This window comes from Periophthalmus magnuspinnatus, chromosome 18 (assembly GCF_009829125.3).
Source record: "Periophthalmus magnuspinnatus isolate fPerMag1 chromosome 18, fPerMag1.2.pri, whole genome shotgun sequence".
Classification (NCBI taxonomy): Eukaryota; Metazoa; Chordata; class Actinopteri; order Gobiiformes; family Gobiidae; genus Periophthalmus; species Periophthalmus magnuspinnatus.
In genome coordinates this window covers 1833772-1977950 of record NC_047143.1, presented here as the reverse complement: position 1 = coordinate 1977950, position 144179 = coordinate 1833772, and the positions used below count along the sequence as shown (strand labels likewise).

The 144179-nt window shown below is 42.1% G+C and overlaps 5 protein-coding genes and 3 long non-coding RNA genes across 12 annotated transcripts; 6 read left to right on the top strand and 2 right to left on the bottom strand.

Moving 5' to 3' along the window:
* Positions 1 to 28794: 28794 nt before the first annotated feature.
* On the bottom strand, positions 28795 to 35483 carry LOC129457132 (neural cell adhesion molecule 2-like). The gene is made up of 5 exons (XM_055229218.1): positions 35416 to 35483; positions 32222 to 32470; positions 31915 to 32154; positions 30836 to 30952; positions 28795 to 28838 (listed from the first exon to the last, which is right to left on the bottom strand). The coding sequence occupies exons 2-5, from the start codon at positions 32430 to 32432 to the stop codon at positions 28795 to 28797; spliced, it is 612 nt and encodes a 203-aa protein (XP_055085193.1). The 5' UTR covers positions 32433 to 32470; positions 35416 to 35483.
* Positions 35484 to 41989: 6506 nt separating this feature from the next.
* Positions 41990 to 52932, top strand: LOC117386640 (uncharacterized). The gene is made up of 13 exons (XM_033984051.2): positions 41990 to 42050; positions 42141 to 42197; positions 43746 to 44015; positions 44939 to 45184; positions 45252 to 45491; positions 46222 to 46353; positions 46416 to 46451; positions 47055 to 47126; positions 48063 to 48154; positions 51290 to 51476; positions 51585 to 51687; positions 51729 to 52081; positions 52874 to 52932. The coding sequence occupies exons 1-13, from the start codon at positions 42020 to 42022 to the stop codon at positions 52930 to 52932; spliced, it is 1878 nt and encodes a 625-aa protein (XP_033839942.2). The 5' UTR covers positions 41990 to 42019.
* A 42-nt stretch (positions 52933 to 52974) lies between these two features.
* Positions 52975 to 54523, top strand: LOC129457059 (uncharacterized). The gene is made up of 3 exons (XR_008649064.1): positions 52975 to 53035; positions 53126 to 53182; positions 54403 to 54523. It is a non-coding gene; the product is annotated as an uncharacterized LOC129457059 (long non-coding RNA).
* A 3006-nt stretch (positions 54524 to 57529) lies between these two features.
* Positions 57530 to 57957, top strand: LOC129457061 (uncharacterized). The gene is made up of 3 exons (XR_008649066.1): positions 57530 to 57600; positions 57665 to 57700; positions 57894 to 57957. It is a non-coding gene; the product is annotated as an uncharacterized LOC129457061 (long non-coding RNA).
* A 14826-nt stretch (positions 57958 to 72783) lies between these two features.
* Positions 72784 to 86054, top strand: LOC129457131 (neural cell adhesion molecule 2-like). The gene is made up of 9 exons (XM_055229217.1): positions 72784 to 72844; positions 72935 to 72991; positions 74208 to 74477; positions 78568 to 78813; positions 78881 to 79120; positions 83465 to 83770; positions 84191 to 84460; positions 85720 to 85891; positions 86033 to 86054. Exons 1-9 carry the CDS (start codon positions 72814 to 72816, stop codon positions 86052 to 86054), a joined length of 1614 nt encoding a protein of 537 aa, XP_055085192.1. The 5' UTR covers positions 72784 to 72813.
* A 15787-nt stretch (positions 86055 to 101841) lies between these two features.
* Positions 101842 to 103239, top strand: LOC129457060 (uncharacterized). The gene is made up of 3 exons (XR_008649065.1): positions 101842 to 101887; positions 101978 to 102034; positions 103114 to 103239. It is a non-coding gene; the product is annotated as an uncharacterized LOC129457060 (long non-coding RNA).
* A 7806-nt stretch (positions 103240 to 111045) lies between these two features.
* Positions 111046 to 119332, bottom strand: LOC117386639 (myelin-oligodendrocyte glycoprotein-like). 5 transcript variants are annotated; one of them, XM_055228823.1, is made up of 7 exons: positions 119218 to 119304; positions 116997 to 117365; positions 115246 to 115329; positions 115060 to 115154; positions 113913 to 114028; positions 113313 to 113340; positions 112129 to 113233 (listed from the first exon to the last, which is right to left on the bottom strand). In XM_055228823.1, exons 1-6 carry the CDS (start codon positions 119282 to 119284, stop codon positions 113319 to 113321), a joined length of 753 nt encoding a protein of 250 aa, XP_055084798.1. In that variant the 5' UTR covers positions 119285 to 119304; the 3' UTR covers positions 112129 to 113233; positions 113313 to 113318. The 5 variants fall into 5 exon arrangements, with proteins under 5 accessions (XP_055084797.1, XP_055084798.1, XP_055084800.1 ...); XM_055228822.1 differs by having other exon boundaries at positions 111046 to 113340; positions 119218 to 119332; XM_055228825.1 differs by lacking the exon at positions 113913 to 114028.
* An 8428-nt stretch (positions 119333 to 127760) lies between these two features.
* On the top strand, positions 127761 to 135514 carry LOC117386473 (low affinity immunoglobulin gamma Fc region receptor II-a-like). The gene is made up of 6 exons (XM_033983833.1): positions 127761 to 127821; positions 130053 to 130307; positions 132352 to 132609; positions 133495 to 133632; positions 134435 to 134506; positions 135357 to 135514. Exons 1-6 carry the CDS (start codon positions 127791 to 127793, stop codon positions 135413 to 135415), a joined length of 813 nt encoding a protein of 270 aa, XP_033839724.1. The 5' UTR covers positions 127761 to 127790; the 3' UTR covers positions 135416 to 135514.
* The last annotated feature ends 8665 nt before the right edge of the window (positions 135515 to 144179 follow it).

Below are 144179 nucleotides of genomic sequence, written 5' to 3'. Positions count from 1 at the left end.
AATGGATCAGGGTTTACCCTTACCTATTTTGGTCACGTTCGGATGGCTGGATTAATAAACCCAAAGGGCAGTGTGTGTTTAGTACTATCTATCTATCTAAGGCTCCAGCAAAGGGGAGGGGGGCATCCCGTCCCCACGCGTTGAGCCGACCAGGTGAACCAGTTTTTTCCAACGCTGGCAGTCTAGGGCCAGCTGCTCTGCGTCCTCTATGGTGACTCCAAGTTGTTGGAGGTCGCCCGCAATGACGTCAATCCATCGGGTGCGGGGCTTGCCTCGTGGTCGTTTCCAGCCTGCCGCCTTTGGATCAAACTGGAGGATGGCTCTCATGGGATGGTCAGCAGGAAGGCGGAGGACATGGCCAAACCAGCGGGTGCGGCGTTGTGCAGCCAGGCAGGATGCTCTGGGCTGGAGCGTGCGAGCTCTGAGCCCCTGGTTGGAAACTTGCTGGAGCCACCTGATATTTTCGATGGTGCGGAGAGCTCTGCTATCAAAGCCGTCTACTTTGGCAGCCAGAGTCTTGTTCAGGGACCATGTCTCTGAACCATACAGCAGGATGGAAAGTACGGTGGAATTATATATCTGGAGCTTTGTCATGCGTGAGATGGTGGAGTGTCGCCAGAGTGGCTTCCAGAGGGACTGCAGGGCTGACGCTGCCAGGGCTCTTCTGCGGTTAATCTCTGGATTTAGGTCCCCGTTGTCCGTCACTATGGACCCCAGGTACACAAAGCACTTCACAGGCTCTACAATGTCATTGCCAAGCTGCAGGGAGGGTGGATCTGGCCCATCACCGACATGTATAAATTTGGTCTTAGCCCAGCTCACTTGGAGGCCAAGCTTCCCTGCCTCTTCACTGTATATGCCCAGAGCATCTCTCAGCTGACTGTAGGATGTGCTGAGAAGAATGGTGTCGTCGGCGTACTCCAGGTCAGTCAGATGGTAGTCGCCAAAGGACACTCCGGGGACCCACTCACAGACCTTGAGCATCAGGTGGTCAATGATGCAGTTGAAGAGGTCGGGAGCAGCCACGCAGCCCTGACGGACGCCACTGGAGATGGAAAACCAGTCAGAGTCTCTGCCGTTAATGCGGATACAGCTCTGTGCACTGCTATAAAGCAACTTGAGTAGGGCGACGATCTTGGGTGGTGCTCCAAGGGCCTGTAGGATACTCCACAGTGAAGCATGGCAGACGGTGTCGAAGGCAGCCTTCAGGTCTATGAACCTGATGTAGAGGTGTCGGTCTTTACGGAATTCATAGGTCTTCTCTATCAGCAAACAAACGGCGGAGATGTGGTCAGTTGTGGAGCGATTAGGCATGAAGCCAGCCTGCTGGGGACGACGACTGCTTCTGATGGCTGGGAGAGCACGGGTGAGCAAGATCCTGGTAAAGAGCTTGCCGGGGATGGACAGAAGGGTAATGCCTCTGTGGTTGCAGCAGTCTAGCCTGTCACCCTTGCGCTTCCAGAAGGGTAGGATAACCCCTGTGGTCCAGTCACTGGGAAGTCTATCTGTCTCCCACACCTGATTGAATATGTGGGTGAGCTACTCGACAACGCCATCACCACCAGATTTTAGCATCTCAGCAGTTATGGAGCAGATGCCGGGGCCTTCCTGTTGTTGATTTTATTCAGAGCAGCTCTGACTTCTTCTGGGGTGAGAGGGTCTGTGCTGCAAGCGTTGCTGGTGGATACGGCATTTGCAGTGGCTGGGATGATGGAATCAGCCGGAATGGAGCTGTGATGCAGGAGAAGGGTGAAGTGCTCTTTCCAGCGTTCGAGGCAGGTTGCTTCAGTTGTTTAGTACTAGCTAGACAGGATATGTTGATTTTTAGTGGTGTTTTATTGTTCCACCAATTGTGCAAGTTTTCTCACATAAAAAGATGAGAGAGGCCTGTAATTTTCTAGGTTCACTTTAACTTTGAGAGACAGAATGGGGGGAAAGAATCCACGATTGTAGGATTTTTAATGAATTAATTGGTAAATTCTTCAGTAAAATAAGTATTTGGTCACCTACAGACAAGCAAGATTTCTGGTCTGATTTCTGATATTGCTAATTACGATAAAAAAGGTCTGCAATTAATCGTTCGTGGCATTTTTTAATAATCGTGATCACCGCACACAATTGTAATCACCTTTACAGCACCAGACTGCCTGATGTTTACAGTTTCAATACAGTGTTTAGATGTTAGATGTTTGGATGTAGTTTGTGTTAGTTTGGATTTACATGAATAATGGTGCGTGTTTATGTGGACTTTGCTATCGCAAGGTTAGTGCTAGCTAAACAGCATTTTGCACAGGTGATCGCACAGCTTGCTAGCAGCGGCGCATGGTTTTACAGCAGCCACGAATTAATCTGAATGCCTATAACCTCCCCCATGCGCACAGATGAGATGCTAATGTGTGTACACCTTATATTTTTACCTACAATAATGCAAACCGCAGAATAAAACAACACCTTTCAAACAAAGACAAATGCAGTCTAATTGATACAGCTAAACACAAATGTGCCAGAGCGCATGGTTTGATTGTGCACTACTTACTTTGTTTTGTCTGTTTTGCCATGGTTAGAACGCATAACGACAGTGCGTAATATGCATGTGCATTACGCACAGATTTTTGGATCCACTCGGCTTCGTTTACACACTTGTCAAACTCCATCTGTTTTCGGAAAACCATGGCATGCCATACATCATTGTGTTCCGCTGCTCATTGGCTGTGAGGGGAAAATATCAATAAATGTGTGCCATGTAATTGGTAGATTCTACAAAGGGGAGAGTGGGGTGTAACCTTTCAGTCATCTGTAGCACTGACTCGCACTCTGGGGCGCCAGTAACCCACAACCCCCACCTTATTGGCCAACACTGGTGTCAATCAGTAGCTAACACATGTGTTTAGCACTGAGGAACAAAGTTACACTGTCAGAAGTTGATTATACCTTAAATCGACAAAAGAAGTGCAAAAAAATCACGGAGCAGATTTCACGTTTGGAAGACTTTGTTGCAGCAGATTGGACACGGAGGATCTAACTTATTTAATGGACATAATTTCTTGATCGAATTATATTCTCTGGACCTGTACGGAACGAATGAGACCAAGTTTTTGGGAATATGTTTGACAGAACCAGAGCCCTCAAATTTAAGTGAAGACCAAATCCAAATTTTAGTTTTGTCTGTAAAAAACGTCTTTCTTGTCAGCACTGTGGTGATTGCAGGTGAAAATGGTTTGCATATTCTGAAAGACGAGCACCGTAGCTTTAATTTGGTGTTTAGCTTGTTTGTGTGGGTGATGCAGAAGTATGTGTAAATTGCTATATAGTTGTAAAGTAGGGATGACTGCCCGCGGGTGGGCTGTTGGAACTTTAACAGGTTAATAATTATGTGATATCATTAATGGCGGTTATTTTGGTCACAATTATTGTGAGTCTAACTTTTAATATCGTCCCATCCCTACTTTTTACCTGTGTTAATGGCATCTGTTTGAATGTGTTATCAGTATAAAAGACACCTGTCCACAACCTCAAACAGTCAGACTCCAAACTCCACTATGGACAAGACCAAAGAGCAAAGGAACCACAAACAAAACTGTAGACACCAGGCCCCGAACACTCAATCTGCAACAGGTAAGAGCTTGTGTGAAGAAATCAACTGTGGGAGCAATTATTAGAAAATGGAAGACATACAAGACCACTGATCTGAGGTCCCACGGAAGATCTCACCCTGTGGGGTCAAAATGACACCAGAACGGTGAGCAAGCATCCCAGAACCACACAGGGCGACCTAGTGAATGACCTGCAGAGAGCTGGGACCAAAGTAACAAAGGGACCATCAGTAACACACTACACCACCAGGGACTCAAATCCTGCAGTGCCAGGCGTTTCCCCTGCTTAAGACAGGACATGTCCAGGCCCGTCTGAAGTTTGATAGAAGCATTTGGATGATCCAGAAGAGGATTGGGAGAATGTCATATGGTCAGATGAAACCAAAATAGAACTTTTTGGTAAAAACTCAACTTCTTGTGTTTGGAGGAAAAAGAATGTTGCGTTGCATCCAAAGAACACCAGACCTACTGTGAAGCATGAGGGTGGAAACATCATGCTCTGGGGATGTTTTTCTGGGACCAGGACGACTGAACCGTGTAAAGGAGAGAATGAATGGGGCCATGTATCGTGAGATTTTGAGTGAAAACCTCCTTCCATCAGCGAGGGCATTGAAGATGAAATGTGGCTGGGTTTCTCAGCATGATAATGATCCCAAAAACACCACCCGGGCAACAAAGGAGTGGCTTCGTAAGAAACACTTCAAGGTCCTGGAATGGCCTAGCCAGTCTCCAGATCTCAACCTCATTGAAAATCTTTGAAGGGAGTTGAAAGTCTGTGTTGCCCAGCGGCAGCCTCAAAACATCACTGCTCTAGAGGAGATCTGCAGGAGGAATGGGCCAAACTACAGCAACTGTGAAAACCTCTGGAGACTCACAGACTTATAGTTTGACCTAAGTCATTGTCAACAAATGGAGTATAACAAAGTATTGAGGTAAACTTTTGTTATTGACCAAATAATTATATTCTGCCATAATTTGCAAATAAACTGATTTATGATTTTCTGTTTTATTTTTCTCATTTTGTCTCTCATAATTGAAGTGAACCTATGAGGAAAATTACAGGCCTTTCTCATCTCTTTAAGAGGCAGAACTTGCATCATTGGTGGCTGAAAAAATACTTTTTTGCTCCACTGTATCATGTATATTTTGTTTTTGTTGACTTTTTATGTGAAGCACTTTGGGCAGCTGAAGTTATATTTAAATATGCAATATAAATAAAACTGAATGAACATCACCAGCCAAGTTGCAGGTCAGATCTCTGGAGAGGCGACTCCCCTCACAGTAAAAATGTTTAAATACTTTTGAGCAATAAAAACACATTTATTCAATTTATTTATTGCTATATTTTGGCACATTCCAGACAAAGCAACATTACAATACAAGCAGCATTAAAAAAGTTACAAAGTGCAGATTTAACTATAGTACCATATTCTCGTTATAATATTTACATTTGAATAACCTATACATTTCCCTTTAGAGAAAATCATTACATTTAGGGCCAGGCCTCACTGTCTATGGACCATACATTCAAAAAACAAATTTGAATTTGAATTTTGTCACGCAAAATTTATCACAAGTGGACATTAAATATGTAAATAATGGTGATGTCTTTCTGTGAAACAAAGGAGCTCATTGGTCACTTATAGATTTCTCTCACCTCAGATTAACAGAGTTGACTGCTTTGCTCATTAATTCTGCAGATATCCACAATGTTTTTCAATCCTTGATGATATAATTTTCTTTCTTTTTCCCACGTAATCAGCCAAATTTATTTTTATATGGATTAACCGCGTGTGTCCCTGATTGGTTAATCGCGCCCATCCAAACCCCAGGAGATTCATCAGTGATCAGACTCACTTCTTCGAAAAGTATCGGAAAACTGTGTGTTCCACCTGTGTGGAACTCATTAAAACCCTTCTGACTTTATGTTTCAGACTCTTGGTCCTGTTTGACGCTTACACCAGAAACAAACATTCTAACACAGGGAAGAGTTACTCCTAAAACTGACTTAAAACGAAGAAAGAGTCATTTGGGACGGTGTAAAGCATTTGAAACCAGGACTTCTTTCAGATTATTTATGTGTTCCACATTTTCTCAAACACTGCTGCAGCTTCCCTGTTCGCTGCAGATAAAGCAGAGGCAGAGTCAAACTGCCCAATAAGTTGGTACAATATGAAGTCACAGATGCACCCACAAAATGAGCAGCATCTACTTTTTTCATTCCCCAAAAAATGCTCAAAATTGCATTGAGACAAAGCTTTAAACTCAGCACTACCAAGACCAGCACGATGACAAAGAAGGCGTGACGATTTGATTTTTGAATCCTCCTTTTGTCTGTTATAGCGCCCCCTGGCTTTGGATGGACGAGGACTTTGAGAACAGCTACACTGCAGTAGAATATTATGCTTAAATAAAAAATCATTTGGCCCGAATCTGTAATATAGAAAGGGAGATCATAACCTCTAATGCATGCAGTGGATATTAGTACAAGCGTGACCACCCAAACCAGTCCAGTGGAGGTGTTCCGAATCAGACGACCTTTGCCCTTTTTGAGGTTGAGGAACCTCACAGGATGCACCACGGCAACATAGTGTTCGATACATGTATAAGTCGGGAACATCATCTCTCCGTACCATCCAAAACTACCAATCATAATCAATTTCTGATTTTTTTCTTCAAATCTGATCACTGTAGCACGAATAACATGTGCAGCAACTGCGACCAGTTTCATAACGACAAGATTGTAGGTGAAGAAGTCGGTGTAGCTTATAAACCAAGAGGGATCATTTTTCTTGGATTCCCATTGCTTGAATCCCAAATAAAGGATATAAATACACACAGGGAGTAGAATGATGATGTCTATTATGGACACTGAAGCCCACAGAATGATTCCTGAGTCCTGAATCAAAGAGTCATTGGTAGCCATTTTTTATCCTGTAAAAAAAATAAAAAATAAAATAAAAAATCAAAAGATTTAAGTCATTTTTATAATTTCCAACTTTTTAGTGATTTTTTTTCTTCAAAATTTAGTCCTGGTTCACTGCTGATTTAGTCTTAGACAAATCTACAGCCTGTCTGTCCTAGTTCAGTCCTTGTTCACTTCTGGTTCAGCATCAGCATCCTTCTACTTTTATATTCACTATCTCTCCATCTGGATCTCACACTAGAAGCCCCACTCCTTCCAAGTCCAAAGTCTAAGCACCTGTCATTTAAACTATGTAAATAATGATTTTATATTTCATAAACTTGACCTTCCAGTGTCTCTGCAGGTTCTGGCAACTCAAGTTCAGTCATGATTGTAATAAATGTAAAACAGTAAAAGTCCAGGCTACATCCAGTTCTTAAAAAAGAAAGAATAAAGAAAACATTCAAAATGGTCAAAATGTTTACCTCTAAATCCAGTGAGCTCCTTTTGCATGTTCGTTCATCCGTGAGTGAAAGCAGTTTGTTTTCTTTTGTTGAGGTCTCACGGCTCATGGAGAAATTCCATTGTAAACAAATCAAGAGACATTAATCACACTATGAAAACTAGACAGACTGCCATAAATAAAAAAAATAAACCGCAGCAGCAGAACTGAGATGGAGAGGCTGGGGAGCAGAGCTTTCTCAGTCTCTCAGTAGAGATATATTCCTAAAAGATTCACAATGAAAGATGCGAGATGTCACCAGCGTGTAGTGGTGACATCTCACTGGACTGCCAACATCTGAGCCGCTGTTGACTGCTTGCTAGAGTAGTTTGTATGCTTCATAGCAAAGTGAGGGCTGATATTGTACTCTTTGAAAACCACGACAGTTTCTTGGCATATTAGGCACACAGCCTTTGATCGGACTTCAGTGAAAAAAATATTTTGTTATCCACACTATTAAACACTCGGTGCTCACTATCCACTTTTCTTTTCTTTGACAAGCTAATTTTCGCAGAAGGGCTGATAAGAGAATAAGAGTAAAACACATGAATGTGTACGTTGATGTAGCTGAAGTGCACCACCTTTTGAAGAAACGTTGGCATTACAGAGGAAAGGTAAATGGAACAAGGTTTACCCTTACCTATTTTGGTCACGTCCGGATGGCTGGATTAATAAACCCCAAGGGCAGTGTGTGTTTAGTACTAGCTAAACAGGATATGTTGATTTTTAGTGGTGTTTTATTGTTCCACCAATTGTGCAAGTTTTCTCACATAAAAAGATGAGAGAGGCCTGTAATTTTCATCCTAGGTTCACTTCAACTTTGAGAGACAGAATGGGGGGAAAGAATCCAGGATTGTAGGATTTTTAATGAACTAATTGGTAAATTCTTCAGTAAAATAAGTATTTGGTCACCTACAGACAAGCAAGATTTCTGGTCTGATTTCTGATATTGCTAATTACGATAAAAAAGGTCTGCAACTAATAGTTCGTGGCATTTTTTAATAATCGTGATCACCGCACACAATTGTAATCACCTTTACAGCACCAGACTGCCTGATGTTTGCAGTTTCAATACAGTGTTTAGATGTTAGATGTTTGGATGTAGTTTGTGTTAGTTTGGATTTACATGAATAATGGTGCATGTTTATGTGGACTTTGCTATCGCAGGGTTAGTGCTAGCTAAACAGCATTTTGCACAGGTGATTGCACAGCTTGCTAGCAGCGGCGCATGGTTTTACAGCAGCCACGAATTAACCTGAATGCCTATAACCTCCCCCATGCGCACAGATGAGATGCTAATGTGTGTACACCTTATATTTTTACCTACAATAATGCAAACCGCAGAATAAAACAACACCTTTCAAACAATTGACAAATGCAGTCTAATTGATACAGCTAAACACAAATGTGCCAGAGCGCATGGTTTGATTGTGCACTACTTACTTTGTTTTGTCTGTTTTGCCATGGTTAGAACGCATAACGACAGTGCATAATATGCACGCGCATTACGCACAGATTTTTGGATCCACTCGGCTTCGTTTACGCACTTGTCAAACTCCATCTATTTTTGGAAAACCATGGCATGCCATACATCATTATGTTCCGCTGCTCATTGGCTGTGAGGGGAAAATATCAATAAATGTGTGTCATGTAATTGGTAGATTCTACAAAGGGGAGAGTGGGGTGTAACCTTTCAGTCATCTGTAGCACTGACTCGCACTCTGGGGCGCCAGTAATCCACAACCCCCACCTTATTGGCCAACACTGGTGTCAATCAGTAGCTAACACATGTGTTTAGCACTAAGGAACAAAGTTACACTGTCAGAAGTTGATTATACCTTAAATCGACAAAAGAAGTGCAAAAAAATCACGGAGCAGATTTCACATTTGGAAGACTTTGCTGCAGCATTGGACACGGAGGATCTAACTTATTTAGTGGACATAGTTTCTTGATCAAATTGTATTCTCTGGACCTGTACGGAATGAATGAGACCAACTTTTTGGGAATATGTTGATGTTTGACAGAACCAGAGCCCTCAAATTTAAGTGAAGACCAAATCCAAATTTTTGTTTTGTCTGTAAAAAACGTCTTTCCTGTCAGCACTGTGGTGATTGCAGGTGAAAATGGTTTGCATATTCTGAAAGACGAGCACCGTAGCTTTCATTTGGTGTTTAGCTTGTTTGTGTGGGTGATGCAGAAGTATGTGTAAATTGCTATATAGTTGTAAAGTAGGGATGACTGCCCGCGGGTGGGCTGTCGGAACTTTAATAGGTTAATAATTATCGTGATATCATTAATGGCGATTATTTTGAGTCTAACTTTTAATATCGTCCCATCCCTACTTTTTACCTGTATTAATGGCATCTGTTTGAACTTGTTATCAGTATAAAAGACACCTGTCCACAACCTCAAACAGTCAGACTCCAAACTCCACTATGGACAAGACCAAAGAGCAAAGGAAACACAAACAAAACTGTAGACACCAGGCCCCGAACACTCAATCTGCAACAGGTAAGAGCTTGTGTGAATAAATCAACTGTGGGAGCAATTATTAGAAAATGGAAGACATACAAGACCACTGATCTGGGGTCCCACGGAAGATCTCACCCTGTGGGGTCAAAATGACACCAGAACGATGAGCAAGCATCCCAGAACCACACAGGGCGACCGAGTGAATGACCTGCAGAGAACTGGGACCAAAGTAACAAAGGCACGATCAGTAACACACTACACCACCAGGGACTCAAATCCTGCAGTGCCAGACGTGTCCCCCTGTCCCCCTGCTGAAGACAGGACATGTCCAGGCCCGTCTGAAGTTTGATAGAAGCATTTGGATGATCCAGAAGAGGATTGGGAGGATGTCATATGGTCAGATGAAATCAAAATAGAACTTTTTGGTAAAAACTCAACTTCTTGTGTTTGGAGGAAAAAGAATGTTGCATTGCATCCAAAGAACACCAGACCTACTGTGAAGCATGAGGGTGGAAACATCATGCTCTGGGGCTGTTTTTCTGCAACGGGACCAGGACGACTGAACCGTGTAAAGGAGAGAATGAATGGGGCCATGTATCGTGAGATTTTGAGTGAAAACCTCCTTCCATCAGCGAGGCCATTGAAGATGAAATGTGGCTGGATTTCTCAGCATGATAATGATCCCAAACACACCACCCGGGCAACAAAGGAGTGGCTTCGTAAGAAGCATTTCGAGGTCTTGGAATGGCCTAGCCAGTCTCCAGATCTCAATCCCACAGAAAATCTTTGAAGGGAGTTGAAAGTCTGTGTTGCCCAGCGACAGCCTCAAAACATCACTGCTCTAGAGGAGATCTGCAGGAGGAATGGGCCAAACTACAGCAACAGTGAAAAACTTGTGGAGACTTACAGAAAACCATCTGACCTCTGTTACTGCCAACAAATGGAATATAACAAAGTATTGAGGTAAACTTTTGTTATTGACCAAATAATTATATTCTGCCATAATTTGCAAATAAACTGATTTATGATTTTCTGTTTTATTTTTCTCATTTTGTCTCTCATAATTGAAGTGAACCTATAATGAAAATTACAGGCCTCTCTCGTCTCTTTAAGAGGCAGAAGTTGCATCATTGGTGGCTGAAAAAATACTTTTTTGCTCCACTGTATCATGTATATTTTGTTTTTGTTGACTTTTTTATGTGAAGCACTTTGGGCAGCTGAAGTTAAATTTAAATGTGCAATATAAATAAAACTGAATCAAATCAAACTTTATTTATAGAGCACTTTTCATACAAAAAAAAGTAACACAAAGTGCTTTACAAAGCATTAAAATCAGTCCCACCCACCAAACCCACCCAGCCACCCGACAGCCAAACAACCCAACCCCAACACATCAATAATCATAACCAAACAACCCCCCACCCCAACACACACTCCCACCCCCCACCTCAACACACACTCCCACCCCCCACCTCAACACATGTTAAAATACCTTGGTTTCATTTAAAATATGTTTAAGTGGAACAGGCTGGATAAAGATGAACCAGATGAGAGAGCCACCAGATGAACCATCTGCACCAGGAACAGGGTCACCCACAGCCACAGGACACCAGCCCAGGGCCCAGAGAAGAGATGAGGTCAAGACCAAACCTCCAGGGCCCACGAGCCAGGGCCCAGCCGCCACAGCCAACCACAGCTCCCGGTGCAGAGGGCTCCTCAGAGGAAACACTGGCAAATCTAAAATGATTAAAAATAATAAAATAAGTCAAAACTAATAAATAAGTCAATAAATAATAAAATAAATAATAAATAAATAATAAAATAATCAATAAATAATAAAATAAGTCAAAACTAAACAAGTAAATAAAACATAAGTAAAACATAAACACACTAGCCAGCCTAAATAAGACTAAATAAATAGAGAAGTAAACTAAAATGATAAATACTAATCAAAAGCTATGCTAAAAAGATGGGTCTTGAGCCTGCTTTTAAAAACCTGAATGTTCTCTGCGGCCCTGAGGTCCTCCGGCAGACTGTTCCATAGACGGGGGCCATAAAACTGGAAAGAGGCCTCTCCATGAGTGTGTGTCCTGACTTTGGGAATAACTAGGAGCCTGCTGCCGGAGGAGCGCAGGGGCCGCGAGGGTTCATAGGATAAAAGCAGTTCTGTAAGATAAGAAGGCCCAAGACCATTAAGACATTTAAAAACCAGTAAAAGAACTTTAAAATCGATCCTGAAACACACAGGGAGCCAATGCAGGGATTCTAAAACCGGTGTAATGTGGCCCCGCCCCCTGGTCTTAGTCAGGACACGTGCTGCTGAATTTTGTAATAATTGTAGACCTGAAATCGCCTTTTTGGGAAGAAGAATGAACATCACCAGCCAAGTTGCAGGTCAGATCTCTGGAGAGGCGACTCCCCTCACAGTAAAAATGTTTAAATACTTTTGAGCAATAAAAACACATTTATTCAATTTATTTATTGCTATATTTTGGCACATTCCAGACAAAGCAACATTGCAATACAAGCAGCATTAAAAAAGTTACAAAGTGCAGATTTAACTATAGTACCATATTCTCGTGATAATATTTACATTTGAATAACCTATACATTTCCCTTTAGAGAAAATCATTACATTTAGGGCCAGGCCTCACTGTCTATGGACCATACATTCAAAAAATAAATTTGAATTTGTTCCTAAATATTGGAGTGTGTTTTGTGGAAGAGTTATTACAAAATTATTCAAAAATCTAAAACTGAAAGAGTCATTTGGGACGGTGTAAAGCATTTGAAACCAGGGCATCTTTCTGATTATTTACGTACTCCAAATTTACTCAAACACAGCTGTAGCTTTCCTGCTCGTTGCAGATAAAGCAGAGGCAGAGTCAGGCTGCCCAATAAGTTATTACAATAAGTAATCAAAATTACACCCATAAACTGAACGACATCTACTTTCTTCACGCCCCAGAAAATGTTCAAACTTGCATTGAGACAAAGCTTTAAACTCAGCACTACCAAGACCAGCATGATGACAAAGAAGGCGTGACGATTTGATTTTTGAAGCTTTGTTTTGTCTGTTGTAGCGCCCCCTGGCTTTGGATGGATGAGGACTTTGAGAACAGCTACACTGCAGTACAATATTACACTTAAATAAGCTATCATTTGACATGCATTTGCACTATAGAAAGGGAGATCATAACCTCTAATGCATGCAGTGGACATTAGGACAAGTGTGACCACCCAAACCAGTCCAGTGGAGATGTTTCGAATCAGACGACCTTTACCCTTTTTGAGACCGAGGAACGTCACGGGATGCACCACGGCAACGTAGTGTTCGATGCATGTATAAGTCGGGAACATCATCTCTCCGTACCATCCAAAACTACCAATCGTAATTAATGCCCCACTTTTTTCTTCAAATCTGAAAATTGTAGCAAGAGCAACATATGCAGCAACTGCGACCAGTTCCATAACGACAAGATTGTAGGTGAAGAAATCGTTGTAGCTTATAAACCAAGAGGGATAATTTTTCTTGGATTCCCATTGCTTGAATCCCAAATAAAGGATATAAATACACACAGGGAGTAGAATGATGATGTTCATTATTGACACTGTAGCCCAGAGAATGATTTCTGAGTCCTGAATCAAAGAGTCATTGGTAGCCATTTTTCATACTGGAAAAAAAAATCAAAACATTTAAGTCATTTTTATAATTTCCAACTTTTTTATGCATTGATTTAGTTCTGGTTCACTCCTGATTTAGTCTTGAACAAATCTACAGCCTGTCTGTCCTAGTTCAGTCCTTATTCACTTCTGGTTCAGTTTGGTCCTAGTTTAATCCTGGTTTAGTCCCGGTTAAGTCATTGCTTTGTCCTGAACACATATGAGGCCTGACCGTCCCAGTTTAGTCCTGGCTTAGTCCTGGTTTCATTCTGGTTTATGGTTCAGTCCTGGTTGGGTCCTGCTTTAGTCCTACTTTTACATTCTCTGTCTTTCCATCTGGATCTAGCATTAATTAATCCAAAATCTAAGCATCTGGCATTTAAACTATGAGATATTTTGGGTTTAAATTTCATAAACTTTGACCTAAGAGTGTCTGCAGGTTTAGGCACTGGCAACTCAGGTTCAGTCATGATTATAATAAATGTTGTAAAACAGTAAAAGTCCAGGCCACGTCCATTTTTTTTTTTAAAGAAAGCTTAAAGAAAACATTCAAAATGGTCAAAAAGTTTACCTCTAAATCCAGTGAGCTCCTTTTGCATGTTCGTTCATCCGTGAGTGAAAGCAGTTTGTTTTCTTTTGTCGTGGTCATAAGCCTCATAGAGAAATGAGATTGTATCCAAATCAAGGGACATTAATCACAAAATGACAACTACACAGCCTGAAGTAAACCATGGCAGCAGGACCATCAGCCTCCTCAGCCTCTCCATCCCTGCCAACTTTTCACCACCAATAACATCTCTAAACCCTTGCAGAGATATATTTCTAAAAAAAACTACTAGCAGTCGTTTACCTGCACTGCTAAAGCCTCCTCCTCACTTGGTATCAGTCCTGGCCGACCTTCTGCGCTCACCTGTCTCCTCATGAAAACTCTGAGGCGTCTTGATGAGAGTAATTGCCAATTCTGGAATTATTTCTCTCCTTACCATTCCCTGAGACGCAGCCGCAAGCATTTAGCCAAATTCCGCACGGGGTTCTGAGGATATGACTCTCTGTTTGGGCCTTTTGGATGATGATTTCTGGATTTTTTGTTGCTCATTGAGACATGGCTCCAACACTGTGAATCTTCCCCATTCTGAGAACCTTTCCACATAACTGTTTCCATCCAAACTCTCTTCAGATTACTGCCAGAGGTGGGGGCTGGTGTACAAATCCAGCTACTTCTGTTGTTGGGTTCCATTCTTAGGTTTGTTTTGAGCTTCAGACTTGCACATTATTAAGCCTTGACATCCCAGTCCTTTGGTGCGTCGCCTTCCAAAGTTCGATACAGATTTTATTCAGGGCTTCACAGATCGCCTGACAGGCCTATTACTGCGCTATGACCAGTTTTTGAATTAAATTTTCATGTCTGCCGGGAATGCAAACCTCCTTCTGTTGGACTTTATATTGCCGATGTAGAAACTGGTTCACCAAAAGGACAAAACCCCGAGCCACAAACAAAGCAATGTGGTCTACTCCATTCAGTGAAGAGTGCAGTGAGCGTTAGATTGGATAAACTAAACAGTTACTTCTTCAATGTTTGTTTATGTTCATTTGTATTTTCTCCCAAAAAACTTCCGTATAAAGACTTGTTCGTGAAGTTGTCATCAGCCTAATCAATGTACCAGATTTTACTTATTTAATTTTGAAGTAGACACATTAAGCTTTATTTCTGGTATTGTTATTTTACATTTTGTTGATTGTAAAACACAACATAGAACAAAAACAGTCTAATAATACAAATGTTGTTCTGTTTTGCCTCTAAAATCCTCCCCTCAAATTGTGGACAAAAGTTTGATAAATGACTCTTCTCTATTTGCAGGTCATTTGAATGCCGTCAGTGAAGTCTGCCAGGTGAGAGTCTGACCCCAAACCACAGCTACTTTGGCTGTGACCATTAATTCAGTCTGAACCATTATCATTAAAGGTCCTACGTTACATAACATTGACTCTTGTGAGCTTTAAACCATGTTAGATTTTTGTTAGCTCATCAAAAACATGCCTAGAGTTGTGTTTTGTTTCATTGAAGCTAAACTCAGACAAGACTCAAGTCGTCATCTTTGGCCCACAGAAACATAGAGAAAGTGTCAGCGTCACCTCCAGTCTCTCTCTAAAACCTTCAAACCAGGCGAGAAATCTAGAGGTAATAATGGACTCAGACTTGAACTTCAACAACCACATCAAATCAGTAACATCTGCAGCTTTTTACCATCTAAAAAACATGTCAAAAATCAAAGGTAAACTGTCAAACCCAGACTTAAAGAGACTTATCCTGCATTTGTGTCCAGTAGTTTAGACAACTGTAACGTCCTGTTCACTGGACTCTCCAAACGAGCCTTAAGACAGAACAGAACATCCAGAACACTGCTGCTCGGGTCAGGACTAGAACCAGGAAGTACTTCACACATGTGTCCTGTGGCTCAGGTCTCTGGCTCCTGTGGCTCAGAGACTTTAAAGCAGCTCAGTGTGAACAAGTCTCTCCATGGACCAGCACCAAAGAACATCTCCCACATGAGCCACAAGAACCATCTCACATGAGGAGGACTTCAGGGACCGGCCTCCTGCTGGTCCAGAGTCAGGACTAAACCTGGAGAATCAGTGTTTCAGTTTTATGCAGCTAAAACCTGGAACATTCTTCCTGAAGATGTGAGACAGGCCTTGACTTTGACGATGTTTAAATCCAGGCTCAAAACAGAGAGTTTATCTGAGAATATGACTGAAAGGTTTTTATTCTCCACTCTTATGTTTTAATGTGCATTTTATGATTATTATTTGTGATTATTTATGTTTTGATTTGTGTGATTTTAATGTCTTTCTTATTCTGTAAAGCACTTTCAATTTCTTTGTGTACAAATTGTGCTGTACAAATAAATTTGCCTTGCCATTGTGACGAAGTGGTAGTTTCAATTCAGCAGCACCTTTGACATTTAGTTCAGTCGAGATAAGTGGCAACTCCAAGCCACGGCTTGGACGAGTAGCCAAACGTCTTCAATCCTACAAGCCGCTTCTTCGGTTCTGGTCAAATTACTGCTGGACACTGCCTTATATTTGTCTGAAGGGAGGAGCTAATGACACTGAAGCTAACCCCCCCCCCCCCAAAAAAAAAAAACCCCAAAAAAAACAAAACAGCTATTGTCTCCAGTTTCAGCCTTAATGACCCTATTCAACCGTTAATGGCCCTGCTATTGTTCTCTTTGTTTGCTTTGGGTCTGAGGGTGGAATCATAGATCTGTGAGAGGTAATTTCTCAGGCCCCCATTTCTGTTTAAGGAAGGATTGTCTTTCCTAACAAAAGCAGGTTCTTTAATTCCTCTTCCAAGCCATTTTTTTTGTCTGGTTTCTCTGGAAATGGTTCGAGATTGGACTTAAAGAAGACGTCCACCCGCAGCTCCGTGTCCACCGTCTGATCTGTCAGGATGTTTTGACAACCTCATAGACATCACATCGCATGGGAAACGTTCAGGCTGACCGTCCTTCTGATTCAAACTCTTTAGCTTCCATCGTGCACGAAGCTGATCGGTGATGTTCAGATTTTAGCGTGATGATGTCAGGTGATGTCTTTACAAGATACAGGCCAAGAGACTGTTTTTTTTTCTATAGATTACGTTTCACCTTGTCTTAAAATATCTAACAGGTAAAAGCACAAATGTTGAACTTGATCGTTTTTATTATTGACTAGACAGAAGAACTCATTGTGTAGCAACAAAAATCAGGATTTTAACTGTATTTTAATTGTAGCTGTTCCTCGTGTGTATTAAATATTATTAGTATATAGAATGAAACCCAGTAATAGTGTCATAACGGGTGAGTGTAGCGGATTTATTGTAAAAATAGGACAAGTACAAACAGCGGGTGATCCGGAGGTGAGCAGGTGACCAGGTGAGCAGGAACACAGGAAACACAGGGACCGGGGACATGAAGGGACCACAGGACGACAAGCAGACCAGACGGGCGTAGGGCAGAGCAGGCATGAGACGTCCAGGGCCGGAACACAACAGGAACACGGGAACACGGAACGCAGGAACAGACAGGAATGCAGGGACGACGGGAATGCAGTGACACGCCGATGATCTCGCGCTGAGTCTCTTCTCCCAGCTCCTTTTATGCACAGCAGGTGTGTTGATTTTGCTGATGGGCTGCAGGTGCGCGCAGGAGGAGCCAGGAGCCCAGCCCAGATCTGGCAGGTGAGGGAGGGAAAGAGCAGGACAGGAGTAAAACCAGGAGCGTACAGTGCGGATCATGACAAATAGATACAAAAAAATCATATTGTTCAATCCATGATCAGTTTATTATTTATGGGTGACTGTAGCTCAATTGGTAAAGTGTCAAATCCACTTATCCGAAGGTTGGCAGTTCAACTCCCGCTCTCGACATAAACGTTTCGATCCATTGACCCACAGGTTGGCGATGCAGTTCCAGTTCTCACAGATGAACCCTGTTTTTTGTGTTGTTGGGCAAGACACCTAACCCATCCTGCCCCCAGTTTCTGCGTCTGCGTGAAGGTGGAAAAGCGCTATATAAAAATGTGACCATTACCATTTTATTTATTTCCTTTTTCGTCCTGGACCTGGTGTTACGCATAGAAACAGACCAAACTGACCAATCACAACTGCAGGCTTTAAAAATCACGGTATTATTGGTACTTTATTACTTGTGCAGTTGTTGTAGTTTTGTTAAAAAAGTGTGTATTTTCCTGGTGTCTGTGGCGTGGTTCAACATCGCCTGTAGCCTAGCGTTACCTGTGCTACAGTATTTCTCCAAAGAAAATGAAACTAAAGGTGTTGTACCAGTTTTTACCATCTCAAAAACGTCAAAAACCAGACACAGTTCGTTTTAAAGATTGAGCTGCAGTCCAAGCGTGTCCCTCACTTCCTTAACGCATTCCTACCATCCTAATTCTTCCACATGCTCACAACTTTCCGAACAACTCGCCCCAGCATTACTTCTTGGTTTGGTACCAGAAAAATGACTTTATATTTAGCACAAAGCGGCCTTGTTTTGACCCAAACCTGCTGCTATCTGGAACAACCTGTGGGAAAGAAGGCGCTGGAATTGTTTGTTAATAATGTTCATATCTTGATTTATGGACAAAATAGAGAAATAACCAGACAAAGATCATGTAGAGCGGGTTAATATGAACATTTTAAGAGCAAAATGACGAGTCTGACAGCAAACGAAAGGCAGTTTATGTAAAATCCTGTCATTTTAATTCATAGATCTTAGATTACAGAAGGTTATAACATAAAACACTTTAGTTGAAAAGTAGAAATGAATAATGATCATATAATAGAAGGTTTTAAGACAAAATATTCAAAAGTTGCTGTTTAATGAGTCTCTTATGTCGTCTTAAGCAGAGAATAAACACTGTTCTCCGCTGAGTCCACGGGTTCTTCAAAAACAAATAGAAAATACTCATGTGATTATTTGTTGGCTAAAATTAAAGCTTTTCTTAAAAATACTTACTTTTGCCTTTGTTGTTTTTAACAGCACTGTACACGGTGGTCTCACTGGTTTGTCTGCGATCTAAGAAAGAATTCACTGTTAAAATAGTAACTTAACTCAAAAGTAATGTTTACTCACGTTACAATGACTTTAATTTGGAACTTTTTACTTGATTTGAGCAGATTTGAGTTGACACGTAAAGTTTATCTTCCAGTGGAGTGAATGGAGAGTTTTTTAACATAACATTTAGTTTCTTAATTTTAAAACTTTCTCATCTTGACTCTAACAAGATGTATTTATTTATTTTAAGAACAAAATGTCATGTTCCATTGGTGGATACTTTTACTTAAACGTACTAAAATCAAGAGTAAATCCAAATTTAACAGTTTGCACATGTTCCACTTACTCTTTTTGTTCTTGTTGACAGTGGAGTACAGCTCCCCTGTATCATTCCTTGATTCACGACCTATAAGTAAATTAAATTTAAAAAGCTTTTTGAGGATTTAAAAAAAAATAAATAAAAAAATTGAAAAAAAATAAAAATAAAAATAATAATAATAATAATAAAAATAAAAATAAAAATTTGGTGTCTCATTTTTGTTCCTAAATCTACACCAATTAAACATAGTGGCGGTATGTTGGTATTTCATGTTTTTTTAAAAATTTATTTTATTTTGTACATTCATAGGAAAAAAAGCCTAAGATTTTTCAGCCTGAGGTTTCAAAGGTTCTCATCTGAACAAGGCTTTTGAAATCAGTTATATTTTTCTGTACCATTTTATAATAATTATTCTGCACCACTTTGAGTTTATGAGACTGTGCTACATGTGGTGTGACATTTGTTCTGCTAATTGTCTTACACAGAAGAAAATGAAAGGCAGTTTATGTAGAGTCCTGTCATTTTAATTCATAGTTAACAGATCTTAGATTACAGAAGGTTATAACATAAAACACTTTACTGGAAAATGAAAACTTTGTACGTATCAGATAATGTCAGGTTTTAAGATAAAATATTCAAAAGTTGCTGTTTAATGAGTCTCTTATGTCATCTTAAGCAGAGAATAAACACTGTTCTCCGCTGAGTCCACGGGTTCTTCAAAAACAAATAGAAAATACTCATGTGATTATTTGTTGGCTAAAATTGAAGGTTTCAGATTTTTTAAATTTTTTTTTTTTCAAATGACTAAAATCAAGATTAAATCCAAGTTTAACAGTTTAATTTCAAACAGCACGTTGCACTTACTCTTTTTGTTCTTGTTGACAGTGGAGTACAGCTCCCCTGGAACATCGTTCCTTGATTCACCACCTAAAAATAAAATACATTTAAAAAGCTGCCAAACCGGACAAAAAGTTAGATTATTGAGAACGAAAAAAAAAAGTTTTCTAAACCCCTCCAGTTTCAAATAATGAAAATAGTTGTGTGTATCATTTTTGTTCCTAAATTTACACGTTAAATAAAGTGGCAGTTTGTTGGTATTTCATGTTTTTTTAATATTGTATATTTGTAAGAAAAAAAAAAAAATGTTATTCAGCCTAAGGTTTCAAAGGATCTCAACGGAACCAGTTGTTTTTAAATCAATTATATTATTCTTCACTTTGATCCAGACTTAATTCATAATGAACAAAGAGTTTATGAGAAGGATTCAGACTTTGTAACTTCTTAATTAAGTATTTAGATAATTATGTAAGTCATTACCAGAGACTGAGTTTCATATTTGGAATTCTGACCACAAGTATCATAGCAACCAAAGAGCCAATCAGGAGCGAGGCTGATGAAGGTAACTTAGCAACAGTGTCAATCAAACCTGTTGCTAAGGAGCAGGAGCGACCGCAGGGAAAAAAGGTGCCTGATTTGTCTGTTATTAATGTTCACAGCTTGAGGTACAGACGAAATAACGAAATAAAACCCCCAGGATCATGTAGAGGGTTAATACGAACATTTAAGACTAAAATGAGGAGTCTGACAGCCGCAGGTACAGAGAGAGGACACAGTTTTCTAATGTAAAGTGAATTGCAGCCAGAGTTGATAGAGCCGGAAACACGTCCATGCTCACTTCCTGTTTTAAACGGAGCAGCTTGCAGGTTGGCCATGTCCATTTACATGTACAGTCTAAGGTCGTTACTGAGCCTGAAACTGGGGCAAGTGCCAGTTTCCCTAAGGTCAATGGTTGCATTTTTATATAACGCTTCTCCACCTTCCACCTTAAGTGTCTTGCACCAGGACACAACAACAGCATTCATCTGTGGGAGCTGGAATCGCACCGCTCAACCAATGACGTTTATGTCGAGAGCAGGATTTGAACCACCAACCTATGAGTCAATGGGCAAACGCTACCAACTACGCTATTTATTTTTTACATTATTCTCTCTGTTTTTGTCTGTAAAACCCCTCACCACACACTTTATACACTTTTCTCACACAGGCGTTAACATTTTCTCACATTTCTCTCTCGTTTAAACTCTCTCAAAGTTCAAACCTTCGTAGGCGTCTTTGTCGGTGCAGAACGTTTCATCGACATTGTGGGTTTTGTCGGGGAGAAAACAAATTGCAAACGTACAGCACTTCAGAGTCACACTGAGATCCAACGTTTATGTAAATTTGTCTGAACACATTCTGTACTGGACAGGAGACACGGCACGGAGGAGACTGATGGACAATGGTCTACAGTCCAACAGCCAATCAGGACGCACGACACAATGGTCTACAGTCCAACAGCCAATCAGGACGCACGACACAATGGTCTACAGTCCAACAGCCAATCAGGACGCACGACACGATGGTCTACAGTCCAACAGCCAATCAGGACGCACGACACGATGGTCTACAGTCCAACAGCCAATCAGGACGCACGACACGATGGTCTACAGTCCAACAGCCAATCAGGACGCACGACACGATGGTCTACAGTCCAACAGCCAATCAGGACGCACGACACGATGGTCTACAGTCCAACAGCCAATCAGGACGCACGACACGATGGTCTACAGTCCAACAGCCAATCAGGACGCACGACACGATGGTCTACAGTCCAACAGCCAATCAGGACGCAGGACACGATGGTCTACAGTCCAACAGCCAATCAGGATGCAGGACACAATGGTCTACAGTCCCTTATAGCGAGGGACAACTGTATATCAAAACAGAAATCAAAATACAGACCAGTACTTTCTGATGTACTTCACTTTTCGACCCAAAAATGAAGTAAACTGACATATAATTCTACGGTGAGCAACTAACACGTGTGAACGCAATCAAAGTGGGCAGCTCATTCTAGATATTTTTTTCACTCGTGGTTAAAAATTACATGCATAAAATTGTATGTCCACAGTTCTCAATCATGTAGTTATATTAGTCTGTCAAAAAAACACACGCACACACACACAGCAGTGGTTAATTTTGTGTGAGTTTTGTGAGATACCGTTTAGGTCTTCTGTGTTCATGTCGACGTTGTTGATCACAGAATAAATAGCTGCGGGCTGATCGTACTCTGTGGCTGTAATAAAAAAAACACAAACAGTTTTTTAGGCTGCAGTTACACGTGTCTCGAGTTCATCTTATGTGGACTTTGAGTTTCACTTCTCACATTTAAAGAGGAAACGGTCGTTTTAACAGCCCTGCAGAGACATTTCTAAACATTCTCCATCTAAATATGTCACAGTTATTATATTACACAGAGTGAAAGTTATGAGACCAGCACATGAGGCCATTTTGTGCACTGACTGTGTAAAGGCGCACTGTGAAACTTTTCCGGTATGCAGATATCGTTGCTTTGTCTAAAATGTTCTTCAGTGTCGCGTTAAACTTGTTCAGCTCAATGGAGACGACACTGTTCACAATAAGAATCCATGTTTTCAAGAGTCTTTAAGCTGTAGAAACATTTGTACTGGAATAAACACAAGATGAATGCAGTACTGCGGAACATTCTAGGCAAAATGGAGTAAATAAGACTTTATTTTGAATGGTGAAAAGTGCTTGAAAGAAACCCAGGACTAGATAAAAGTGTCATGTGGCAGTGAGTTCTATCACCCACTTTAGAGCCAACGATTTTAAACAGTTTGAAACTATTCTGTTCTAATAATCTTTTCTTACCTGGACGTCTGGAGTCTGGGCCGGAACTGTTTGTACCTGTGGTTAAATAAAAATAGTTTTAGAAAAGTATGTGTTTGTCTGTGAAGTCAGATGTTTGTTACCTTTGCAGTTTTTATAGATGATCATCAAAACTATCAGCAGCAAAGGCAGAACGACTAGAACAGAGACCAACAGAGCCCAAATAGACCCTGTTTCACCTGAAGAATCATGGACAGACGTGACGGAGCTATTCACTGAAGAAAAAGAAAAAAAGGTTTATGTAAATCTAAGAACATGGACTTGTACCACCTCAGAGCCTATTTCTGTGTTTCAGATGACGTCACAACCTTCTATAGTTCTGATAATATTTAATACAAATGGGGACAGGTAAGATTAATATTGATAAAACACAGATTTTTGTTGTAATTTTGTGAATTTTTGGGTCTTGTCAATAACAGAAACGATCAGGCTCAACTTATCTTTTGAATATTTCATAGGGCAGTACAATATAATCAATAGTAAAACTGGCTCCTCCCCCCTCATGTGGGTATGACATCATCACATACTAGAATCTGAAAACCATCAACAGGTTGTGTTCACTTGACATCCCAACGTTCGAGAATCCGTTTACTTTAAAACTGAGCTGGAGACAGCTGAGGATTGTCAGGTGGAGTTTGCTGTGTAAGTGTCAGATTTGCAGATGGTTTGACCTGGTTTATGTTTAATGTCTCTGTAATTACTGAAACAAAAACTGACACTAAAGTTCAACATATTCTCTGTCAGCACAAATAAACAAAAATGAAATTATGTCACAGCTTCAGAAAGTGGTGCCATTATTGAACTCCAGAGATGTGATATTTTGTTATTTAACTTCATGATATGACATTAATATTACAGATTCATGGAGCCAGTCCCAAACAAACAATGACAATCTGAGAATATGACAGAACAACATTAAAGATGGAGAATTACTCTCTCACCTCTCACAGCCAACCACTGCTCCTCAGACTCTCTGTCCTCTGAGGTTTGGCACTTGTAAACTCCTTCATTTGTTTTCAGAACTTTGTTCAGGATCAACTTTCCAGAGGAACTGTTCCCGATCATTTCATCGTCTTTGTAGAAAAAGGACGTGTAGTTTGCAGCAGCCATTTTGTCTCTACAGAACAGAGTCACGTTCTCTCCCTCCATCACAGGCTGATCAGGACACTCCAAGAGCACAGCTGGATAAAACAATCACACTTTTAAATATTAAATGTGTTCAAATATTAGAACATTATCAGGACTCACCTTTAACTTGGAGCCAGTTTTCTTTTGAAAACTCATTTTCAGATGTTTTACATTTATAAAGCCCCTGATCGGACAGTGAGATGTTGTAGAGGGTCAACTCTCCAGATGAACTTGTGTCCACACGGACGCCATCTTTGTAGAAGTCAAACTTTGTGGAGGGTTTCAGGTTTGTGTTTGTGATGCAACGAAGAGTAACATTATCTCCAACCATCACCGGAAGAACTGGACTCTCCAGGATTACATTTGCTTTAAGGTAAAAAAAAAAAAAAAAAAAATGTCAGTACAACATACAGCTGGAGAAAATATCAACGATAAATGATAATACTGAGGCCTTTATGTCACTGACACAATGACCCTGAAGCAGGACTATTCCTCCAAAAAAACTATTTTATTTGTGCAATATTTTTAATGAACATGAGCTGTAATAAATAAATGAAACACTTAATGAGACATAGGAGCTTTTTTTTTTTTTCCAACAACAATAAAAAAATTCCCCAACTAGTACAAAGAAAAAGTACCATCAAAAAGCTAAAGGCCAACGAGAGGAAGATGGAGGTAAAACTCCAACAGAACAACACCAGAGGTTTGGAAGAGGCTGAAGTTCATTTCTGGTTTTAACACCAAAACAAAGCAGAGGAACATTAGCCCAAACAGGTCAAATCTGCTCAATTTACTTATTAATATTTTCCATCCCGTCTCTCCTGTGTCTACACCTCCCTGACGACCAGTCCACACCTGAGCACAGCCCCCTCAGACGACTGTTCATCAGCCCATCACCTCTGCTCCCACAACTGCCCCCAACAGAGGAGTCCAGCCCAGTGACTTTAGTTACATTGACGTCTCACGTCATGAAAGTGTTGGACAGACTTGTTCTGGCTCAGCTCAGACCCCTGGGGGCCCTGGACACTCCTGCTCACCCTCTGAACCAGAATATAGAGGAACAGAGGAGCTCCTTCTCCAACAGGCTCCTACAGCTCCACTCACACAGTGAGAGAGACAGGACTGCATTTATACCATTCTCCACACAACTGTACAACAACTCACCTCATGTAATAGACAACCCCACGACATGTCAGTCACCACTTCATCTGTGCACTGTGTCCATACTCACCTCTTGTATAAAGCCTGGATATATTTTGTATTTACTGTATTTTTCCTTGTACTTTTACAATTGTATAATAATTGTTATTTGACATCAGTCTCTTGCTTTTTTTCTACTTATTTTGAATTTATTTTTACCATTCATAGTTTTGTTCTTTGTTTATATTATAATGTGTGAGATACTGTGTACAAATAATTTCTCTTGTGGATCAATAAAGTTTAAGTCTATGTTGATATAGTGTTTATTGTGCCTCAGTAAGACACAAAAACACTGAAATCACTGAAGCACACGGCAGGTTTACAGTTCTGTCTGTTCCCTGTGGTTTTACACCAAATGTGGCTTAGGCTAAACTTGATTTTTAAAACAAAAAACTATTAAGCCTTTATATAACTATACTTATTGTTTTATAACACTGTGTCTAAAATGTCCTGTAGTGAGAACTATTACAATTGTATATGTTTCTATAAAACAGATGCAATGCAAAAGTCACGTACCTGAGACTGTGATCTGGACGCTCTCACTTCTCCTTCTGTCCTCGCTCTCACACCAGTATTCTCCAGAATCGCCCGGGTACACCATTGGAATGTGGCACCTTCCAGAAGTTGAACCTTCTTTGTTACAAGAAGTTTTTTGGTTTCCTTTCCCTTTTCTCCGCAGCACCCTCCATTTGATCAGGTCATTGAAAAATCCCTCACATGTCACAGTGAGATTGGAGTATTCTAAGAGCTGCAGTTGTGACGGGACAATATGAGGGAAAGTACGCTCTGTGGAAGAACAGTCACATCTAAGGTTAAATTTAGTGTAAAAGAAATCCAAACTCTGCAAAATGTATGTAGTTGTATATATGTCTGTTTCTACTATCGATCACAAATCTATATTCAATTAAGTTATTTTAGATAGAAACAATGAAATGCAGTGCAGCAACAAAGAAAGAACCAAAAACAGCTGAGTTCATTGTGAGTTTGAGTCTTACCTGATGTTTGTGAAAGGCCGTAGTGAACAGTCAACATCAGCACCAGCACATTCATCACTGAATATAGAGACACATATGTTTCACAGATCTTAAGGCTTCATTCATATTTTAAAAGACTTGATAAAAGATAAATTGTTGTAGACTTACTCAGAGAGATGGAGGAAGCTGTCAGGTCCATGTTGTCTCACTTTCTGCTCAACATGAGATGTGTCTGTGTCGTAGGTGAGGCTTCCTCTTCCTGTCTTCCTCTTTATTTTTGACACTGAGCGTTTCGGAAAGACAAACTCACCTCAGCCACATCACAAAATTTGTCCAAATTTCAGATTCGGAAAAGCTGTTTTACAATTTCAAGTTAACTTTCAGAAACTGGGAATGTGTCTCAGCAGAGCCCACACTGCTCTGTGCAGTGTGTCCCTGGCCCCGGTGGACCACACTGTGATGGAGGAGGTGAAGATGGACTCAATGATGAACCTTGGCTTTCCTCAGCTGCTGCATGAAGTACATCCTCTGTTGGGTTTTGTGGGTGATGGAGCTGACGGAGGCTCCAACTTGAGGCTCTGAGTGATGGTGGTGTGGAGGAAGTGGGAGGAGTCTATGGGGGTGACGGGTTTAAGCCATTACTGCATTTGCATTGTATAAAGTTGTTATTTAATGGAGATGGGGCATGTAACATTACGTTTTTGGTGTTGGGTCACTATTATGATCAGGTTTAATGTTCATTTTTCTTTTTGGTAATAAAAATACAGTGCTATTAATGGAGAATTCTGTATTTTGGATATGACATGTAACATACTCTAGTTTCTAAAACAAAACATTGGTAATGGAAATGCTTGGTTGCCATGCAAGATTTTGTTTTCTATTTTAATTTGGGAAAAGAGCTTAATAGTTCTGCCATGACCCAGTTTCCTTTGTCCTAAACTTCACCAAATTAAACTTCGGCTTTTGGCTCAGCTCCTTTACCACAACAGTCTTATATAAAAAACAATCCACCATCCTTACCGAGCTGTCAATCTGCAAAACAAGATCCTGTGGTTATCAAACTGGACGTCTCGGGCTAGTCAGACGATTCCCAGAGATTCCATGAAGATGAGCTGATATAAACATAAATGGAAAAGCCTGGAAAAGCCCAACACAGAACGTTTAGAGTTCAATGATCAACATTCAAAGTTGAGAACTCAAAAGATTGTACATTTTCTTTTGAATTCTTAATCGTTACGGCATCAGTGCAAATTTTTCCTCACTGTAAAACTCCGCCGTTATTTTACTTCACATCCAAATTACAGAAAACCACTTGAAAACATCCCAATATCATTACTATTCTTTGTGTCTTAAACTAAACATAGACTGTGACTGTGGACATACAGATGGACACGTCTAACCTACCTCCATCGACTCGGCACGACTCACTACATTGTCCATAAATCATGATATGAACGTTAATAACAGACCAATCAGACGCCTTCTTTCCCAGACGTTGGCTTTTGCTATTTGCTCCAGCTATTCTACCTTTTTGCTAAACTTTCTAGACTTCGTGTGGTCAAAACCTGATGCTACGGGTGACGTCACACTCCCTCCGTCCACTTAAAGTCTATAGGGTTAAATAGCAAACAGGACCATAGCAGAAACTTTTCTAAGAAGTGGCTTCAGGTGAGACTTCCTCTTCTCGTGTTTATTTATAGTTTGCAGAGTTTCAGATTGACAGTGTTAGATATGTCACAGCTACAGCTAAGCACAAGCCTTTTCCTTTACAAAAGAGGAAAGGAAAAGTGGTTCTAGTTTGACTTTGACGTACTAATAATCTGGCCAAAGACATGCATAAGGTTTGATATTTCATGTGCTATTAACGTAGGCCATGTAGTTTGTTACGTTTGTGTCCGAGTGGAAGACATTTTCTTCATTATTTGACCCATTCAAGGCCTCGACTCACGTATTTGTTGCTTGAGCAGATCTTGAGGTTCTGTCTGCATCGAATCATAAAACATTTCAGTGTCAGATCATCAGCGTGTCAGTTGTGCACAGTATCGCTCATGTTTTACGTTGAGGTTTTAAGACCGAGGTGAGCGAGAGCACGCTGTTCGAACGTGGGGCTGTTTTTAAGGTGACGTTTATAACACACGAGGCTCTACGATAAACGCGCTCTTCGTCTGTTTTAGAGCGAGGTTTTAGACGAGTGAAACCGCAGCAAACACGGCGAAGATGCTCATAGTCACAGTTAGCGAATCTTGCAGAGAGGTGTCCCAACCACAAAACCACAGTGACTCTTCAACCGGTTTTTCTCTTCAGTACAATCCTGACATGAAAAGCTATTTAACAATTAACTAATGAATGAACAAATGGTGTAGATTTGGTCTTACAGTGTTTAATGCCTTTTATTTGTATTAGGAAATAGAAAATAATGAAAATAACAACACATTAGTTTGTCAAGAAATGTGTCTTTACGTTGCAAAATATGAATATTTTCTTATGTGATACAAGTTCACTGAAATGTACAAATCAAGAAATCACATCTCTTTCTGCTTTGGACTGTACTGTAAAGCAACACTGTGTAACTTTCTGTTCGTGGGATGTCGTCTACACAGTTCCATGGAGATAGATAGCAGACATAGGTTTTAGTAATAATAATAATAATAATGCATTTTATTTATAAGTGACTTTCAAAACACCACAACAAGATAAAATTAGATTAAAAAAAACATACAAATACAACAAAACATGACAAAAAAAATGATTGATAAAAGATGTGTGATTGTTTACCAGAGGTAGGACAGTCTGAACAGGTCAGTTTTGAGCCATACTGTGATATAAACAAAACAAAACAAAACAGACAAGCAGGTACAAGTCAGGTTTGTGGAGAGTCAAGCCCACTGACAGAAAGTACTGGGCTTTTGGGGTTTAAATCATGGTACACAGAACTGTTTCTTTTAAATAAAATGGCATACTTCGGTTCATTTTCACCGTTTGTAACTGGTGGTCCTAGAGAAGGAGAAAAAAGAGAAAAGTTTGAGTGTTTTTACAACATGATCAGGTTTCAGAAAAGGGCACAATACTGTCACTGCAATCACAAAGGTTTTAAATGACATTTAACAGCCCTTGATAGAAACAAGATTGTGTAGCTCTATTTATAGAGCTGAATTTGACTAAGCTACATGTGATTTGTTCCAAAATTATCTTTCAAATAAAACCTAGGCAATAGTAGGCAATAAGTTTAAATCATATTTTCTAACTTTAAGTAAAGGAGTGCACCAAGGCTCAATTCTGGGCCCCCTACTTTTTACTATTTTTATGAATTCCATTGGTTACAATTTAAGAGAAAGCCTCATACATTCATATGCAGATGATTATGTTTTGTGTGAAAGTGCTCCCTCTGCTGATCAGGAACTTTTAGAACTGCAACAAGTTTGTATTTTATTTTAAACAGGGCGTCCATGTAAAAGAGAGCTGCTCTCATTAGGTTCCCCTGTTTAAATAAAGATAAATACATACATTTTAATCTTATGTTACATTTTTTAGGGTTTTATATTTTCAGTTTTTTATCAGTTAGTTCTCCAATTTACTCGTGTTCCTCAGGTGAATAAAGTCTTCTGTCCATTGCCACAACAAAGATATTTGTTGTGGCAATGGACAACAAATATGTACTTTATGAAAACCTCATTGGTCTAAACACAATGAAAGAATCATCTAAGTCTAAAAAAGTAACAAATGCTTGACATCTGATTCCCCACAGCCACTGTTCTCCTTAGAAAACACAAGTCTTATTTTCACTGATAAAATATTGAAAAGCTAAAGCCTCATCACAAATAGAGTACTTTACTGTCATGCTCCAAAATACTGAAATATTATGTTTTATGTTTAATACAAGTTTATATTTAGCTCATCTAAAATAAAAATAACATGAGAAACATTTTTGTTTGTTTTTTGAGACCCAAAGAAAATTGAAATTGGGACAAGGCTGTATTAGTATTATTACTGATTAGGACGATTCAGATCCACCAAAAGGGACATAGCTCCTTCTCCTTACGGCATGAGGGACCTCCTCAGTCCTTATTGTGGATCTTATTAAGAACTACACTGCCTTGCCAAACTACAACGACCCCAGGTGGCTGCAGTTGGTCCGGTCTAGGTTCAGCAGAACGAGGTCAGCTGACACCTGAATACACTGAATGACCAGTGGATTTATTCTTCCCCGATGACATGGGCATATTCCAAGATGACAAGCCCACTGGATGGAAGTAAATCTTGTGACACCGCAAAAGCGAAATCGAAACAATGCCACAGTGAATGTGTGATGTAATCAAAGCTAAAGGAACAACCAAATATTAGCGTGTGTGACCTTTATTTTTGGTGGCGACTTTTTTTTTGCCAGGCCATGTAAACTAAACCTAAACCTTTACCTAAACCTTTTCTTTTGCCAATTTTAGAGCAAACTAGGTATATTTGTGCGATACTTTCACTGACCTCTGCAATTTCAAGTAGTTGGTGACATCATGAAACACTACCCCGATTACAGGTGTTTCTGACAAGTTTTAAATGTTGATGGCAGTTAGACCAATCACACTGTTCCTTATAACTCCAGACTCCGCCCCTTCTCCTCTCTCACTCTCAGCTCCATTTCAAGTTGTGGACTGAGTGCTTTAAGGACCAGAAGAAGGAAGGAGAAGGAAGGAGGAATTTTTACCCAATTTCATATTTAGTCCTAGAGTTCCCGCTCTCTGCCTATTGAAACTTTTACCCCTCCTTTTTCTTCCTTTTTTCAAATAAACTTTTTTATGTGGAGTAAAATCTTTAAGTTACCTTTGTATTTTTTATAGATGAACCCCAAAATAAACAGCAGCACCGGCAGAGCGACTAGTGCAGTCAGAGGGGACAAGGACAAAACACCATGTGCAGGAGTGATGGAGCTGTTCCCTCCTGAAGAGAAAGAAATACACCATTACATATTAGCTCCAGAGATTATATCTATATATCTTATTTACATGACACACCCTCTCATTCAATCATCGTTTGACGTTATGTTTACTTCTTTTTACACTTAACATAAATACAGAAGACATCAAATCCATAAGGCAAAATTTGACAAAATAACCTAGATCCATGTCCAATTAAAGATTATTGTTTAGATTTTTGATTAATTATAAAATGTGGGTGTGGTCGGTGGCCATTTTGAAAAGCCTAAAAACGTATGTATTTGTCACAGGTGATGTCGAATTGAATCAGACCCAAGAAACAGTTGTGCTCATTGACAACCTCAACTCAACGATGTACAAGATGTATAGCTATGATATAAAACTGCTCTACAGCGCCCCTTGTAACTTTGGGGCCATAAAATATAGTTTGTCAAAGACAATTGTAATTTAGCACAGGCATCCTTTTATTGAACAAAAACACCAATGAGGAACTACCTCTTTTTATAGTTGTGTCGTCATGGTGACCTCCAATATCTGTCATAGAAATATATGGATATGGTTAACTGGAATGAGAAAAATGTGTTTGTGACAGACTGTGAAATTTGGTACACATTCTCCACAATATACTCAACAAAAAAGCCTAATGAGGACATACCTGTATCTCCAACTGTTGGTGTGACATTGTCAGAAATAGTTTCATTGGAATGAACAGAGTAGTAACATATAGATGGAGATTTTGGGGGAAGGCAGGATGTTTGCAGTGCAGCATAACTGAGGTGGTATTTTCTCCTGCGGTCGCAAGAGGTGGTGAGGGCTTTTACTCCCTCGTGCGGCTTTAATTGTATATTTATTTCCATTTTGTGTGAATATGATTGTATTAATTTCTTTAGGTCACACTGTCACAATTGGTCTTTCATATTCAATTTAAAGTTACCAGAAAAAAATAAATAAATAAATGTCTCTCACCTCTCACAGCCAACCACTGCTCCTCAGACTCTCTGTCCTCTGAGGTTTGACACTTGTAAACTCCTTCGTCCGTTTTGGAAACTTTGTTCAGAATCAACTTTCCAGAGGAACTGTTCCAAATCATTTGATCGTCTTTGTAGAAAAAGGACGTGTAGTTTGCAGCAGCCATTTTGTCTCTACAGAACAGAGTCACGTTCTCTCCCTCCATCACAGGCTGATCAGGACACTCCAAGAGCACAGCTGGATAAAACAATCACACTTTTAAATATTAAATGTGTTCAAACATTAGAACATTATCAGGACTCACCTTTAACTTGGAGCCAGTTTTCTGTTGAAAACTCATTTTCAAATATGTTACATTTATAGAGCCCCTGATCGGACAGTGAGATGTTGTAGAGGGTCAACTCTCCAGTTGAACTTGTGTCCACACGGATGCCATCTTTGTAGAAGTCAAACTTTGTGGAGGGTTTTATTTTTTTATTTTTAATGCAACGAAGAGTAACATTATCTCCAACCATCACCGGACGAACTGGACTCTCCAGGATTACATTATTCACTATAAAGCAAATAGTAATATGTGGCATTTAGCTTTTGGTAGGACATGAAAGCACTATTTCATAGAGTCACTTTAAACTTTCACATGTGTCTGTGTCAAGATCCCAGTCTGTCCTGCCTTTTTTGTGCTGTTTTCCCCCTCCTTTCTGGGACAGACCCTGGAGCTGGGAGCAGATTCTGGCTCCTCCCATGCAACCCATCTCGTTAATCAAGCAGCACCTGAGGAGGACAAAGGGACTGTGGACCTGACACTCAGCGCCAGATCGTCCGCGTATCCACTGTGGTGCAGCTCTGCTTGGCTCTATCTCTTTTGCATTTGTTGCCTTTTTCTAAGATGGATGTTTTTTGCTCCTTGTCAGATCATGCTCCCTGGACCCACTCAGCTTCTCTGCCTCAGACCCAGCTCTCCACAACCCGTACGAACCTCACACCCTCTGACCCAGTTCACGTCGAACGGTACTGGTCACCTCGTCTCTGACCCCGCTGCCCCGAATCTGCCCAAGGACTACTGCAGAGCAACCCCACTCTCAACTGTCTGATCCATCTACCTTCATTTGCACATTTCAATCTGTCAATAAAAACTCTTAAACTGTTCCCCGAGTTCTGTATCTTTGGTCCCCCCGTCAGTCGTTACAACAAAACGGGCAGAACGGGAGACTATGGAGCAATATATTCCATCCTCTCTCTAAGGTTTGACCCACACAATCAGTTATATCCCTGCACCTTCTTCTCTCATCGCCTCACACCATCACAGAGTAACGATGATGTGAGAGACAGAGAATTAGTAGCAGTTAAACTTGCCCTGAACGAATGGTGTCACTGGTTGGACTGGGCAGGGCATCCCTTCTTGATTTAGACTGATCACAAGAATTTAGCTACATACAGTCAGCTAAATACTTGAATTCCCGACAAGCCCGTTGGTCACTCTTTTTCAGTAGATTCAATTTCATTCTCATGTATTGTCCAGGATCTCGCAATGTCAAGTCTGATGCACTTTCTCGCCAGTTTTCCCAGGAGGACACTCTGACCCCTCCGGACCCCATCATCCCACCTACATGTGGGGTCGCTGCTGTTCACTGGGAGACTGAAGACATGGGCCGAGAGGCTCAACACAACCAGCCTGACCCAGTGGATATAGTTTCTGACCGCAGGACTCAGTTCACGTCACAAGTTTGGCAATCTTTCTGTGAGGGCCTGGGCGCATCAGTAAGTCTTACCTCTGGACCAATGGACAAACTGAGCATGTTAACCAGGACCTGGAGACAGCACTGTGCTGTGTGGTTTCCTTTAACCCTTCTGCCTGGAGCACCTTCCTGCCATGTATCGAATACTCACACAATTCCTTGGTGAGCTCTGCTACTGGCCTATCCCCTTTTCAAGCTTCTCTAAAGCAGTGGTCCCCAACCACGCATTTGCTACCGGGCCACACAAAAACAGTAAATATTTGATCAGCGACCGCATCTTCTCCGATGTAACTTTCGCCCGTCCCTCATGACGCACTAATAAGCTGGTCCGTAGTGTTGTGTGCCTCGCTCCTATGTGCTTTAGTTCAGTGTGGTGCGTGAGCGTGAGTGAGAGGTGACGTGCGCGTGCATGTGGCGCATAGTGTGGTTCAACCCGCGGAGAAGCGACGAGTGTGAGAGTGTGAGAGTCTACAGTTGCACTTGGAAAAAGACAGTGTGTGAGTTAGAGCTGAAGTGATGCGTTTTTACAGTGCAGTACAGATAATAAAGCTACCAACTCCTGAGCAACAGACTGGGGTGGTGTTTGAGCTCGCACCACACTCCAAACAACTTGGAGGTTAAGAACAGGGAGTTAAACCCCGGAGGAAGAGTGACCCTTCGGCCCTGGAGAAGACGGATCTCCCCTGTGTCCCCCAACCACGGTCAAGGGACCGAAGCAGGAAAGGTTTAACAGTAGATATATAATGAAAATCCTGATATGAAATCGCCACAGAAATCTATTTGATGGAGTGGCAAGTTTATTATCTGCTCTTGAATTCCTTGATGGCGTATCACATATAACACATCAGACACGTCGCCCAAAAATAGAGTCACAAGCGAGTGAAAATGAGCCAAAACAAAAGTCTTTGGAGAGTTTTTTAACAAAGGGGAAAAGGCCAACTGAGGAGCCAGAAGAGGAGACTATGACCTCCAAGAAAAAGAAAGATAAATTTAACAGACAACTCCAGGAGTCCTACTTAAAATATGGGTTTGTCGCTATAGGTGACTCACGTGCAGAGTCTGCTCTGTGTAATATGCGAGAAAAGCAAATGAGGCAATGAAACCTTCAAAACTGCTTTGGCACATGGAGACTAAGCACCTGAGATTAAAAGATAAGATTTAGAGAAGAAAAGAAAAAACAAGTGCAGACCTCACACTGATGCAGTGGTGCGGTGAGTTGTATTTTTTATGCACTTAATTTATTTTTGCCATATTTATCTACCACGCGTAGAAGGCCGGTCCGTGAAAATAAAACCTACATTGTCCCGGTCCGTGGTGCAAAAAAGGTTGGGGACCACTGCTCTAGATAACTGGCCTCCACTATTCCCATCGGAGGAGAAGGACCTGGTTCAATGCTGCCGCAGGGTCTGGGGAAGAAGTAGGGCAGCCCTGCTCCAATCTGGGGCCATAGACGCTGCACTCCCACTCCCCAATATCAGACAGGTCAGTCAGTTTGGCTTTCATCTAAAAATATCCAGCTAAAAACACACTCCTGTAAACTCCTCGCTTCTTGGGCCCGTTCAAGATCACCAAAATCATCAATCCATCCACAGTACGCCTTCAGGTTCCTCCAGGCATCCACCCTACGTTCCATGTGTCACAACTCAAACCCGTCCCTTCCAGTGTCGTGCTTTTGGTTAGCATAGAGAGCAAAGAGAAAGCAAAAAAAAATCCCAAAGAAAATTTAGCATAACATAGAATCATCAATGCACTAGAAATGTACCTGAGACTGTGATCGGGATTCTCTCACTACTTCTTTTGTCTTCGCTCTCACACCAGTATTCTCCAGAATCGGACGGGAAGAGTGTTGCGATGTAGCATGTTCCAAAAACTGTAGTATTGTTGTTACAAGGAGTTTTGCTGTTTCCTGCCAAATCGCTCCACACCACCCTCCATTTGATCATGTCGTTGAAAAATCCCTCACAGGTCACAGTGAGACTGGTGTATTCCAAGAACTGCAGTTGGGACGGGACAATACGAGGGAACGTACGCTCTGTGGAAGAACAAAAATGTTTCTTAAAAATGTGAAAATAGGGGATGACAGCAATTTCTTATAAACAAAGGCCGGGCAGTTTCACTTTAAAACTCATTCCTTTGTGGGGAGGACATATATAACTCATTGTACTGAGCTGGACAACTTCTCAGTGTGATCTCAAAGTCTCACAGTTTGGCTGAGGTACAGACCAGGCCTAGATGATATTCCGCGGATCTCTCTGGCATGGCTCAGGGCCAGCCACACTTTGAGCTGCAGTTTGATATGCTCGTACAGATAGCTCATACTCTGCTTTGTTTGTCGACTCTTTGAGGACAGCATACAGCAGGGGGAAGTCCCAAGTTAGGACTGCACCTCCTCCTGTTCCTTGGTATCGGCACATCTTTTTGAGCAAACAAAGCGCTGCATTATTACACTGAACAAGGGACACAATGTCCGACCAGAGTCACCACCTGGATTTAACTAAGCAAATAGGTCTGAGTCTCCGGCAGTTGGTTCGGTCGAGGTTCAGCAGAATGAGGTCAGCTGACACCTGAATATACGGAATGACCAGGTTATTCCGTCAATGGATTTTTTTATTCCCTAATGACACGGGCATATTCAGAGGTGACAATGCCAGGATTCCTCGGGCTCAAATTGTGACACAGTGGATCAGGAGCATGAGATGTCATTTTCACACATGGATTGTCCACCACAGAGTCCAGACCTTAACCCCAGTGAGAATCTTTGGGATGTTCTGGAGAAGCTGCAGCGTCAGACTCGACCATCATCAATGCAACAGGTGAAAAATTAATGCAACACTGGATTCTGGAGTCTGAGACCCTTTTTTTGTTTGCAACTTTTTTTTTTTTTTGGCCAGTGACAGAACAGAGGACATGACAAGAACAAAGCAGAGAACAAAAACAGCAGAGGTGGTGTGGGCCAGCCCTGGCAAACCAGCACTGAGGCTGACCCCACTGTCGCTGAGGACGATGGCGATAGAGAACACCCTTCACGCAGCAGATTGGCTTTGTGTTTCAACAAAAGAGCCATTTATCTCAAATGACGTTAATAATAAGAAGAATACAAAAAAAAAAAAAAAGCTGTAAATAACATTAAGGAACGAAGAGACAGCGTCAGACATGGAAATTCAGAGCGGCTCAGTTCTTTGTGAGTTTGAGTCTTACCTGATGTTTGTGAAAGGCCGTAGTGAACAGTCAACATCAGCACCAGCACATTCATCACTGAATATAGAGACATTTACAGATTATTTATAGGTTTCACAGATAGAAAGGACATATTTTAAAAGACTGTCTCTGTAGACTTACTCAGAGAAATGGAGGAAGCTGTCTCGGCCATGTCGTCTTGCGCTCTGCTCAAAGCGAGATGCACCTCTGTCGTAGGTGCAACTTCCTCCTTGTTTATTTTTGGTTCTGACTGATTTATGTTTCGGACTGACAGACCGGCTCAACAACAATTATATCAGTGCAAACAAAGTTACACGTTTAAATTGTGACATTCAGGTCGTTTTCACACATAAAGTGCTCTGTGGTCCGACCCCAGTCAGCACTAAATTGTCTAAAAAACCCTTCTCTCATGATGCATTTAGAGATAATGATGGTAATCTGAATTGACCAAAAACAGTCTGATTAGTCTGATTTCATGTCAGACAGTGAGAAAAAAAAAGCGTACGTGTCTTTTTATATAGTGTTTCAACTATGTTTAGCGACTCAGGCGAGGCCACTGTCGAAAGACGTCAAAGATCAACCACTGGAAATGAAAGTAAGAGGTGTCACTCTGCACGTGCTATAGTGAACTGTAAAGATCCTGAAAAGCACAGAGCCAATATTTATTTCACTAGCAAGGACCACGCCACAGCAGCGGCACGAGATAAAGATGTTTATTGATGGTCTGGATAAATGTGGAGGCTGAGCGGAGACTCGGGATGGAGGCTCTTCCTCAGGTGGTTAGTCGAGATGGTGACGTCTTCAGACTAAACAAGAGACATGAGCTGGAAGAGGCAGGGGTCAAGAGAGAGTGGAGACAGACCGTTTTTGGGTTTAGGCTTGTATAAAAAGGGTTTCTGGGTAATTTGAGCTGTGGTTGAGTTGAGCTGTGGTTCGCTGGAGAAGAACAGGGCGAGACTGAGCCGTGCTCCTGCTCCTGAATCTCTGTTAATCAGACTAACTCCATTTAAAAGGTTTTTAGTAATGAAACTTTTAGGCTTCTATTTAATTGTGGTTTAACTTTATTTATTTATTTTCGAGCAGATAATGAACACAACAAGTCTGTATACATATATTCAGTACACTTAATGCACATTTCACTTTTTTTTTTTTAATTTTTCTTATTGATGAGTGAAAAGGATTGGGAAGAAGAAAACCTATTAAATAAAATCAAATGCTATGCTGGGGGAAGTGTGGTAACCTGTTCAGTTCACCTGGAGTTCGTTCATTGCTATTCCCATGTCGTTCCCTGTCCCCTCTGGAGAGTGCAGCTGTCTCAGATGCCCTCCCGCTGACCGCCCGGTGATGACTGGACCGTAGATCGCCTCCTGTGCTCTGATCCTGTTCTGTGGACCTGGACCCTCCCTTCCCTCGTCATGCTGGATGACCCGGTGCCTGGCTGAGGTTGGTCCCTCTCTGTCCCTTAGTCGAGCAGCTCTGGCTCTACAAACTTGAACTCTATCTGCAGATTTAATGCACATTAGTCCTGGTTTCTGTGCAGACTCCACACCCGACGGAGGAGAAGAACTTTGTCTGAAAGTTTAAGGAAACTCCCGCACACTGTCTCATTCTTAATTCACTTTTATTCTTACGACGTTTCAGTCCCTCTGACGTTGCTCAGGTGAGGAAAATGTTGTTAAAATGAGTTCTCACTTTGGCTTTTTTCATATAAATAAACAGTAAAAGAGCCAGAGTCTTTTCAACGGCTTTTTGAAAAGAACAGATGCAAAAGATTTGAATCATATAAATGAGTCAAAAGTCTCATCACTAGTGTCAACATTTATTCAGCACTTCACTACAATAAGAAATAAGCAACAGCACCACCTACTGGAATGGTGGACGTATTACACATGTTATCAGTACATCTCATATCTTTTTTTTTTGTTTTTGTTTTTTGTCTTAGTGACAATCACAGTGTCTTTATGAATGACACATTAATCATTGATCACACACATCTCTCCAAGGTGTCACTGATAATATAAGACTCATCCTTCTTAGATTATTCTGATCTTATTTCATTCTATTTTTTTATTTCCAAAACGCATTTAATAATTTTTTGTCAGTTTATTTTTTTTCGGTCATTAGAATAATCCTTAATCACATTACATGACCCATGAAAATCACAAAAATAACACAAAAATAACACATCACACTTCAGTTATTCTACAGACCAAAGGGTTTAGGCTGAAGTTTGACACTTATTTTTCCTAAATGTCTGAACATGTAGCACACAAGATGGAAGAAAATCTATTTACAGAAAAAAACAACAACTCATCTCCCATGAATGTCGCAAAGAAAACCTATTTATACACAAATACACAAAAGCAGACACACAAATTGAGGGAGCGTATTAAAATGGGCCTTAAACATCACAAGTGCAGAATGAAAATCAACAAGATGATGTTATTAAAATGCATTTAATTTTATAAAAAGAGCATTTGTCGGGGCGTAGTAATCTGCATAGTTGAAAATTCGAATAGCTTTTTTTAAGTAAGAAAATTGAATTAATATCCACACAATAGATACAATATGGAAAGATGAGAGAGTTGTATAATAGTTTTCATTTTACATAATCATTTTTTTTAAATATATGTTTGTCTTAAGTTTATTTATGTGCAGTTATAATGTATAATGTAATTCATCTTATCGTCTGTATTTATTCCCAAGAATTTTGTCGAATGCGCCCTTTCAGTCTCTATACTACTCACTTTGATGTGGCACCATTTAAAATCATGTGTAATAACGTATTTTTATTCAAATGTATAGATTTTTTACGTTTCTTCAGAGTTGCAAATTCACTTTAAAATTTGTAGATTATTTAAAATTTTACAGATAATCTCGTTAATGTATTTTAGAAATAATCTGGGTCCCAGTACAGATCCCTGAGGAACTCCATGTGTGACGTACTATCAGAATTTACATTTTTATTTGAACACTTACTTCTTCATTTTATGTAAATAGTGTTTAAGTAGTGTTGCTGTTCACTTATCAGACGATGCTCATGTAGAACACAAATTTTAGTTTGAAACTCTTGAAATATTTGAGTTTTGGGAGCATTTTAAAACATCTATTTGCACTTTTGGGAACACTTCTACAAAACTACCCCATAGAACAACGTAATACTTTAATCTAAAACACGGGACACACCAGGGCGGCACAATTTCTGCCTTTTTACTCCCATTACCTATGACAATTTTAGCCAATCATATTAAAAACAGTGATTTTAAAGAAATATCCACTGCATAAAGAGAAATATATTTAAGTCAACTATTTAAAATGAGTTTTCTTTGTTGAAAAATGTTATTAACGCGTTTGTTCTTTCTGTCATGGCATTGAAGAAACAGTCATCCATGTGTTTTGCGGCTGCTCACAGAAAATAATATTTGGAATGACATTTTTTTTGTTTGTGAATAGAAAGCGTGATACAAATGTACAACTTACTGCCAAACGTGTACTTTGTGCTGTCTATGAAAAATATATTGCTGCAAAAAAATATGTGTTGAACCTAATTCTCATCCTATCAAAGTATCGCGTCCACTGTTGTACATTTTCTAGCCAGAAACACACATTTGTCATATTTGAATCCCTTTTGTAAGTCTTAAATAAACTCTTTCACTTATTCCACACGTCCAAAAGTCTTGAAAACAAAAGCACTAACTACAGAATTTAAAATGTAAAGTGGAACCTTGTGTTTATTCATTTATTCTTACATTTGTATAATGCAGAAATGGCACGTGCAGAGGCTGTAAATGTGGATGTTTAAGCCTGTAGTGATGTTATTGTTAATTAAACAATATTAATAATGATTTAAAAAAGAGATTACCATAGCAACAGGTCCGATTTTCCATCACGTCTGTCTCGTACCGTGTCCTCTGGTGCTGGTGGACTTGGTTGTTCAGTGTTTTTGTTGTGTCCTTGACTTTGCCTGTTTTGTTTTGGATGGTGTCGTTTCTCTTTTTGTTAAACCACAGTGTGACGTTGAAGGCAGATGTGTCCTCAGTTCCCTCCTCATCAGACGTTCTGCTGGAGATTTTCCAGCTGTGAAGTTCAGTAATTGAACAGAGTCAAGTATGGATCACTGTGTGTTTCAGTTTCTTTTTTCAAGAGTCTTTTGAGATTCTGTGCTGATTGTGAGCACAGAGGGTTAGATGTTTTGTTCAAAACCATATTTTTCATTAAGGTCCTTGAAACCTTGGCTGTGGTCCATTATCCCTCAGCACTGTGACTTGGACTCTGTGTCTTGATAAAATAGTTTTGCGGTGCTTGACCATTTGTTTTGCAGTTCTGTTGGTCAGAAAGCAACTTCCAGATAGTTTGAAAAATAATCCACCATCACTTTTTGCCAAGTGAATTAAGTCGACTCCGGCCTTTCTCCATGTCTGGCCGTTGCTGTGTGAGGAGTAGCTCTTTTTGGTATCTGTGTTGTTGACATGTCTCACAGCACTTTATGTATTTGACAAACATTAAACCTGATCATAATAGTGACCCAACACCAAAATCTGTATAACTGTATTAAATCAGTATTACTCAATGTGATGTTACATGGCCATCTCCTTTAATTAACAACTTCATGAATGCTGTGATGTCGTCTGAAACACAGTAATGGCTTAAACCCGTCACCACCATAGACTCCTCCCACTTCCTCCACACCACCATCACTCAGGGCCTCAAGTTGGAGCCTCCATCAGCTCCATCATCCACAAAACCCAACAGAGGATGTACTTCATGCAGCAGCTGAGGAAAGCCAAGGTTCTACACAGTGAAAAGTTCCACACGGCATCATTGAGTCCATCTTCATCTCCTCCATCACAGTGTGGTCCACCGGGGCCAGTGCCAGGGACAGACTGCACAGAGCAGTGTGGGCTCTGCTTTACTGTTATTACTACGTGTTTGGAAGCAACACATCACCAACATATTCCCACTTTGTGAAAGTTCACTTGGAATTACAAAAAAATGCTTTTCTGAATCTGAAATATGGACATTGCAATTGCAACTGACAAGCAGTTGTGATGTGGCTGAGGTGAGTTTGTCTTTCCGAAACTCTGTGTCAAAAATAAAGAGGAAGACAGGAAGAGGAAGCCTCACATATGATAGAGACACATCTCATGTTGAGCAGAAAGTGAGACGACATGGACCTGACAGCTTCCTCCATCTCTCTGAGTAAGTCTACAACAATTTATCTTTTATCAAGTCTTTTAAAATATGAATGAAGCCTTAAGATCTGTGAAACATATGTGTCTCTATATTCAGTGATGAATGTGCTGGTGCTGATGTTGACTGTTCACTACGGCCTTTCACAAACATCAGGTAAGACTCAAACTCACAAAGAACTCAGCTGTGGGGCTCATTGGGCAGGACACAGTCTGTGCTCCGAGCTGCAGACAGGTGGAGGAGTCTCAGCACATACACATACTCCACTTAACTTCTCTACGTTTCTAAACATGGGCACTTTAAAGTGTCACCCTATGGCCCAGACGGTTAAAGTTAAAACTTCAATTGTGCCATTTCCAATTTAAATCAGCAACGCCACCTAGAGTTAAGGAGTCCAGGGCTCCATTCTACATTACAGGTAGGTCACAGGGGTGAGCAGTGAATTAAAAACCACAAGTGCAATAACTAAACATTTATTACAAGACAATAAAACGCTTTCTATAAAAATGTCCATGGAGGAAAAGTCAAATATCTGTAACCCAGGCGTTCACGATGGCGGTGGGATCCCCTTCTCCCGGCTCCTCCAGGCAACACCGCTGTGCAGACCTGCGCTGGACGGCGATAAAGCCGTCCAATAGTAGTTATACACGCCGCAGCAGAACCAATCTGTCCTCCGGTCCCATGCCTCCTCCAGCCGTCGCACTGCGTCGCTCCAGGTTGCGACCCTGGCTCCTATGGACCGAAACCGCTGGGCTGCTCCTAAGGGGGGGACAGGACAACTGCCAGTGGTGGGTATGGTTGGCACGTTACGAGACCCACCCAAACGTCTATGCTCAGGCTGCCCTCGTCCGCGCTTCAGCCCCGTATCTCGTTCCCCTGTCCCCGTGCTACTGAGCCCACAGTCCATTTATCGGGCCCTCTTTAAGGTCCACACCTGCTGTTAATTTGGAACATGTGCACAGCATCGATGTCCTTCCCCTTGTGTTTGGCCAAAAGGGTGGGGCCACGCCCAAAAGTCATCCAATCAAAACAGTGCAAAATCACAACATGCAACAAGAGCAGACAATCAGGAGAAAACATGCAAATCACACAAAACAAATACCAAACATAAAACACAGGCCATATCCACACAATCCTTTAAAGATGTGCTCACAGTAGATAACTTCAGCTCCTTGTTATGGGCTTATGGAGTCTCGTGCACTGCACTGTCCTGTTTCTGTCTGCAAATGGTCACAGTTTAGTGTGTAAACATGATTTGGTGAAGTTCACACAAAGGCTCCTCCACCTGTCAGAGTCCGGTCCAGGAGCGCTCAGCTACACACAGAGAGTCATTTATGTTTAAAACATCAGCAATATAAAGTTCTACATCTATCGTTCGTAGGTTTTTATTTAATCTTTTAACTCAAATAAGGGCCATTCTTTTGCACTGTGGCTGTGGTGGCAAAATGCTCTTGTCCCTAAATCTGGAAAAAATTGCAGCTTTACTTTGAGTCAGACTTTATTTCCGTGAAATTATGGCCTAAACATCAAAATGCTATGTTTATATATATATATAATTTCTTTTTAAAGTGACCCTTATACTCTGTCATAGGTTTTTCATTGTTTCTATCTAAAAATAGTAATACAACAGACATATATACATTTTGCAGAGTTTGGATTTCCTTCACACAAAATTTAACCTTAGATGTGACTGTTCTTCCACAGAGCGTACTTTCCCTCATATTGTCCCGTCACAACTGCAGCTCTTAGAATACTCCAATCTCACTGTGACATGTGAGGGATTTTTCAATGACCTGATCAAATGGAGGGTGCTGCGGAGAAAAGGGAAAGGAAACCAAAAAACTTCTTGTAACAAAGAAGGTTTAACTTCTGTAATGTGTCACATTCCAATGGTGTACCCGGGCGATTCTGGAGAATACTGGTGTGAGAGCGAGAACAGAAGGAGAAGTGAGAGCGTCCAGATCACAGTCTCAGGTACGTGACTTTTGCATTGCATCTGTTTTATAGAAACACATACAATTGTAATAGTTCTCACTACAGGACATTTTAGATACAGAATTAAAAGTATTTGAACACAGTATCTCACACATTACACTATAATATAAACAAGGGCAAAATTATGAATGGTAAAAATAAATTCAAAATAATTAGCAAAAAAGACTGACTGAGACTAAAAAAACAGGCTGGTGTCAAAAAGGCACAATTATACAATTATATAAGTATAAGAAAAACTAGTAAATACAAAATATATCCAGGCTTTATACAAGAGGTGAGTATGGACACAGTGCACAGATGAAGTGGTGACTGACATGTCGTGGGGTTGTCTATTACATGAGGTGAGTTGTTGTACAGTTAAATGTCAATGTAACTAAAGTCACTGGGCTGGACTCCTCTGTTGGGGGCAGTTGTGGGAGCAGAGGTGATGGGCTGATGAACAGTCGTCTGAGGGGGCTGTGCTCAGGTGTGGACTGGTCGTCAGGGAGGTGTAGACACAGGACAGATGGGATGGAAATTATTTATCAGTAAATTGAGCAGATTGAACCAGAAATGGACTTCAGCCTCTTCCAAACCTCTGGTGTTGTTCTGTTGGAGTTTCACCTCCATCTTCCTCTCGTTGGCCTTTTGCTTTTTGATGGTACTTTTTCTTTGTACTAGTTGGGGAATTTTTTTATTGTTGTTTGAAAAAAACCCCCAAAAAACTCATGTCTCATTAAGTGTTTCATTTATTTATTACAGCTCATGTTCATTAAAATATTGTACAAATGAAATAGTTTTTTTGGAGGAATAGTCCTGCTTCAGGGTCATTGTGTCAGTGACATAAAGGCCTCAGTATTATCATTTATCGTTGATATTTTCTCCAGCTGTATATCGTACTGACATATTTTTTTACCTTAAAGCAAATGTAATCCTGAAGAGTCCAGTTCGTCCGGTGATGGTTGGAGATAATGTTACTCTTCGTTGCCTTAAAAACCCAAACCTAAAACCCTCCACAAAGTTTGACTTCTACAAAGATGGCGTCCGTGTGGACACAAGTTCATCTGGAGAGTTGACCCTCTACAACATCTCACTGTCCGATCAGGGGCTTTATAAATGTAACATATCTGAAAAGAAGTTTTCAAAAGAAAACTGGCTCCAAGTTAAAGGTGAGTCCTGATAATGTTCTAATATTTGAACACATTTAATATTTAAAAGTGTGGTTGTTTTATCCAGCTGTGCTCTTGGAGTGTCCTGATCAGCCTGTGATGGAGGGAGAGAACGTGACTCTGTTCTGTAGAGACAAAATGGCTGCTGCAAAATACATGTCCTTTTTCTACAAAGACGATGAAATGATCGGGAACAGTTCCTCTGGAAAGTTGATTCTGAACAAAGTTTCCAAAACGGACGAAGGAGTTTACAAGTGCCAAACCTCAGAGGACAGAGAGTCTGAGGAGCAGTGGTTGGCTGTGAGAGGTGAGAGATTCTCCATCTTGAATGTTGTTCTGTCATAATCTCAGATTGTCATTGTTTGTTTGGGACTGGCTCCATGAATCTGTAATATTAATGTCATATCATGAAGTTAAATAACAAAATATCACATCTCTGGAGTTCAATAATGGCACCACTTTCTGAAGCTGTGACATAATTTCACTTTTGCTTATTTGTGCTGACAGAGAATATGTTGAACTGTCAGTTTTTGTTTCATGTGGACAGGCCCAGTAATTACAGAGACATTAAACATAAACCAGGTCAAACATCTGCAAATCTGACACTTACACAGCAAAATCCACCTGACAATCCTCAGCTGTCTCCAGCTCAGTTTTAAAGTTTACGGATTCTCAAACGTTGGGATGTCAAGTGAACACAACCTGTTGATGGTTTTCAGATTCTAGTATGTGATGATGTCATACCCACATGAGGGGGGAGGAGTCAGTTTTACTATTGATTATATTGTACTGCCCTATGAAATATTCAAAAGATAAGCTGAGCCTGATCGTTTCTGTTATTGACAAGACCCAAAAATTCACAAAATTACAACAAAAATCTGTGTTTTATCAATATTAATCTTACCTGCCCCCATTTGTATTAAATATTATCAGAACTATAGAAGGTTGTGACGTCGTCTGAAACACAGAAATAGGCTCTGAGGTGGTACAAGTCCATGTTCTTAGATTTACATAAACCTTTTTTTCTTTTTCTTCAGTGAATAGCTCCGTCACGTCTGTCCATGATTCTTCAGGTGAAACAGGGTCTATTTGGGCTCTGTTGGTCTCTGTTCTAGTCGTTCTGCCTTTGCTGCTGATAGTTTTGATGATCATCTGTAAAAACTGCAAAGGTAACAAACATTTGACTTTGACAAACACATAGTTTTCTAAAACTATTTTTATTTAACCACAGGTACAAACAGTTCTGGTCCAGACTCCAGACGTCCAGGTAAGAAAAGATTATTAGAACAGAATAGTTTCAAACTGTTTAAAATCGTTGGCTCTAAAGTGGGTGATAGAACTCACTGCCACATGACACTTTTATCTAGTCCTGGGTTTCTTTCAAGCACTTTTCACCATTCAAAATAAAGTCTATTTTACTCCATTTTGCCTAGAATGTTCCGCAGTACTGCATTCATCTTGTGTTTATTCCAGTACAAATGTTTCTAGAGCTTAAAGACTCTTGAAAACATGGATTCTTATTGTGAACAGTGTCGTCTCCATTGAGCTGAACAAGTTTAACGCGACACTGAAGAACATTTTAGACAAAGCAACGATATCTGCATACCGGAAAAGTTTCACAGTGCGCCTTTACACAGTCAGTGCACAAAATGGCCTCATGTGCTGGTCTCATAACTTTCACTCTGTGTAATATAATAACTGTGACATATTTAGACGGAAAATGTTTTGAAATGTCTCTGCAGGGCTGTTAAAAAACCACTTCCTCTTTAAGTATAATTTATGTTTGTGAAGTTAAGAAGCGTGATACTGCAACCTAAATTTAAAACCAATGTGTTTATATGTGTTTTTTTATTTATTTTTTTTATTACAGCCACAGAGCCTGAGCAGCCCAGATCTATTTATTCTGTGGTCAACGTCAACATGAACACACAAGACCTAAAAGGTATCTCTCAATGCTTATACAAAATTAACCACTGCTGTGTCTGTGTCTGTTAGTTTTATAGACCACAAAGGTAAATACAAAAGACTAAAATATCTGTATGAATGAGAAGTCATTTATAAACCATGAAAAACATCCAGAATGAGCTGCTAGCACTGCCCACTGGTGCGTTCCCACGGAACGAGAACTGTACATAAAGACGGGGATTTACATGTTTATCCTATGTCTGTGTAATCCCTCAGTCGTCCAGGTCTGATCCATAGTAAAAGACAGAGATGTAGATGCACAGCAGACTGGTGTCCTGAGCTGCTCTCTCAGTGTTGGTTCATTCTCTTATGCAGTGACTGTTTAGTGTCTCCAGTGTCTCTCACTTCACTCTTCACTTCACTGAATGGAGGAGACACATTGTTTTGTTTGTGGTTTGGGGTTTTGTCCTTTGGCTGAACCAGTTTCTGTCTTAGTGTTTGTGAGTTTGAATTAGACTGGAATTTCAAACTGTCTGAAAATTCTCTGAAGCTTTTCAGACAAACCAGCTGTGTTATTATCAAAGCATCAAATTCTGGTGCACACTTCACTTCAGTTCTGAACGTCTTCACTTCTACAACTTTTTATCTAGTTACAGAACTGAATTTTTCTTTTACTATGGATCACACCTGGACGACTGAGGAATTACACAGACATGTTATTTAAATGGAGATCAGGTTCACTGTCTGTTTCCCTGTGATATTTGATTATGAATCTGCACAACATGGGCTGGACAAACATCTGTGTTGTGGCAATGCACAGAAGACTTTATTCACCTGAGGAACAAGTAAATGACCTGTGTTCTTGAAGAACTAACTGATATAAAACAGAAAATATAAAACCCTAAAAAATGTAACATAAGATTAAAATTCAGTGTAAAAACAATGAAACTTTTCTCTTTTTCTCCTTTTCTAGGACCTTCAGTTACAAGCGGTGAAGATGAACCGAAGTACGGTGTTTTACTTAAAAGAAACAGTTCTGTGTACCATGATTTAAGGCCCCAAAGTGTAAATTTTTAAGTAAAAAAAAAAAAAGTTTCTCTGAGCATGCTTGACTCTCAATAAACCTGACTCGTACCTCTTCATCTCCATGAAACTGTTGTGTTTTTGGCTATAATATACCACAGTACAGCATTAAACCTATCTGCACTATCTATCTCAATGGAACAATGCAGAAGACATGCCACCAACAGAAAGTTACAGTGTTGCTTTACAGTGTGGTTAAAACCATGCTTGGTCCATCTGTACTTATCAGCTGCCTCAGGAGTCCCACAGCCAACAGGCCTGATAGGACTCCTTTTTCAGCCTGATGGCATCCTTTACTTCCGGGGTCCAATACCGGGTTCAGGGGTCATTCATTGATTGGGTTAAAATTCTATATACTTCACCAACAGCCACTGTAAATACTAATGAACTAACTTCACCAAAAATTACTATGCACCAGGAAACCAGACAGGGATGCCCACTCACTCCATATCTGTTTACTCTATTCATTAAACCACTTTCTGCTACTATACGACAGAATAATCTCATTTCCAGCACTGAGACACACAACACCCACCAAAAAATAAGCCTCTATGCAGATGAGATTCTTCTATTTCTACAAAATCGACAAACATCCCTGGATGAAACCATTAACCTCATCAAATCATTCTGACAAATCTCTGACTACTCAATAAACTGAAAATACTCACTAAATTATATGTGACAGCCAATCCACCCCCAGTCCCCATATGCATCTCACACCTCACCTACTTCACCTACCTCCAGGTTGTCAGAGCTGTTCAACCTCTACTACACCCTCTACCCTCTAAAGCAAGAACAGACAGACTCCTACCATTTATGAACCTCCCACTCTCTCACTGCAGTAAAAATGTTTATAATCCCCAAAATGTACAACCTTTTTTCATGCTTCCCTCTCACGCTCCAACTACATGGTTCAACTCTATATCAGGGGCTTCAAACTTATTTTCACAGAGGGCCACATCAACAAAATGGTTGCTCTCAAAGGGCCAGATGTAACTTTAAGACAGTATTCAAATCTAAACTAAAAACTTATCTGTTTAGAAAGGCCTTCTCATCCTGACCTCTCTGACCATAACTGCTCTGTCTTTTAATCTATATTTGTTTTTAAATGTATTTTTAATCATTTTACATTGTTCTATTTGTATTGTGTATGTGTGTATATGTGTACGGCGACCTTGAGAGCCTTGAAAGGCGCCTAACAAATAAAATGTATTATTATTATTATTATTATTATAAATGTAACTAAATGTTGTAAGGGCCTCAAGTTGGAGCCTCCATCAGCTCCATCATCCACAAAACCCAACAGAGGATGTACTTCATGCAGCATCTGAGGAAAGCCAAGGTTCTACACAGTGAAAATACTGCTTTCAAACTGTCCAGTCCATCTCCACTTAAAACTGCTGTTATTTACCGCCCCCTGAAGCCCAACCCCTCATTCCTTCCAGACCTCACAGACTTTCTGACTCAATTAAGTGCCATATCATCCTCCATCCTTCTGCTTGGTGACTTAATAATTATTAAGTCTATAATTATAATTATTAAGTCTATAACTATAATTTCCACATTGACAATGTCATCTCCAAACCCGCTGCTGAATTCATGGACCCTCTTCAATGCTTCAACATCACTCATTATGTCAATTTCCCCACGCACACTCACGGTCACATTCTTGATCTGGTTTGCTCCACTGGTCCCACAATAAACAATCTCTCCAGCCATAACCTTCAACATACAAATCCCCCTCACAGCCCATAAAGCAAAACGTACAATAACTTTCAGAAATCTAAAATCCATTGACACTCCAGCTCTTTCTGTTCTTCTCTCCTCCAAACTGGCTACCTCCCCTCCCCCTCTGTCTGAAAACCCTTCTGAACTTGTCACTCATTATAACAACACCCTCTCCTCCTGTCTTGATAAACTGGCCCCCACCAAAACTAAAACCGTCTCCTTCACCCATTGTCGTAACGGTGTGTGGAGCGGACCAAAGAGTGCAGACTCGGGGCAGATTTACAGTGTTTATTTTACAGATTGTGAAATAATTAACAAAAGTTCATTAACCCAGCAAGGAACTGGGAGCGAGGTGTGAGCCAGAGTCCAGGATGAGACAAGAGGGTGAAGACCAGGAGTTGAACAGTACCGGGGCCGGAGCGGGAGACGTGGAGCAAGCCGGAGTCCAGGACGAGACAAGGAGGTGAAGACAAAGGCTGGACTGTACCGGAGCTGGGGTGCGGAGGCAGGAGCAGGAGCGAGCGGGAGCAGGAATGTAGACATGCGGACACTCTGGCCATGAACAGGATGAAGCAGTGCAGGTATGCAGGAAAGAAGGAACGAAGGAACAACGGCACAGAACAGGGTGAAGAAACGCAGACGATCTCGCGCCAAGTGTCTGGTCCCAGCTCCTCTTATGCTCCGCAGCAGGTGGAGGTAATTGCGCTGATGAGCTGCAGGTGCGCGCAGGAGGAGCCAGGAGCTCAGCCCAGCTCCGGCAGGTGAGGGAGGGATGGAGCAGTACAGGAGGTAAAACGCGGAACAGACGGTGTGGATCATGACACCCATACTGCCCCGTGGTACACCCCTGAGCTCCATCAAATGAAGTCCCGTAAGCGCCAGTGTGAGAGACTGTACAAGAAATCTGGTTTAACTGTCCATCTCCAAATCTACACAGACTACATACAGCAATACAAAGACACACTAAACTCCGCCCGGTCCAAATATTACTCCAACCTCATCCACTCTGGCTCCAATAACACCAAAGCTCTCTTTTCCACAACAAACACACTCCCAAAACCCAACTACAACACCTCATCGTCCTTCACCACTGACAAATGCAATCAATTTCAATCCTTCTTTCAGTCCAAAATAGATTCCATTTACAGTTCAATAGACCTCTCCTCCTCCCACACTGCTCCACCTGATCCTCCTCCATCCCATCAACAGCTCTCTCACTTCACACCCATTTCCCCTGTTCACCTGCCAAAACATTTTTCCGGCATTAAAACTTCCACATGCTCCCTGGATCCCATTCCCTCTCCTCTTATCAAAGCCTGTCTTCCTGCACTCTCTCCACTGAGCACCCAAATCATAAACTCCTCCCTCTCCTCCGGTTCTGTCCCACAGTCTCTCAAGCTGGCTGCTATCACCCCCATCCTCAAAAAACCCAACCTTGACCCTGATAACTGTGCAAATTTCCGTCCCATATCCAACCTTCCCTTTCTGTCTAAAATCCTCGAACGTGTCGTCGGAGCCCAACTCCAAACCCACCTCACCTCCAACAGTTTCTATGAACCCTTCCAGTCCGGCTTCCGTCCCAAACACAGCACCGAAACAGCTCTGCTCAAAGTCACGAATGACCTCCTCCTCTCCTCCGACTCCGGCCACCTCTCCATCCTCATCCTCTTGGACCTCACTGCAGCCTTGGACACAATCAGCCACTCCATCCTCCTGTCCCGCCTCAAAAACTCACTCAACATCACCGGCTCTGCTCTCCTCTGGCTCCAGTCCTACCTCACAAACCGGCAACAGTTCATCCACTTCAACCATTGCTCCTCTTCCATAGGCCCCTGCAGCAGGGAGTCCCCCAAGGTTCGGTGCTTGGTCCTCTCCTCTTCATTCTCTACATCCTCCCCCTCGTCAACATCATTCGTCGTCACGGTCTCCGCTTTCACTGCTACGCTGACGACATCAAACTTTACATCTCCACAACATCCATCAACCCCACAATCCACTCTACTCTCACCCACTGCCTAACAGACATCAAAAACTGGATGAATCACAAGTTCCTCAAACTAAACAGCGACAAAACAGACTTCATCATCATCGGTCCACACAACATCACCAAATCCTCACAACACTTCACCCTCCACTTTGACAACACCACACTCTCTCCATCCTCACTCATCCGCAACCTCGGTGTGCTCCTCCACCCCACTCTCTCATTTGAACCCCACGTCAAGCACATAACCCGGACTGCATTCTTTCACCTCAAAAACATAGCCCGTCTCCGCCCATCACTCACCTTCTCTGCCGCTGAAACTCTCATCCACGTATTCATCACATCCAGAATCGACTACTGCAATAGCGTCCTCTACGGTACACCATCCAAAACCCTCAACAGACGACAGTACATTCAGAACTCCACTGCCTGGCTCCTCACCCACACCCACATCACTCCTGTCCTCCACAAGCTCCACTGGCTCCCCATCCATCAGCGCATCCACTTCAAAATCCTTCTCCTGACATTCAAATCTCTCCTTACCTCACAGACCTGCTCCACCTCCACACTCCATCTCGCCTCCTCCACTCCTCCAGCTCCAACCTCCTGTCCCTGCCCTGTAGGACCAAGCTCCGAACTTGGGGGGACAGAGCCTTCTCCAACGCTGCCCCCACCCTCTGGAACTCACTTGTGAAGCGACTTTGAGTATCTTGAAAAGCGCTATATAAATAAAATGTATTATTATTATTAAAAGTTCCACACGGCATCATTGAGTCCATCTTCACCTCCTCCATCACAGTGTGGTCCACCGGGGCCAGGGCCAGGGACAGACTGCACAGAGCAGTGTGGGCTCTGCGGAGACGTTTTACTGTTATTACTACATGTTTGGAAGCAACACATCACCAACATATTCCCACTTTGTGAAACTTCACTTGGAATTACAAAAACCTTTTCCTAATCTGAAATTTCGACATTGCTCAGTCTTACAGGCAGTTGTGATGTGGCTGAGGTGAGTTTGTCTTTCCGAAACTCTCAGAGACAAAAATAAAGAGGAAGACAGGAAGAGGAAGCCTCACATATGATAGAGACACATCTCATGTTGAGCAGAAAGTGAGACGACATGGACCTGACAGCTTCCTCCATCTCTCTGAGTAAGTCTACAACAATTTATCTTTGATCAAGTCTTTTAAATTATGAATGAAGCCTTAAGATCTGTGAAACATATGTGTCTCTATATTCAGTGATGAATGTGCTGGTGCTGATGTTGACTGTTCACTACGGCCTTTCACAAACATCAGGTAAGACTCAACTATAGTTGTAGCCAAAAAATATGTAGTTTAACCAAAAACAAAGTTTAAGGCTTGACACCGAATCAAAATGATGCATGGATGAGTTAAAGTTTACATAAATGCCCATGAGGGATATGAAACTTTGAAATAATGACATTTTACACATCCCATAAGTTTGTTAGTTATTACAGATCTGCACCACAGTTTATCTCCACCTCTCCACTCATATGCATCACAAACTGTTGAATGAAGTAGGACACATGTTCTCCCTGTGGAGTGACTCCTTCTTGGAGTGTGGTGCTCCCTGGGGCTCATTGGACAGGACACAGTCTGTGCTCCGAGCTGCAGACAGGTGGAGGAGTCTCAGCACATACACATACTCCACTTAACTTCTCTACATTTCTAAACATGGGCACTTTGTGCACAGTCACCCTTTAATGATGTGCTCATTGTAAATAACTTCAGCCCCTTGTTATGGGCTTATGAAGTCTTGTGCACTGGGCAGCCCCGGTTTTTACATCGCGCTGTCCTGTTTTTGTCTGCAAATGGTCACAGTTTAGTCTCATACACAGAACTGTAGCTGCTTTCAGTCCTTGATCACAAATTCTTCATGCAGAATCTACACTGCACACACCCTGTGTCTGTGGATGTTCCAGGTACACTGTGTAAACAAGATTTGAAATTTACACAAAGGCCCCTGTTGGTGTCCGGTCCAGGAGAGCTCAGCTACAGAGACATGAGGAACTGGGAAAATGATTGAAAACAGGTGTTAATGTTTAGAAGGCCAGCAACACAAACTTCTATATCTATCATATGTAGGTTTTTATTTCATCTTTTAACTCAAATAAGGGCCATTCTTTTGCACTCTGGTCATGGTGGGGAATTGCTCTTGTCCCTAAATCTGGATAAAATTACGTCTTTATTTTGACTTTATGCTCGTAAAATTATGACTATAATGTAAAAATGTTATGGTTTTATTCTCGTAGTATCTCTTTTTATTTATTTTTTATTATTATTATTTTTTTTGTGATCCTTGTACTCGTATTTTTAATTTTTTTTCATTGTGTCTATCTAAAAATAACAATACATCTTAAACCACAAACATCCACGAAATAGATTTCTGATCCATAGTAAAAACAGACATATATCTAACTACATATATTTTGCAGACTCTGGAGTTCCGTCATATTTCAAATGTAAGCTTCAACTGGATTTTTGTTCTTCCACAGAGCGTACTTTCCCTCGTATTGTCCCGTCGCAACTGCAGTTCTTGGAATACTCCAGTCTCACTGTGACCTGTGAGGGATTTTTCAACGACATGACTAATTGGAGGGTGCTGAGGAGAAAAGGGAAAGGAAATCAAAAAACTACTTGTAACAAAGAATCTTCAACTTTTGGAACCTGCCACATTGAAATGCTGTACCCGGGCGATTCTGGAGAATACTGGTGTGAGAGCGAGGACAGAAGGAGAAGTGAGAGCGTCCAGATCACAGGTATGTGACTGAATTGCTTTGCATTTGTTAGAATTAGAATATAAAAAGTAAGGATATGAAAAGGCATAATAGTGGTGATTGACATGGCGTAGGGTTGTCTATTACATGAGGTGAGTTGTTGTACAGTTAAATGTCAATGTAACTAAAGTCACTGGGCTGGACTCCTCTGTTGGGGGCAGTTGTGGGAGCAGAGGTGATGGGCTGATGAACAGTCGTCTGAGGGGGCTGTGCTCAGGTGTGGACTGGTCGTCAGGGAGGTGTAGACACAGGACAGATGGGATGGAAATGATTTATCAGTAAATTGAGTAGATTTGACCTGTTTGGGCTAATGTTCCTCTGCTTTGTTTTGGTGTTAAAATCAGAAATGGACTTCAGCCTCTTCCAAACCTCTGGTGTTGTTCTGTTGGAGTTTTGCCTCTGCCTAATCTGAACCTTTACCTCCCGCTGTATCAAGACTTTTCATTCAGTACATGAAAGATGGAACAAAAATTTTTTTTAGAGGGTTGAAAAAATAATTAAGTGTTTCATTTATTTATTGCAGCTCATGTTCATTACCAATTTTGTATAAATTGAATAGTCCTGCTTTAGGGTCCTCATGTTAGTGATATAAAGGCCTCAATATTATTATTTATCACTGATATTTTCTTCAACAGTATGTTGCACTGACATATTTTTTATCTTAAAGTGAATCACGTAATCCTGGAGAGTCCAGTTCGTCCGGTGATGGTTGGAGATAATGTTACTCTTCGTTGCATTAAAAAGAAAAAACTAAAACCCTCCACAAAGTTTGACTTCTACAAAGATGGCGTCCGTGTGGACACAAGTTCATCTGGAGAGTTGACCCTCTACAACATCTCACTGTCCGATCAGGGGCTCTATAAATGTAACATATCTGAAAATGAGTTTTCAAAAGAAAACTGGCTCCAAGTTAAAGGTGAGTCCTGATAATGTTCTAATATTTTAACACATTAAATATTTAAAAGTGTGATTGTTTTATCCAGCTGTGCTCTTGGAGTGTCCTGATCAGCCTGTGATGGAGGGAGAGAACGTGACTCTGTTCTGTAGAGACAAAATGGCTGCTGCAAACTACACATCCTTTTTCTACAAAGACGATGAAATGATCCAGGAAAGTTCCTCTGGAAAGTTGATTCTGAACAAAGTTTCCACAATGGATGAAGGAGTTTATAAGTGCAAAACCTCAGAGGACAGAGAGTCTGAGGAGCAGTGGTTGGCTGTGAGAGGTGAGAGAGTAATTCTCCATCTTGAATGTTCTGTCATAATCTCAGATTCAGTGGCGGGCCGTTCATTTCACCCTTGGGCCTTCAGTGACGTCCCACTTACACATTACAACATCACCTCAATACAAGCTGGTGAAGCAACACTTAATTTCAGGAGCATTTAAAACCAATAAGCAGCACTGCATTCACAATTAAGAGAAGGAAAATAATTTCACAAATACTGTCAAATATTAAAAAGATGTAAAGGCGCCAAACAAAATGCCATCAAAATGGCACTGCGTGATCTTAAACAAGTCTGTCCAATAAACTGCACAATGTCACTGTTTCACATAAGACACCAACCAGACAACAACTAAACAAACTATTCTTTGAAAATAAACTAAACAGATCATTTGCATTTTTTGACAATAGTCTATACAACAGCAAATAACTGAAAATGTGGCGCAGCTGAGATTGAACAAACTTTAGTGCAGTTTTGACTGAAGTGACTCCCTGCGTGCCGCTGAGCTCCAGGTCCACTCAAGTGTCTCCAGATGTTTTTAAATGCACCGTAGCTTTAAGTGTCGAGACGTACAACAACAGCACAATTTACAGCGTTTCTCTTCAGAAGCTGTGAACCACAGGGACTGTCATAGTTGCTTGTCTGGAAATGACGGACAAACCCTTTTCCTTGTGGGACAGATTAGCTAGTGCAGGGTTTGGCTGATCTCATCTCATAATATGCAGCTTTCTGTGAAAGGCCCGTCTTGAAAATGGCATAAAAAGTATATCTGCAACCAGATATATCGATCTCAATCTCTTCTCCTACTTCGGCCATTATGGGTTAAAAATGCAACAATAGCTGTTGTATCTCCGGGTTTAGTTTGACATTCTGCAAACTGCCGCCTTTCATACTGTAGCAGTGCACGTGTGTTTACAATCACAGGACACACACATGTCCAGTTTGCATTGGGCCTTGTAGCTAGCCCTGAAATACGGAATCAAGATGCGATTGGCTATTGAAACTGCCTGTGTCTGTGTTTACCTACAGTGGGCAGGGCCTGTTCTGTTTATTCTGAAGGTTCCAGGAAAATGAAATTTTCACAAAAAAAACACAAGCAGCTGAAATATGATTGGATAAAAACTCTACCACAATAAACAACATTGGAAGCCACAAAAAGTGGATATGATATGACATAAAGAGAACAGGGAATATTTTTGTTTACATATTTATGAAAATAATACAAAATGATTTTTTCTGAGAATGTTTAGGACAGCAGAGAAGGCCTTGCTGGCCCTGACGGCCACTGCTCAGATTTGAGGGCAGGGGCCTAGATAACTCTAAAGGAGAAATGTACATTTTTTGAAAAACATTGTTTGTTTTCAACTGGCTCCACAAATCTGTAATATTTATATAATATTCATTCATATTCATTTATGTTGACAGAGAATATATTGAACTTTTGTGTCAGTTTTTGTTTTTGTTTCAGTATCACAGAGACAAAATTGTACAAATTAATTTCAGCAAGAAAAAATGAAATCCATATTTTTAGTTTGACATAAACCTTTATTTTGTTTTCTTCAGTGAATAGCTCCGTCACGTCTGTCCATGATTCTTCAGGTGAAACAGGGTCTATTTGGGCTCTGTTGGTCTCTGTTCTAGTCGTTCTGCCTTTGCTGCTGATAGTTTTGATGATCATCTATAAAAAATACAAAGGTAACAAACATTTGACTTCACAGACAAACACATACTTTTCTAAAACGCTTTTATTTAACCACAGGTACAAACTGTTCTGGATCAGACTCCAGACGTCCAGGTAAGAAAAGATTATTAGAACAGAATATTAGACAGAAGTGTTTTGAAATGTCTCCGCAGAGCTGTTAAAAAAAGTAAAAAAAAAAAACTAAAAAAAAAACAAAGTCTTGCTCTTTAAATATAATTTGTATATGCACTTAAGAGGTGTGTAACTGCAGCCTAAATTTAAAACCAATTTATTTTTTTTATTACAGCCACAGAGCCTGAGCAGCCCAGATCTATTTATTCTGCAGTCAGCGTCAACATGAACACACAAGACCTAAAAGGTATCTCACAATACTCAGACAAAATTAACCACTGCTGTGTCTGTTTCCGTTAGTATTATAGACCACAAAGGTAAATACAAAAGACTGAAATATCTGTATGAATGAGAAGTCATTTATAAACCATGAAAAACATCCAGAATGAGCTGCTAGCACTGCCCACTGGTGTGTTCCCACGGAATGAGAACTGTACGTAAAGACGGGGGATTTACATGTTTATCCTATGTCTGTGTAATCCCTCAGTCATCCAGGTCTGATCCATAGTAAAAGACAGAGATGTAAATGCACAGCAGACTGGTGTCCTGAGCTGCTCTCTCAGTGTTGGTTCATTCTCTTATGCAGTGACTGTTTAGTGTCTCCAGTGTCTCTCACTTCACTCTTCACTTCACTGAATGGAGGAGACACATTGTTTTGTTTGTGGTTTGGGGTTTTGTCCTTTGGCTGAACCAGATTCTGTCTTAAAGTGTTTGTGAGTTTGAATTAGACTGGAATTTCAAACTGTCTGAAAATTCTCTGAAGCTTTTCAGACAAACCAGCTGTGTTATTATCAAAGCATCAAATTCTGGTGCACACTTCACTTCAGTTCTGAACGTCTTCACTTCTACAACTTTTTATCTAGTTACAGAACTGAATTTTTCTTTTACTATGGATCACACCTGGACGACTGAGGAATTACACAGACATGTTATTTAAATGGAGATCAGGTTCACTGTCTGTTTGCCTGTGATATTTGATTATGAATCTGCACAACTCCACATGGGCTGGACAAACATCTGTGTTGTGGCAATGGACAGAAGACTTTATTCACCTGAGGAACAAGTAAATGACCTGTGTTCTTGAAGAACTAACTGATATAAAACAGAAAATATGAAACCCTAAAAAATGTAACATAAGATTAAAATTCAGTGTAAAAACAATGAAACTTTTCTCTTTTTCTCCTTTTCTAGGACCTTCAGTTACAAGCGGTGAAGATGAACTGAAGTACGGTGTTTTACTTGAAAGAAACAGTTCTGTGTACCATGATTTAAGGCCCCAAAGTGTAACTTTTTAGGCAAAAAAAAAAAAGTTTCCCTGAGCATGCTTGACTCTCAATAAACCTGACTCGTACCTCCTTGTCTCCCTGAAAATGTTGTGTTTTTGGCTATAATATACCACAGTACGGCATTAAACCTATCTGCACTATCTATCTCGATGGAACAATGCAGAAGACATGCCACCAACAGAAAGTTATCCGGTGTTGCTTTACAGTACGGTCAAAACCACGCTTGGCCTACCGATACTTGTCAGCTGCCTCAGGAGTCCTACAAGCCAACAGAGCTGATAGCACTGCAGACCTTAAAACCACAGCTACGTGCAGCTCGACAGTAGAGGTGGAGAACGTGGCCCACTCGGAATCCAGGTCCCCAACCTCCCTTGGAATCAGGGAGAAGATCTCCTGGAGGTGACAGTTGAAAGCCCCTCTGACAGAGAGTTCCTCCAGACTTTCCCAACAGACTCTCACAGTACGCTTGGTCCTGCCAGGTCTGTCCGGTTTCCTCCTCCACCAGCGGACCCAACTCACCACCAGGTGTGATTGGTTCAGCTCTGCCCCTCTCTTCACCTGTTCGGAGGTCAGATGATATGACAACAAATCTGAACATCAACCTCTGACCTAAGGTGTCCTGGTGCTACGTGCACTGATGGACACCCTCGTGCTCAAACATGGTATTCGTTTGTTCACGAACTGTGGATAGCACAGTCCAAGAACAGAACACCGCTCGAGTTGAGATCAGGGAGGCCATTCTTCCTGATCACGCCCCTCCAGGTGTCACTGTCATTGTCCACATAGGTGTTGAAGTCCCCCAGGAGAACAACAGAGTCAGCGGTCAGTGGACTGTCTAGTAACCCTCCCAGGGACTCCAAGAAGGCCGGGTACTCTGCACTGCTGTTTGGTGTGTAGGTCTAAACACCAAACAGCAACGTCTCCCCAAATCGAAGAAGCAGGGACGTGACCCTCTCGTTCAGCGGAGCGAACTCCGATACCTGGAGTTGAGCTGTGAGAGGCAATAAGCAACCACACACCAGAGACATGGACCATCAGTCCATCTTTTCTCAAGGAGTTGTGTTCCAGAGCCCCATCTGGGCGTGAAGGTAATGCTCAACCTCCCGAAAAGCTCAGGCTACTCCCCCCGTCCAGCGGGGACATTCCCCAGAGCCAGTCTCTCGAGATCCGGTTGTCGAGGCCCCCCGCCTTCGACTGCCTTCCAGATCTCTCTGCACCGGCTCCTCGTGGATCCTGCTGCAGGTGCATGGGAGGATGGCTGTGTCTGACTGGATCCCATGGGGAAAAACCGGGCCACTAGACGGTCGCTGTTGAGTACCCACCCCAGGCCTGGCACCAACTTGGGGTAGTGCCGGTTCAGGAGACATACCTAGCCTTGCCGCAATACTTAACTTTTATTACAGTTTTTTTTTTTTCATTCAAATATATTTATTGAGAAGCCAGTATGCATTTGTACAATGATACTTATATAAATCTTGCTTCTTTTTAACAGAAAAGGAAGGAGATATAACAAAAAAATACAGACACTCATATAAAATCCCTCCCCACGTTTACCCTGTTCCCCAGGGTGCTGTCCTGTGTACTACTCTATTTATCAGCCCATTCCTTCTAAATATGAAGAGAAAGGTTCACACTTTTTGTTTAAAATTGTCCAAATTGCCTTTTTGAATATGACATTCTACAAGAGAAGGATCAGTCTCTTTGCACACTCCATATGATAGAAAATGTGCTTGGTGATTCTTCAGTTTGTCAGATTATTCAGAAAAACCAATAAGAATCAGAATTGGTTCTAGTTCCATTTGTACTTTAAAATAAAAAATAAAAACATTGACACCCAAAAACTTTGCAACTTAAAGCATTAATTCAACAGCTCCATCAAGAAGATTTATATCATGACAACAAATCTGGCAAATATAAAAGAACTTTTGGAAATTACTTTTACTTGTAATTTTAAAATAAATCACAGAACTAAAACATAACTCAAAAATACCAGATCACAAGAACTGCGCTACAATCTCATTAATCATATCTTAACCATGACCTTACAAAATTGGCTTTGGAGAGTCATTTATTGATTGGGTTAAAATTCTATACACCTCACCAACAGTAACTGTAAATACTAATGGACTCACTTCACCAAAAATCACTCTACACCAGGGAACCAGACAGGGATGCCCACTCTCTCCATATCTGTTTACTCTATTCATTAAACCACTTTCTGCTACTATACGACAGAATAATCTCATTTCCAGCACTGAGACACCCAACACCCACCAAAAAATAAGCCTCTATGCAGATGAGATTCTTCTATTTCTACAAAATCCACAAACATCCCTGGATGAAACCATTAACCTCATCAAATCATTCTGACAAATCTCTGACTACTCAATAAACTGAAAATACTCACTAAATGGGATGTGACAGCCAATCCACCCCCAGTCCCCATATGCATCTCACACCTCACCTACTTCACCTACCTCCAGGTTGTCAGAGCTGTTCAACCTCTACTACACCCTCTACCCTCTAAAGCAAGAACAGACAGACTCCTACCATTTATGAACCTCCCACTCTCTGTCATTGGTAGAAAAGCTGCAGTCAGAATCATCTCCCCAAAATGAGCTACCTTTTTTCATGCTTCCTACTCACCCTCCAACTATATTTTAAACTCTCTAGAAACAATAATCAAACAAACCTACTTTAGAAAAACAACCTATTAAGGATCGAAGTGACTTTGTTACAAAAGCCTAAATTACAACGTGGACTTGATGCCCCAAACTTTTACCAATACTTCATCTCTAGCCAGCTACAGTTCTCTTTAAAACAGATCCACCCCCTTCAGTCAGACAGTACTTGGTTAGACCTGACCCACCATCAGCTCCTTCATTCAGAAAACACAACAGAGGATGTACTTCATGCAGCAGCTGAGGAAAGCCAACGTTCCAAGATTCTACACAGTGAAAAGTTCCACACGGCATCATTGAGTCCATCTTCAGCAGTGTGGGCTCTGCTGAGACGTTTTACTGTTATTAGCAACACTTCAACATATTCCCAGTTCGTGAAAGTTCACTTGGAATTACAAAAACATTGCTCAATCTTACAGGCAGTTGTGATGTGGCTGAGGAGAGTTTGACTTTCCAAAACTTTCAGAGCCAAAATCAAAGAGGAAGACAGGAAGAGGAAGCCTCACATATGATAGAGACACATCTCATGTTCAGCAGAAAGTGAGACGACATGGACCTGACAGCTTCCTCCATCTCTCTGAGTAAGTCTACAACAATTTATCTTTGATCAAGTCTTTTAAAATATGAATGAAGCCTTAAGATCTGTGAAACATATGTGTCTCTATATTCAGTGATGAATGTGCTGGTGCTGATGTTGACTGTTCACTACGGCCTTTCACGAACATCAGGTAAGACTCAAACTCACAAAGAACTTAGCTGTTTCTTTGTTTTTTTTGTTTTGTTTTTTTTACAAAGGAGCATATGGGTCATTTAAAAAAACAAACTATATGGACAATATGAAAATAAAGTCATAATTTTACAAGATTAAAATTGTAGCCAAAAACATGTGTAATTTAACTAAAAATAAAGTTGACATTTAATGATTTAGGTCTTGACGTAGAATCAGATTGAATGCAGACTGTAAAACTACTCCGCTCATCTTCACTTCTCTACTTTTCTAATCATGGTCACTTTGCACAATATTACTGTTCAGATGTGCTCATTGTAGATTATTTCAGCCCCTCATTATGGACTTGTGGAGCCGTTTTTTACACACTGACTATAATGTAGCCTAATCTCTATTTCCACTGCGCTGTCCTGTTTCCACTGCGCTGTCCTGTTTCTACCTTCAGATGGTCACAGTTTAGTCTAATACACGGAGCTGAATATGGATTTGGTCACTGATCCCAAATTCTTTATGTGAAATTGACACCTACAATATATAATTCTACATCTATCGTACATCGTTTTTTATTTATTCTTTCAACTGGAATTAGAGCCATTCTTTTGCATTCTGGTCGTAGTGGGGAATTGCTGTTGTCCCTAAATGTGGATAAAATTATCCTCAAAATTACAACTTTAATGTCAAAATGTTACAGTTTTATTCTCGTAGCGCCGCATAATCTTTTTTTTTTTTTTTTAAGTGACTTTAATTCACTTTGTCATAGTGTTTTGATTGTTTCTATCTAAAAATAATACATCTCACAACCAATGACTTCCTTGAATATACATTTGTGATCCATAGTAAAAACAGACATCAAAATTTCACCTTCAAAATTTGTTCTTCCACAGAGCATACTTTCCCTCGTATTGTCCCGTCCCAACTGCAGTTTTTGGAATACTCCAGCCTCACTGTGACCTGTGAGGGTTTTTTCAACGACCCGATCAAATGGAGGGTGGTGCGGAGAAAAGGTATAGAAAACTTAAGAAATCCTTGTAACAAAAATATGTCAACTTTTGGAACGTGCCACATTGCAATACTGTACCCGGCCGATTCTGGAGAATACTGGTGTGAGAGCGAGGACAGAAGGAGAAGTGAGAGCGTCCAGATCACAGTCTCAGGTACGTGACTGAACTGCATCGCATCTATTTTATCTTGTCAATGTCCAGGAGGAGATGGTTTGCCCGGGACCACACAAAATTTCCATCAGTATCCTTTACCCCAGCTGCTGTCCATCCCTAATACATTGACTAACCGAATACATACCACTGCAGAGTCACCAAAGAACTTCTAGAAATGGCAGGACCTGGAGTTGTACTGGAAATCTGATCTGTACAAATCTGAGTGAACAGGAACAGAGACAGGACTGTACCCTGTGGAGCTCCAACATTACTAAACATCGTATCAGACAAGGTGCTCTCCAGTCGCACGTACTGAGGAACCAAAGTCACTGGGCTGGGCTCCTCCGTTGGGGTGGGAGCAGTTGTGGGAGCAGAGGTGAGGTTGTCTGAGGGGTCTGTGGTCAGGTGTGGATCAGGGAGGTGTAGACACAGGAGTGACAGAGGATGAAAATTGATTAATGAGCAAATTGAATAGATGTGACCTGTCTGTACGTTTGCTCTGCTGCTTTGTTTTGTTTTTGTTTTTTGGGGGTTCTCTGGCGTTGTTTTGTTGGAGTTTTACTTCCAACTTCCTCCTGTAGGCCTCCTGATTCTGCCTAAACTAGACCTTCAACTTAGGCAGAGTCAGGAGGCCTACGACAGTTCCATCATTCATGTATTGAACGATGGAACCGTCCAATACATAAAAAGATGGAACAAAATGTTTTGGAGATCAGTATTTATTGTAGTACTCTGTCTTTGTACTTGTGGCGGAACTTTTTGTTGTTCTTTTGTTAACACTGGTAAGATGTGATAAGACAAAAAGATTTGAGCTGTGGAGGGTTGAAAAAAATAACTTCTATGGCTCATTAAGTGTTTAATTTATTTATTGCAGCTCGTGTTCTTTAACAATATTGTACAAACAGAATAGTTTTTTGGAGGGAGAGTCCTGCTTTAGGGTCCTCGTGTCAGTGACATAAAGGCCTTCACTATTATTGTTTATCAGTGACATTTTCTTCAGCAGTATGTCTTACTGAGATATCTTTTACTTTAAAGCAAATGTAATCCTGGAGAGTCCAGTTCGTCCAGTGATGGTTGGGGATAATGTTACTCTTCGTTGCCTTAAAAACCCAAACCTAAAACCCTGCAAAAAGTTTGACTTCTACAAAGATGGCGTCCATGTGGACACAAGTTCATCTGGAGAGTTGACCCTCTACAACATCTCACTGTCCGATCAGGGGCTCTACAAATGTAGCGTATCTGAAAAAGAGTTTTCAAAAGAAAATCAGCTGCAAGTTAAAGGTGAGTCCTGATAATGTTCTACAACCCCAATTCCAATGAAGTTGGGACCCTGTGTAAGACTTAAAACAAAAACACAGAATACAATGATTTGCAAATACTTTTCAACCTAAACTGAACTGAATAAACTACAAAGCCATGATATTTAATGTTCAAACTGATAAACTTTATTGGTTTTATGCAAATATTCACTCATTTTGGTTCTGACGTCTGCAACATGTTCCAATAAAGCTGGATAGGGGCATGTTTACCACTGCGTTACATCACCTTTTCTTTTAACAACACTCAATAAGCATTTGGAAACTGGGGTCACTATTCGTTGAACCTTTGCAGTCAGAATTCTTTCCCATTCTTGCTGAATGTACAACTTCAGTTCCTCATCAGTCCGGGCTCTCTGCTGTCTTGTTTTGCGCTTCATAATGTGCCACACATTTTCAATGGGGACAGGTCTGGACTGCAGACAGACCAGTCTAGTACTGCACTCTTTTACTCTGAAGCCTCGCTGTTGTAACACGTGCAGAATATGGCTTGGCATTGTCTTGCTGAGATAAGCAGGACATCCCTGAAATAGACGTTGCTTTGATGGCAGCACATGTTGCTCCCAAAACCTGTATGTACCTTTGAGCTTTAATGGAGCCTTCACAGATGTGTAAGTTACCCATGGGCACTAGCACACCCCCAGACCATCACAGAGACACTGACACACCCCCAGACCCTCACAGAGGCACTAACACACCCCCAGACCATCACAGAGGCACTAACACACCCCCAGACCCTCACAGAGACACTAACTCACCCCCGGACCATCACAGAGACACTGACACACCCCCAGACCCTCACAGAGGCACTAACACACCCCCAGACCCTCACAGAGGCACTAACACACCCCCGGACCATCACAGAGACACTAACACACCCCCAGACCCTCACAGAGGCTTTTGAACTTTGCGCTGATAACAATCCAGATGGTGCTTTTCCTCTTTGTCAGGACATAACGTCCATGATTTCCGTGCTGTGGTCAGACCACAGCACGGAAATCATGCTGTGTCAGTCCGTCTCAGATGCGCTCGGGCCCAGTTTGTTGTTGATATATGACTTTCGCTTTGTTTGGCACAGTTTTAACTTGCACTTGAAGATGTAGCGACAAACTGTGTTAACTGACAGTCATTTCCTGAAGTGTTCCTGAGCCCATGTGGTAATATCCTTTACACATTCATGTCTGTTTTTAATACAGTACCGCCTGAGGGGTCAAAGATCACGGGCATTCAGTGTTGGTTTTCGGCCTTACCACTTACATGATTTCTCCAGATTCTCTGAATCTTTTAATGATATCATGGACTGTAAATGATGAAAAAATCCCTAAATTCCTTGCAACTGCACCTTCAGAAATGTTGTTCTTAGACTGTTGGACTATTTGCTCATGCAGTTGTTCACAAAGCCCCATTCTTGCTTGTGAATGACTGAGCCCTTCAGTGATGCTCCTTTTATCCCCAATCATGACACTCACCTGTTTCTAATTAACCCGTTCACCTGTGGAATGTTCCAAACAGGTGGATTTTAAGCATTTCTCAACTTTCTTTCTTTTGTTGCCCCTGTCCCAGCTTTAGTGGAATATGTTGGAGGCATCAAATTGAAAGTAAGTGAATATTTGCATAAAAAACAATAAAGTTTATCAGTTTGAACATTAAATATCATCTCTTTGTAGTTTATTCAGATCAATATAGGTTGAAAAGTATTTGCAAATCATTGTATTCTGTATTTTTTTTATAAGATTTAGACAGCATCACAACTTCATTGGAACTGGGGTTGTAATATTTAGAAGTGTGATTGTTTTATCCAGCTGTGCTCTTGGAGTGTCCTGATCAGCCTGTGATCGAGGGAGGGAACGTGCCACTGTTCTGTAGAGACAAGATGGCTGCTGCAAACTGGACATCCTTTTTCTACAAAGGCAATGAATCAATTGGGAACAGTTCCTCTGGAAAATTGACCCTGAACAAAGTTTCCAAAATGGACGAAGGAGTTTACAAGTGCCAAACCTCAGGGGACAGAGAGTCTGAGGAGCAGTGGCTGGCCGTGAGAGGTGAGAGAGTAATTCTTTGTCTTAATCTCAAATGGACGGCAGGGGCCTACACATTTGAAAGTGTACATACACTATATAAAAAGGCAAAAAGGCTTTTGTGATGGCCAAAACATTGACTTTGTTATTCTTAAGCCACTTTGTAACCAGTTTGGCAGTATGCTTCGGATCATTGTCCATTTGGAAGACCCATTTATGCCCAACTTTTAACTTCCATCCTGTATTGAGATTCAGTATTTCCACATAATGTTCCTTTCTCATGATGCCATTTATTTTGTGAAGTACACCTATCTCTCCTGCAGCAAAATAACAACACCATGATGCTGCCATCCCCGTATTTTACAGTTGGGATGGTAAATGTAACATAACGATGCTCATTATGGTCAAACAGTTCCATTTTAGTTTGGTCCGACCACAGAACAGGTCTCCAAAAATTTAGGTCTTTGTCCCCGTGCATTTGCAAACTGTAATCTGACTTTTTTATGTTTCTTTTGGAGTAGTGGCTTCTTCCTGCAGAGTTTCCTTTCAGCCCATGTCAGTACAGTCCTCATTTCACTGTGGATAATGACACACTCTTACAGCTTCAGCAGCATCTTCACAAGGCCTTTTGCTTTTGTTCTTGGGTTGATCTGCACATTTTAGACCAAATCACATAAATCTCTCTTTCTCTTTTTGAAAGAGTTATCCAAACTATAAATCTACAAATGTCTCCAGCTCACTTTTAAAGTATACGGATTCTCAAACGTTGGGATGTCAAGTGAACACAACCTGTTGATGGTTTTCAGATTCTAGTATGTGATGATGTCATACATGAGTCACACGAGGAGCCAGCTTTTATTATTGATTATCTTGTAATTTCCTATGAAAATGCAAAAGATAAATCTACAAATGTTGAGCCTGATCATTTCTGTTATTGGCAAAACTCAAAAATTCACTATTTTACAACAAAAATCAGTTTTATCAATATTAATCTTACCTGCCCCCATTTGTATTCAATATTATCAGAACTATAGAAGGTTGCGACGTCGTCTGAAACACAGAAATAGGCTCTGAGGTGGTACAAGTCCATGTTTTTAGACTGACAGAAACCTTTATTTCTTTTTTTTTCAGTGAATAGCTCAGGTGAAACAGGGTCTATTTGGGCTCTGTTGGTCTCTGTTCTAGTCGTTCTGCCTTTGCTGCTGATAGTTTTGATGATCATCTATAAAAAATACAAAGGTAACAAACATTTGACTTCACAGACAAGCACATAGTTTTCTAAAAAGCTTTTATTTAACCACAGGTACAAACAGTTTTAGTCCAGAATCCAGACGTCCAGGTAAGAAAAACTGTTAATTTCTATCACTTTTCACCATTTAAATAAATACTGTTTTACTCTATTTGTTTCATAAGTGGATGCATTTAAAGGTGCTCCGTGCAACTTTTGTGGTGGAGGCTCTGCTCGTCTCCATGGAGATGTTATTTTGCCTAGAATGTTCCACAGTATTGTTGCAGACCAATCACTAGAAAAGTTACACAGTGCACCTTTAAGCAGTCAGAGCACAAAATGGCCTCGTGCTGGTCTCAGTCTGTGTAATATAATAACTGTGACATATTTAGACAGAGAATGTGTTGAAATGTCTCTGCAGGGCTGTGAAAAGAAACGCTTCATCTTTAAAAGTAACTTATGTACATGAACTGAAGCGGCGTGTGACTGCAGCCTAAATTTAAAACCTATTTAAGTGTTTTTTTATTACAGTCACAGAGTATGAGCAGCCCACACCTGTCTACTCTGTGGTGAACGACGACAACAGGAACACACAAGACGTAAATGGTATCTCACAATATTCATACAAAATTAACCACTGCTGTGTGTGTTTTTGTTAGTTTTATAGACCACAAAGGTAAATGCAAAGGACCAATATACCAATACGAATGAGAACTCTTTTATCAACCATTTAAAACATCCAGAATGAACTGAGAATTGTGCATCAAAGGCAAAAGATTTACATATTAATGTTTAAAAAAAACTGGTCCAGAAAGTGTTTTAATGGACATATCATGGTGTATTTGTGGTCCTATAATGTGAGGAACTGCACCTGTGTCTGTGAGGACATAGAGCTGAAGTCACTATATGTCTTCTTGTAACATGTTGATGAGACAAAATAAATGAATGAAATAAACATGTTATTTGGAGGTCGGGTTCACTGTTTATTTTCCTGTGATATTTGATTATGAATCTGCACAACTCCACATGGGCTGGACAAACATCTGTGTTGTGGCAATGCACAGAAGACTTTATTCACCTGAGGGACAAGTAAATGACCTGTGCTCTTGAAGAACCAACTGATATAAAACAGAAAATATAGAACCCTAAAAAATGTAACATAAGATTAAAATTCTGTGTAAAAACAATGAAACTTTTCTCTCTTTTCTCCTTCTCTAGAGCCTCCAGTTACAAGTGGTGAAGATGAACTGAGGTACGGCGGTTTACTTAAAACAAACCGTTCTGTGTACCAGGATTTAAGCCCCACAGAGTAATACTTTCTGTGAATGTGCTTGAATCTCCATAAACCTGACTCGTACCTGCTTGTCTCCATGAAAATGCTGTGTTTTTGGCAACAATATACCACAGTACAGCATTAAACCTGTCGATCTTCACTATCTATCTCCATGGAACTTTGCAGAAGACATGTCACCAACAGAAAGTTACACAAAATGTTTCTGATGTTTTATTTTAATGGGCTGTGTCATTTTGTGTCATTTTAATAACTTTAGTTGTACCAAATTGTCCAAGTGTAACAGAGATTACATGAGATTTGATTCCATTTGTCATTTGTATTATTTGGGCTCATGTATTTTGCTTGAGCAGCGCCCTCATGTGGTGACTGATAGTAAAAAGTTTCATACAGGTGCATTTCATTGTGTTGTAAAACATTTTCATATAACTGTTTTATGTTTTATGTAACTGTGTTGGTGAGAGTCGTACAGGAGAGCGCTGCTCACTGTGTGGAGTCTTGGTTTCATATTTAGTTTCAGATTAAAACCATAAAATACAGCACCGTGTCCTGGACATTTATTCACAGCACAGATAAACTACGACAGACGGGTCATTTAGAATCACAATACAACAAATCAAAACATAAATAATCACAAATAATCATCATAACATTAACATTAAAAGAGAAGAGGCAGAATAAATCCCTGTGAGTCGTACAGAGCATCGTCTCGCCCTGTGTCAGTGTCAGCTCATATTTACACCACACAGATGATAAAGACATGAACCACAAAAACTAATGAGACCCATTAAAGGAGCAAAAGTCAAAAAACACTTCTTGGGACACAGGATAAGCAGTTTGTCTGATGAGACAGTGGACACAGAGCGCGGTGAGCGCCGGTGCTTGTCAGCTGCCTCAGGACTACCACAAGCCAACAGGCCTGATAGGACTCCTTATTCAGCCTGATGACATCCCTTACTTCCGGGGTCCACCACCGGGTTTGGAGGTTGCCGCTATGTCAAGCACCGCAGACCTTACAACCACAGCTACGAGCGGCTCGACAATAGAGGTGCAGAACATGGCCCATGGTCTCCAACCTGCCCTGGAATCAGGGAGAAGATCTCCCAGAAGTGAGAGTTGAAAGCCCCTCTGACAGAGAGCTCCTCCCAACAGACCCTTAAAGTACGCTTGGCATGCCAGGTCCGTCAGTGGAGCCAACTCACCACCAGGTGGTGATTGGTTGACAGCGGAGGTGAGGTCGACTATATCTCGTCAGTAATGCTTAACCTCCTGCAGAAGTGAAGGACATTCCCCCAGAGCCAATCTCTGTAGATCAAGTCATGTAAGTCCAGATCTCTCTGCATTAGCTGCTCACAGATCCTACCGCAGGTGGTGAGTGCATGGGAGGACGACTGTGCCCGACTGGGCCCCATGGTGAAAGGCCCGACCACCAGACGCTCGCTGTTGAGCACCCATCCCAGGCCTGGCTCCAGGGTGGGGCCCTGGTAATGCCAGTCTGTGTGACATAGCTGGCCTTGCTGTAGCACTTAACTTTTATTTATTTTTTTTCATTTCATTCAAATGGATTTATTGAGGAGCCAGTATGAATTTGTGCATTATGTTTATATAAATCTTACTTCATTTTAACAGAAAAGGAATGAGACATCATTCACTAACTATAAAATACAGAAACTCAAATTATATCCCTCTCCACGTTTGCCCTGTTCCCCAGGGTGCTGTCCTGTGTACTACTCTATTTATCAGCCCATTCCTTCCAAATATGAAGAGAAAGGTTTGCACTTTTTGTTCAGAATCATGCAAATTGCCTTTTTGAATATGACATTCTACAAGAGAAGGATCAGTCTCTTCGCACACTCCATATGATAGAAAATGTGCTTGGTGATTCTTCAGTTTGTTAGTTTGCTCTGAAAACCCAATAAGAATCAGAATTGGTTCTAGTTCCATTTGTACTTTAAAAGTTTAGAAAAAAAAACAAAAAACATTGACACCCAAAAACGTTGCAACTTAGTGCAAATAACAAAGCAAAGTAATAAATCTGCCTCACACTTTCACTTTCATCACAAATGGGTAAAACCTCAGGAAATATTCCATGTAGCCTCGTCTTTGGGGAGTGTAGCTCATGCAATATTTTAAACTGTGCTGAGCATTTATTCAACACAGATGAACATACTTTAACCCTTTGGCGGTCAAGTACGTTCAACAGGTAAAACAGTTTTCAGAGGCGCGATCATTCCATACTCTTCAAAAAAAAAAAAAAAAAAAAAAAAAAAAAAAATTAAAACTAGAAACAGAACTAAAACGGAGAATAAACAGCTTGAAACATCAAACGCAAAAAAAAAAAAAAACACCTAATGATGAAAATGAATACATTAAATAATACATTTTAAAAAACACATTTTTTTATTCAACAGCTCCATCAAGAACATTTCTATCATAACAACAAATCTGGCAAACACCAATAAAATAAAACAAAACACAACCTGGCCTGGATGGCCAAGCTGTTTAACTGTGGGCACAGAGGGTTAGATGTTTTGTTCAAAACCATATTTTTCATTAAGGTCCTTGAAACCTTGGCTGTGGTCCATTATCCCTCAGCACTGTGACTTGGACTCTTTGTCTTGATAAAATAGTTTTGCGGTGCTTGACCATTTGTTTTGCAGTTCTGTTGGTCAGAAAGCAACTTCCAGATAGTTTGAAAAATAATCCACCATCACTTTTTGCCAAGTGAATTAAGTCGACTCCGGCCTTTCTCCATGTCTGGCCGTTGATGTGTGAGGAGTAGCTCTTTTTTGTATCTGTGTTGTTGACATGTCTCACAGCACTTTATGTATTTGACAAACATTAAACCTGATCATAATAGTGACCCAACACCAAAATCTGTATAACTGTATTAAATCAGTATTATTCAATGTGATGTTACATGGCCCGTCTCCTTTAATTAACAACTTCATGAATGCTGTGATGTCGTCTGAAACACAGTAATGGCTTAAACCCGTCACCCCCATAGACTCCTCCCACTTCCTCCACACCACCATCACTCAGGGCCTCAAGTTGGTGCTTCCATCAGCTCCATCATCCACAAAACCCAACAGAGGATGGACTTCATGCAGCAGCTGAGGAAAGCCAAGGTTCTACACAGTGAAAAGTTCCACATGGCATCATTGAGTCCATCTTCACCTCCTCCATCACAGTGTGGTCCACCGGGGCCATGGACAGACTGCACTTTTCTGAATCTGAAATACGGACATTGCTCAGTCTTACAGGCAGTTGTGATGTGGCTGAGGTGAGTTTGTCTTTCCGAAACTCTCAGTGTCAAAAATAAAGAGGAAGACAGGAAGAGGAAGCCTCACATATGATAGAGACACATCTCTTGTTGAGCAGAAAGTGAGACGACATGGACCTGACAGCTTCCTCCATCTCTCTGAGTAAGTCTACAACAATTTATCTTTTATCAAGTCTTTTAAAATATGAATGAAGCCTTAAGATCTGTGAAACATATGTGTCTCTATATTCAGTGATGAATGTGCTGGTGCTGATGTTGACTGTTCACTACGGCCTTTCACAAACATCAGGTAAGACTCAAACTCACAAAGAACTCAGCGGAGCATAAGGGTCACTTAAAAAACAAAAACAAAAAAACAAACAAAAAAAAACTATATGGGCAATATGAGAATAAAGTCATAATTTTACAAGATTAAAGTTTTAGCCAAAAACATGTGTAATTTAACAAAAAATATAATCAACATTCAATGATTTAGGTCTTGACGCCGAATCAGAATGAACGTAGACTGTAAAAGACTGTTACACGTCCCACAAGCTTACAAATCATTGGACAGTATTAGACAACTGCACCACAGTTTATCTCCACCTCTCCACTCATATGCATCACAAACTGTTGAATGAAGTAGGAAAAAGCTGAGTGTGGTGCTCCCTGGGGCTCATTGGGCAGGACACAGTCTGTGCTCCGAGCTGCAGACAGGTGGAGGAGTCTCAGCACATACACATACTCCCTCCGCTCATCTTCGCTTCTCTACTGTTCTGAACATGGGAACTTTGCACAATATTACCATTCAAACAACATTGTAGGTAACTTCAGCCCCTTGTGCCGTGTTCTCTGGGCAGCCCTGTTTTTTATGCAGCCATTATAATATAGACTAAAGCTAAAGCTGCTTTCAGTCTCTAATCCCGAATTCTTCAGGCAGAATCTACACATAACACTGTCGTCGCTGTTCCCCAGTGAGGGTCTGGAGCACTGTGTACACTCTGTATCTGGGGATGTTCCAAGTACACTGTGTAAACATGAGGTGCCACTGCCTGAACGCACAGCTCCACACGCCCACAAACAAGTGTAAACAAGTGGAGAAAGCTCAATGTCAAAGGAATAGATTTGGTGAAATTCACACAAAGGCTCCTGTCAGTGTCCTGTCCGGGAGCACTCAGCTACACACAGAGACATGAGGGTCATTACTGGAGAAATGATTCAACAGTTGAAAAGGTCAGAAATATAAAGTTCTACATCTTTCATATGTAGGTTTTTATTTAATCTTTAAACTCAAATAAGAGCCATTCAGTCATAATGCAGGTGCAGGTGGGACCAAAAAGTGCAGAACTCGGGGCAAGTTTACAGTGTTTATTTACAGTATGTGAAATGTCAGACAAGTCCAGGTTAGACCGGCGAGGAGCGAGGTGCCGGGTGCGAGCCAGAGTCCGGGAATGCGTCGCGGAGAGCAAAAGAGACTTACACTTGCAGAAAACGTAACCCTCAACTGGATTTTTGTTCTTCCACAGAGCGTACTTTCCCTCGTATTGTCCCGTCCCAACTGCAGTTCATTTACTACACCAGTGTCACTGTGACCTGTGAGGGATTTTTCAACAACCTGATCAAATGGAGGGTGCTGCGGAGAAAAGGGAAAGGAAACCTAGAAACTGCTTGTAACAAAGAAATTTCAACTTCTGGAATGTGCCACATTCCAATGGTGTACCCGGCAGATTCTGGAGAATACTGGTGTGAGAGCGAGGACAGAAGGAGAAGTGAGAGCGTCCAGATCACAGTCTCAGGTACGTGACTTTTGCATTGCATTTGTTTTATAGAAACATATATTAATGTAATGGTTCTCACTACAGGACATTTTAGACACAGATTTATTAAACAATAAGTATAGTTTTTTTTAATAGGTTAATAGTTTTTTGTCTTAAAATTCAAGTTTAGCCTAAGTCACATTTGGTGAGAGGTGTGAAACCACAGGGAAACAGACAGAAGTGTAAACCTGCTTTTAGTGTTTTTGTGTCTTACCGAGGCACAAACCCGAATGATCCTGGGAGCTATGTTGTCGGGGGCTTCATGCCCCTGGTAGGGTCACCCATGGCAAACAGGTCCTGGGAGACGGGTCTGACTAAGAGTGGTTCAGAAGCCCAACATGAAGAGAGAAACAACAAGGCCAGTTATGTCACCCGGACTGGCGTTACCGGGGCCCCACCTTGGAGCCAGGCCTGGAGTGGGTGCTCTGCAGTGACAGCCTGGTGGCCGGGCCTTTCCTCACGGGGCCCGGCCGGGCCCAGCCCGAAGGAACGACGTGGGGCCATCCTCCAGTGGACCCACCACCTGCAGGAGGAGCCATGAGGGGCGGGTGCAGAGAGATCAGGCGGGGACCTCGACGACCGGATCTCCAGACACGGAGAATAGCTCTGGGGGGGAAGGAGCCTGAGCTCGTGCGGGAGGTTGAGTGCTACCGGCTAGATATAGTCAGCCTCACCTCCACACACAGCTTGGGCTCTGGCGTGGCCCGCGGGAGCGGCGTGATTGGGAGGAATGGCCTCCCCGATCTGAACCTGAGTGGTGTTTTGTTATTGGACTTCTGTGCTAGTCACAGTTTGTCCATAACAAACACCATGTTCGAGCACAAGGGTGTCCATCGGTGCACGTGGCACCAGGACATCTGAGGTCGGAGGTCGATGATCGACTTTGTTGTCGTGTCATCTGATCTTCGGCCGCGTGTCTTGGACACTCGGGTGAAGAGAGGGGCTGCTCTGTCAACTGATCACCACCTGGTGTTGAGTTGGATCCGCTGGTGGAGGAGGAAGTCCGGACAGACCTGGCAGGCCCAAGCGCATCGTGAGGGTCTGCTGGGAACGTCTGGCGGAGCCCTCTGTCAGAGGGGTCTTCAACTCACACCTCCGGGAGAGCTTGGGAACATGGACTCCGAGTGGGCCATGTTCCCAGCCTCCCCCGGGATCAGGGAGAAGCTCTCCCGGAGGTGTGAGTTGAAGACCCCTCTGACAGAGGGCTCCGCCAGACGTTCCTAGCAGAAGGAGTGCTATCGAGCCTTGTTGGCTCGTGGGACTCCTGAGGCAGCTGATGAGTACCGGTGGGCCAAGCGTGCCGCGGCTCGGGCAGTCACAGAGGCAAAAACTCTGGGTTGGGAGGAGTTCGGGGAGGCCATGGAGGAGGACTATCAGACGGCCGCAAAGAGATTTTGGCAAACCGTCCGACACCTCAGGAGGGGCAAGCAGTGCTTCACCAACACTGTTTATAGTGCGGCAGGAGAGCTGCTGACCTCGACTGGGGATGTTGTCGGGCGGTGGAAGGAATACTTTGAGGATCTCCTCAATCCCCCCGTCATGTCTTCCGAGGAGGAAGCAGAAACTGGGGATCCGTCCTGAGTACCTCAAGTCTCTGGATCTTGTTTGGCTGTCTTGGCTGAGATGTCTCTGCAACATCGCGTGGCAGTCGGGGACAGTACTTGTGGAATGGCAGACCAGGGTGGTGGTCCATCTGTGAAGGGGGACTGGAGGGTGTGTTCCAATTACAAGGGAATCACACTCCTCAGCCTTCCCGGTAAGGTCTATTCCAGGGTACTGGAGAGGAGAATCCGACCGATAGTCAAACCTCGGATTCAGGAGGAGCAGTGTGGTTTTCATCCTGGTCGCGGAACACTGGACCAGCTCTATACTCTCCATCGGGTCCTTGAGGGTTCATGGGAGTTTGCCCAACCAGTCCAAATGTGTTTTGTGGATCTGGAGAAGGCATTCAACCGTGTCCCTCGTGGTGTCCTTTGGGGGGTGCTCTGGGAGCATGGGGTCCGGGGCTCTTTGCTAAGGGCTGTCCGGTCCCTGTATGACCGGAGCAGGAGCTGTGTTCATTGCCGGCAGTAAGTCAGACCTGTTCCCGGTGCATGTTGGACTCATCCCGGTTCTGTCCTTTCACCGGTTCTGTTCATTATATTTATGGACAGAATTTCTAGGCGCAGCCAGGGGCCGGAGGGGGCCTGGTTTGGGAACCACAGGATCTCATCTCTGCTGTTTGCAGATGATGTGGTCCTGATGCTTCATCGAGCCAGGACCTGCAGCACTGGGGCGGTTTGCAGCCGAGTGTGAAGCGGCTGGGATGAGAATCAGCTCCTCCAAATCTGAGGCAATGGTTCTCGACTGGAAAAAGGTGGTTTTCCCTCTCCAGGTGGGTGGTGAGTCTCTGCCTCAAGTGGCGGAGTTCAAGTATCTCTGGGTCTTGTTCAGAGTGAGGGAAGGATGGAGCGGGAGATTGACAGGCGGATCGGTGCAGCGTCTGCAGTGATGCGGTCGCTGTATCGGTCCGTTGTGGTAAAGAAGGAGCTGAGTCCAAAGGCAAAACTCTCGATTTACCGGTCAATCTACGTTCCTACCCTCACCTATGGTCATGAGCTTTGGGTAATGACGGAAAGGACAAGGTCGCGGGTACAAGCGGCTGAAATGGGTCTCTTCCGTAGGGTGGCCGGGCACACCCTTAGGGATAGGGTGAGGAGCTCGGTCACACAGTAGGAGCTCAGAGTAAAGCCGCTGCTCCTACACGTCGAGAGGAACCAGTTGAGGTGGCTCGGGCATGTGCACAGGATGCCTCCTGGACGCCTCCCTAGGGAAGTGTTCTGGGCAGGTCCCACCGGGAGGAGGCCCCGGGGAAGACCCAGGACACGCTGGAGGGGCTATGTCTCTCGGCTGGCCTGGGAACGCCTTAGGGTCCCACCGGAGGAGCTGGAGGACGTGTCCGGTGTGAGGGAAGTCTGGGAGTCCCTGCTTAGACTGCTGCCCCCACGACCCGGCCCCGGATAAGCCGAAGAAAATGGATGGATGGATGGATGGACGGACCGATGCACAATAAATACTATATAAACATAGACTTAAACTTTATTGATCCACAAAGGAAATTATTTGGACACAGTATCTCAAACACATAAAAATATAATGTAATAACAAAAAGTAAAACTATGAATATTCATAATAATTTCAAAATGAGTAGCAAAATAAGTAAGAAACTGATGTCAAATAAGATACAATTATACAAATGTATATGTACAAGAAAAAATACAGTAAATACAAAATATATCCAGGCTTTATACAAGAGGTGAGTATGGACACAGTGCACAGATGAAGTGGCGACTGACATGTCGTGGGGTTGTCTATTACATGAGGTGAGTTGTTGTACAGTTGTGTGGAGAATGGTATAAATGCAGTCCTGTCTCTCTCACTGTGTGAGTGGAGCTGTAGGAGCCTGTTGGAGAAGGAGCTCCTCTGTTCCTCTATATTCAGGTGCAGAGAGTGAGCAGGAGTGTCCATGATGAAGAGCACTTTGAAGTAGAGTGAGTCTATGGATTCTCAGGACAGCATTTTACTGGTTGATTGTTTTACTTTTAAAATCATTTATCAGTCTCTTCCAAACCTCTCTGGTGTTGTTCTGATGGAGTTTTACTTCTAACTTCCTCTCGTTGCCATCCTGACTATCCCTAATCTGGACTTTCAGCTGCCGATGTATCGAGACTTCCCCAATATGCAAAAAATGGAACAAAACTGTTTGGGGGTCATTATTTATCATGGTTCTTTTTCTCTGCGCTAATAATTGATGTTATTTTGTTATTTTTCTGTACTGGTAAGATGTGAAGATATGAAAAAATTTGAGCTGTAGAGGGTTGAAAAAATAACCTCTACGGCTCATTAAGTGTTTCATTTATTTATTCGAGCTCATTAACAATACTGTACAAACAGAATAGATTTTTAGATTGACTAGTCCTACTTTAGGGTCATTGTGTCAGTGACATAATGGCCTCAATATTATTGTTTATCGCTGGTATTTTCTTCAGCAGTATGTTGTACTGGCATTTTTTTTTTTTTTACCTTAAAGAGAATGTAATCCTGGAGAGTCCAGTTCTTCCGGTGATGGTTGGAGATAATGTTACTCTTCGTTGCATCACAAACACAAACCTGGAACCCTCCACAAAGTTTGACTTCTACAAAGATGGCGTCCGTGTGGACACAAGTTCATCTGGAGAGTTGACCCTCTACAACATCTCACTGTCCGATCAGGGGCTCTATAAATGTAACATATCTGAAAATGAGTTTTCAACAGAAAACTGGCTCCAAGTTAAAGGTGAGTCCTGATAATGTTCTAATATTTGAACACATTAAATATTTAAAAGTGTGATTGTTTTATCCAGCTGTGCTCTTGGAGTGTCCTGATCAGCCTGTGATGGAGGGAGAGAAAGTGACTCTGTTCTGTAGAGACAAAATGGCTGCTGCAAACTACACGTCCTTTTTCTACAAAGACGATGAAATGATCGGGAACAGTTCCTCTGGAAAGTTGACTCTGAACAGGGTTTCCAAAATGGACGAAGGAGTTTACAAGTGCCAAACCTCAGAGGACAGAGAGTCTGAGGAGCAGTGGTTGGCTGTGAGAGGTGAGAGAGTAAATCTGTCTTAAATGTTTTTATGTCATAATCTCAGATTGTCATTGTTTGCTTTGGACGGGCTCCATTAACCTGCAATATTAGCCTCATGGTTTAAAGTCACTTTAAATGATAAAGAATCACATCTCTGGAGATAAATAATGGCATCACTTTCTGAAACTGGGAAAACAAAATTTCTCTTTTTTTTTATTTGTGCTGATAACGAATATGTTGAGCAGTTTTTGTTTCATGTGGACAGGCCCAGTAATTACAGAGACATTAAACATAAACCAGGTCAAACCATCTGCAAATCTGACACTTACATAGCAAACTCCACCTGACAATCCTCAGCTGTCTCCAGCTCAGTTTTAAAGTATAGGGTTGGAGCAGACCGGAGGGCAGCGAGTGCGATGCTTTGCCCCTTTGTCGATGGTTGGTCAATAGAAGTAGCTTTTCAGCAAGGAGAGAGTTGGGTTGATGGGTGAGGAATGGACCCATTCCAGTACTTTAGAGAGGGCGGCATCAAGAACGAAAAAGGACCCAGAGGGGCCATTACTTGGGTCTGGCTGAGTATGCTGAGCCTCCCAGACTAGATTTTCAATCTCCCAGCTCACAACCACGACAACATATGTAGGCGATATGATGGCGTCAGAGAGCATCAGGCTTGACATTATGAGACCCTGGATGACGAGAGAGGATAAAGTCAAATCTGCTGAAAAAAATTGGCCAGTGGCCTTGCTGAGAATTCAAGCACTTGGTGGACTGAAATTTTTATGGTCTGTCCAAACCAAGAAAACCCCCTCCAAACAGTGGTGTCATTCTCAGTCCCCCACATCGTAGTTCCTCTCGACAGGTGTAAGACGGCGTGAGGTACAAAAGGTGCAATTACACGACTAAAGTCACTGATGAATCGTCGGTAAAAGTTTGCAAATCCAATAAACCTCTGTGACTGCTTTCTGCTGCTGGGCGTCAGCTACTCAGTCACAGCCTTTACCTTCTCTGGATCAGCCTTGACCTGTCCCCGCCGCACTATAAAGCCCAAAAAACTGACCTTGTCGGAGTGGAATGCATTTCTCTGCTTTCATTTAGAGCTTATTCTTGGGGACTCTCTGAATGAGCTGGCGCACATTTTGCTGTTGTTCCTGTGGGATCTTAGAAAAATCTCAGAATATCATCCTGATACACAAAGACAAAGCAGTTAAGAAAGTCCAGTAACACATTAAGAGCTTCTAAAACAGCCAAAGCACTGGTTAACCCGAAAAGTATGACTAGGTATTTAAAGTGACCCAGAGGAGATTTAAAGGTGGTTTTACATTCCTCCCTTTCCCTTATGCACACTAAATGATATGCATTTCTGAGATCCAGTTTAGTATATATGGTGGCTCCGTGGAGTGGTGTGAAAGCTGAGTCTATGAGTGGCAACAGATACTTATTCTTAACGGTTATATTAGTAAGTAATATAAGTAATAAGACCCCTATAGTCGATGGATGGTCGTAAGGTCTTGTCTTTCTTGGCCACAAAAAAGAATCCAGCTCTTAAAGGCGAAGAGGGTGGACGAATGAAGCCAGCAGCTAGAGAGTCTCAGATATACTGTTCCATTGTCTCCCGTTCTGGTTCGGAGAGGTTGTAGAGACGGCTGGAAGGCAAGTGTGCTACCGGGTAGGAGGTCGAAGGTGCAATCATAAGGTCTGTGGGGGGAAGAGACAGTGCCCGGCTTTTACTAAAGACGTTCTTCATGATACACGCTAGGCACAGAAGAGAGATCAGAGACAAAGCAGACTGCAGACAGACAGCATGGCAAAAGGAGCTCCATTTCAATACCTTCCCACTGACCCTGTTGATAACGGGATTGTGTTTGACCAGCCAGGTATGGCTCAGAATGAGTGGCATGGAGGGAGGAGAAACTACATAGAACCATTTAGTTTCCCAGTGATTACTCGACAAAACTATGGAAATGGGTTCTATGATATGTGTAACCCTGGCCAGTGCTTTTCCAATCAGAGCTAGGGCCGTAAATGATTTCTCAAGTGGCTCCAGGCCTACCCCAGCCTGCTCAGCCACCAGCTGATCTAAAAAAAAAAGTCCTCCACCCCAGAGTCAATGAGAGCCAGGATAGGTAATATAACAGTCTTTAAGTATAGAGTAGCATCAATCTGAAGTCTATTGTGTTGCTTATCTGGGACAGATTGCTGGCCCATCAGTACCCCCAGTCCTACTGATGAGCACTGCCTTTTGGCTGAACTGGGGAGGTAGCAAGAAAATGTCTCTGCCTCCCACGTGCTGTCGCTCCTCTGCAGTAAGGTGTGCTCGGCCCAACTGCATAGGCTCCTCTGGTGGAGCTGACGTAGTAGACAGGTCGGATGACTGTGGGAGGACAGGGCGACTCAAAACACAGGGCGGCGAATGATGTATCTCTCTTTGGCGATTTTGTAAATGGTTATCAATGCGGTTTGCTAGAGAAATCAGAGATTTAAGATCAGGTGGGTCATCACGAGAAATCAGTTCATCTTTTAATTTGTCACTTAGCCCCTTGACAAAGACAGCCGTTAATGCACTGTTGTTCCAGTCCACATCCGCAGCTGTTGTCCAGAATTCGATTTTGTAGTCTGCCACTGACCGGGTACCCTGATCGAGGCTTAAGGCGAAGAGAGGCATCAGCTTGATAATGCGGGTGATCAAAGACAAGTTTAAATTCTCCCACAAACCCACCATAAGTCAGTTGATCTAAAACAGTATTAGAAAACTTTGCCTTAGCCCACTAAAGTGCTCTTCCTTTCAATAATCCACATATGTAATGTATCTTAGCAGCGTCTGATGTGAAACAAGTTGGACATTCTTGAAACACAGACGAGCACTGAAAAAGAAAACTCCGGCAGTGGCTGGGCTGACCTGAATATGGGTCTGGATCCATGCATCTTGATTCCAGGGAGCGTGCTGGGGTGGGGACTCCTGAAGCGGAGGCAACTGCGGCAGGTACCGGAGACTGGAGACTGCACCAAGCGGAAACCTGGTTGGTGAGCTAGGTGACCTTTTGGGTCAAGGCTTGGTTACTTTCGAGCAGGGCCCGGATACTCTGTTCATGTTTTTCAATGATAATTCTGTGTTGCAAAAATGCCTGGTGTAGCTTTTGATCTGGCTCTGAGACTGGTTGATCCATGTTGGCCAGATCGTTCTGTCTTCATGTCTGGGGGGACCAAAAATGTCAGAAGAAAGTTTATTTATAAACACGGAAATGTAAATGTAGGTTGACGGAGCAGATAGTTGAGAGCGGTGTCATATGCTGAAGTCTTCAAGCAGGTCATGGGTAGTGGGGTCAGAGGCTGGGGTGTTCATATCAGTCGAGGTGAGCTGGGTCAGAAGTGGAGAAGCAGAGTAGTAGTAGCGGGATCACTGAGGATACACGGACGATCTGGTGATGAGTGTCGGATCCTCAGTCCCTTTGTGCTTCACAGGTGCCAGAATCTCCACCCAGCTCCAGGCTCAGACACAGAAGGGAAGGAAAGCACAAAAACACAGGGCAGACTGGGATATTGACATGAATATAAAATTGTAATCCATACTAAAAACAGACATATATACAAATACATATATTTTGCAGACTCTGGATTTCCTTCACACTTGAAGGCGACAGTGGCTCAGTGGTTAGAACAGGGGTGTCAAACTCATTTTGGTCCGGGGGCCACCTACGAATTAATTTGATCTCAAGGGGGCCGGACCTATGAGCGGCGGCTGCAGCAGTGGTGCAGCAGAGTTGTGCGTTAAAGTATTGCACATGCGTTGCGTTGAAGAAATTCTAATTTTTATTATTATTATTATTTTTTTATTCTACAGTTAGCAAAAATAAAAATGGGTGCAACTAAATGGTATATTTATCTACATTTTTATGAGCCTTAAAAATTCTGATTTATTATTATTATTTTTTTTTTATCAATTTTTGCTGTGTATTTTTATTACAAATCAGCTAAGGGCCGGATCAAGTCTGTAGGCGAGCCGGATCCGGCCCCGGGCCGCATGTTTGACACCCCTGGGTTAGAGTGTTGGTCCCCCAACCCAAAGGTCGGAGGATCGAGTCCCGCTCGGACCAAGTTCTGTCGTGTCCTTAGGCAAGACACTTCACCCACATTGCCTAGTATGAAAGTGGTGTGTGCACGAATGATAGGTGGTGGTCGGAGGGGCCGATGGCGCAGATTGGCAGCCTCGCTTCCGTCAGTCTGCCCCAGGGCAGCTTTGGCTACAATAGTAGTGTCGTAATGTCTGTGTAGGGCGGACCAAAGAGGTGCAGAACTCGGGGCAGATTTACAGTGCTTTATTTACAGTTAGTGAAATTAACAAACAGTAGTCCAGTAATCCGTCAGGGAGCACGGAGCAGGGCGCACGCCAGAGCCCAGGGATGCGCCGAGAGGAGCAGAGACGGGAACAGGGAACCGCCAAGACCGGGACGAAGACAGCACCGGGAACAGAACCAGAGGAAGCCGAGCCGGGACGGACTGGAGAGCGGGAGCCAGAACAGGAGACGTGGAGCAGACAAGGTCCAGGACGAGACAAGGAGGTGAAGGTAGGAGTTGACTGTACCGGAGCCGGAGCGCGGAGTCGGGAGCAGAACCAGAGATCCGGAGCTGGGGGGGTCAGGAGAACCGGAACCTGGGAGGCAGCAAACTCCAGTTAGCATCAAAAAGGTAAGTAACAAGAATGCAAAACCGGAGCAAGAGTAGTCACGTTGACATGTGGACGATCTGGCTCCGAGTGTCTTCTCCCAGCTCCTCTTATCCACAGCAGGTGGTGATGATTGCCCTGATGGGACAGAGGTGCGCGCGGGAGGAGCCAAGAGCTCCGCCCAGCTCCAGGTTCAGGCAGGTGAGGGAGGGGGGAGAGCACACAGGGAGGCAGAACAGGAGCAGAGATACATGCCTCATGACAAGTAGTTTACCATCACCAAGTGTGGAAATGAATGAATAATGACTATAGTGTAGCGATTTGAGAGGCTTTGACAAGCCTGTAAAGCGCATTACAAGTGTAAGCCATTATTATTATTATTATTATTATTAAATTGAACCTTAGACATGATTTTTGTTCTTCCACAGAGCATACTTTGCCTCGTATTGTCCCGTCCCGACTGCAGTTCTTTTACTACACCAGTCTCACTGTGACCTGTGAGGGATTTTTCAATGACCTGATCAAATGGAGGGTGGTGCGGAGAAAAGGGAAAGGAAACCAAAAAACTACTTGTAACAAAGAATCTTCAACTTCTGGAACCTGCCACATTGAAATGCTGTTTCCATCCGATGCTGGAGAATACTGGTGTGAGAGCGAGGACAGAAAGAGAAGTGAGAGCGTCCGGATCACAGTCTCAGGTACGTGACTTTTGCATTGCATCTGTTTTATAAACATTAATGTAATGGTTCTGACTACAGGAAATTTTAGACACAGAATTATAAAATAATAAGTATAGATTTAAAAAGGCTTAATATGTTTTTTGTTTTTGTTTTTTCTCTTAAAAATATTTTTGTCTAATCACATTTCGTGAGAGGTGTGAAACCACAGGGAACAGACAGAATTGTAAACCTACTGTGTGCTTCAGTGATTTGTATTTGTGTCTTACCGAGGCCTGACACAATAAGTAATACATTGACTTAGACTCTCTTCAGGTGGTTTTCCCTCTCCGGGTGGTGAGTCTCTGCCTCAAGTGGAGGAGTTCAAGTATCTCAGGGTCTTGTTCACGAGTGAGGGAAGGATGGAGCATGAGATTGACAGTTGGATCGGTGCAGCGTCTGCAGTGATGCGGTCGCTGTGTCAGACTGTCGTGGTAAAGAAGGAGCTGATTCCAAAGGCAAAGCTCTCAATTTACCGTCAATCTACGTTCCTACCCTCACCTATGGTCATGAGCTCTGGGTAATGACCGAAAGGACAAGAATGGGGATAGAAGCGGCCAAAATGAATTTCCTCCGCAGGGTGGTTGTGCACTCCCCGTTAGAGATAGAGTGAGGAGCTCAGTCACACAGGAGGAGCTCGGAGTAGAGCTGCTGCTCCTACATGTCAAGAGGAGCCAGTTGAGGTGGCTCGGGCGTCTGCTCAGGAGGCATCCTGAGCAGATGCCAGTAAAAAAAACAAAACAGTAATGGACTTCAGCCTCTTCCAGATTTCTCTGGTGTTGTTCTGTTGGAGTTTTACCTCCATCTTCCTCTCATTGGCCTCCTGACTCTGCCTAATCTGGACCTTCAGCTGCCGCTGCATTGAGACTGATCATTCACTACATAAAAGATGGAACAAAACTTTTTGAGGGTCAATATTTATCGTGATTCTTTTTCTCTGCACTCATGGGGCAACTTTTTGTTGTTGTTTTGTTTTTTTTTTTTCCACAGGTAAGATATGATGATATGAAAAAAAAATGAGCATAGAGGGTTGAAAAAATTACTTCTATGGCTCATTAAGTGTTTCATTTATTTATTGCAGCTCATGTTCATTAATAATACTGTACAAATAGAATATTTATTTGAAGGGATAGTCCTGCTTTAGGGTCCTGGTATCATTGATATAAAGGCCTCAAGATTATTTTTTATCATTAATATTTTCTTCAGCTGTATGTCGTACTGACATATTTTTTACCTTAAAGAGAATGTAATCTTGGAGAGTCCAGTTCGTCCGGTGATGGTTGGAGATAATGTTACTCTTCGTTGCCTTAAAAACCCAAACCTAAAACCCTCCACAAAGTTTGACTTCTACAAAGATGGCGTCCGTGTGGACACAAGTTCATCTGGAGAGTTGACCCTCTACAACATCTCACTGTATGATCAGGGGCTCTATAAATGTAAAACATCTGAAAATGAGTTTTCAAAAGAAAACTGGCTCCAAGTTAAAGGTGAGTCCTAATAATGTTCTAATGTTTTAACACATTTAATATTTAAAAGTGTGATTGTTTTATCCAGCTGTGCTCTTGGAGTGTCCTGATCAGCCTGTGATGGAGGGAGAGAAAGTGACTCTGTTCTGTAGAGACAAAATGGCTGCTGCAAAATACATGTCTTTTTTTTACAAAAACAATGAAATGATCCAAGAAGGTTCCTCTGGAAAGTTGATTCTGAACAAAGTTTTGAAAATGGACGAAGGAGTTTACAAGTGCCAAACCTCAGAGGACAGAGAGTCTGAGGAGCAGTGGTTAGCTGTGAGAGGTGAGAGAGTAATTCTCCATCCTGAATGTTCTGTCATATTCTCAGATTGTCATTGTTTGTTTTGAACTGGCTCCATGAATCTGTAATATTAATGTCATGTCATGAAGCCCTTTTAAAAAACAAAATATCACATCTCTGGAGTTCAATAATGGCACCACTTTCTGAAGCTGTGACATAATTTCACTTTTGTTTCTTTGTGCTGACAGAGAATATGTTGAACTTTAGTGTCAGTTTTTGTTTCAGTAATTACAGAAACATTAAACATAAACCAGGTCAAACCATCTGCAAATCTGACACTTACACAGCAAACTCCACCTGACAATCCTCAGCTGTCTCCAGCTCAGTTTTAAAGTATACGTATTCTCGAACGTTGGGATGTCAAGTGAACACAACCTGTTGATGGTTTTCAGATTCTAGTATGTGATGATGTCATACTCACATGAGGGGGGAGGAGTCAGTTTTTCCTATTGATTATATTATATTGTCCTATGAAATATTGAAAAAATAAACCTACTGTTGTAACGGTGCGGGTCAGGATCAGCCGGAGGGATTGGCCGGAGGGCATAGTTCGCTGGTCCGGACAGGCTTGATCTGGGAGACGTGGAAGGTTGGGTGGATCCGAAGTGACGGGGGCAGCCGGAGACACACAGCAGACGGGTTGATGACTCTCAAGACTTCAAATGGCCCCAGGAAACGGGGGGACAATTTGCGAGAATCAGTCTTTAGCGTGATCGTTTTGGCGGAAAGCCAAACCATTTGGCCTGGTTGGTATGCTGGCGCCGGGACGCGGTGGCGATCAGCCGCGGTCTTGGTACGCGCCCTGGTCCGAAGGAGGGCCGCCCTGGTCTTGTTTCAGACCTGGCGGCAGCGCTGGAGGTGATGCTGGACGGACGGGACGGCGAGGTCCTTCTCCTCCGTGGGGAAGAGCGGCGGCTGGTACCCTAGGGACGCCTGGAAGGGAGACAACCCGGTGGCCGAGCACACAAGGGAGTTATGCGCGTACTCGATCCAAGGCAGGTGTGAGCTCCAGGTTGCGGGGTTGGCGGAGACTGTGCATCTCAGGGCTGACTCTAGGTCCTGATTGGCCCGCTCCGTCTGCCCATTAGACTGTGGGTGAAAGCCGGACGTGAGACTGACCGTGGCTCCCAAACTGTCGCAGAAGGCCCGCCACACTTGGGACGTGAACTGAGTCCCTCTGTCTGAGACGATGTCCACCGGGATGCCGTGAAGGCGGAAGACATGACTGGTGAGCTGGTCGGCGGTCTCCTTGGCTGTAGGGAGCTTGGGCAGGGCGACAAAGTGGGCGGCCTTGGAGAAGCGGTCCACCACCGTTAGGATTACCGTGTTCCCCTGGGAGGGGGGAAGGCCCGTCACGAAATCCACAGCAATGTGGGACCAAGGCCGACGAGGAACTGCGAGGGGATACAAGAGGCCAGAAGGAGGTGAGTGGGAGGCCTTGGCCCGGGCACATACCTGGCAGGCTGAGACAAAGGTCAGAGTGTCCGTATCCATAGTGGGCCACCAGAAGTGTCTTTTGAGCAGAGACAGAGTGCGGCTAGCCCCAGGATGGCAGGCGAATCTGGAGGCGTGGACCCACTGGAGCACCTGGGATCGGACAGAGTCAGGGACAAATAATTTACCAGGTGGGCCGTTACCTGGGTCAGGATCGCGGATCTGGGCCTCCCGGACGGTGTCCTCAATCTGTCGTAACGGTGCGGATCAGGACCAAAGTATGCGGACTCAGAGCGGGTTGACAGTGTTTATTTACAAGTCTTGTGAATCAAAGTCTTAAACAGTTCAAATAACACACACGAGGATCCAGGAAGCAGGAGGCAGGCAGGACGGGCGGAGAGCGGGTCGGGAACGGGAAGCCAGGGCTGGAGTGAAGACGGGAGTGGGGACGAGACCGGGACGAGACCGGGACAGACAGGGCCAGCGTAGTCCAAGGAGCGAGACCCAGGGTAAGAGGCAGGCGGAACGCCAGAGACCAAGGCAGGCAGTGCAGAGTGAGATGACTGTACCGGAGCATAGAGGCAGGAGCAGGAGTGGGCGAGGGCAGGAGTCTGGAAAGGTGGCAGAAATCCAAAATGAGAACAAGCAGGCGGGTAACAGGAATGCAAAAACAGAGCTGGAACATTCACGTTTTACACGCGGACGGTCTGGCTCCGAGTGTAGTCTGCCGAGTCTTCTTATGCGCCACCACAGGTGAGGGTGATTGCGCTAATGCGCTCCAGGTGTGGGCAGAAGGAGTCAGAGACTCCGCCCAGCTCCAGACAGACAGGTGAGGGAGGGGGAGAGAGAGTACAGGAGGGCAGCACAAACAGACATCATGACACCTACAAATGTTGAGCCTGATCATTTCTGTTATTGACAAGACCCCAAAATTCACTATTTTACAAAAAAATTCAGTTTTATCAATATTAATATTACCTGCCCCCATTTGTATTAAATATTATCAGAACTATAGAAGGTTGTGACGTCGTCTGAAACACAGAAATAGGCTCTGAGGTGGTACAAGTCCATGTTTTTAGACTGACAGAAACCTTTATTTCTTTTTCTTCAGGGAAGAGCTCCATCACGTCTGTCCATGGATTTTCAGGTCAGTTTTGTCTAATATACAGAGCAGAAGCTGATTTCAGTCCCTGATCCCAAATCCCAAGTGTAAACAAGTGGAGAAAGCTCAATGTCAAGGGAATAGATTTGGTGAAATTCACACAAAGGCTCCTGTCGGTGTCCTGTCCGGGAGCGCTCAGCTACACACAAAGGCACATTACTGGAGAAATTATTAAACAGTTGTCAGTGTTTAGAAGATCAGCAATATAAAGTTCTACATCTATCGTACGTATTTTTTTTAATTTAATCTTTTAACTCAAATTAGAGCCATTCTTTTGCACTCTGGTCATGGTGGTGAATTGCTCTTGTCCCTAAATCTGGATAAAATTATGTCTTTACTTTGACTGCAACTTTATTCTCATAAAATAAGGCATTTAATGTAAACATTTTGTGGTTTTGTTCTCGTAGTGCCACATTATTTTATTTTTTTTTTTTTTCATTGTTTCTATCTAAAAATAACAATAAATCTTAAACCACAAACTTCCTTGAAAATAGATTTGTGATCCATAGTAAAAACAGACATATAGCCAACTACATATATTTTGTAGACTCTGGATTTTCTTCACACAAAATTGAACCTTAGACATGATTTTTGTTCTTCCACAGAGCGTACTTTCCCTCGTATTGTCCCGTCACAACTGCAGTTCTTAGAATACTCCAGTCTCACTGTGACCTGTGAGGGATTTTTCAATGACCTGATCAAATGGAGGGTGCTGAGGAGAAAAGGGAAAGCAAACCAAAAAACTACTTGTAACAAAGAATCTTCAACTTTTGGACTGTGCCACATTCCAATGTTGTACCCGGACGATTCTGGAGAATACTGGTGTGAGAGCGAGGACAGAAGGAGAAGTGAGAGCGTCCAGATCACAGTCTCAAGTACGTGACTTTTGCATTGCATCTGTTTTATAAACACATACATTAATGTAATGGTTCTAACTACGGGACATTTTAGACTTTAGAAATATAAAATAATAAGTATATATCTAAAAAGGCTTAATATAAGCAATATGTTTTTTGCCCTAAAAATACTTTTTTGTATTAACAATCAAATTTAGCCTAAGTCACATTTGGTGAGAGTTATAAAACCACAGGGAACAGACAGAACTGTAAACCTGCTGTGTGCTGTCAGTGATTTCAGTGTTTTTGTGTCTTGCCAAGGCAGAGAGCACTTTGAAGTAGAGTCTACTCATTCACTTCTTGTACACAGCATTACTATTGTCCTTCCAGTCCAGCCTGTTGTTCAGTCCAGGTACTTGTAACAGGCCACAACTTCCACCTCTTGGCCCTGGATGGTGACTGGCTTCACTGATGTTTTCTTCCTTCTGAACTCTATCACCAGTTCCTTTTTTGTCAATATTGTCAATATTGAGATGGTTTTCCTGGGATCACTCCTCAAAATTTGCAATCAGTGTCCAGCTCTGATGGAAAGGAGAGCTTTCCATCAGAGCTTTCCATCAGAGCACCAGGCCCTGCCATCTGCCTTCTGCAGATGGCAGGGCCTGGAGCTGTACTGGAAATCTGAGTTGTACAGAGTGAACAGAAATGGACATAGGATTGTACCCTGAGGAGCTCCTACATTACTGACCACAGTATCTGACAAGGTGCTCCCCAGTCGCACGTACTGAGGTCGGTCATGACAGCATCATCCACACTAAAATAGGACTGAAATACAAATCGAAGGTCCAGGGCGGGGCCTCCTGGGGTCTGAGCTGAGCCATGAAAGCCTGAGACTGAGCCTGAAAGTCTGTCAAACACTTTCATGACATGAGACATTAATGTAACCTAAGTCACTGAGCTGGGCTCCTCCGTTGGGGGCAGTTGTGGGAGCAGAGGTGATGGGCTGATGAACAGTCGTCTGAGGGGGCTGTGCTCAGGTGTGGACTGGTCGTCAGGGAGGTGTAGACACAGGAGAGACGAGATGGAAAATATTTAATAAGCAAACTGGAATTCAGCCTCTTCCAAACCTCTCTGGGAACTCTGCCTAATCTGGACCTTCACCTGCCGCTGTATCACTACATGAAAAATGGAACATCTCTTTTTTTAAAAATATTTATCGTGGTTCTTTTTCTTTGCACTAGTGGGGAAAGAATTCTGCTGTAGAGGGTTGATAAAATAACTTCGTTATTAAGTGTTTCATCTTGCAGCTCATGTTTATTAATGATCCTCTACAAACAGAATCGATTTTTAGAGGGATAATCCTGGGTCATTGTGTCAGTGACATAAATTCCTCAATATTATTGTTTATCGTTGATATTTTCTTCAGCTGTATGTTATACAGACATTTTTTTTTTTTTTTTTTTTTTTGTTTACCTTAAAGCAAATGTAATCCTGGAGAGTCCAGTTCTTCCGGTGATGGTTGGAGATAATGTTACTCTTCGTTGCCTTAAAAACCCAAACCTAAAACCCTCCACAAAGTTTGACTTCTACAAAGATGGCGTCCATGTGGACACAAGTTCATCTGGAGAGTTGACCCTCTACAACATCTCACTGTCCGATCAGGGGCTTTATAAATGTAAAACATCTGAAAATGAGTTTTCAAAAGAAAACTGGCTTCAAGTTAAAGGTGAGTCCTGATAATGTTCTAATATTTTAACACATTTAATATTTAAAAGTGTGATTGTTTTATCCAGCTGTGCTCTTGGAGTGTCCTGATCAGCCTGTGATGGAGGGAGAGAACGTGACTCTGTTCTGTAGAGACAAAATGGCTGCTGCAAACTACACGTCCTTTTTCTACAAAGACGATGAAATGATCTGGAACAGTTCCTCTGGAAAGTTGATCCTGAACAAAGTTTCCAAAATGAATGAAGGAGTTTACAAGTGCCAAACCTCAGAGGACAGAGAGTCTGAGGAGCAGTGGTTGGCTGTGAGAGGTGAGAGAGTAATTCTATCATGAATGTTATGTGTAATGAATGTATATATATATATATATATATATATATATATATATATATATATATACACACACACACACACACACACTTATTAGGAACATCTGTTCAATTTCTCCTTAATGCAATTATCTAATCAACCAATCACATGGCAGTTGCTTCAGTGCATTTAGGGGTGTGGTCCTGGTCGAGACAATCTCCTGAACTCCAAACTGAATGTCAGAATGGAAAAGAAAGGTGATTTAAGCAATTTTGTGCGTTGCATGGTTGTTGGTGCCAGACGGTCTGATCAGATCACAATCTGCTCAGTTACTGGGATTTTCACGCACAACCATTTCTAGGGTTTACAAAGAATGGTGTGAAAAGGGAAAAACATCCAGTTCTGTGGGCGAAAATGCCTTGTTGATGCTAGAGGCCAGAGGAGAATGGGACGAGTGATTCAAGCTGATAGAAGAGTTGAAGACAGTTGAAGACGGGAAAAATGTTGCCTGGTCTGATGAGTCTCGATTTCTGTTGAGACATTCAAATGGTAGAGTCAGAATTTGGCGTAAACAGGATGAGAACATGGATCCATCATGCCTTGTTACCACTGTGCAGGCTGGTGGTGGTGGTGTAATGGTGTGGGGGATGTTTTCTTGGCACACTTTAGGTCCCTTAGTGCCAATTGGGCATCGTTTAAATGCCACGGGCTACCTGAACATTGTTTCTGACCATGTCCATCCCTTCATGACCACCATGTACCCATCCTCTGATGGCTACTTCCAGCAGGATAGTGCACCATGTCATAAAGCTCCAATCATCTCAAATTGGTTTCTTGAACATGACAATGAGTTCACTGAACTACAATGGCCCCACAGTAACCAGATCTCAACCCGATAGAGCATCTTTGGGATGTGGTGGAACGGGAGCTTCGTGTCCCGGATGTGCATCCCACAAATCTCCAACTGCAAGATGCTCCAATCAATATGGGCCAACATTTGTAAAGAATGAATCAGCACCTTGTTGAATCAATGCCACGTAGGATTAAGGCAGTTCTGAAGGCAAAAGGGGCTCAAACACCGTATTAGTCTGGTGTTCCTAATAATCCTTCAGGTGAGTGTGTATATATATATGTGCTTTCCCTGCAGCATCTTACACTCTGCAGTTATGTGCTGGATTGTCTCAGGGGCCTCTTTGCACAGCCTACACCTGGGGTTTTGTCTGGTGTGGTAGATCTGAGGCTCTATTTCTCAGGTGCTTAAGGCCTGCTCCTATGCAGCCAGGATGAGTGCCTCTGTGCTGTCCTTCAGACCAGCTCTCTCAAACCATTGGTAGGATTTCTTGATATCAGCCACTTCAGTTATGTTCCAGTGGTACATCCCGTGCAGGGGCTTGTCTTTCCATGATGGTTCCTCCAGCACCTCTTCCTCTGCGCTCCACTGTTTGAGACATTCGCTGAGCATGTCATCTGTTGGGGCCGTGTCCTTGTAGTTCTTATGGATCTTGGATGCTTCATCCTGGACTGTGGCTCTCACATTCACTTGTCCTCGGCCTCCTTCCTTATGGCTCACATACAGTCTTAGGGTGCTGGATTTGGGATGGATGGTCAGGAGCTTTTGGTTCTTAATATCTGTGTTCTGTATCCTGTTACCCTACTTGAGTTATCTGACCATGGCTGCTTTCCTTGTTTCCTCTTCAAGGTTGCCATTTGCTTGTGCGATACCGAGGTACTTGTAGCTGTCCTCAGTGTCTGCTATTGTCCCTTCTGGGAGGAAGACTCCTTCTGTGTGGACTACCTTCCCTCTCTTTGTCACCATCCGGCTACACTTCTCAAGCCCGAATGACATTCCAGTGTCTGTGCTGTAGATCCTGGTGTGGATCAGTGAGTCGATGTCTTGCTCATTCTTAGCGTACAGCTTGATGTCATCCATGTAAAGGAGGTGACTGATGTTGGCCCCATTCTTGAGTCGGTATCCACAGCCAGTGTTGCTGATGATTTGGCTGAGGGGGTTCAGTTTTATACAGAACAGCAGTGGGGACAGTGCGTCTTCTTGGTATTGTATCGAGTTTGCAATGAAGGCTCTTAGAGTCCTGTTGATGTTGTACAGCTCCATTCAGTGATCCATGTGTGTGGCATTGAGTCGTAGGCTTTATGTAATCAATCCAGGCAGTGCACAGGTTGGTCTTACGGGTTCTGCAGTCTCGGGCGACTGTGTTTGGCTCCCCTGGTATCTTTGCTGATGTCCATGTGCCCACTTATCTTGGCCGCGATGATGCCTGACATGAGCTTCCATGTTTTGTGTTTTTTGAAAAGAATTATCCAAAATATAAATCTACAAATGTCACCCCTTTTTATTGTTTGTCTGGGACTGGCTCCACAAACCTGCAATATTAATCTCATGCTTTAAAGTCACTTTAAATGACAAAGAGTCACATCTCTGGAGTTGAGTAATGGCACCACTTTCTGAAGATGTGAAAACAAAATTTAACTTTTGTTTATTTGTGCTGACAGAGAATATGTTAAACTTTCATGTGACTTTTTGTTTCATGTGGACAGGCCCAGTAATTAGAGACATTAAACATAAACCAGGTCAAACCATCTGCAAATCTGACAGTTAAACTCCACTTGAATTCTGATCTGACCTCAGTGACTGTAGAATGTTGGGATGTCACATGGATACATCCTCTCGTCTCTGTGGTCGTATAAATGATAAAGCATCAGTAATAAACCCAGATCAATCGCAGCTATAATCAGTGAAGGCTGCACCAGGAGGGATCATACTCATGTGGAAAACTGGGAAACTGGGAAACTGTTAGAAGCCAATATCACAGTGACAAAATTGCACAAATTTTAATTTCAGCGAGAAAAAATACAATCCATGTTTTTAGATTGACAGGAACTTTTATTTCTTTTTCTTCAGGGAAAAGCTGGAGTGAAACTTGGTTTATGTGGCTGTTGGTCTCTGTTCTAGTCGTTCTGCCTTTGTTGCTGATAGTTTTGATGATCATCTATAAAAAATGCAAAGGTAACAAACTTTTGACTTCACAGATAAACACATACTTTTCTGAAACTATTTTTGTTTAACCACAGGTACAAAGAGTTCTGGTCCAGACTCCTGGTCCACAGTGCACCTTTAAGCAGTCAGAGCACAAAATGGCCTCGTGCTGGTCTCAGTCTGTGTAATATAATAACTGTGACATATTTAGACAGAGAATGTGTTGAAATGTCTCTGCAGGGCTGTGAAAAGAAACGCTTCATCTTTAAAAGTAACTTATGTACATGAACTGAAGCGGCGTGTGACTGCAGCCTAAATTTAAAACCAATTTAAGTGTTTTTCTTTTTTTCTTTTTTTTGTTACAGCTACAGAGTATGAACAGCCCGCAACTATCTATTCTGTGGTCAACGTCAACAGGAACAGACAAGACGTAAATGGTATCTCACAATATTCATACAATTCATACAAAGTACAGAGAGTACAGCGAGTATAGAGAGTACAAAGTACAGAGAGTACAGAGAGTACAGAGAGTACATAGAGTACAGAGAGTACAAAGTACAGAGAGTACAGAGAGTACAGAGAGTACATAGAGTACAGAGAGTACAAAGTACAGAGAGTACATAGAGTACAGAGAGTACAGACCCCAGAGTGAATGTACTTGCACAACCATATTCCCAAATGAAGCAAGTAAGTCAAAAAATTCAAGCGTCCAATTAGAGCCGTTTGACGTGATTTTTTCACAATGTGAACACACCATTAGAACCATAAACATTATTTTAAATATTAGCTTTTACAATAAACTGAATGTAGTAAAATGTGTTTTCATAAACTAGGTACAGGCCTTGTAAGATCAGTTCATGAGATATGAGCATCCACTGCTTTAACCTCATTTAAAGTGTGTCCTGCTCCCTACTGTACCAGCAGAGGGCGTAAGAATGATGCTTTTGTTTTTTTGATGAAACAGAATTTACATGTGTCTGGACTGTAACAGTTTCGAAGACGTTGAGATGTTGCAGATATCAGAAAGTACTGATGTGAAGAGCTCGGAAACACTTTTTATCGCTGTTTCAGATGACATCACAACTATGTTATTCAATACAAATGGGGGCAGATGAAATGAATATTGTTAAACTGCAGATTTCTGTTGTGATAAATGTAATAGAGTTCTATGGTCTAGTCAATAATAGAAATGATCAGGTTCAACATTTGTGAATTTACCTTTTGGATATTCCATATAGGGGCAACAGTAGCTCAGTTTGTAGAGTGTTTGTCCAGTATGAAACTGGATAAAAATACCTCCGTACTTCTCCTTTCTCCTTTAAACTTTGCAGTACCTGTGGATAAAAAAGAGAGTTAGAGAGGAGGAGGAGCGGGTTATGAATGTGTTTGAAGCCTTATTAATACATAGAGGCTCTGTCAAAGCTTTGCATAAAGCACCGCACTGCATTGATCACCGTCTGCGGCCCTCCGCTTCGAATATGTTTTGAGATGTGGCCCTCGATTAAAAAAAAAAAAAAATGGGCACCTATGATCTACACAGTTTAGTTTAGTTCTTGAAAAGGTCAACAATATGGACTGAGGAGGTCCCTCATGCCATAAGGAGAAGGAGCTAAAGTGGGGAAAAAAGTATTTATTCAGCCACCAATTCTGTCAATTCTCCCACTTAAAAAGATGAGAAAGGCCTGTAATTTTCCCCAGAGGTTCACTTCAACTATGAGAGACAGAATGAGAAAAAAAATAAAAATCCAGAAAATCACTATTTTCTGGATTTAAATCCAGAAATGATTTTTGAAGAATTTATTTGGAAAATTACAGTGGAAAATAAGTATTTGGTCAATAACAAAAGTTTATCTCAATACTTTGTTATATTCCCTTTGTTGACAATGACTTAGGTCAAACTGTAAGTTTGTGAGTCTCCACAAGGTTTTTCACACACTGTTGCTGTAGTTTGGCCCATTCCTCCTGCAGATCTCCTCTAGAGCAGTGATGTTTTGGGGCTGTTGCTGGAAAACACGGACTTTCAACTCCCTCCAAAGATTTTCTATGGGGTTGAGATCTGGAGACTGGCTAGGCCACTCCAGGACCTTGAAATGCTTCTTATGAAGCCACTCCTTCGTTGCCCGGGCGGTGTGTTTGGATCATTGTCACGCTGAAAGACCCAGCCACATTTCATCTTCAATGCCCTCACTGATGGAAGGAGGTTTTCACTCAAAATCTCACGATACATGGCCCCGTTCATTCTTTCCTTTACACGGCTCAGTCGTCCTGGTCCCTTTACAGAAAACAGCCCCAAAGCATGATGTTTCCACCCTCATGCTTCACAGTAGGTATTGTGTTCTTTGGATGCAACGCAGCATTCTTTCTCCTCCAAATATGACAAGTTGAGTTTTTACCAAAAGGTTTCATCTGACCATATGGCATTCTCCCAATCCTCTTCTGGATCATTCAGATGCTTCTATCAAACGTGTAGTGTAAAAACACTGAAACTTTTCTCTCTTTTCTCATTCTCTAGAGCCTCCAGTTACAAGCGGTGAAGATGAACTGACGGACGGCGGTTTACTTAAAACAAACTATTCTGTGTACCAGAATTTAAGCCCTGCAGAGTAATAGTTTCCTTGAGTGTGCTTGAATCTCCATAAACCTGACCATGGCATTAAACCTGTCGATCTCCACTATCTGTCTCCATGGAACTTTGCAGAAGACATGTCACCAACAGAAAGTTACACAAAATGTTTCTGATGTTTTATTTTATTGGGCTGTGTCATTTTGTGTCATTTTAATAACTTTAGTTGTACAAAAATGTGCAAGTGTAACAGAGATTACATGAGATTTGATTCCACTTGTCATTTCTATTATTTGGGCTCATGTATTTTGCTTGAACAGCGCCCTCATGTGGTGACTGATAGTAAAAACTGGGAGGGTCACTGACTTCAGCTCTGTCATTAAAAACTGTGTATTTCCTTTTCATTATTCATGATATCGTTTATGGCCTGATCGCTCATACAGTATTTTGTGAGCCGTGTTTTTCTGACCAGTACATATTTAGTTTCATTCAGGTGCATTTCATTGTGTTGTAAAACATTTTCATATAACTGTTTTATGTTTTATGTAACTGTGTTGGTGAGAGTTGTACAGGAGAGCGCTGCTCACTGTGTGGAGTCTTGGTTTCATATTTAGTTTCAGATTAAAACCATAAAATACAGCACCGTGTCCTGGACATTTATTCACAGCACAGATAAACTACGACAGACGGGTCATTTAGAATCACAATACAACAAATCAAAACATAAATAATCACAAATAATCATCATAACATTAACATTAAAAGAGGAGAGGCAGAATAAATCCCTTTGAGTCGTACAGAGCATCGTCTCGCCCTGTGTCAGTGTCAGCTCATATTTACACCACACAGATGATAAAGACATGAACCACAAAAACAAATTAGACCCATTAAAGGAGCAAAAGTCAAAAAAACACTTCTTGGGACACAGGATAAGCAGTTTGTCTGATGAGACAGTGGACACAGAGAGCGGTGAGCGCCGGTGCTTGTCAGCTGCCTCAGGACTACCACAAGCCAACAGGCCTGATAGGACTCCTTATTCAGCCCGATGACATCCCTTACTTCCGGGGTCCACCACCGGGTTTGGAGGTTGCTGCTATGTCAAGCACCGCAGACCTTACAACCACAGCTACGAGCGGCTCGACAATAGAGGTGCAGAACATGGCCCATGGTCTCCAACCTCCCCTGGAATCAGGCAGAATATCTCCCGGAGGTTAGAGTTGAAAGCCCCTCTGACAGAGAGCTCCTCCAGACTTTCCCAACAGACTCTCACAGTACGCTTGGTCTGCCAGGTCTGTGCGGCTTCCTCCTTCACCAGCGGAGCCAACTCACTACCAGGTGGTGATCGGTTGACAGCTCTGCTCCTCTCTTCACCTGAGTGTCCAAGACCCACGGCCGGAGGTCAGATGACATGACAACAAGTCCATGATCAACCTCCGACCTAGTGTACACAGACACTGAGGGCGAGGTGGGTTAGTGTCTTGCCCAGGGACACAACGACAGTATTCATCTGTGTGAGCTAGAATCGCACCACCAACCTATGGATCAGTGGATCTGACGATGATGTTTTTTATGTCAAGAGCGGGATCCCAGTCCTGCCTCCAGGGTGGGGTCCTGGTAATGCCGGTCTGAGTGACATTGTTGGCCTTGCTGTAGCACTTAACTTTTATTTATTTTTTTCATTTCATTCAAACTGATTTATTGAGAAGCCAGTATGAATTTGTGCATCCATCCATCCATCCATCCATTTTCTTCCGCTTATCCGGGGCCGGGTCGCGGGGGCAGCAGTCTAAGCAGGGACTCCCAGACTTCCCTCACCCCGGACACGTCCTCCAGCTCCTCCGGTGGGACCCCAAGGCGTTCCCAGGCCAGCCGAGAGACATAGTCCCTCCAGCGTGTCCTGGGTCTTCCCCGGGGCCTCCTCCCGGTGGGACATGCCCAGAACACCTCCCTAGGGAGGCGTCCAGGAGGCATCCTGAGCAGATGCCCGAGCCACCTCAGCTGGTTCCTCTCAACGTGTAGGAGCAGCGGCTCTACTCCGAGCTCCTCCCGTGTGACCGAGCTCCTCACCCTATCCCTAAGGGTGCGCCCGGCCACTCTGCGGAGGAAGCCCATTTCAGCCGCTTGTATCCGCGATCTTGTCCTTTCGGTCATGACTATGGTCATGAATTTGTGCATTATGTTATAAATCTTGCTTCATTTTAACAGAAAAGGAAAGACAAAATATACTAAAATCATTCAGTAACAAAAAAATACAGAAACTCAAATAAAATCCCTCCCCACGTTTGCCCTGTTCCCCAGGGTGCTGTCCTGTGTACTACTCTATTTATCAGCCCATTCCTTCCAAATATGAAGATAAAAGTTTGCACTTTTTGTTCAGAATCATCCAAATTGCCTTTTTGAATATGACATTCTACAAGAGAAGGATCAGTCTCTTCGCACACTCCATATGATAGAAAATGTGCTTGGTGATTCTTCAGTTTGTTAGTTTGCTCTGAAAACCCAATAAGAATCAGAATTGGTTCTAGTTCCATTTGTACTTTAAAATGTTTTGAAAAAAAACCCAAAACATTGACACCCAAAAACTTTGCAACTTAGTGCACATAACAAAGCAATGTAATAAATCTGCCTCACACTTTCACTTTCATCGAAACCTCAGGAAATATTCCATGTAGCCTCGTCTTTGGGGAGTGTAGCTCATGCAATATTTTAAACTGTGCTGAGCATTTATTTAGCACAGATGAACATACTTTAGCCCTTTGGTGCTCAAGTACGTTCAACAGGTAAAACAGTTTTCAGAGGCGCGATCATTTCATACTCTTCAAAAAAAAAAAAAAAAAGAATTACAACTAGGAACAGAACTAAAACGGAGAATAAAACAGCTTGAAACATCAAACGCAAAAAATCCCTAATGATGAAAATGAATTAAGAAAATATAAGAAAAAAATACATTAAATAATACATTTTAAAAAACACATTTTTTAATTCAACAGCTCCATCAAGAATATTTCTATCATAACAAATCTGGCAAATACCAATGAAATAAAACAAAACACAACCTGGCCTGGATGGCCAAGCTGTTTAACTGTGGGCACAGAGGGTTAGATGTTTTGTTCAAAACCATATTTTTGTCATGATCCGCACTGTCCGCTCCTGGTTTTACTCCTGTCCTGCTCCTTCCCTCCCTCACCTGCCAGATCTGGGCTGGGCTCCTGGCTCCTCCTGCACGCACCTGCAGCCCATCAGTGCAATCAACACACCTGCTGTGGATAAAAGGAGCTGGGAGAAGAGACTCAGCGTGGGATCATTGTCGTGTCACGTCTTTCCTGCCTGTGTTCCTGTCGTCCCTGTGTTCTTGTCGTGCTCCGGTCCTGGATGTCTCCTGCCCGCTCTGTCCTACGCCCGTCTGGTCTGCCTGTCGTCCTGTGGTCCCTTCATGTCCCCGGTCCTTGTGTTTCCTGTGTTCCTGCTCACCTGCTCACCTCCGGATAACCCACTGTTTGTACTTGTCCTATCCTTACAATAAATCCTGTAAATATTCCCCGAGTCTGCATCCTTTGGTCCGCTACACTCACCCGTTACGACAATTTTTCATTAAGGTCCTTGAAACCTTGGCTGTGGTCCATTATCCCTCAGCACTGTGACTTGGACTCTTTGTCTTGATAAAATAGTTTTGCGGTGCTTGACCATTTGTTTTGCAGTTCTGTTGGTCAGAAAGCAACTTCCAGATAGTTTGAAAAATAATCCACCATCACTTTTTGCCAAGTGAATTAAGTCGACTCCGGCCTTTCTCCATGTCTGGCCGTTGCTGTGTGAGGAGTAGCTCTTTTTGGTATCTGTGTTGTTGACATGTCTCACAGCACTTTATGTATTTGACAAACATTAAACCTGATCATAATAGTGACCCAACACCAAAATCTGTATAACTGTATTAAATCAGTATTATTCAATGTGATGTTACGTGGCCCGTCTCCTTTAATTAACAACTTCATGAATGCTGTGATGTCGTCTGAAACACAGTAATGGCTTAAACCCATCACCCCCATAGACTCCTCCCACTTCCTCCACACCACCATCACTCAGAGCCTCAAGTTGGAGCCTCCATCAGCTCCATCATCCACAAAACCCAACAGAGGATGTACTTCATGCAGCAGCTGAGGAAAGCCAAGGTTCTACACAGTGAAAAGTTCCACACGGCATCATTGAGTCCATCTTCACCTCCTCCATCACAGTGTGGTCCACCGGGGCCAGGGACAGACTGCACAGAGCAGTGTGGGCTCTGCTGAGACGTTTTACTGTTATTACTACGTGTTTGGAAGCAACACATCAACAACATATTCCAACTTTGTGAAACTTCACTTGGAATTACAAAAACATGCTTTTCTGAATCTGAAATATGGACATTGCAATTGCAACTGACAAGCATTTGTGATGTGGTTGAGGTGAGTTTGTCTTTCCGAAACTCTCACAGCCAAAAATAAAAAGAAAGACAGGAAGAGGAAGCCTCACATATGACAGAGACACATGTTGAGCAGAAAGTGAGACAACATGGACCTGACAGCTTCCTCCATCTCTCTGAGTAAGTCTACAACAATTTATCTTTTATCAAGTCTTTTAAAATATGAATGAAGCCTTAAGATCTGTGAAACATATGTGTCTCTATATTCAGTGATGAATGTGCTGGTGCTGATGTTGACTGTTCACTACGGCGTTTCACAAACATCAGGTAAGACTCAAACTCACAATGAACTCAGCTGTTTGTTTTTTTTCAAAGGAGCATAAGGGTCACTTAAAAAAAAAAAAAACTATATGGGCAATATGAGAATAAAGTCATAATTTTACAAGATTAAAGTTGTAGCCAAAAATATATGTAATTTAACTAAAAATAGAGTCAACATTCAATGATTTAGGTCTCAACAGACTGCAAAAGACTGTTACATGTCCCAGAAGTGTGTAAACTATTAGACAGATCTGCACCACAGTTTATCTCCACCTCTCCACTCGTGCACATCACAAACTGTTGAATGAAGTAGGACACATGTTCTCCCTGTGGAGTGACTCCTTCTTGGAGTGTGGTGCTCCCTGGGGCTCATTGGGCAGGACACAGTCTGTGCTCCGAGCTGCAGACAGGTGGAGGAGTCTCAGCACATACACATTCTCCCTCCGCTCATCTTCGCTTCTCTACTGTTCTGAACATGGTACTTTGCACAATCAAAGATGTGCTCATTGTGAATAATTTCAGCCCCTCGTTATGGGCTTATGAAGTTGTGCACACTGGGCAGCCCCTTTTTTAAGCACCCATTAAAATGTATCCTAATCTCTATGGCACTGTCCTGTTCTGTTTCTGTCTCTAGATGGTCACAGTTTAGTCTCATACACAGAGCTGAAGCTGGTTTCAATCCCTGATCCCAATTTTTTTGTGCAAAACCAACACAGCACACTGTCCTTGCCGTTCCCCCCTGTGAGAGTCTGGAGCACTGTGTACACTCTGGATAAAATGATGTCTTTACTTTGACTACAACTTTATTCTCATAAAATTATGACTTTATTCTCGTAAATGTACAACTTTATTCTCCTAAAATTATTATTATTATTATTATTGTATAAAGGTATGAGTTTCTTAAGTTATTTCCATTGTTTCTATCTGAACATAACATTACATCTTAAACTAATAATTTCCTTGAATACAAATTTGTGATCCATACTAAAAACTGACAGATGTACAGAACTACATATATTTTGCAGACATTGGATTTCCTTCACACTACAAATTTAACCTTTGATGGGATTTTTGTTCTTCCACAGAGCGTACTTTCCCTCGTATTGTCCCGTCGCAACTGCAGTTCTTGGAATACTCCAGTCTCACTGTGACCTGTGAGGGATTTTTCAACGACCTGATCAAATGGAGGGTGCTGAGGACAAAGGCTAATGGAAACCAACAAGTGTTTCCCTGTAACAAAGAAATTTCAAATTTTGGATTGTGCCACATTGCAGTACTGTACCCGTCCGATTCTGGAGAATACTGGTGTGAGAGCGAGGACAGAAGGAGAAGTGAGAGCGTCCAGATCACAGTCTCAGGTACGTGACTTTTGCATTGCATGTTTTATAGAAACATATACAATTGTAATAGTTCTGATTACAGGACATTTTAGACACAGTGTTATAAAACAATAAGTATAGTTATAAAAAGGCTTAATAGTTTTTTTGTTTTTTTTTTAATCAAGTTTAGCCTAAGTCACATTTGGTGAGAGGTGTAAAACCACAGGGAACAGACAGAACTGTAAACCTGCCGTGTGCTTCAGTGATTTCAGTGTTTTTGTGTCTTACTGAGGCACAATAAACACTATATCAACATAGACTTAAACTTTATTCATCCACAAGAGAAATTATTTGGACACAGTATCTCACACATTATAATATAAACAAAGAGCAAAACTATGAATGGTAAAAATAAATTCAAAATAAGTAGAAAAAAAGCAAGAGACTGATGTCAAATAACAATTATAATACAATTGTAAAAGTACAAAAAAAAAATCTAGTAAATACAACATATATCCAGGCTTTATACAAGAGGTGAGTATGGACACAGTGCACAGATGAAGTGGTGACTGACATGACGTGGGGTTGTCTATTACATGAGGTGAGTTGTTGTACAGTTGTGTGGAGAATGGTATAAATGCAGTCCTGTCTCTCTCACTGTGTGAGTGGAGCTGTAGGAGCCTGTTGGAGAAGGAGCTCCTCTGTTCCTCTATATTCAGGTTCAGAGAGTGAGCAGGAGTGTCCATGATGAAGAGCAGTTTGAAGTAGAGTCTACTCATTCACTTCTTGTGCACAGCTTTACTATTGTCCTTCCACTCCAGCCTGTTGTTCACGTGGAAGTCCAGTCCACAACTTCTACCTTTTGGTCCTGGATGGTGACAAGCTCCAGTACAGTTGTCCTGTCCATCCCTGATACACTCAACCACTGTAGTCACCAGAGGACTTCTACAGATGGGAGGACCTGGAGCTGCATTGGAAATCTGAGGTGTACAGTGTGAACATGAATGGAGACAGGACTGTACCCTGAGGAACTCCTACATTACTGACCACAGTATCAGAAAAGCTCTGCCTGACAAATAGTCAGTAATCCAAGAGGTGAAATAGGAGCTGACAGTACGAGAGCAGAGAAGCTGAAGTGTTGGGCTGATGAACAGCCGTCTGAGGGGTCTGTGGTCAGGTGTGGATTGGCCATCAGGGAGGTGTAGACACAGGATTGATGGGATGAAAAATGATGTTTGGGCTAATGTCCCTCTGCTTTATTTTGGTGTTAAAACCAGTAATGGACTTGATCTCCTTTCAAACCTCTCTGGTGTTGTTCAGGTGGAGTTTCACCTCCCATTTCCTCCCGTTGGCCTCCTGACTCTGTCTAAGCTGGACCTTCAGCTGCTGCTATATCAAGACTTTTGAGACAAAACTTTTTGGGGGTCAATATTTATCATGGTTCTTTTTCTTTGCACTAGTTTGGGAACTTTTTGTTGTTGTTTTGTTATTTTTCTGAACTGGTAAGATGTGATGATATGAAAAGAAGACCCTTGTGCTTGAACATGGTGCTTGTTATGGACAAACTGTGACTAGCACAGAAGTCCAATAACAAAACACCACTCGGGTTCAGATCAAGGAGGCCGTTCCTCCTGATCACCCCTCTCCAGATGTCACTGGCATTGCCCACCTGGGTGTTTAAGTCCCCCAGTAGAACAACAGAGTCCCCGGTCAGTGCACTGTCTAGCACCCACCTTAAGGACTCCCAGAAGGCCTGGTACTCTACACTGCTGTTTGTCCGATACAACATTGAGAGACCTGTCCACAACCCAAAGACGGAGGGACACGACCCTCCCATTCACCAGGATGAACTCCAACATGTGGCGGCTGAGCTGTGGGGCTATAAGCAAGCCCACACACTCCAACCCCTCTCGAGGAGGTGGGTACTACAGCCCAAGCTGTTCGTGGAGGTGAGCCTGACCATATTTAGCTGGCACCTCTGGGTGGACTGGGCCGCTAAACACCTGTCCTTGACTGCTGCTGAATTCTCCTTGGACCTGACTCCTGAACCCCGTTGCGTCATACAGGGCGATGTCACGGTCCTTGTTTTATTACTCTTCATAGGGGTTTTAGGAACTACTCTTAGTCTGACCTGTCACGTAGGACCTGTTTACCATAATGCCAACATAGCTCCGAGGATCATTACGGTACGCAAACTCACCCAGCACGTTAAGATGGCAGTTCAAGGGGGGAATAATTAACTGCTTAATTTATTTATGGCAGCCCATGTTCATTAACAATACTGTACAAATAAAATAGTTTTTTGGAGGGATAGTCCTGCTTTAGGGTCATTGTGTCAGTGACATAAAGGCCTCAATATTATCATTTATCGTTGATATTTTCTTCAGCTGTATATCGTACTGACATTTTTTTTTTTTTACATATTGTTTTTTACCTTAAAGCAAATGTAATCCTGGAGAGTCCAGTTCGTCCAGTGATGGTTGGAGATAATGTTACTCTTCATTGCATCACAAACACATATCTAAATCCCTCCACAAAGTTTGACTTCTACAAAGATGGCGTCCGTGTGGACACAAGTTCATCTGGAGAGTTGACCCTCTACAACATCTCACTGTCCGATCAGGGGCTCTATAAATGTAAAACATCTGAAAATGAGTTCTCAAAAGAAAACTGGCTCCAAGTTAAAGGTGAGTCCTGATAATGTTCTAATATTTGAACACATTTAATATTTAAAAGTGTGATTGTTTTATCCAGCTGTGCTCTTGGAGTGTCCTGATCAGCCTGTGATGGAGGGAGAGAAAGTGACTCTGTTCTGTAGAGACAAAATGGCTGCTGCAAACTACACGTCCTTTTTCTACAAAGACGATCAAATGATCCATAAAAGTTCCTCTGGAAAGTTGACCCTGAACAAAGTTTCCAAAATGGACGAAGGAGTTTACAAGTGTCAAACCTCAGAGGACAGAGAGTCTGAGGAGCAGTGGTTGGCTGTGAGAGGTGAGAGATTCTCCATCTTGAATGTTCTGTCATAATATCAGATGGAGGACAGAGGTCTATATAAAACTCTAAAGGAAAGATTTTCTCTTTTTCAAGGAAACATCCAAAATATAAATCTACAAATGTCACCCCTTTTTATTGTTTGTCTGGGACTGGCTCCACAAACCTGCAATATTAATCTCATGCTTTAAAGTCACTTTAAATGACAAAGAGTCACATCTCTGGAGTTGAGTAATGGCACCACTTTCTGAAGATGTGAAAACAAAATTTAACTTTTGTTTATTTGTGCTGACAGAGAATATGTTAAACTTTCATGTGACTTTTTGTTTCATGTGGACAGGCCCAGTAATTAGAGACATTAAACATAAACCAGGTCAAACCATTTGCAAATCTGACAGTTAAACTCCACTTGAATTCTGATCTGACCTCAGTGACTGTAGAACGTTGGGATGTCACATGGATACATCCTCTTGTCTCTGTGGTCGTATAAATGATAAAGCATCAGTAATAAACCCAGATCAATCGCAGCTATAATCAGTGAAGGCTGCACCAGGAGGGATCATACTCATGTGGAAAACTGGGAAACATATTTCTTGTTAGAGCCAATATCACAGTGACAAAATTGCACAAATTTTAATTTCAGCGAGAAAAAATACAATCCATGTTTTTAGATTGACAGGAACTTTTATTTCTTTTTCTTCAGGGAAAAGCTGGAGTGAAACTTGGTTTATGTGGCTGTTGGTCTCTGTTCTAGTCGTTCTGCCTTTGTTGCTGATAGTTTTGATGATCATCTATAAAAAATGCAAAGGTAACAAACATTTGACTTCACAGATAAACACATACTTTTCTGAAACTATTTTTGTTTAACCACAGGTACAAACAGTTCTGGCCCAGACTCCGAATGTCCAGGTAAGAAAAACTATTAATTTCTAGTACTTTTCTCCATTCAAAATAAATACTGTTTTCCTCTATTTATTTAGTAAGTGGATACATTTAAAAGTGCTCTGTGCAACTTTTGTAGTGGAGGGTCTGCTCGTCTCCATGGAGATGTTATTTTGCCTAGAATGTTCCACAGTATTGTTGCAAACCAATCACTAGAAAAGTTACACAGTGCACCTTTAAGCAGTCAGTGCACAAAATGGCCTCGTGCTGGTCTCAGTCTGTGTAATATAATAACTGTGACATATTTAGACAGAGAATGTTTTGAAATGTCTCTGCAGGGCTGTGAAAAGAAACGCTTCCTCTTTACGTGTAACTTATATATATGAACTGAAGCGGTGAGTGACTGCAGCCTAAATTTAAAAGCAATTTATGTATATTTTTTTTTTATTACAGCCTGAGCAGCCCAGATTTATTCTATGGTCAATGTATGGTGCTTTTGTTAGTAAAAGACCGATATACAGTGGGGCAAAAAAGTATTTAGTCAGTCACCAATTGTGCTCTCACTTAAAAAAAAAAAAGATGAGACTCTGTGACTGCCCGAGCCGCGGCACGCTTGGCCCGCCGGTACTTATCAGCTGCCTCAGGAGTCCCACGAGCCAACAAGGCTCGATAGGACTCCTTCTTCAGCTTGACGGCATCCCTTACTTCTGGTGTCCACCACCGGGTTCGGGGATTGCCGCCGCGACAAGCACCACAGACCTTACGACCACAGCTACGAGCAGCCGCATCGACAATAGAGGTGGAGAACATGGCCCACTCGAAGTCCATGTCTCCAACCTCCCCCGGGATCAGGGAGAAGCTCTCCCGGAGGTGGGAGTTGAAGACCCCCCTGACAGAGGGCTCCACCAGACGTTCCCAGCAGACCCTCACAATGCGCTTGGGCCTGCCAGGTCTGTCCGGCTTCCTCCTCCGCCAGCGGATCTAACTCACCACCAGGTGGTGATCAGTTGACAGCTCAGCCCCTCTCTTCACCCGAGTGTCTAAGACACGCGGTCGGAGGTCAGATGACACGACAACAAAGTTGATCATCGACCTCCGACCTAGAGTGTCCTGGTGCCACGTGCACCGATGGACACCCTTGTGCTCGAACATGGTGTTTGTTATGGACAAGCTGTGACTAGCACAGAAGTCCAATAACAAAACACCGCTCGGGTTCAGATCGGGGAGGCCGTTCCTCCCAATCATGCCCCTCCAAGTGTCACTGTCGTTACCCACATGGGCGTTGAAGTCCCCCAGGAGAACAACGGAGTCCCCGGTTGGTGCACTGTCTAGTACCCCTCCCAGGGACTCCAAGAAGGCCGGGTACTCTGCACTGCTGTTTGGCCCGTAGGCCGACACAACAGTGAGAGACCTGTCCCCGACCCGAAGGCGCAGGGACGCGACCCTCTCGTTCACCGGAGTGAACCCCAACACGCAGCGGCTGAGCTGTGGGGCAATGAGTAAGCCCACACCAGCTCGCCGCCGCTCCCCGCGGGCAACGCCAGAGAAATGGAGAGTCCAACCCCTCTCGAGAAGTTGGGTTCCAGAGCCCGAGCTGTGCGTGGAGGTGAGGCCGACTATATCTAGCCCGTAACGCTCAACCTCCCGCACAAGCTCAGGCTCCTTCCCCCCCAGCGAGGTGACATTCCATGTCCCCAGAGCTAGTCTCCATGTCCAGAGATCCGGTCGTCGAGGTCCCCGCCTTCGACTGCCGCCCGGATCTCTCTGCACCCGCCCCTGTGTGTGTGTGTAAAAACAATGAAACTTTTTTCTCTTTTCTCCTTCTCTAGAGCCTCCAGTTACAAGTGATGAAGATGAACCGAGGTACGGCGTTTTATTTAAAACAGTACACAGTTCTGTGTACCAGAATTTAAATCCCACAGAGCAAAAGTTTCCATGAGTGTGCTTGAATCTCCATAAACCTGATTCATACCTGCTTGTCTCCTTGAAAATGTTGTGTTTTTGGCAATAATATACCACACTATGGCATTAAACCTGTCAATCTTCACTATCTGTCTCCATGGAACTTTGCAGAAGACATGTCACCAACAGAAAGTTACACAAAATGTTTCTGATGTTTTATTTTATTGGGCTGTGTCATTTTGTGTCATTTTAATAACTTTAGTTGTACAAAATTGTCCAAGTGTAACAGAGATTACATGAGATTTGATTCCACTTGTCATTTGTATTATTTGGGCTCATGTATTTTGCTTGAGCAGCGCCCTCATGTGGTGACTGATAGTAAAAAGTTTCATACAGGTGCATTTCATTGTGTTGTAAAACATTTTCATACAACTGTTTTATGTTTTATGTAACTGTGTTGGTGAGAGTCGTGCAGGAGAGCGCTGCTCAGTGTGTGGAGTCTTGGTTTCATATTTTGTTTCAGATTAAAACCATAAAATACAGCACCGTGTCCTGGACATTTACTCACAGCACAGATAAACTACGACAGACGGGTCATTTAGAATCACAATACAACAAATCAAAACATAAATAATCACAAATAATCATCATAACATTAACATTAAAAGAGGAGAGATCTGCAGGTCAAACGGAGAAGATAGAACTGAAGTAAGAGTGAAGAGACTGGGACAGAGACGTCTGCACACAAGGACCAGAATATATGAAGTACAGATCAGGTAAAGACTCCAGTGAAGATTTACAGAACAAAACATGATGTGATCTCGACCCGCTGGCGTCGCTGGTCTCCATGGAAACGGATGAGTTCAGACACTACTGTGGAACATTCCTGGCAGAGCAGTGGAGCTCAGGTTCTGGAAGGACATTTTTATACATTTTTTACAGAGTCTTTTCAAACAATTCAGAGGCTACATGCTAATCTCCACAACATGGTCATTTTAAGTCCAAAAAGGCAGTTTGAAATGCGAGATTCGGCGATGAGGCGGTGACACATGCACGATGAAATATTTCCAAATGATCTGTGAAACTTTGAGGATGAAAACAATCTTTGAAATGCTTCCGTGTCCATGTTTTTCACTAAAAGGATGTGATTTAACTCCATCATGAACCTCAAACTCCACCAAATTCTTCACAAAAAACAGAGAACAAGATGAAACTTAAAGACCTTTAATAATGAACAAAGGTGTAATAAATAAATAAAATAAATAAATAAAATCAAAGTGCAAACTGAAAATTGCATTTTATTTCCTTCCATTTGTTTGTTTCATAGAAACATAAATATTGTAGTTCTTTTTTAACATTTTCAGATCAAGTTAAATGGACACTTCATTACCACGTAAAGGTGCAATGGGTAACTTTTCTGCTCGTCTCCATGGAGATGTGATCGTTTTGTCTGAAATATCCCGTATCATTCTAGTGTTTACTCAATAACATGGGGTTTTATTGACAGATCTGACGTGTAACTTGGCCTTGTGGCGTCAGCTGTCGTCTCCGTAGCAACAGATAAATGTAATGAAAGATGAAATTAATTTAAATAAGCAGATGATGGGCACCAGAAAAGTTACGCAGTGCACCTTTAAGTACAGACAATTATACACAATTCTCTTCATAGAAAAGTTTGAGCAGTTTGTAAACCATGAAAAATACAATAGAACTGCAACTACAAAAATAAAACTGCAGAAAACTGTTGTGTTATATTCTGGTCCTTCTTCAGTATTTACAGAGCAGGAACACTCAGAACAAATTCAGAACAAATAAAAGTAAACGTGTGACTGTCAGCAGCTGCCTGTTTGTAAAAATCAAATATTGATGCAATTAGTTAAACAAAATATGTGTAAAAATAACACAAATGTCAAAAGGATTCATTGACCAGCAGCGACTAAAATGAACTGAAATGTAAACACTTCCACACAAAGGAGAAGTACACAAGGGCACGAGTACACAAGGGCACGAGTACACAAGGGCACGAGTACACAAGGGCACGAGTACACAAGGGCACGAGTACACAAGGGCACGAGTACACAAGAGTACAAGTACACAAGGGCACGAGTACACAAGAGTACAAGTACACAAGGGCACAAGTACACAAGGGCACGAGTACACAAGGGCACGAGTACACAAGGGCATGAGTACACAAGGGCACGAGCAAACAAGTACACAAGGGCACAAGTACACAAGGGCACGAGTACACAAGAGTACAAGTACACAAGGGCATGAGTACACAAGGGCATGAGTACACAAGGGCACGAGTACACAAGAGTACAAGTACACAAGGGCACAAGTACACAAGGGCACGAGTACACAAGGGCACGAGCAAACAAGGGCACGAGCAAACAAGTACACAAGGGCACGAGTACACAAGAGTACAAGTACACAAGGGCATGAGTACACAAGGGCATGAGTACACAAGGGCACGAGCAAACAAGTACACAAGGGCACGAGTACACAAGAGTACAAGTACACAAGAGCACGAGTACACAAGGGCACGAGTACAAAAGAGTACAAGTACACAAGGGCACGAGTACACAAGAGTACAAGTACACAAGGGCACAAGTACACAAGGGCACGAGTACACAAGGGCACGAGTACACAAGGGCACGAGTACACAAGGGCACGAGTACACAAGGGCACAAGCAAACAAGTACACAAGGGCACGAGTACACAAGAGTACAAGTACACAAGGGCATGAGTACACAAGGGCATGAGTACACAAGGGCACGAGTACACAAGAGTACAAGTACACAAGGGCACGAGTACACAAGAGTACAAGTACACAAGGGCACAAGTACACAAGGGCACGAGTACACAAGGGCACGAGTACACAAGGGCACGAGCAAACAAGTACACAAGGGCACGAGTACACAAGAGTACAAGTACACAAGGGCATGAGTACACAAGGGCATGAGTACACAAGGGCACGAGCAAACAAGTACACAAGGGCACGAGTACAAGTACACAAGAGCACGAGTACACAAGGGCACGAGTACAAAAGAGTACAAGTACACAAGGGCACAAGTACACAAGGGCACGAGTACACAAGGGCACGAGTACACAAGGGCACGAGTACACAAGAGTACAAGTACACAAGGGCACGAGTACACAAGGACACGAGTACACAAGGGCATGAGTACACAAGGGCATGAGTACACAAGAGCACGAGTACACAAGAGCACAAGTACACAAGAGCACAAGTACACAAGAGCACAAGTACACAAGGGCACAAGTACACAATGGCACAAGTACACAATGGCACGAGTACACAAGAGCACAAGTACACAAGAGCACGAGTAAATGAGTACACAAGGAGATGAGTAAACGAGTACACAAGAGCACGAGTATTTGTCAGGAGGAGTCTCAAAGTTATGTTGAATCTCCCAAACTTCTAAGTGCACATTTTTACATTCCCATTTTTCACATTGAAGGAGAAAATAAATTATAGTAAATAAAAAAGATTCAGTGCATTGTACTAGAGCACGTTCATGTTCATATCTTGAGTCTGACAGCAGCAGTTACAGACAGAGGGGACGCAGCTTTTCCAATAGAAGGTGAACTGGAGCCAGAGTCGATGGAGCAGGAAGTGCACAACATGATCACTTCCTGTTTGGAACGCACCAGCTATAAACACAGTCTATGCTCTAGAGGTGGAGGGTGTGAGGTGACATGGCTGGAACAAATTAAAGTAAACGAGGGGAATCCAGCCCCATAAACGAGGTGCTCACTGCGCCATTTTGGACATCTGAGCCAAGAGACGTCTGAAAGTCGCAGCTAAAAATGTCCCCGTGTCACTCTGGGACCAAATTTAGAAAGAAGACCAGCTCTGAGACTGAGATCACTTCTGTCTGACGCTCCATTTTCAATCTGATAAGTTTTACAAACAAAAACACTGTTAGCATGTAGCGCTAGCCTCAGCTAACCAGTCCTTTGAGACACATTCCTGCCTGGAACGTTGATATTCGCTCTTCGGTCTTTTCCACGTCTCGTGTTGAGCCCCGCCGCAGTGTGGACGTGTCGTACGATCTTCCTCACGGCGTGTAGTGTGGCTTCTAAGAGTCTAATAAAATGAAATAGCTAAGTGTACGCTGCAGGCAAGTGTAAAAATATTATCTAAGAAAGGATTGAAGAAAGTCCACCTGACATCATCCGGCCTGTAGCGTCGACCTGCCAAAAAAACAAGGAATTTAAATGAGTACAAATGGTTTAAAATGAGCGATGTCAGTGTCACGGGTTATTTAAGAGACTGAATTGTACAAATATTCTATAGACTAATAATCTGAAAGTTAAATATTGTCTGTGAAAATGTATTTAATCATATAATCCCACTGCTTTTTCGTGAAATCTCAACAGTTTTAAAAGCTGTAATGAACTGTAAATGTCCCTATTCAAATAAACAATAAAATAAAAACAAAACTGTGTCTAGTCAAACAGAGCTGCAGGATTATGTAAGAACTGTTCACTTTCACTTCGATTTGAGCAAAAACGTAAATGATTTTTGCTGCTAATTCAGTCAAAATAAAGAGTTTGACAGCGACAATATCCAGACCAAAACATGTTAAATAAATAAATAAATTAAGTAAACGAGGACTGAAATCTGACAGTTTCGCAAGTTAATCAAATCTGAATAAAAAACATAACCCTCTGTCCCTGAAAAAGCATTTTGTGACGTTAAAAGCGCTAATTAAAAGTGTCAGCGGTTGCATTTGCGATGACGTGAAGGAGACAAAATGGCTGACCTCTGCGTGTCGTCTTTGGGACAGTCGACGCTCAGCAGGGTCACCTCCTCCGCGGGCCTGACTCGTTCCTCCTCTGCGCGCTCGGGCGGACGCGGCTTTTCACACGGATGTTTCAACTGGAACGAAAACGCAACAGTTATTTTAGGGTTTTACAAAACATCTTGCCTAGTTTTGTTTTTATTTTAGTCAAGTTTATCGCTTCACTTCCTGGTTGGACTGTTACCTAGCAACCGTGACATAAACATAACATAAAACTTCTAAAAAAAACAAAAAAAAGGTCTAAATGGCAGGTCTAAATAATTAAACTAATACAAATACACGGCGACGCCTTTATTGTGTGTAATAAACTGTCAGAAAAGCACCGCCCTCGTGTGAAAACTGTCTGGATTTGAGAAGGCGTTGGCGACCGAGGTGGAGGTGTTCGGTTTCAGAACTCCCCGCCGTTTCCTATGTGACTTTGAACGACCGTTTCCATCAGTTAAAAGGCGGTTTGTGTTTAAACGGTGATGAATCTTTCCCACAGATACGACCTCACAGGGCCAAATGAGACAATCGTGCACTTAAACACTCGTCTGTGTCTCATCTCGTCGAGTGTATGAACGTGCGTTTATTCTGCGTCCTGATTGGCTGTTTTGCAATTTGTTTTCCCCCCGACAAAACCCACAATGTCGATGAAACGCTCTGCACCGACAAAGACGCCTACGAAGGTTTGAACTTTGAGAGAGTTTAAACGAGAGAGAAATGTGAGAAAATGTGAACGCCTGTGTGAGAAAAGTGTATAAAGTGTGTGGTGAGGGGTTTTACAGACAAAAAACAGAGAATAATTGTAAAAAATAAAGCTGAAAGTTCACAAATTTCACCTATAGCGGGTTATTTTTTGAACGTGACCCCTGCGATAAACGAGGGACCACTGTACTCGATACCACAAAGATAAACGCACATTTTTAGTAATTATTAACACAAAATATCAACACTTTCTTTATCTTAGCGTGAGGGCTTATGTTCGTCCTGATAAAGCTCAAAATTATACTAAAAATGTTCAGGAAAGCTCAAATTTCGTCCGGTTAATGTGATTTTTATGTAGCTTCGATATTAGTTTCAGTATCGATTCGTATCTGATCTGTTTTTCCGCGTAATCAAAACTCACGTGTTGCTTTTGTAGTTTGGAGATGACGACGAATAGCACAACGCTGACGGAAAGAACCGCCACAACGACGAATGAGACGACGGCGGGAAGACGAGCTGAAAAGAGAAACAACAACAACAGATGAACGAGCGGAAAAAAAAGACACAATATGACCCAAACGCCGGTCACTTTGTTCCGGACACTTACATCTGTCGGAAGGAGGAGTCGGGCTGATATCGATGTTCAGTTTCGACTCCGTATCCGCGGCTTCTGTCGGAGTTGCCGCTTCACCTGGAATTGGAGGATTAAGAAGTGAATTTTTACCAACTGTTCAAACTGGAACTGGAAATCTCAATGTTGTTTTTTTTTCGCTTTAAGTTTCAGTTACGTGGCTTTTTTGTTTCGGAGTTCGTTTGTTTTTTTTCCACAGCCCGTTCTCCGTCAATATGAGAACTGTTCAAAGGTTTACGAAAAGAATATTGCTTGCATTTTTTATTTGTTTTACCAAGAAAATGTTTTAAAATGTGCCAGTGCCACTACCGTAATAAAATAAATACTAAGTACTACACGGATCATTTTTAGTTTTGGTAAAATTTCGTTTATAATTTCACTTCCTGCTTGGACACAATGGATAAATTATTACATCAGCAACAGGAGGAAATGACACCTTTAAATATCGATCTAACAAAATGAACTGGAGTTTTTTTCTGAGATGTTTTGGTGGTTTCCAGAAAATTCCAGTGTGATGATGTCAGCGTCAAGAGCTGGATTTACCCGCTGAATATTTCATGGCAAAGTGCAACACCAATGACTCACTGAATTACAATAAAAATCTGCACTGTCACGAGATAAATTAGACGATACTGGTCTATAAAACGTGACGTCGTCTGATGTCACCTCCACGTCCATCAGCTGATAATAATGACATGAGATCACGGTCGTTTTAAAGCTGTGGAGCGTCTGCGGCCGTGACAAATGCACGAGTGAGGCTGAGGTAAGACGGGTTAGCGTTAGCATTAGCGGTGACTGGTCATTATATATTAAAATAAACCACTACTGCATTATTTATATATCTGATACAGTTTGTGCTTAAACTTATGGTTTTGAAATGGGCGTCCTCCAGTCGTTTTACCTCACCCATCTCTCTCTCCGTCTGTTTTTCTGTCTCTGTTTTTCTGTCTCTGCTCCTCTGTCTCTGCTCCTCTGTCTCTGCTCCTCTGTCTCTGCTCCTCTGTCTCTGCTCCTCTGTCTCTGCTCCTCTGTCTCTGCTCCTCTGTCTCTGCTCCTCTGTCTCTGCTCCTCTGTCTCTGCTCCTCTGTCTCTGCTCCTCTGTCTCTGCTCCTCTGTCTCTGCTCCTCTGTCTCTGCTCCTCTGTCTCTGCTTCTCTGTCTCTGCTTCTCTGTCTCTGCTTCTCTGTCTCTGCTTCTCTGTCTCTGTTTCTCTGTCTCTGTTTCTCTGTCTCTGCTTCTCTGTCTCTGCTTCTCTGTCTCTGTTTCTCTGTCTCTGTTTCTCTGTCTCTGTTTGTTTCTCTGTCTCTCTCCGTCTCTCCGTTTCTTTCCGTCCCTCTCTGTTTCTTTCTATCTCTCTCTTTGTTTCTTTCTATCTCTCTTTGTTTCTTTCTTTCTATCTGTCTATTTGTTTCTTTCTGTCTCTCTCTCTCTTTCTTTGTCTCTCTCTCTGTTTCTTTCTGTCTCTCTCTCTGTTTCTTTCTGTCTCTCTCTCTCTCTGTTTCTTTCTGTCTCTCTCTTTCTGTTTCTTTCTGTCTCTGTTTCCTTCTGTCTCTCTCCGTTTCTGTCTCTCTCTCTGTACTCTGTACACTGTACAGAGAGAGAGTCTGTTCTATGAATAAGGAACAAAATCAAAGCTGGGAATCATTCATCACTGATTCTGTTCAGTTTTAGAGCAGCTACTTCCTGTATTTTTGTACTTTTCTTCTGGTTCAGTTTATGAACACTTACGGACGATGAGAGTAACGTAGGCCTCCTCCCACAGGTTTGGGACGAAGCACTTGTAGGTCGCATTATCGGACAGTCTGACACTTCGGATTCGGAGCGACGCGTTCCCGGCTCCGAACTGCTCCGGGAAAAGCTGCGTCCGGTTTATATACTCCTCGATCTTCATGTCCATGTCGTCTTTGCGGTTCCTGTACATGTGCACGAACTTGCTCCTCTTGAGCGGGTCCGAGGGCGCCGGCTTTACGTCGGTGCGGGACCACTCCACCGTCATGGAGCCCAGGTCACGAGCCGGGTCGCAGCGGCACGGGAGAATGACGTCCTCGCCCAACAACGCCATGACGGGCAGAGACGGGCCAATCACGGCGGCCTGGACTGAAACAGAGGAGACGACAGGAGGAATGAGGAAATGTAGTAGTTTTCAGTGATAAGAGCCAGTTTTCCTTTATTGATTACACTGTACTTTGCCGGGAAATGGACTTAAGACGATTGACTGACATTTAGGAGCAGGATGGCGCCTCAAAGTCCTCCCGCTCCTCTTTCCCGAACCACAACTCACCACAGCTCCAATTAACTCGGGCTCAATTAACTCGGGCTCAATTAACTCGGGCTCAATTAACTCGGGCTCAATTTACTCGGGGCTAAACAAACTCGGGGCTAAACAAACTCGGGGCTAAACAAACTCGGGGCTAAACAAACTCGGGGCTCAACAAACTCGGGGCTCAACAAACTCGGGGCTCAACAAACTCGGGGCTCAACAAACTCGGGGCTCAACAAACTCGGGGCTCAACAAACTCGGGGCTCAACAAACTCGGGGCTCAACAAACTCGGGGCTCAACAAACTCGGGGCTCAACAAACTCGGGGCTCAACAAACTCGGGGCTCAACAAACTCGGGGCTAAACAAACTCGGGCTCAACAAACTCGGGCTCAACAAACTCGGGCTCAACTCGGGCTCAACTAACTCGGGCTCAACTCAGACAAAAAGCCCATTTGACTTTCGTTCCATCTCTGACCTGCCTCTGTTTAAACCCAAACTTAAAACCTATTTATTTAGAACGGCTTTTAACACTTAGCCCTGTGACACTTTCTTTATTTTAACGGTGCAATGTGCTTTGTCGACCTATTTGTATGATGTTTATTGTTTTTTATCTTGTTTTTAACGTTGTACAGCCCTTTGGTCGGCTTTGGTTGTTGAAGGTGCTACAGAAATAAAGTTTGATTGATTGATTGATTGAAACGTTGAAGCTGATCGTGTCCATTAGTGACGAGACACAAGAACTCGCCGTATTACAACAAACATCTGGGTTTTAACACTGTTCATTCTGCTTTTTCCCTCTGTGTTTCACATTGTTCTAATGTCAGGGAAAAGCACCTGACCAAAGGGCACACATCAGATAGTCAAAACTGTAACTGGTTGTCATGGCAGCAGGGGCGTGAATTTATTTGAATAATTGCATCTCGTTCAGTCGCTTATTTAATCTTTAAGCAGTATTTTTCCCCAGTGTAGTCTCTCTTTTATAAGTGTATGATTTTAATTTTGTTATGCTGATCCAGTCCAGTTTATTTGAGACTTTTTTGTTTTACATTTATTTAAAAACACATAGATTAATTCAATGCAGTGAAACTCCATCAGGGGAAAAAAAAAAGAAAACCAAAACCTCTATGGGGAAAAAAGTGGGACAGCCCCAAAGACACGAGGAGAGAGAAAGTTATGAATCAGTATCAGTTTCTCATGACCCCTCATGACCCCATGGGATGATTTAACTATTTTTACCCAAAGAAAACATAAAAAAATACAATTAAAATAAAAATCAATAAATGAACAAATAAAAAAATAGAATAAAACACAATAAAACAAAACAAAATAAATCATATAAACCTAAATGTGTCAGACTGTTTATTTTTTCTTACGTCTCAATAATGTAATAAGTAACATTAGCTCACTGTTATAATAAAAAGACACGTCAATATTTCACATTTACCAGCACATTTCACCACAAACACAACTCAACTCACTTTAAAACTGTAAAAGTTAAAGAAAAACTCAACCAACACCGCCAATAAACTTTAAATCCCTCAGTTTCTGTCATTTACTGCAGAATAAACAGATGATGCTAACGCTGCAGGTGCATTAGCCACACAGAGGTAGCTTAAAGTTAAACTACGGGAACAATTCAGAGTTTGATCAGTTAAAATGAGTAAAACGTGAGGGTTTTGTTTTCTTACCTCGGACCAAAAGGCTCAGACACACGGACACGATCCACAGACTGAAAAGAACGGATGAAGAGCTCATGTTTCTGTGAGGAGCGCGGAGACGCACGGAGAGGAGTGAGAGCACGTCGGCGTCAGAGCACGTTTAAGAATGATGTCATGACGTTATGGAAAATCACCATGCGTCAACCGGAAAAATAAATAAAAACCATGGAGACTGAAGGAGGAGCTAGACTGACACACCTTTGTTTATAATTCTTAACCTATTTATATTTAACATATTTAACGGGAACCTTTTTAGCTGAAAGAGCCAAAAAAAAAAAAAAAAAAGTCGCATATTTTAAAAAGTATTTCCGCAAGAGCCATACATTTATTTTTTTTTTTATTATTTTTATTTTTATTTTTTACTCTGAATACAACTAAATGTGTGACTTTTTAAACAAGACCAACAATTTTAGAGTATAAGAAGTCTCTGAATGTATTTTTTATTTATTTTTATTTATTTTTTATTTTATTAATAACATCGTCATACTGAACCGGTCCAATACATAAAACACTTCTTACCAATAATGTGACTGCGCTCCGTTTGTTCACACCCAAATAAGGTTTTCCATGTGTAGATTTTTTTTTTTCTTTTATAAACTCCGTGAAAGCCTTGAATAAATCCTCTCCTTTTGTTGACGCTTTCATTGAGAAAACAGTGAGACTTTCCTCTGGAGTGTGTGACCTGCAGAATCACTGACCTGGAGAAATGGCTCACGTCTGTTGACTCCAAAGTGAAGGAAATACAAGTCTCTGCATTTATGTCCTGCACTTGTTTATCTTTCACTTGATTTACCATCATGATGCATGTCGTTTACTCATTTATCTTTATTCTAACGTCATCAAAACGTCATTACTGGTCCCTGCTCCTTCCTCTGTCCATTCCTGATGAAATGTGCAGTACACCTCATCTTTTTATTTATTTATTTATTTATTTCACCATCTTCTCTGCAGGACTTATCTGTCTTAGTGATTAAATGGCGGGACAAACTCAACAAATGTCCCAAAACGAAGAACGAAAGTGTAAGTTTCAGATTTGTACTTGTAAAATGACAAAGTTGTAAGCGTAAACTTATATTTGTAAGTGTAAAAAAATACATAGTTTGTATTTAGCAGTGCACAAATGAACATCTCCACATTTAAACATTTTGGAACATCTGTACCTTCACAACTTTGTGGACTCAGGAACAGTAAGAATGTCCCTGTGTCTGCATTTACTTCAGTGCAACGTGAGTAAAAGCCCAAAAAACAGCAGAGTGAACAGAAAATCCAAAATCCTGACCTGTTCTTTGGCCAGTGTCCCTCACTGACCTCAGCAGATCCGGGGTCCTCTGCTGATTCTTCTGATGCTTGAGCGTTAATCAGTGTGAAAACGCAAAGAAAGAAAAAAGATCCGGTTCACTCGTTCAAACCTCCAATAATCCAGTGTGACAGGAGTCTGTTTGGAGACAGTGTGAGACAAAGTGAGACGGATTTACTTTTATTATTTTATTTTATTAGTTATTTATTTGATTTAGTCTATGTTTTATTACACTGATGTTTGTATTTCACACATTTAACACATTTAAGCCAAATTTCCACTGTATATTCCAGTTAATAAAGTACTCAGCGATACAGTTTTGTAAAAAATATCAAAAATTTGCCAAAAAAAACCAAAACCAAAACATTTTAGTTTCTGTCAATGGGGAGTTTCGCACAACTTCCCCATGAATCATAAAGGTGATAATGTGATCGAGGCATGTGCGTTTGTTATTGTTAAGAACAGAGTGTTTTCTTTCCAATTTCTGTTTGTATTTACAGTAAAGTTGTTCCCCTCTGACAAAATCTGCCCTGAAATAAACTCCTTTTCTCTTCATTTCAAGACTTTTGCAATTTGAATATGTTAATCTGAGTAAAAGAGGAATATAAATCTCTTCTCAAAAGTCCTGACGGCTTAGATGGTTATTTCCCCAGAGTGTTTGGAGTTAAAGCACAAACCTGTAAAACAACATGACACAGTGCTATTTTTGAGTTATTTAAGTCTAAAAATAGCATGTATGACAGTTCACTTTATCTTATGTCAATCTTATCTTATGTTTGACGTTTGAATGTTGTTTGTTGAGCTGTATAGAAAATAATAGACTATAAAAACAGAGGCAGACTGGGCTGGATATGTTACGTTACCATGACGACGTCACGGAAACATTACATTCATTGGATTTGGAAAAGTAAATAAATATAAAAATGACTTGAATATCGTTGAAACCAGATCAGATAAAGCTCTAAAATACACACGGGATAGTTATACTGAGAAAAGTAGAGTGTGATAAGAGTAAAAAGTGACGCCTGAGTGGAGCTGAGTTTAATAAAAGTCACATGACCGGGGCTGCCTCTGATGTGTCGTACAATAGTCTCTTTATTTACTTAAATCACATGACACTGTGTCATCTGCTTAGTCACTTCTTTTGTCTCTGTACAGGACGCAGTTCATTTTTAAACCACCAGATGGAGCTATAGCACAAAACACCACACAGAGTCCACACTGTGGCTGTGTCTCAATTCGCCAAATGCACCCTTCAAGGGTCCTTACGAAGTACTCTTCAAAGTGTAGTTTGAAGGTTCCGGTTGAGAATCTGTCCTCCTCAGTGTAGTGTCCATCTTGCTGAAGTGGGACAGGTCCACACCACGGACCGCACTTCCACCTCTGTCTTTGAGCGTACGATACGCACATTACGTACGTTATTTTTAATGATTTATTATTTAATAGAAGAAAAGTCAAGATGTCGTCGTCACAGCCGTTTCTTTCTGTTTAGATTGAATATCAATAGACAAATATAACGTTCGAGGTGATTTTTTTACTCAACTGTAGCTACTTCATAACTTAAACAAAATAAACCTTGTGAAAACGTAATAACAGAGACAGAGGAAACAATATCATTTCTACATTCATAGTCTATAAACCAGAGACACTGATTAGTTGTACATAAAGTGGGATATTGCAGTTTGGTGTTTTGTCCAGTGGCTACACCACTTTAATAACAGTAGAGGGCGCTGTTTCCCTTCTATGCCGTGCCAGTTCTTTTCATCTTATTATTGTAAAGTATTTTCTACCAGTGCAGCGCTACATCAAACTAGTGTCTTGATTTACTAACACTAAGGTAAATGACACGTGTCCACCAGGGGGCGCAGACCTATGGAATGTACCGGAACACATGAAGATTTTGTGCACGTCTCAGGACTCTGTTCTGTCTGTTCTGTCTGTTCTGTCCTTTCCTGAGAGTCCGTTGCTTCATTGTTCACATTACCTGTGTGGATCATTAAACCTTCTGACTTTACGTTTCAGTCTCTTGGTCTTTGACACAATAGAAACGAACATTCTTACATTATTCTTATTGCAGTAATAATTTTTTTATGATAATAATGTCTCTTATTGTGTAGCAATAACTGCACATTCCTTTATTCCATGTAACTCTCCTCCTTTTTAATCAAACACACTGTACAGATCTTTATTCAGATTTAACAGTTTCATGTCGCACTGATGAGGTAAACCAGTACGAACATTTGAACGTGTTTTGCGCAACGGACTCCATTTTCTTCTCTTTTTTGCGTAGCCGCGGTGCATGATGGGATATAGAAGTGTGTGAAGTGTGCACGGATGCACGCTTCGGTTACGTCCGATCTCCATGGAAACGGTGCAAAGGGAAGGGCAGGTTTGTCGGCCGCATTCAGTAGGGTGGGTTGAAATGGGACAGCCCTTGTCACGCCGGAAATTACGTCACTGCCCTTAGAACCGCCCTTCAAATGGTGATTCTAAGGCCAGGTGGGCGAATTGGGACACAGCCAAAGTCACACAGCCCTGTCCTACTGCAGAAGAAGAAGAAGGAGGAGAGGAAGGAGAAGAAGAAGAAGAAGGAGGAGGAGAGGAAGGAGAAGAAGAAGGAGGAGAGGAAGGAGAAGAAGAAGAAGGAGGAGGAGAGGAAGGAGAAGAAGGAGAAGGAGGAGGAGGAGGAGAGGAAGGAGAAGGAGAAGAAGGAGAGGAAGGAGAAGAAGGAGGAGGAGAGGAAGGAGAAGAAGGAGAAGAAGGAGGAGAGGAAGGAGAAGAAGGAGGAGGAGAAGGAGGAGTAGGAGGAGAAGGAGGAGTAGGAGAAGGAGAAGAAGGAGAGGAAGCAGAAGAAGGAGAAGGAGGAGGAGAAGAAGGAGAGGAAGGGGAAGAAGGAGGAGAAGGAGAAGGCAAAAAAGGAGAAGAAGAGGAAGGAAAAGGAGAACAAGACTGCTTAATAATGACTTTTCTATAATAATAATAATAAATAAAAGATTTAAAAAGAAATTAATGCTAATGCTAACCACAAGCACTACCCATATATATATATATATATATATATATATATATATATATATATATATATATATATATATATATATATATATATATTTTTTTTTTTTTTTTTTTTTTTTTTTTTTTTTTTTTTTTTTAATTTAACCACACACATCACACACATGGACCAATTAAACATTAGGCTGCAGTGAACAGTCGAACCATGAGACCAACACATTATAATAAATCTCTTCCAAATCGTTCCTGAATGATCTTACAATTTCAACTAGTTATTTGAATTTTTATGGAAGGATTTTGATATTGACAAGAGAAAACCTAAATGTTCAAGGTGCATCAGTTTATAAAGAAACATCTGTCTGTGAGTAAAGACGTTTTTATTTTACAATCAGAGGGAACGTCTGAAATAGTTTGTCAATAATGTGAAGAGTCAAACATTAAACACATCACAAAGTTAGAACAAAAACTCTGACTGTTCTTATTTTACTGAATCATCACAAACTCATCAAATGAACAGGGGGATTATTTATTTATTTATGAATTTATTTATGTATTTGTTTATTTATTTATGAATTTATTGATTTATTTATGAATTTATTGATTTATTTATTTATTTATGTCTTAAACTTTCTTCTTTTCTTCTTTCTTCTTCAGTCCATGTAAATGAATTAGTTCTGATCAACAGAGTCAAATAAACGTCCCGTCTCACAGTGAATCAAAGTCAGTACAGACAGAAACATCATCCAAACACAAACGTCCTCGCGGTCGTCGTGGAGACACATTGTATTTTGATCTTTAAAACATTCAGCTTCTCGTCTCCCACTTTAAATGTGAAGTGCAAATCTATTTATTGTCGCTGGAACATGACCTCGCTCCACTTCCTCCGTGATAAAACCGTGTGGGCGTCTTCTCCTTTGCTCTACATTTAAGTGAAATATGTTTGACTTCTGCAACGAACACGAAGTGAAACCTGAACTTTACTCACACACTGCAGCACGAGGACACCCGAGGGACAGAGGTGCTCCAGGGGACGTCTGCAGGACCAGCTCCTCCTCAGAGACTCTCTCTCCCCTCTCTCACTTCCCCCCTTTCTCCCTCTCTCACTTTCTACCTTTACTTTTTTCTCTTTCTCTCTCTCTCTTTTTCTCCCTCTCCCTCCCTCTCTCTCTCCTCTATCTTTCCTGCCTTCTTTCTCCCTTTCTCGCTCTCTCTTTCTGTCTCTCTCTTTTTTCCCTCTCCATCCCTCTCTGTCCTCTTTCTTTCCTGCCCTCCCTCTCTCTCCCCTTTCTCACTTTCTACCGTTTTTTTCTCTTTCTCTCTCTCCTTCTTTTTCTCCCTCTCCCTCGCTCTCTCTCCTCTATCTTTCCTGCCTTCTTTCTCTCTTTCTCTCTCTCTCTCTTTTTCTCCCTCTCCCTCTTGCTCCTCTATCTTTCCTACCTTCTTTCTCTCTCTCCCTCTTTTTCTCCATCTCTCTCTCTCCTCTGTCTTTCCTGTCTTCTTTCTCACTCTGTCTTTCTCTCTCTCCCTCTTTTTCTCTCCCTCTCTCTCCTCTATCATTCCTGTCTTCTTTCTCACTCTGTCTTTCTCTCTCTCCCTCTTTTTCTCCCTCCCTCTCTCTCCTCTATCTCTCCTGCCTTCTTTCTCCCTTTCTTCCTCTCTTTCTTTTCTTTTTCTTTGAGTAAACTCATTCCAGCCTCTTTTATCCGTGACCTCGTCCTTTCGGTCTTGAGCTCCTGATTGACGGTAAATCGAGAGCTTCACCTTTGGACTCAGCTCCTTCTTCACCACAAAGGACCGACACATGAGGCAGAGACTCTCCCCCCAGACGCTTCCCACTGGTCCGTCCCAGAGCTGCAGGTCCCGACTCGCAGAAGCATCAGGACAAACATCATCTGCAAACAGAACCGGTGACCACAGCTCGTCCCGTGTCGTCTTCATCCTCTTTACGAACGACTCGGCGCCGTCTTTTCTCCAACAGTAAAAACATGTTTCGTGTTTACTGATGATCCGTCCAAATATAAAAGTTTGAGTTGACTTTTCGCCGTGTTATCTCAAAGCTCAAATCTCTTACGCACTTAAAACCAAACTTCTTCGTCACTTTTGCGAGCGCTATGACTTTACGTAACGTTTACAGAGACGATCAAACGGAACATGACAGTTTGTTATTTTTGAGTCGTTTAATAAGTCTAAAAATATCACGTGCGTAGTTTTATTTATGTCATTTCAAACAAGCTCAGGTGACGTTTGACTGTTCTTTGTTGAGCTCTACACATAATAATAATAATAGACTATAAAAACAGGCTGGGTATGTTGTGTTACCATGACGACACTTTAAAGGCGGAGCAGCGCGCGCCTTTATTATGTAACATTATGTAACGTTATGACACTTTGACGTTATGGAAAAAGACCGACACAGTCCAATCACTGAAGTTTAAAACAAAATAAATACATAAATGAACTGAAAAAACTGATCAGATAAAAAAAAAGTGAAAGTGACACCTTTATACACTTTTTTTATACACTTTTCTCACACAGGCGTTAACATTTTCTCACATTTCTCGCTCGTTTAAACTCTCTCAAAGTTCAAACCTTCGTCGGCGTCTTTGTCGGTGCAGAACGTTTCATCGACGTTGTGGGTTTTGTCGGGGAGAAAACAAATCGCAAACGTACAGCACTTCAGAGTCACACTGAGATCCAACGTTTATGTAAATTTGTCTGAACACATTCTGTACTGGACAGGAGACACGGCACGGAGGAGACTGATGGACAATGGTCTACAGTCCAACAGCCAATCAGGACGCACGACACAATGGTCTACAGTCCAACAGCCAATCAGGACGCACGACACAATGGTCTACAGTCCAACAGCCAATCAGGACGCACGACACAATGGTCTACAGTCCAACAGCCAATCAGGACGCACAACACAATGGTCTATAGCACATGTGTCAAACTCAAGGCCCGGGGGCGAAAACTGGCCCGCCATGTAATTTTATGTGGCCGCAACAAGGTAAATTAAAATGTATGACTATCTTAAAATGTTAAACAGCCATATTTTTTTTTTTTTTTTTTTGCATCTATCCAAATTTGAGGGCAACCATTTTGCTGATGTGGCGAAATTGAGTTTGACACCTCTGGTCTACAGTCCCTTAGCCAATCAGGACGCAGAACACAATGCACATTCATACTGTGTAAAAAAACAAACATGCAAAACTACACAAATAAAATCCCACTGCACTCAACAAAAGTCAATACATGTTTTTTGTCATTCAAGGCTTGACAAAGTTTTTTTTGTGTGTGATTTACGTGATCAGTTACCATGGAGACGCAATGTTTACCTCAACAAACTCAAGAACTCAAGAAATACAAACGCAAAATGGATTTTAAAAAGCGCGTTTTCTGGAGCCTGTGGTCAGTCCGAGGTCATGGTCGTGTTTAGGAGTTTGATTTTACACAAAAAGGTGAGAGCGACGAACTGGAAAACTGTTGGCTAATGCTAATGCTAATGCTAGCGTGTGTCTGTAATGTTATTTGAGAGCGAGTTAAACAGATGCAGTGCTGCGGTTGTGCTCTTTTGCAAGGCACTTCAGCCACTTGTGTTAGCATGAAAAATACTCACAATCGAGGAATACAGTTAAAGCAGCACTGCGTAACTTTTCTGCAGAGGTGTCAAGTCCATATATCATCAAACGGGTCGGATCTGCGGAGACGCGACGCCACTCACCGTAAAAATGCAGGTTTTTCAGTGCATTTTTGAGCAACAAAAACACCTGTAACTACGTGAATAAATGCAGTTTAAAGCCATACTGTGGAATATTTCAGGCACAGCAATAGCATAGCATGAGCATAAGCATCAGGGAAGTAGGTGCGCATTTAAACGAGGAGAAAAATCAACTCTTTGGAGCATGAACAAGAACATGCAACGTTACATCACTCCTGCTCCCACACGATAAATCTATGCAAATAAGCGTCAAAAACGAAAGCGAAACTTCTAAAACATGTTAATTTGTCGTTTTTGGTGGATACAGCCTTTTCAAAACAGTAAAAGGAAACGTGGAGATGTAAATATGTCATGTTTTTGCAGGTAATAAAAGTGAACGGCCCTGTTTAATGATGACAGTGTGGGCGTTTACTGTGGGAGGGTCAAAAAAAAAGTGTTGAAAATCACAGGAAACAAGAAGCAGCAGAAGTCAGCATCCTGTCTGACACAAAATACCCTCAGACTGAGACGACGATGGACCTGGCCACGCTCTGCACATTTGTAGGTAAGAAATGATCAAACATCCACATAAAACAGACGAGGGACTCTGGTACTTTTACACTCCAAAAGGTTTTAAAATGTAATTACAATGAGAAGGATCCTCCTGGTGAACGTACTATTTGAATATTTAAGACATATTAAGTTAAAATGCTGCAAAAAGATCAAATTAGAAAAGGAAACGGGAAAATAAATAAAGGTAAAAGACGTATTTCTTCGTATTTTTGGAGGGAGTTTGTTGATGGCGACGTTAAAGCGACGTTTGGCGCAGCTGGAATAAACTAAAGCGTGTCTGTAAATGTAATGTTGAGGTTTAAGTATTAGACAAATGTGAGATTATTATTAAGATCAGCAGCCGTGGGACATAATGAAGTAAAAGTGGTAAAGTGCAAAATTCAGTTACTTAAGTACATTTTACAGTGTGTCCTTTTTACTTTTACTTGAGTACATTTGAGAGCAGTGTTTGTACTTTCTACTCCACTACGTTTTTTGAATAGGACTGAAGTAAAAGTATTTTTTTTTATTATTGTTTTATTATTGTTGTTATTATTGAGACCTGTTCAAAAGGTTGTTTGAAAAGTTTGAACGAACAAATATATACAAATACATAGAAAAAATCTACAAAAATCTACAAATATATACAAATACATAGAAAAAATCTACAAATATATACAAATACATACAAAAATCTACAAAAAAACAAAAAAAATCTACAAAAAATCTAAAAAAGATACAAAAATCTACAAAAAATCTACAAAAATCTGCAGAAAATATACAAAATATATAAATAAATGTAAAAATTTACAAAAATATACAGAAATATACAAAAATATAAAAGAAAATTCAAAAAATATATACAAATTTATACAAAAATATACAAATAAAATAAAAACATTCAATACAAATAAATCTAAAATACAAAATCAAAACAGCTAGAAAAAAAACAATGATTCATTTTTTTCTGTTGAACAAAAATCAGCTCAAATTTTTATCAAAATCACCACATTTGAAGCTTTATACGACTCAAAATCTGCACGAAATACTTTTTACTCTTTAAGTACATTTTAAACCTGTACTTCAAACGGCTCATGTTACACTCTTCTCTGATCTTAATGTCGTTTCCTCGTCACGCACAGACCTGGAGTTGTGTTTCGTTTCACACACGTTTAACACACAAACCCTGAATGTGTTTGGTCGTTATGAATTCAGTTTTTCTTCATGTTTATTAAGGCTGTTATTTATTAAAGGTAATTAGGGTCAGTAAAGAGGAAATGTACGGCCAAAATGTAAACATCACGGTTTTGTACAGCACTTTTACACTGAGCTAAGTGTCTTGCCCAAGGACACAATGACAACGTTCATCTGTGAGAGCTGGAATCGCACCGCCAACCTGTAGATCTGACTCTCAATCTATGACAAATTTTTTATGTTGAGAGCGGGAGTTGAACCACCAACCTCAAGACCAGAGGACGAACGCTCTACCAACTGAGCCACTATAATAATTCAGTGACATCTAACATTTCTGTAAAACATAGTTCACATAATTCTAGTTTTGTTGTTTTGGTGAAGGTTATATTTTTACTTCCTGTTTGGACCCGGTTACCTAGCAACCGTAATATTAACAAGGGCCAAAATTTGTCTAAAGTGAACGGTGGTTATGATTTGACAAATAAATTATAACGAATGTAATGAAATGAAAACACGATGCCATCTTTGGTTCACCTTCCACATTTCATTACTTTTCCAAAACGTCAATTCAACAACCTCAAAAGTCAAATTAATTAAAATAAACACTACACAATTATTTCTATAAGTGGAATATTTCAGTTTATGCCTCAAAATTAGCATTAGCGTTAGCATCTGACCTCTAACCCACCCGCAGCTCCCTGTCTACTGTCTGAACTTAACCCCTTAACCTCTGACCTCTGACCTCTGACCTCTAACCCACCTGCAGTTCCCTGTCCACTGTCTGATCTTTAAATATTCATAAATTTTATCGTGACTCTGCAAAAACCTCACAGAGATTAAACTGAACAGTGAAGGATGTTCAGATTTGTCCTTTGTTCGCGGACGGGACGATCTCAATGGAAGCACAGGCCACGTTTGTCGGCCTCGTCGCGCCGATCGTGACGCAACACGGTGACTATCCCAACAAACCAACTCAGCAAAAACAAGTCGTAATTAGAAAACTGCAGTGTATGAATCTGTCAAACGCACTTAAACGGTTTCTCTTTGCAGTGTCTTTAAGAGTATTCCCAAACCGCCTGCAGTTCTTTCAGTACGACTCGGTGTCTCTGAGCTGTGAAGACCAGACCAATGCGTCTGAGTGGACCATCATGAGAAACACGAGCTTTCACAAAAACGAGAAAAACTCACCACAGAATAAATCAAATTGGGTTTTCAACAGTAACTTGTACTATAATGACGCCGGAGTTTACTGGTGCCAGTCTGAGCGCGGCGAGTGTGGGGCTGTGGTCAACATCAACGTCACAGGTGAGTCCAGATCACACACTGTGTAAAGAAGTGAGTGTGACGTCCCCCACAGTGTTTGGCTATATGCGCAGTCACGCCCCCGCGCAGTCACGCCCCCATGCACAGTCACACCCCTGCACAGTGACACTCCCGCGCGCAGTCACGCCCCCGTGCAGTCACACCCCCGTGCTCAGTCAGGCCCCCGCGCAGTCACACCCCTGTGCGCAGTTCTGCCCCCACGCGCAGTTATACCCCCGCGCGCAATTACGCCCCTGCGCAGTCACACCCCCGTGCACAGTCACGTCCCTGCGCAGTTATGCCCCCGTGCACAGTCACGTCCCGCGCAGTCACACCCACGTGCACAGTCACGCTCCCGCGCAGTCAAACCCCTGCGCGCCATTACACCCCCGCGCGCAGTTATGCCCCCGCGCACAGTCATGCCCCCATGCACAGTCACGCCCCCGTGCAGTCACACCCACGTGCACAGTCACACCCCCGCGCAGCCAAACCCCTGCGCGCAATTACGTCTCCGCGCGCAGTTACGCCCCTGCGCACAGTCACACCCACGTGCACAGTCACGCCCCCGCGCAGTCAAACCCCTGGGCGCAATTACGTCTCCACGCGCAGTTACGCCCTCGCACGCAGTTACGCCCCTGCGCACAGTCAGGCCCCCGCGCAGTCACACCCCTGCGCGCAGTTATGCCCCCGCGCGCAGTTATGCACCCGCGCGCAATTACGCCCCTGCGCAGTCACACCCCCGTGCACAGTCACGCCCCCGCGCAGTCACACCCACGTGCACAGTTACGCCTCTGCGCAGTCACGCCCCCGCACGGTCATGCCCCTGCACAGTCACGCCCCCGCACAGTCACACCCCCGTGCACAGTTACGCCCCTGTGCACAGTCACGCCCCTGCACGGTCACGTCCCCGCGCAGTCTTACCCCCGGCAACCCTCCAGGTACGGCTCTGGGTACGGCTCCGGGTCCAGGGGCAAGGCTCAAAATACATCTGACTGACGTCATCTTAACATAAATAATATTATTATTTTGGGCATCATAATGATCATCGTTTATCTGAGAAATGTCACATGCCTCTGATCTGATGTAATCTGATCTAATCTTATAACAGTTTTGTTCACAGACATCAGCCAAACTGAAAAAGACACAGTTTATCAGAACACCCACGCAGCTCTCAGAGTCTCAGAGACCGTCCCCTGTGTCTGTCACTCACTGCACTCTCTGTGGGTCTGATCTGTGGACTGGAGAACCTGACTGTGTGCAAAGAGTCACAAACAAAGCTTAACTTAATGTCCTACAGGCCCAAACGAACACTATTCACTAACACAAGAGACATATATAGACACCAAACACAGTGAGACGAGGAAGTGTGAACAGACGACACAGCGACAAACAGCACAAACAGTAAAACTATGAGGAGCACTGGTCACTTAAAGCCCCGTCCAACGCTGTACGGAAAGAGAGCACGAGAAAGAAAAACTGAAATATATGTGCACGTCCATCGGCGCCTATGGTATTCCTCAAACTAACACTTCTGCGCTAAACTGTGTCTGATCTATAGTTATAATCTGTGACACTGTGGATCATTTTGTCATAATTTACACATTTTAAATCACAATATTCATCTAAAACCGCTTCATAAAAGAAACAAGTCCACAGATTTTTGCGTCAGAAAACTGTCGAATGGGAGCTGACATTGCTGTAAACGTCATCAAAACAGAGAGCTGTCGGCGCCCCCTATGGACAGCTGCACGTCACACTAGCAACAGTCAGTATTGCCGACTAAGAAAATGCAGTGGGCGTGTCACAGGTGAGGGTGAAAACGGGGGCAGATCGACAAAATGGTGTCTTGAAAATAGTGGATTAAAGATTAAACTCAAACATAAATCAGTCCAAATACAACGTCAAAGGCTCAAAGAGAAGAAACGACCAGAACATGAACAAACATCTGAACAGAACAGCTGATCGTTGATTATTCATCATATGTGAAGGTTGCGAGTTAAATTCCTGCGTCTTTAACTTGCATGTTCTCCCTCTGTTGTGTTTTTAGCTGGACATGTGATCTTGGAGAGCCCGTCGCTGCCTGTGAAAGAGGGAGAGACAGTGACACTCCGCTGCCTTTTCAATCCAAGAAAAAAAACAAGAACTGAAGGAACGTTTGTGTTCTTTAAAGATGGAGATTGTGTCAGGAACAGCACCGGCGGAGACCTGACCATTCACAATGTGGCTCATTCAGACTCTGGGCTGTACACGTGCAGCCACCAGGGGGAGCTGTCATTAGGGAGCACACTGGAGGTGCTCAAAACGGGTCAGTGAGAGTCTTCTTATTCCAGAAATTTCCATAGTCATTGGGGTTGTGTTGTTTTGCTGGGGCGGTTGGTCGCGTTGGTCACATGAACACTGAACATTTTACAGACAAAACTTTTCTTAAATTCTCCACTGAAATGAATGAGATTCCGGTTTATCCAAAAAAGCCATCACGAAGAAAGTCTGGTTCGATTGTATTTATAGGGAAAAGTCGGACGGGGCCAAATAAGGTTGAGATACCACAGTCCATTGATGATTTGATGATTGATGATGATCAGAAAAGCAGAATGAGCCCCACATGAGCCTCATCACGTCTCTCTGATCCGATCGGTCACTCCTTAAACCCCAGAACCTGCAGACAATCATGAGTCAGAGCTAGTGCAGCCTCTGCAGCTCAGGGAGTGACTCTGGAGGTCGTTTCACATGAGGCCTGTCCATAAACAGACACGGATAAACACCTGACTCTGCAGTGAAGGATCTGGCAGCACAGGTTCAGCTGTGATTGTGGACAGTTTAAATGTTTATACTGATTTGTCTTAATTTTTATTGCATGTTCTTATTATTATTCTTGAACTTTGTGTTGCAACACTCTAAATTCCCCATTGTGCAACAAAAAAAAGTTTGTCATAGTTTTAAAAATGAAAAAAAATCTCAGTCCATCAGATGGTTGATGCCAAAATTTGTATATTTTTTTTATTTTAAGATCATATTTTGGTTATGTTTTACAATCCTGTCCTGGTTTAGTCCAAGTCCAGACCTGGTTTAGTCCAAGTCCAGACCTGGTTTAGACCACATGTTGTCCTAGTTTAGATACACGTTTATTTAGGCCGTTCCTGTGAATCTTGTTTGTTTGGTATTGAGGTCAGTTTGTGGTTTCTGTTCACAGCGGGGCGCCCCCCACAGCCTGAACTCACACCTTCATCTGTCACCTCCAGCATTATCATCGCGCTTCCTGTTGCCGTGGTGACATTAGGCCTGCTCTGCACCGCTCTTGTCTTCGTCTTCCTTTGGCGAAAACGCAAAGGTCAGACCTGCTTCATTATGTTAAGACTTACTGTACAAAGACCACAAAAACAAACCTGCTGTGATCATGTCCCACACACAGCAGGTTTCAGGGTGTGACTCACATTAAACACATTAAACACATTAAACACATTAAACACATTAAACACATTAAACACATTAAACACATAAAACACATTAATGCTAGCTAGCTCTCTGTTTCTCACTGTGAAAACCTAAAATAAACAGCCTATTAATGTTGTTTATTGTTTTTAAATGTAGAACACTTCGGTTTGAGCTGCTTATTTAGGTAAATTATTGGACAAAATCAAATCTGAATGTTCTAAAAAAAAGTAATTTGCAGTAGAGCGTCAGAGTCAAACACATTTTCACTGAGGGCCACATCAGAAAAAATGGGTGTCTAATTAACTGTTTCTGAATTTATTATTTATTCACGTTACAAATGTTGCATATGCATTTGTGTAGATGTAAAAAATATGTCTGTGTTACTGATAAAACATTTTAAGACCATCTTACCTTAATTTACCACATACGTCGAGTTTGACACGTGTGTTCTAATGTATCGAGCTCTTTAGAAATGACAGATTTGAGGTCATTTTGTTATGTCGGTGTGAATGAAATCATGGTTTTATTTTTATCATTAATGAATTGTGTGTTTATATTGTGTTACAGACTAATCAGGTGTGATTGAGAAACTACAAGTCTCTTTAAACAAGTTGTAAAGTGATTGAACTAAGTTGTCCCGTGCGGAGGAGGATTTGGTTTAACACAGCTTTATTTTTCGTTTTTTTTTTCATTTGCAGGACGTGAAAACCATGACGCTCTCTACGCTAACGCTGTCATTATCCAGACACCAGGACCAAGGAGACTCAAAGGTAAAACAGAAATCATTTTATCAAAGCAATATTCAAATTTATGTTAATTATTAGAAAGAGTGTGAACGGGCCGGGCAAAAATGTTGTGTCCTTAAGCAAGACACTTCATCCACATTGCCTGGTATGAAAGTGGTGTGTGAGACGTGTGTGAGACGTGTGTGAGTGGTGTGTGAGAGGTGTGTGAGAGGTGTGTGAGAGGTGTGTGAGCGGTGTGTGAGAGGTGTGTGAGAGGTGTGTGAGAGGTGTGTGAGCGGTGTGTGAGTGGTGTGTGAGAGGTGTGTGAGAGGTGTGTGAGAGGTGTGTGAGAGGTGTGTGAGAGGTGTGTGAGCGGTGTGTGAGAGGTGTGTGAGAGGTGTGTGAGCGGTGTGTGAGAGGTGTGTGAGAGGTGTGTGAGAGGTGTGTGAGTGGTGTGTGAGCGGTGTGTGAGAGGTGTGTGAGAGGTGTGTGAGTGGTGTGTGACACGTGTGTGAGAGGTGTGTGAGTGGTGTGTGACACGTGTGTGAGAGGTGTGTGAGAGGTGTGTGAGAGGTGTGTGAGTGGTGTGTGACACGTGTGTGAGAGGTGTGTGAGAGGTGTGTGAGACGTGTGAGAGGTGGTGGGAGGGGCTGATGGCACAGATTGGCAGCCTCATTTCTATCAGTCTGTCCCAAGGCAGCTATGGCCACATTAGTACTGTACAAGTCTTCAAAGGCGCAATGCAATATTTAATTTAACAAAATTTCATGGTTCACCACACGATGACATCAGCAGGTGGGACAGAGCGTTCGATGTCCAGTGAAAAGTAACATCACTGTTGTTCTTTTGTTCACTTTGTTTTCTTTGTTTGTTTTTTTTTGTTTTTTTTTTGCAGATTTGAAAAGTGGAGATGATTCAGCCTTTTACTCGACGTTGCAGCTAAACTTCATGTGACAGTATTTCTGACACAAACACTTGAATCTCGTGGACATATTTTAGGTGACCTGCTTTTGAGGACGTTTGCATCGAGATTTGACGCCACAGTGAAAATCAAACATGGAAAAATCAAACATGTGACCAGCATGTTAATAAATGCACATACTGTAGTAATGAACACAGTCTGGTGATGTGCTTAAAGAGGAGGTATTTACTTCTGTGGGGTATTAAAGAGGAGGTATTTACTTCTGCGGGGTATTAAAGAGGAGGTATTTACTTCTGTGTTGTATTAAAGAGGAGGTATTTACTTCTACGGGGTATTAAAGAGGAGGTATTTACTTCTACGGGGTATTAAAGAGGAGGTATTTACTTCTGTGGAGTATTAAAGAGGAGGTATTTACTTCTACGGGGTATTAAAGAGGAGGTATTTACTTCTGTGGGGTATTAAAGAGGAGGTATTTACTTCTGTGGAGTATTAAAGAGGAGGTATTTACTTCTACGGGGTATTAAAGAGGAGGTATTTACTTCTACGGGGTATTAAAGAGGAGGTATTTACCTCTACGGGGTATTAAAGAGGAGGTATTTACCTCTACGGGGTATTAAAGAGGAGGTATTTGCTTCTGTGGCGTATTAAAGAGGAGGCATTTACTTCTGTGGGGTATTAAAGAGGAGGTATTTACTTCTGTGGGGTATTAAAGAGGAGGTATTTACTTCTATGGGGTATTAAAGAGGAGGCATTTACTTCTGTGGCGTATTAAAGAGGAGGTATTTACTTCTGTGGGGTATTAAAGAGGAGGTATTTACTTCTGTGGGGTATTAAAGAGGAGGTATTTACTTCTGTGGGGTATTAAAGAGGAGGTATTTACTTCTGTGGGGTATTAAAGAGGAGGTATTTACTTCTATGGGGTATTAAAGAGGAGGTATTTACTTCTACGGGGTATTAGAGAGGAGGTATTTGCTTCTGTGGAGTATTAAAGAGGAGGTATTTACTTCTACGGGGTATTAAAGAGGAGGTATTTACTTCTATGGGGTATTAAAGAGGAGGTATTTACTTCTGTGGTGTATTAAAGAGGAGGTATTTACTTCTGTGGGGTATTAAAGAGGAGGTATTTACTTCTGTGGGGTATTAAAGAGGAGGTATTTACTTCTGTGGGGTATTAAAGAGGAGGTATTTACTTCTATGGGGTATTAAAGAGGAGGTATTTACTTCTACGTTGTATTAAAGAGGAGGTATTTACTTCTACGAGGTATTAAAGAGGAGGTATTTACTTCTGTGGGGTATTAAAGAGGAGGTATTTACTTCTGTGGGGTATTAAAGAGGAGGTATTTACTTCTATGGGGTATTAAAGAGGAGGTATTTACTTTTGTGGGGTATTAAAGAGGAGGTATTTACTTTTGTGGGGTAGTAAAGAGGAGGTATTTACTTTTGTGGGGTATTAAAGAGGAGGTATTTACTTTTGTGGGGTATTAATGGTAACACATAACATATTTAGATCACCATGTTTCCTTTTATTGTTTTGTTATGCTAAAAAACTACTTATTAATTTGTTATATAAGTATCACTGTCATTTTTAACGCTCTGAGTCTCCTCTCTCTCTTCCCTCTCTGTGCTAAGCCCCTCATCCTTCAGAGCACCATCACAACACAATCAGCTGCGTCGCACTAATGAAACTACTGCACATCACATCAGGTTTGTGAAGTCGTAGTGTACAGTTTTGTATCATGTTTTTGTATATTTATGGAGGATTGTCGTGCGGGAGCGTGGGTGATGTCGGCTTGTGGGCGGAGCCTCGTACAGAATCGTACAGCTAACAGTAACAGTTTGAATAGAACCAGGAGAGATCTCTAGATGACTCCTGTTAGCCCTAACTGAAACATGGCTTCGGGACAATGATTATGTTAGACTAAATGAATCTACACCATCAAGTCACATGAACTTTCAGAGTGCCCGGAGCACAGGTGGAGGTGGTGGTGTGGCCGTCATCTCTCATTCTAGTCTAATTCTCAGCCCCAAACCTAACTATACTTACCTCTCCTTTGAAAGCCTCGCACTCTCCATTACGTGCCCCAATTGGAAAAACCAAAAAGCTGTTATATTTATAATAATTTATCGACCTCCTGGTCCATATGCCGACTTCCTGACAGAGTTTTCTGATTTCATCTCAAGTTTAGTCTTGAACTGGGAAAGGATTGTTATAGTTGGAGATTTCAACATACATGTAGATAACGGCAGTGATTGCTTCAGTGATGCTTTTGGCTCCTGGATGGGATCGGTTTCACCCAGAGTGTGAATAAGCCGACTCACTGTCACAATCACACTCTAGATCTCGTTCTAACCTATGGTATTGAGATTAATGATCTAATTGTCCTTCCTCAAAACCCTATACTCTCTGACCATTTCTTAATTACCTTTCAATTTATACTAAAAGACTATCCAGCCCCACAGAAAAAAACTATAATGAAAAGAACATTATCAGATAAATCGGTTACAGAGTTTAAAGAAATTATTGAGCCATTACTGAAAGATATGTCATGTGACAATGACAATAATTTTAATCCAATTGTCACTGATCAATTGGTCGACAGAACAATGCTCACCTTAAAATCTGCTCTCGATGTTGTAGCTCCGCTAAAACAGAAAAGCATTAAACCAAGACCTCCGGCTCCATGGTACACGCTACAGCTCAGGACACTCAAACAACATGTAAGACGCACAGAGAAGCTTTGGCGCCGCTCGCGCTCTGAGCAGTCTCTGAAGGCATGGAAGCTCTGCCTGCTCACTTATAAGGCCGCTCTGCGGAAAGCCCGAACTAGATACTATTCAAATCTAATAGAAGTAAACAAAAATAACCCCAGATTTTTGTTCAGCACTGTAGCCAGGCTGACAAACTCCCACACTGCTAATGAGTCTCTTATCCCCTCGAACATTAGTTGTGATGACTTTCTTCACTTCTTTGATTACAAAATCTCTCATTCACAGCCCATATAAACCTAGCTTGTAAAACCGCATACTTTCACCTGCGAAATATAACTAAAATTAGAAATATTTTACCTAAAAACGATGCTGAAAAACTCATCCATGCATTTGTTACTTCTAGACTTGATTACTGTAATTCCCTGCTTGCCGCCTGCCCCAAAAGTACTATAAAGTACTATAAAGTACTATAAAGTACTATAAGGAGCCTCCAGTTGGTCCAAAATGCAGCAGCCAGAGTCCTAACAGGAACTAAAAGAAGAGACCACATCAGTCCTGTACTAAAATATCTGCACTGGCTTCCTGTCGAGCTTACAATCAAATTCAAAGTCGTCCTCCTGACATACAAAGCCCTAAACGGTATGGCCCCATCCTATCTGCAAGATGCTATTGTCCCGTACCAGCCAAACAGAGCACTCCGCTCTGAGAATGCAGGACTATTAGTGGTTCCTAGAGTGTCCAAAAGTACAGTGGGAGGGAGAGCATTCAGTTACCAAGCTCCTGTGCTATGGAATCAACTCCCTGCTGATGTTAAACAGGCCCCCACAGTCTCTGTATTTAAGACCAGGCTTAAAACCTTCCTCTTCGGTATAGCGTATGACCAGGTTACTTAGTGAGGGAGTTAGGGTTATTAAAACCCGGGATAAGATAAGCTGCAGTAGGAGTAACTAGCTGGGGGAAGTATGGCAACCTGAGCACTATCCTCTACTTTGCCCTATTTTCTCATCAGCAATGCTATTCACATGTTGTCCCCTGTCCCACTCCCCCTGTGGAGTGTATCTCTTTCAGATGCCCCGATGATAGTTGGACCTCCTCCTTGCCTGGCTCTCCTCCTCCTCGCCCGGCTCTCCTCCTCCTCGTCTGGTCTTCCTCCACCTCGCCTGGCCGATTTCTTATGTTGTCTGATTTTTCCTGTTGTGTCTGATTTTCCTGTTTTGTCTGATTTTTCCTGTTGTGTCTGATTTTCCTGTTGTGTCTGATTCTTCCTGTTGTTTTGTTTTTTGTGTGTTGGCGGCACGGTGACTGAGTGCCATCACTCATGTCTCACAGCAAGAAGGTTGGTTCGATCCCCGGGTCACCAGGCCTTTCTGTGTGGAGTTTTTCATGTTTCTCCCCGTGTCTGGATGGGTTTCCTCCGGGTACTCCGGTTTCCCCCATCAACCAAAACATGAACGCCCTTCGAGACAACTGTTGTTGTGATTTTGGGCGTTACAAAAATAAATGAATTGAATTGAATTGAATTGACTCAAACATGCAGGGATGACATTTAAAACCTCTTCAGACGTGTTTTTGCTGAGGGAACATGGTAGAAAGTAAAAAAGAAAAGAAAAGATGTTGTTGTTTTTTTAATCTATTATGCAAATTAAAACTTTTTTGACAGAAGTTGAATTTGCGCACACACTCCTAGGCATCACGGATAGATCTTTATTTCATCACTGGACATCACCAATGCTTCAACTTGAGTCAATGAATTAAAGAAGTGTACGTGATTTTAATGTATATTTTGTCAAGATAAATACTTTTTTTACATCATGAACTGTTTGGTAAAAGCTGCTAAATAAGAAACATGAAGACAGTATTTTCTCAGGTAAGAACTGATACAAAAACTACTGCAGCGTCGCCTTTTTTTTTTTCATCCAGACACAAAAAAATCAAACCTTCAAGTTTACTTAAGTCACATGCAAGTAAGTAAGGGTGAAAGTAAAGGTCCATATTACACTATTTTCTATTTTCCTCATTAAAACGGACCTGGAGTTGTGTTTTGTTTCATTCACACAAACCTGAGTTCTTCTCTCAAACTGAAAACTCTCTGTTCCACCTTGTCATTTCCTATAATAAAGCTCCTCTCTAGCTTTTTCACAACACAAATAACACCCCCCCACCCACCTAGACACTTAGAGCTGACTCACTTTGCACCTGTAACTACCGAAACTGTCCCAGAGATCTTCACCAGTCTGAGTTCATCTACATGTTGCCTCGATGTGTTACCCACTAGATTTCTAAAGTCTGTGCTCAACTGTTTGCTGTCACCACTCGTGTCATTATTTCAGTTTTGTTTCTCCAACGTCACAGATTTATTTCCGTCCAGTTGTTGCTTTAATGTTTCTCCTGTTTCATTGATGATGGTCGAGTCTGACGCTGCAGCTTCTCCAGAACAAAGATTCTCACTGGGGTTAAGGTCTGGACTCTGTGGACGATCCATGTGTGAAAATGACGTCTCTGCCTCTCTCTGCTTCTCCTTCTCTCTGTCTCCCTCTCTGCTTCTATTTCTCTCTCTTCCTCTCTCTTTATGTTGCATCTCTCTCTGTCTCTCTCTTTCTGTTTCTACCTCTCTCTGCTTCTCTTTCTCACTCTGCTTCTCCTTCTCTTGGCTTGGTGGCTCACTGCTTGGCTGACGTCATTTCCGGGTGAGTGCATTCTGTTTTGCGAGTTGTATATCTAGCGTATCTAGCGTCTCTCTCCTGAAATTGTTAATCCACGAATCTTTACAATTTTAAAAAGCAGTTTCTAACATCTACACTAGTGCCTGAATACTTCGCTAAACCACCGAAGTTTCATTCAGCATCTATTGCTCCGCACTTCGTGGATTAATCCCCTCTATCTCTCGGTTCAGCCTGAACTAGCCTAGCCGACTAGCATCATGGCTAAACCTTCCCCCTCTTCTCTCGCTTTTCCCTGCCCTGGTTGCCATATGTGGAGTGATGACCCTGGCTTATTTGATGATGATAGGGACAGTTGCGTTAAGTGTAGTGTAGTGGCAGTCCTGCAGGCCAGGGTCTCAGAGTTAGAAACGCGGATCCGCTCATTGGAGGCTCTGACCCCGAGTTACAGTCAGGTAGCAGCAGTAGGGACCGCGGACCGCAGTAGCTTTAGCGTAACTAGTGAGACTAGCCCCCCAGCGCAACCCGTGCAGCCGGGATCAGACCAGGACAGGTTTGTGACGGTTAGATGAAAGCGTAGGACAGGCCAGGGACACAGGGCTGAGAATAGGACTGTAGCAGACCAGGGACACAGGGTTGAGAGTAGAGAGCTCCCCGTCCAGAACAGGTTTGCTCCCCTGAACTGGACCCGGGACACTTTAGTCATAGGGAGCTCCATAGTCAGGGACGTGGAACTGCCTGCAGCTTCCACGCGGTGTTACCCTGGAGCCAGACTGGGTGACATCGAGGGGAATCTTAGGCTTTTAAAGAAAAGTAAGAATAGGTACCGCCGGATCGTTATACACGCGGGGGGTAACGATACTCGGCGCGGTCAGTCAGAGGTGGTTAAGTTACAGATAGCTGCAGTCTGTCAATTGGCTAAGTCGATGTCGGAGTCCGTGTACTTCTCTGGCCCCCTCCCAACCTATACCAATTGTGAAATGTACAGCCGCTTTTCAGCAGTCAACCAGTGGTTGACCAATTGGTGCCCGCAGAATGGTGTCGTCTTCATAGATAATTGGAGGGCATTTGAGGGGAAGCCTAGGCTTATACGTAGAGACGGCATCCATCCCACGCAGGCTGGCTCCGCCCTGTTAGCTCAGAATATGATTGCTAGTCTAGATTGACCAGGTAAGACTAGCACGCAGAATAGCTCAGGGAAGCACAGTGACAGTGATAGTGACGTTAGGGAGCAGTTTAGACCAGTGAAGCACAACTCAGTCAGAGGGAACAGCTCCAAACAGACAGAGACTGTGTGTGCCCCACGTACAAAAAGCACAAATAAAACACCCCTAAACTCTGACAAGGAAGCTGTCAGATCTCATAACTTAACAAAAATAAATAAATGTGCCGCGAATAAACAAAATGATAAGTGTGTAAAATGTGGACTGCTAAACATCAGGTCTCTTTCCTCCAAATCTCTTTTAATAAATGAACTAATTGGCGACCTTAATATTGATCTGTTAGCCCTAACTGAAACATGGCTTCAGGAAAATGATTATGTTAGACTAAACGAATCTACACCATCAAGTCACATGAACTTTCAGAGTGCCCGGAGCACAGGTCGAGGTGGTGGTGTGGCCGTCATCTCTCATTCTAGTCTAATTCTCAGCCCCAAACCCAACTATACTTACCTCTCCTTTGAAAGCCTCGCACTCTCCATTACGTGCCCCAATTGGAAAAACCAAAAAGCTGTTATATTTATAATAATTTATCGACCTCCTGGTCCATATGCCGACTTCCTGACAGAGTTTTCTGATTTCATCTCAAGTTTAGTCTTGAACTGGGAAAGGATTGTTATAGTCGGAGATTTCAACATTCATGTAGATAACGGCAGTGATTGCCTCAGTAATGCTTTTGGTGCACTCCTGGATGGGATCGGTTTCACCCAGAGTGTGAATAAGCCGACTCACTGTCACAATCACACTCTAGATCTCGTTCTAACCTATGGTATTGAGATTAATGATCTAATTGTCCTTCCTCAAAACCCTATACTCTCTGACCATTTCTTAATTACCTTTCAATTTATACTAAAAGACTATCCAGCCCCACAGAAAAAAACTATAATGAAAAGAACATTATCAGATAAATCGGTTACAGAGTTTAAAGAAATTATTGAGCCATTACTGAAAGATATGTCATGTGACAATGGCAATAATTTTAATCCAATTGTCACTGATCGATTGGTTGACAGAACAATGCTCACCTTAAAATCTGCTCTCGATGTTGTAGCTCCGCTAAAACAGAAAAGCATTAAACCAAGACCTCCGGCTCCATGGTACACGTTACAGCTCAGGACACTCAAACAACATGTAAGACGCACAGAGAAGCTTTGGCGCCGCTCGCGCTCTGAGCAGTCTCTGAAGGCATGGAAGCTCTGCCTGCTCACTTATAAGGCCGCTCTGCGGAAAGCCCGAACTAGATACTATTCAAATCTAATAGAAGTAAACAAAAATAACCCCAGATTTTTGTTCAGCACTGTAGCCAGGCTGACAAACTCCCACACTGCTAATGAGTCTCTTATCCCCTCGAACATTAGTTGTGATGACTTTCTTCACTTCTTTGATTACAAAATCACAACCATTAGAGACAAAATTAACAAAGCTACTCCAAAAATCAGCTCTGAGCAAATCCAGTCTGTAATGCCAATATCCCATATGGACCCTCTAATAATATTAGATAAATTTACTCCTGTTGATGAGGTGGAGATTACCTCAGTCATCATGTCGTCAAAACCATCAACCTGTTTGCTCGACCCTATTCCAATCAGACTCCTCAAAGAAGCCCTCCCCCTAATAATAGATTCCATCCATAACATATTAAATATGTCGTTAGAAAATGGCTACGTTCCTCAGTCCTTTAAGTATGCTGTGATTAAACCCCTTTTGAAAAAACCTAACCTAAATCCTGATGAATTAGTCAACTATAGACCTATCTCTAATCTTCCCTTCCTCTCAAAAATTCTAGAACGAGTTGTGGTGAAACAGCTCTGCCGCCACCTGCAGGACAATAATATATTTGAAAAATTTCAATCTGGATTCAGAGCTCACCACAGCACAGAGACTGCACTGCTTAAAGTAACAAATGATTTACTACTAGCTGCTGATAACGGGCTGGCTTCAGTCCTGGTCCTACTGGACCTCAGTGCAGCGTTTGACACCATTGATCACAACATTCTACTGCAGAGGTTAGAATGTGACATTGGAATCAGAGGGACCGCCCTCAAATGGTTTAAATCCTATCTATCAGATAGGTACCAGTTTGTTAGTATAAACCAGAGCACCTCTCCCTGTTCTAAAGTAGCCTGTGGTGTTCCACAAGGATCTGTGCTTGGTCCAATCCTATTTACTCTGTATATGTTGCCATTGGGTAACATTATCAGAAAACA

Bases quoted from the DNA above. Each gene is read 5' to 3' on its own strand.
- LOC129457132 (XM_055229218.1), bottom strand. From the start codon at position 32,432: ATGGTTGGAGATAATGTTACTCTTCGTTGCATTAAAAATAAAAAAATA. The intron at 32,155-32,221 runs GTGAGTCCTGAT...TGTTTTATCCAG, and splicing joins AAACTGGCTCCAAGTTAAAG to CTGTGCTCTTGGAGTGTCCT. The intron at 30,953-31,914 runs GTGAGAGACATT...CTTTCTCTTCAG, and splicing joins GCAGTGGTTGGCTGTGAGAG to GAGGGAACAGCTCCATCACT.
- LOC129457131 (XM_055229217.1), top strand. From the start codon at position 72,814: ATGGACCTGACAGCTTCCTCCATCTCTCTGA. The intron at 74,478-78,567 runs GTACGTGACTTT...TTTACCTTAAAG, and splicing joins CGTCCAGATCACAGTCTCAG to AGAATGTAATCCTGGAGAGT. The intron at 83,771-84,190 runs GTTAGCATCAAA...GTTCTTCCACAG, and splicing joins CTGGGAGGCAGCAAACTCCA to AGCATACTTTGCCTCGTATT.
- LOC117386473 (XM_033983833.1), top strand. From the start codon at position 127,791: ATGGACCTGGCCACGCTCTGCACATTTGTAG. The intron at 127,822-130,052 runs GTAAGAAATGAT...TTCTCTTTGCAG, and splicing joins CACGCTCTGCACATTTGTAG to TGTCTTTAAGAGTATTCCCA. The intron at 134,507-135,356 runs GTAAAACAGAAA...TTTTTTTTGCAG, and splicing joins AGGACCAAGGAGACTCAAAG to ATTTGAAAAGTGGAGATGAT.
- LOC117386640 (XM_033984051.2), top strand. From the start codon at position 42,020: ATGGACCTGACAGCTTCCTCCATCTCTCTGA. The intron at 42,051-42,140 runs GTAAGTCTACAA...CTCTATATTCAG, and splicing joins AGCTTCCTCCATCTCTCTGA to TGATGAATGTGCTGGTGCTG. The intron at 46,354-46,415 runs GTAACAAACATT...ATTTAACCACAG, and splicing joins CATCTGTAAAAACTGCAAAG to GTACAAACAGTTCTGGTCCA.
- LOC117386639 (XM_055228821.1), bottom strand. From the start codon at position 119,284: ATGAGCTCTTCATCCGTTCTTTTCAGTCTGTGGATCGTGTCCGTGTGT. The intron at 115,155-115,245 runs GTAAGTGTCCGG...TTCTCTTTTCAG, and splicing joins GACTCCTCCTTCCGACAGAT to CTCGTCTTCCCGCCGTCGTC. The intron at 114,029-115,059 runs GTGAGTTTTGAT...TTTTCGTTCCAG, and splicing joins CCAAACTACAAAAGCAACAC to TTGAAACATCCGTGTGAAAA.